Source organism: Pelodiscus sinensis, chromosome 1 (assembly GCF_049634645.1).
Source record: "Pelodiscus sinensis isolate JC-2024 chromosome 1, ASM4963464v1, whole genome shotgun sequence".
NCBI classification, from domain to species: domain Eukaryota; kingdom Metazoa; phylum Chordata; order Testudines; family Trionychidae; genus Pelodiscus; species Pelodiscus sinensis.
The window spans coordinates 198,338,560-198,482,738 of record NC_134711.1 but is presented as its reverse complement, the minus strand read 5'-3'; the positions used below and the strand labels follow the sequence as shown (position 1 = coordinate 198,482,738).

Sequence of the window (144,179 nt, the reverse complement as noted above, 5' to 3'; positions counted from 1 at the left end):
TGATATTCCTCCCACTATGATTTCCAAAAGGCCCAGCCAGAGGTCTTGGGGCTCTGCACATCAATACCAGCCTAGCTCCTCTTTTTTCTTTCACATCTGAGTCCTAAGACTGATACAGAAATAGAATTATGAAGGGTTTTGATAGTTTCAGCAATTTTCTAATGCAAACTGCTGTGGTTACTTCAGGCGTATTTGCTCTCTGTGGGCAACTTGAGTCCATGTAGCGTTTTCCAGCAAAGTATGGATTTGGTGTTTATCCACTTCCCCCCTCACTGCACCAGAAGTTTTGGTCTTACACACACACACACAAACACACACAATAGTGAATGTTAGGGAATCTCCAGAGCTGTGTGTCTTTGCACTGGCTCACCGCTAGGCTGACTGGGTGTCCCATTGAACCTGAAGTTCAACCCCAAAAGAGGCAGAATTAAGTGACTACTGTGAGGGAGAAGGATGTTCAACATCATGGAGAAAAAAGATAGGTAATTTAACATTATTCCTGACAGAGAACCTAATAGGAAACTGTTCAAGTATTAAGGAGATTTGGTGGTTGAATGGTGCCACAGGCAGAGCCCAACACCCCAAAAGTGGTTACTATACAGTTAGAGGAAGAGAGAGGTATAAAATCTTCTCCAGGTGGGAGCTCTCATAGTTTTGCTCAACCTCCACTGGCAGCAGTAGATACTGCTCATGTTTCTATTCCCCTTGTGTGGGTAATTAGCCCTTATAACTAGGGGTACCTCTACACAGCAGGTCTAACGTTGAATTAAGCTACGTAACTTCAGATATGTCAATTGCGTAGCTGAAGTCAAAATAGCTTATTTCGGCTTTTGGTGCTGTTTACGCAGCAGGAAGTCAAAGGAAGAACACTCTTCCTTTGACATCTTACTCCTTGTGAAACTAGGGTTACAGGAGTTGGAGTAAGAAGTCATCCAGCTCAACATTATTTCGAAATAACAGCTTGTAGTGTAGACGTGACTTTGAAATAATGTCAGTTTTTCTGAAATTATGTTGCTGTGTAGACCTAACCTACGTGGGCAGAGGGACAAAGAGTAAAAAGAAGAACATTCAAATAATAAACTACACTATCAACTGCATTATCAAGAAAACAGTGAACAGGCTCTGCTGCTCTCATAATACGATGGTGATGAGAGCAATATAAAAACCTATTAGATACTACAGTATTTGCAGAAATTGACAAAGTTTTTGATTTCCCAGAATATGTAAAAAAAAATTAAGGGACAGATTCTGCCTTCCTAGCTCCTATCATGTTGAATAGTATCTTACTCCACTAGAAGTCCCATTGACTTTGAAGATATAAAATGCTATATAAAGACAGCACAGATATTAGAATCTGGCCCTAACATGATTGTAAGTATTGCCAGTTTTATAACTTTTTAAAGTACTTTTGCCAAGAAATTTTCCTCTTCTTCTACAGACCTGGCCATAAAACACAAAAGTTTTTTGTAAATATTATATTTCTTAAAAGCCTAATAATCCAGAAAGCTTTAAATTAATGGGCTCTACATTCTCCCATTTCTTCTCTAAATACTCCACTGCATTTAACATTTTTCTCTGTTTTTTGTGGGAGTCACATTTTTGCACATAGTGATTGACTCCCACCCAGCATTTAGAGTGAAAACACAGTATAGACAGCAGTGAGAGTGTTATACTAAAAGAAAATGAAAGAATACAAAATTGTGAGCAGCTCTCATGTGCTGGTGGATATGCTACATGATATTATAGGAAACAAAAACAGGACTAGAGTTAACAAAGAGCTTCCTAAATGCAATTCATGAGCCTCCCATTATTGTCCTGAGAGAATAATTCATTGCTTTAATAAGTAAACAAATTAAAAATCATATCAACTGTACAGCATGCCATCCTTTACAAGGAAACAGCTTGAATGTTTGAACTCAAATAAACTGCTTTAAAATATTTTTGTATTTTATATTTACTCTAAAATAAAATGTTAATCTTTTTCTAAATTGCTTGATTGTACCTTGGAATAGAATGCAATAGTAGTAACAACATATTGTAACTCTTTTTATGCTGAATGATCCCAATTATCTTTTAGTAAGTGTCACAAATTCGGTCTCTGGACTCTTGAACAAATTAATGATGTCAATAGGAAGCCTATATATGTAATCCAGTTTAGCTTTGAATAAAATAGGGAGTGACTGAAAATAAAATATACAACAAACTAGAGGGGAAATTTTTGTAGGTGCTGTATAAATATCAAAGCTGAGAGAATATTTTGCTCCTTTCCCATTTTTCTTTGTAGGAGTGTTGTCAGCAGATTTTGGGGAGTGTACTTGTTATTTGCAAGTATTCAGTAATTCTTTTTAAAATATTTTATTCTGCAAATTGATTAAACAATTCATTATTTGGATTTGATACTCTATAAGCAAAATTCAAATGATGTCACTGAATATTGATTATTACCTCAACTGATGTGACCTAGACACTTCTTAGAGATAACTGACAAGAAAATTTTGAGAATATCCTGCTCTTAGTTGGTACATTCTGGTTCATCACTGAATGTCATATAGTGAGGTCTTAAAGACCAACATGACCCTGGTTTCCATTAAATAGTGTTGTGAAATCTATTCAAAAATACTATGCATGGAATTATGTATGTATGCTAAAACTCTATTCCTATCATCTGTATCAAAGTAGAGTTGACAAACAGATTTCTTTCAGACAAAGGACATTTTTTCACCTACCCATCTTGGTCCACATGTAAATTAAGCATTGTAAACTAACACAACAGAATCCCTATTTACATAGAGTCTTCATGGGGGATGTGAAGCCAAAAGGGAGGCTGAAAACTGAACAATAAACTGACTGAGGTACAAGAAATGAACTTTAGTCAACACAAGGATAAGAGAAGGAAGCCATCCTTTTATCCTGCACCTTGGAAGTAATAGGAAGTAATAGAAATTGTATTCATGACAATGAGATCTTAACCAGGCTTTGCTCAAATGCTGCAAAGGATGTTTGGAGCAAGATAAAAGTTCTTTATACCAAAGGTTCATGTGTTAAAGTTAATCTCTATAAATTGTGTTATGGTTTTGCTTGATATGTATCTTTTTTCTATTATCCTCGAATCTAGAACCTTTGATAATAAATTTGTAGTTGTTTTCAGTGTATACAAAGATCTGATCCTGAGTCAAGTTGATATGTTAAAAATATCATAACCCCCCCCCCATAAACTCAAAATTAAATGCTGTAAACCAGAGTGCGTGTTCTCAGATTCTCAGTATTGTTCACACAGGCTATTTCAGAATAACTGACATTATTCCGAAATAACAAAAAGCGTGTCTACGTGGCAAGCCATTATTTTGAAATAATGGTGAGATAGAGGAGTTCTTAGTCCGACTCTTGTAATCCTCATTTTACAAGGAGTAAGGGAAGTCAAAGGAAGAGTGTACAGCTCTTCAGCTTCCTGCGATGTAGACAGCACTAAAATCTGAATTAAGCTATTTCAACTTAAGCTGTGCAATTGACGTAGCTCAAGTTGTATAGTTTAGTTCAACTTTGGACCTGCTGTGTGGACATGCCCACAGTGAAGTATATGATTTTTAAGAAATGAAGTTTCAAAAGTAAGTTAGATTTTTGAAACAAACAAACAAACAAACCCCATTTTATATACTTAAATATTTGTGATAATTTCATGACAGCTTTCTAAGCTTTTAGCTAATTTAATAGCCACTGAGACTTCTTTGAAGCAGATTCTGTAATATTTGCTCACAAAGAGCAGTCCTATTTTAATCAAAGAGAATGGGAGGGAGGATTCATATAAGTAAACTTAGTCATGTGAATAACTAGTTTCAGATTAGGCCTTAACTATATTATTGATATGTTAATCATGGATAGAAATGTAAAATATTATATAGATGTCATTTTAGGAATCAGAGCAGAATTGACTTTTCAGAATGCAGTTCCTATTCTGCAAGCATTTAAAAAACTAATTTCTAGAGATATGGCTCATTAAAGGAGATAAATTATCCATTGAAAACTAAATACACTGATTTCATCTAATTGACTGAGTGTAGGCTTGGCTATACAAGTTATATTTTCAGAATTTTTAATTTTTATTGAGGCATTTTATGTTGAAATTTCAAATTTTGAACAGTGACAGAAAAACCTCAATAAACAATTAAAATATTGTCAAAATGCTTGTTTCACATTTATGGCCAGTTACATGGTTAGTTTGGCTGTTTCAAGTTTTCAAACGGTTTCAATGAAATTTTGAAGAAAAAAGGAAATTTTAAAAGAAAAGTTTTAAAATTCTAAAAAGTAGTAGTTAATTAACTGATATTTCAATTATCTGTACTTAGGAGCAGCAACTGACTTCTAATCCCTTAAAGAATTACACTTATTTCAGAATAAGCTATTCCGGAAGAAATACTCAGTAATAGCTTATTTCGAAATAGCTCATCTACACTACAGGGAAGCTCAAAATTAGTCCAAGGCAGGCTCCCCGAATGCAGATGCTCTACCTCAATTTAGAGCCCCAGGAAGCACTGGGGAGTAATTACTTTGAATGGCCTAGGGGAGGAGCTATTTTGAAATAGTAGCAGTACAGCATCCACACCACTGCTATTCCAAAATAGCTATTTTGGATGAGGCATTATTCCTCATGGAATGAGGTTTACAAACACCAAAAGAAGCCACCCATTATTTTGAAATAACGGGATGGCCCTGTAGAGTCTCACATTTTTATTTTGGAATAATGGACATATTTCTGAAATAATGCTGCTGTGTAGACATACCTTTCAACTGGGGACTTGGTCATGACTAGGTGGTATGATAATATTACTTAATGAAAGAGGCCCAAAGCTTTCAGCCAAAAAAATGTGAATTATTGATCACCATTAATGTGTTCTTAGTCTGTCTTAATTTTTATTAAAATATAAAATATTTGGAAGATCAGGTACACAATATACCCTATGAGAAGTATTTGGATAAGTATGATCATACTTGGCAACGAGTGATTGCCCATCATCATCATCGAGATAAGGGTAGTGCCATCAGTTTATTGCCACTTGTCAGTTATCTTTACATTTACTTTTGATCCAGAGAACATAATGTTCTCTTTTCCTTTCTCTTCGTTATCTTTCTGTATACCAAATGAATATATAAGGGAATGTTTGGAATGAATGTTGTGAAATTTATCTTCATTTCTAAGAACACACTATGTAATTTAGAAAATCGTGCATGAATACTTTATGCTTACCTCATGCAAAATAGTTTCCTTTTTTAATACTTTGTGCAATCCATGTTAGATGGAAGGTTATTTCTTTTCTTATTCATGAGATTTTTGATGCATGCTCTGAAAGAGCCACAAACCCTATCAAGTACTTCAGGGATACACGGCCCTGAAAATGGAAAGAGAAAAAACAAAAAGATGTGGCCTTGTGCTTCACTATAATCCTCACAGACAGCATTTTCTATTAATTCACCTTGATTCTGTGGTATAGGTGACTAAAAATAGAATCCTGAGCCAGTCCCCTTTGGGGTCGATCTGCAGGGCTTTTCATGGTGAAACTCCTGCCGTTTTCTGCCTAAATGTACAACTTACCCTTATTTTTCTCTGTTTGCAACCGAGTGGTCTCCCCTTGAGCTTTCTCAAGGTTTTTCCAGAGTAAAATTTCCTCCCCTATACATCACACCGTGAAGTTTTGTGTCTGTACGTGCGTGCCTACATGTACAACATGGAGTGCATTTTACAATGAAAATGCAAGACTTTTTAACCATTCCTGAAAGAGTATAGATTAAAACAGTACATCTGCTCAGATGTAATATGAGGCTATGCCATGTAAATATTCGTACATTTTAATTCACTTCCGATTAGGAAGAAGCAAAAAAAGCCCTGTGGTACCTCAGTGCTTGAAGAGTGAAGAATATTTGACAGACATTGCAAAGAATGTCTGTTGGGAGGCAGAGTGAGGGAGAAGTGAAGGGCTAGAGGGGAAAGATGAGGAAGCACTTTCTTTCCCAGATGAGTTTCAGAAGAACTGAATATGGCTCTTTCCCAGCAAATAGCAGGCATTAACAACAATGATGGAACATCGAGAAAAGGCACAGGTCAGATAATTTCAATTTCAATGCAGCAGACCTGGCTGTGAAAGCGCTTTGATGTCACTTTATCAGTGGAAGTATTGAAATTCAAGGAATGTGTAACAGCCATATACCTTTATAGCTCTTCTGTTGTCAAGGTTTGAACTTGCAGTTTTCCTTTTATTATACTAGCTACTTCTGCATTAATATAATAAATAGCAGCAGTCCAGCATCACTGTTTTTGCTTCCAAGAAAATTGATACTTCAAGGATTTTGAAAGAGCAGGATATTTTAGAGAGGCAATCACACAAAAACAGCAGAGACCTTGTCAGTTTAAGATAATAGTTTGACTGGTGATGTTTAGTGCTTAGAGCTGTTTTTCATAAAGATTAGGTACCAAATGGTTAAATGTTTCGTATTATACAGTGATCTAATCATTTTGTTTTTACTTTTATATTTGCACTCATGTCATGTAAGAAATCTTGGGTTTCAATGCTTTAAAAAACATGACAACTTCATTGTACTGCAGGCTGATTAGGACTGATGGAACTGTGTGTGTGTCTCACCTCAGTTCTGATCTCTGATATTAGACGTATTGAGTCTCCTCAGAAGAGACATGCCTGTGGGCATTAATAGAGCCCTGTGCTGTATGGCCATTCATCCCTAGGCATCATGATCGTACTTCACATAGGTTATTTCACTGCGATTAGAACACTGTGAGAAGTTTCACAACCAAGATGGCTGACAGACTTGCCAGGCCCCTGGGCAAGGTGTCAGAGGCAGCTCCACACTGGGGCGGGGTGGTAGACAGCCAACCCTCAGTGCCACCTGGAGTTTGCTACACTCCCCTTCTCCCTCCTCAGCCATCCTCAGAGATGCCTGGAGCACACCGCACAACGCTCAAGCAGCGATTTAAAGGGGCTGGGCTCTACCCACCATCACTTCTGCAACAGTGACGGCAGTGACCAGGAGCCCTGGACCCATTTGAATCACTGGGTCCCACTCATAACAGAGGCTAAAGCAAGCAAGAGGTATCTCTTAAATTTGCAAAAACAAAATGTTGCTACATTTAAATTTTGTATTTGGTGCTAGTCCCAATGAAAAATTAAGTTCCATTTCATAAACGTGTCTATTTTTTTAAGAGGAAAGGTATATGCCTAATTAATCAAAATTTCACAATATAAATCAATAGAAGTCAGTATGCTGCATGTGAAGTGCTAGTACATTTACCAATTTCATCGGCAATGTCTGATTTTTTTTTCCTAATTCTTATACGTAGTCAGAAAATCTTGCCGTTGTGGCGCATATATTGCACATGAAAATGATACTTATCCAAAGTTCTCTAGCATACCTTTCAGGTTATTGCAGCTGTGGTCTAATTTAGATTCAGAACTTCTTTTTAAAAAACTGCAGTGATGTTGAACAACAAACGGGAAACAAGCTGGAAAGCTTTTCTCTCTCTCCCATTGAAGTTGGACCAATAAAAGATATGACCTCACCCACCTTTGTTTCTCTAAACAGGGAAACAAGTTATTCAGCTACTGTGGAATGTAGAGTACATTCCACATCAATGCTTTTCCTTTCTCAAAGAATGCTGCAATGAATCACTTGAGTGAAGAACAGCTGCATAAGACCATTCTTGACATAATGAGCTGGAAGTTCATAAATCCTCTCCAACAATTTACATTCACAAGCAGTATTGTGAAGTGGTGAACTTGATTATCAAGAACCTCTCTGACTTGCCGGCTTCACTTCAAAAGAAAGAATAAGTAGTGCCACAACTGAACAGTATTATTGAAACAGACTGTCATTAAAAAAAATAAATAAATTATGTGACTTCCTACAGAAAGTGGGTGCTTTGTGTAATCATCTACATTAATAGAAAGGCCATACTGCAGTGCCCAGCTTGTGCTTAGTGGATAAGGTACTAAAACAATTTCCCATCTGCTTTTGTTTTCCTCAGATAACATCACTAATGTCTCACAGACTGCTGTCTCACAGACTGTTATATACAACAGGCAAACTAGTTTATCACCTAGTAGATCAGGTCTGCGTTTGACACACAATGATTCTGGGAACAAACCAAAACAATGTACATTATTTTACAGCTTCTTGGTCCAGATGCTAAATTTAGTGTGAGACAACATCGTGGAACTTTATTTCATTCATTCACGTACTTACTCAACATGACAAGTGTTCAATGTTTTGTTGTTTAATTTGAATGGAATTACTACTATCATTGACATATAAGTGGACACTGCTTCATGCTTAATAAACAATGGATTTCCTGCAGAATGATGGAATCCATTCATATGGTCATGTGAATAATTCATCCTCATTTTTATAACATGAAATACTGAAAGAAAAATAGTGATAGAAATGTAGCCGTGTTAGTCTGGTGTAGCTGAAGCAAAATACAGGACTATGTAGCACTTTAAAGACTAACAAGATGGTTTATTAGATGATGAGCTTTCGTGGGTCAGACCCACTTCCTCAGATCAAATAGTGGAAGAAAATAGTCACAACCATGTATACCAAAGGATATAATTAAAAAAAATGAACACACATGAAAAGGAGAAATCAAATTTCAGAACCGAAGGAGGATGCGGGGGGGGGGGGGGGGGTAGATGTCTGTGAGCTAATGATATTAGAGGTGATAATTGGGGAAGCTATCTTTGTAATGGGTAAGATAACTAGATTGTTTGTTGAGACCGAGGCGTAAAGTGTCGAATTTTAGCATGAATGACAGTTCAGAGGATTCCCTTTCAAGTGCAGATTTGAAAGGTCGTTGAAGCAGGATGCAGGTGGGTAAGTCGTCGAGACAATGTCCTTTGTGGTGGAAATGGCAAGAAACTGTTTTTTCTTTGTGATCCTGTCTAATATCTGTTTTATGGGCATTGATCCTTTGGCGAAGTGTCTGAGACGTTTGTCCAATGTACATACCAGATGGACACTTTCGGCACATGATAGCATAAATTATATTTCTGGGTGCGCAGGAATATGTTTTTGTGATCTTATAACTCACTTGGTTAGGTCCAATAATAGTATCAGCAGAGTGAATATGTGGACAAAGCTGGCAACGGGATTTGTTGCAAGGGAAGGTACTAGGGTTGGTATTAGTGTGGTATGTCCTGTGGTTGTTGGTAAGAATCATCTTGAGGTTAGGTGGTTGTCTATAGAAGACTATGGGTCTGTCTCCCAGAGCCTCTTGGAGTGTAATATTCTGTTGTAGTTTATTGATAATTTGTTGGACAGGTTTAAGTTGGGGGTTGTAGGTGATGACAAGTGGTGTTCTATTGTTGGTTTTCTTGGGTCTGTCTTGAAGTAGATGGTTTCTAGGTATTCGTCTGGCTCTTTCAATTTGCTTTTTTATTTCTCCGGGTGGGTAGTTGAGGTTTATAAATGGTTGGTAGAGATCCTGAAGTTTCTGGTCTCTGTCAGTGGGATTAGAGCAGATGCGGTTGTATCGAAGGGCTTGGCTATAGATGATGGATCGTATAGTGTGTTCTGGATGGAAGCTGGAAGCATGTAGGTAACTGTATGAACACATATGAACTGGTGTCACAGTACAAATCAACAATGGAAAATTAGACATCACTCTCTACAGAAAACCCACTGACTCATAGTTTTTGCGGAAAAACTTGCCAACTGTCTACACTGGCCGCTTGAATTTGCGCAAGAACACTGATGATCTAATGTAAAATTGTCAGTGTTCTTGCCCAAATACTATGATGCTCCCGCTCAGGGATAAGCCCCCTTGCGCAAATGCTTTTGCACAAGAGGGCCAGTGTAGACAGGTAAAAACTGTTTTGCGCAAAAAAGCCCTGATGGCGAAAATGGTGATCGGGGCTTTCTTGAGCAAAACCGCGTCTAGATTGGCACGGACGCTTTTCCGCAAAGAGTGCTTTTGCGCAAAAGCATCCGTGCCAATCTAGACGCTCTTTTCTGCAAATGCTTTTAACGGAAAAACTTTTCCGTTAAAAGCATTTGTGGAAAATCATGCCACTCTAGACGCAGCCATAATGAATGCCCACATAGAATATTTTGAGGATATGAGACACATTTGAGAGGAAGGGGTATAAATTTGCAGAATATCATCTGCACAGACCTTTGTTCCCCAAATAACATCTGAAGAGGTCCATGATGCTATAAGAGAGAGTTTCAGGGTAGCCAACACCCTACTATGAGGGACTTTTGGAGGGTGTAACCAAGATCCTGCTTAGGGCACATTTGGCAGAACAAACAGTAGAGAAGAAAAGGAAAAGAAGAAGAGAAGAGAAAGAGTCTTCATCTAGGAATGGTGGCTATATCTGTTTTGGTACTTGCCAATATACCTGCCAAGCATAATATTGTGTAGGGCCAATCTAGTTACTGAGAGTTTATGCTTGGGGAATTAAGTCTGGTTAGGAAGTCATATTATATAATCTTTTACAGCTTGTGTAATTTTCTCATAACAAAACTGCTGTTCATTGAACACATTGAATCTGAGTTTTCACTAGTACTGGTAAAAATGTGCCCTGCTGTGCACCATTACATACCAATTTCAATACTCCCAATTAACGCTAGTGCAGGGCCAGGCAAAATATGGCGCATGGGCCCGTGAGTGCAGCAGGAGCCTCAGCCAGACTCCCTGTCTGACCCACCCCCACATGAGTCTCAGGGGTGGCCCATGAGCCTAGGCAAACTAGGCAGTTCCTTAGGGCGCCACCGGCCCAGGCACACGATGATGATATCATGGTCATTGACGGCTGTGCAGGCAGGGCGCTGATCGCGCCTTCTACCTAGGGCACCAGCTGCCGCAGCTGGCCTTGGGCCTCTCCTGATGCCTCTTAGAAAACTTGGCTGTGGAGCCCATGAATAGCTGAAACCCCAGCGGTGGGGAGAGAGTGTGAGATCTCATGTACTGCACTCACTCCCAGCACAATCATGCAGCTCCCATTGTCTGGTTTCTGGCCAATAGGAGTTGTCTGTTTGAAGACTAGGCAGCATGTGAAGTGACCTTCTCCTCCTCCCCCCGGGCTTGCAGCTGTTCACAGACCCACCTGGCCAGCTGCTCTGATTTCCCTGCCAGGCCATGGAAGGCAGGGATCCTGACAGTGGAACCTGTTGTCTGGGAGCCATCCAGGTGTCTCCCCTCCAGAGTTTGCCTCTGGCACTCCAGCCCCTTCTTCACTCCCTTCTGTCCCCCACTTCTGCCCCTTATCCCACATAACCCAAACCCTGTTCCCTCCCACTGCACCCATATCCCTTCCAAGACTTTGCACCTCAACCTCCTACCCCAGGTCACAACTCCCTCCTGCTCAAGGTCACAGCCCAGACCCCTGCATCCTCTCCTCCACCCCAGTCATCTGCCCCAGTCATAACCCTCTCCTTTACTCAAATACCCTCTCAGATCCCACACCCCCTTCTGCACCCCTATTCCTTATCTCTAGCTCCCTTCTACATCCCAGACCCCGGACTTCCTCCATTAATATCATGGAAGAGTGTGGCCCCCACCACTTTCTAAATTCTTAGAATGTCCCCCCCCTCCCTTAAAAAATGACTGTCCAGCCCTACACTAGTGGGAAATGAAAAGCAGATAATAACTCTACCTCTCTTGGTTGTTCCACTACCTCTTCTAGCACAAGTAAAAAGAGCAAAACAACAGATGCATCCTGATAATTTGGTAGTTCTATCCCTGTAATTTCAAAACAAACTGCATACTTGCCACAGGTTCTTTTCCCTGCAACAGGCTTGCCCACGTTAGCCTGCTAGGACTGGCTGAAATGTGGTGGAGTCAAAAACACGTCCTGCCTCCCTGCATAGATGAATCCCTCAGTCTCCTCTCTCCCATACTCCTCCACCTTTCTATTCATGGCAGGGGCCTGTAACTTAAGCTCCTCAGAAGTATCCATAATGCTCTGGGAGTAGAGATGAGGTCTCTGCCAAGGATGACTTGCAGCTCTTTGTAAAAGCTGTAGGTTTGTGGCTTAGCACTGGCTTAATCATTGTCTCCTCTAGCCTTCTGGTATGTTTGCCACAGATCTTGGGCTTTCTTGTGGCACTATTGCTATTCCTGGTTGTAGCTCTTCTCCTACATCCCCCAGTCTGCTCATAGATATCCATGTTTCTATCACTGGATCAGAACTGCATCTGTGCAGCCTTCCCCTCCCCCCTCACAGACCCAGGAGATCCAACATCTCCAGTGTATTCCAGGCTTGAGCTCATCTGAAGTATGTAGACAGCATGGTCTGCTAGGCCAGGGGTTCTCAAAAACTTTGATATACCATGACCCCCCTCTAAGTTGCTTGCAACCCCCCCCCCCCTTCTCAGCTCTCCTCCCCCTCCTGCCTCTCACTCGGGGAACCGTGGAGCCCAAACGGTCATTTGCACCACTTGCTCCCACGTGATGGCCTGGCTGAGTGGCACAGAAGTCAGCCGAGGGCCACGGCGGGAGGCGAAGGGGGGAGGGGTGCTGTCATGCCGCATGTCACCGCCCCGCCCCCCTTCGCCTCCCGTTGTGGCACTTGGCTGACTTCTGCGCCGCTCAGCCAGGCCGCTGCAGGGGAGCAAGCGGCGCACGCGGCCGTTTGGGCCCCGTACTCCCAATGCAGCACGGACCGTCCAGAGGGAACAGCCAGCATTTCAGGCAACAGTGCCCCCCAAAGGGAACAGCCAGCATTTCGGCGTTACAGACTCTCAGACACTGGGCTACTATATATATGATGAGTGTTGTTAAATTTATTGGCCATATTCATTAAGCCAGGGGTTCTCAAACTTTGTGATACTGCAACCCCCTAAAATGCTAAATGAGTTTGTGTGACACCCCCCCCCACCCTCAAAGTTGTTAAGCCAAAAAAGGGGGGGGGGGAGCCAACGTTGTTAAACAAAAAAAGGGGGGGATGCGGGGGAGCCAAAGTTGTTAAGCAAAAGTTGCACCACTTTGTCCAGTTTGGGACTGCACCCACCCCTCCCTCCTGAGCCAGGCCCCACCAGTCTCCCCATCCCAATGCACTCATCCCTGTCTCAGAGCTAGGCACCCCTAGCACCCCTCCCATCCCAGTGCACTCCCTCCTCTCCCTGAGGCAGGCCCCCCTAGCATTCCCCCATCCCAGTACACTCCCCTCTCCCCCTGAGGCAGGCATCCTCAGCATAGGGAGCCTGCTCCAATCAAATCTTCCCTCTCCCCCCCTCCCCCCCTCCTGCAGAACCAGGCACAGAGGAAATTCTTACTTTTAAAGTGGCTGCTCCTGCCACCCGGCCCAGCTACCTCACAGCTTGTAGGAGAGGCATCATGTGACCAGCTGATGGTCTCTGCTGCTCACGTTGGCCAGAGCAGCGTGAACTCCAGCTCCCCCATAGCATGGTGCCCAGCAACTGCCCCTTCCTGCTCCCCGTTCCCTAGACTGCGGCGCTCCTCACTCCCCCACCCCTGCCAGATGTGGCAGGGGAAAATTGTCCCAGACGGACTTCCGTCCAGTATTTCATTTTTTTTTTTTTAACCAGACAGAGCCTGCGAGGGGAGACACATTTTTTTCCAACAACAAAAAAATGGATCCAGATGCAACCCCCTTGTAAGTTGGTTGCAACGATCGCGACCCACAGTTTGAGAAACGCTGCATTAAGCCTTTTTCTCTACTCCCATTATCTTCAGCTTTGTCTGAGAAATGACTGAATGTATGAACTGCAGATGGCAATCCTATAGCATAAGACACATGAGGCCAAATTCCACTTATAGTTACATTCATATAGCTCTATTCATTTGTGCTGCTATATAAGGAAGCCAGAATTTAAGACAGATTTAATTTTGAACAGGTGTTTGCAAAAAAAAGAAAAATGAATAACAGTGTTGCCAAATCTTACAATTATATAGGAGTTTTTGCATCAGTTGGGGGGTTTTGTAAAGTCACAGCTTTTGGAATAATAGGATTAAGTAAGAATCTCGCTTTCAATTTTAATGGGTACATTTATGGCCCATGTCATTATAGAGAAAAGCTGGAAAACATGATCATCCAAAGCCCAACAAAAAAGGCAAATACAAAGAACCATAGATAAATATATATATAAATGGTTTCTAAGTCAAAATTATTTGGGTTGTAACTCAGGATTTTTTAAACACTGGGGATGGCAATGAAGGATAGATCTCAGTACATCTTCTTATGCTTTGGATCTAGGCAAGAGTTCTCTGGTTCATATGTACCTTTTAGATGCAACCAGATTACTTAACTCAATTTGGACAAACAATTATCAATTGGATGATGACCATAAATAGTTATTTCCTGATAACTGGAAATCTACTACAGTAAATGTAGGGGCTTTTGCTATTTTTTCTGCTGAAATTAATAGGATTTTATTATTGGCTTCTATGGGCACAGGAAAAGTCTTTAATTGATTGGGGGTTCAGGAAAACTTCACTTTCAGTGTATGTAGTAAAGCAAATGTGGCTAAACTGATTTATGCTCTGGAGTCAAATTGTGCATTGGAAGTTTCTGGGACTCACTTTGGCAAAATATAGAGAAGGGAAACATCTCTTACTTATGGGGTGATCAAAATATTGTGACTTCCAAATGACAAAGCCATATGATCATTTGAACAGATGGCTGTAAATCTGTTGAATCTTATGTGGCATAAGATGACATATAGTTCTAAATAATGTCTAGATAATACTGGGGGTGGGTGTAGCAGTTGGAGAAGATTGACAAAGAACACAGTGTGGGTGGGAAAACTGCAAGACTCCAGTTCACACTGCAGAAAACACTCCCTACCTGGAAGCTAAAGCAAAGGGGAAACATGACCAGCAGCTCTTTTTACATGGCCTTATCCATTTGTTTTTGAAGAACTGCCTCCTCAGAATGTATCCAGTCTGTCTCCAGAAGAACTAGACAGCCCTTCTGAATCCTTCTAGGATGTGGACCAAAGGAAGACACGATGGGCTTATTGACAATAGTTCAATTTCTGTCATTTTATCCCATGACAGCTTACTTGAAAGTATTTGAAAGTTTTTTGAGTATAGCCTCAGTATTTGAAAGTTGTCCTGGAAAATTGTTCTCCTGGTACTAGGAGGAAGGCATGTGTTGAATGGCTCTCTCCTGCTCCAAATGAATAAAGAATAGCAAATGTGATGCCAATTTTTATAAGGGGCTCCAAGGGTGGTCCCAGCAATCATAGGCCATTAAGCCTGACTTCAGTACTAGGCAAACTGCTTCAAACTATAGTAAAGAACAGAATTGTCAGACACCTAGGTTAACAATTTGTTGGGGAAGAGTCGACATGTTTTTTTGTAAAGGATAATCATGCCTCACCAATCTATTAAAAATTTTGAGGACAAGGATGCTTCAGGGACATAGTGTACTTAGATTTTCAAAATGCCTTTCATGAGGTCCCTCTCCAAAGGCTCTTAAGCAAAGTAAACTCTCCTGGGATAAGACGGAAGGTCCTCTCGTGGATCTTGGTTAAAAGATAGGAAGAAAAGGGTAGAAATAAATGGTCAATCAGAATGGGGAGGTAAATGGTGGTATGCCCCAGGGGTCTATATTCGAATCAGTCCTGTTCAAGATATTCATAAATGATCTGGGAAAAGGGATAAACTATGAGGTGGCTAAATGTGTAGATGATACAAAACTACTCAAAATAGTTAAGTCCAAAACAGACTGCAAAGAGCTACAAAGGAATATCACAAAACTGGATAACAAAATGGCAGGTGAAATTCAAAGTTGAGAAATGCAAAATAATGCACAGTGGAAAACAATTCTCTCTCTCCCCTCCCCTCCCCCCCATATATATATCATCTATATCTATCTATCTATCTATCTAAATCTTAGAGTCATTGTGGGTACTGCTCTTAAAACATCCACTCAATCTTCAGTGGCCGTCTAAAGGTACGTCTACACAGCAGCGCTATTTCAGGGTAATGTCCGTTATCCCAAAATGGTGTTCCTCGCATCTTAACATCATGCCCATTATTTTGAAATGCATTCAAAATAATAGGCTTTTTCTTCCAGCTTCCTGTAAACCTTGTTGCACAAGGATTAAGGAAGATGGTAGAATAATTATTTATTTTAAAATTAATGCTGTGTAGACAGCACCAAGTTTAGAAATAATCTATTTCAAAATAAGCTACACAATTTGTGTAGCTCAAATTACATAGCTTATTCTGAGGTATGTGCTATTGTGTAGACACATCCTAAGAAACTAGCAGAATGTTGGGAATAAGTAAGAAAGGGATAGATAATAAGACAGAAAATATCATATTGCTGCTATCTAAATCCATAGGCTGTCCACATCTTTTATACTGAGTTACAGTCACCCCTTCTCAGAAAACATATACTGGAATTAGAAAAGGTTCAGAAGAGGGACCACAACAATGATTTGGGGCATGGAACACCTTCTGTATGAGAGGAAATTACATAAATATCAAAGTGTTCTTTACTCCTTCTGGCAACACAAGAACTAGATGTCTCCAAATGAAATAAATAGGTATCAGATTTAAAACAAATAAAATAAAATATTTCTTCACACAACACACAGTCAACTTGTGGAACTCCTTGCCCGGGAATATTGTGAAAGCAAGACTATAACAGGGTTTTTAAAAACTAAATAAATTAATGCAGGACAGATCCATCAATTGCTATTAGGCAGTTATGTGCAGGGATGATGTCCCTAGCTTCCATTTCCCAGAAGCTAGAAAAGGGCAAGAGGGAATAGATCATTTGATGATTACCTGTTCTGTTCATTCCCTCTGGGGTACTTAGCATTGGTCACTGTCAGAATACAGGTCTAGATGAACCTTTGATCTAACCCAGTGTGACTGTTCTTATATTCTCCTCTTTGAGATCCTTTGCAGCAGGATCACAGTTTTAACTAATTGGAATTCCCTCTATTATCCCACTCACCTGAACAGGTGGTGGAACTCAGCACCAAATGACCATGTTGGAAAGCAGGAGAAGGACCAGCGAGCAGTCAGAATAGGATCTCCTGCATTAACTGCGGCTATATTTTCCAAATTACAAATTGGGACATGTCTGTGGCCACATTTTTGTTCCTTTCTTCAATTTCCTCCACTGGAATTGGAAAAGCAGCACCTAAAACTCAGTTCACCAGTTGAGAATGCATTGATATTTGGCATTTAAATATCTATCTGTTGAGTGAATACAAAGTAATAGATTCATTAATTCACAATGATTTCAGATTACCATGGGAGTTTAGTAAATGCCAGTGGCATGGGGATATAAGTAAATACACTTGAGAAGGAATTTCCCAAACACTGCATAAATGTTAATACTGTGTGGCTATGTCTACACTGGCATGATTTTGCACAAGAACTCTTTTGCGGAAGAGTTCTTGTGCAAAAATTCTTCCAGAAGAGAGCGTCTACACTGGAATGTGCCTTTGCACAAGAACTGTGCTTTTGCGCAAGAGCATCCATGCCAGTGTAGATGCTCTCTTGCCCAAGAAAGCTCTGATGGCCAGTTTAACCATAGGGCTTTTTTGTGCAAGAAATTCATGTTGCCTGTCTACACTGGCCTCTTGCACAAGAACAGTTGTGCAAGAGGGCTTATTCCTGAGCGGGAGCATCATAGTTCTTGCGCAAGAAGCACTGATCTCATACATTAGAACGTCAGTGTTCTTGCACAAGAACTCGCGTCCAGTGTAGATAGGCAGCAAGTTTTTGTGCAAGATTGTGCGAATGTAGACACAGGCAGGTGTATATGCAGTTCCCAGACTTCACTTTAAGACAGTTTGTGGATAAACAACTGTAACTACTTATATAAATGGTTGTCTGTTTTAAGCATGGAGCTGGGTATTATTTAATATATATTTAACAAAATGTAGCAAGGATATCATAAAGCTACTTGTATAAACTGTAACTGTAAGGTTATTTTCTTTAGGTTAAAAATGGTGAAGAATGGCTGTAAAATTGTAACATCATAAGCTTGCTATTCACTTGAAAACCTGTATTATACTTCTCAGCATCAAGGAACTTTTGACAAAAGCTATCCAAGAGCACAGGGAATTTTTATCATTATATATCTGAATAATTATTATATAACCATCTTAAATAAGCAATGTCAAAAGAGAAAATCCTCACTGGCTCATATAGCACACTAACTTTGGCAAATTCCACAGCAATCTCACAGCCTTCTTTTACACAGGCATGTAGCCAACTGGTTACTAAGTAATATATATAGAGAGGGCTGCTGTTACAGAGTGGGGAAAGGGCAGCCCAAAAAGGGTGAAAGGCTTGCTACTTAGGGGCAGAGTGCTGCAGGGCATTTAGGAGTAGTTGGCAGGAGCTGGCCCAGGCAAACTGGAGCCAGCTGACTCCATTTCAAGCCTGCCAGAGGCCTTTAAAAGCCTCTCTGGTTAGAAGGTAGGGGAGAGAATTAGAGGGTAGAAGGAGAGGTAGGAGGAGAGAAAGAGTTTGAGACAAAGCTATAGTAGTTATAGAGCTAAAAGCAGCAGGGGAGGGAGTCCCAGAAGGAGTAGCTAGGCTACCTATCCTCGAAGCCAGTTGCAAGCCCCAACCCCTGGCAAAGGGGTAAAGGCTGCTAGCCCAAATGCTGGCCAGGGAAAGAGGGACCCTTACCACAATATATATATGAAATTCTAGGCAGCTTCAGAGCATTTCATTACAGACTTATTTTCAACTGGTGATAATTTCCCTCTGTCCTTCACATCTTCTTTGTAAACTGATGCAAAGTTCTGATCTCTAAACCGGCATATCCTAAAATTAGCAGACACCTGTATGAAGCCTTATATGAAAGTAAGAAAATTTCTACACTCTGAAGACAGAACTCTGCCAGAAAGTGTTTCTTTGAGAAAGGTTACTAATAAAAGAAAGGAAAAATATGACTGAGTTCAAAGGCAACTGAACAAAGAATAAAGAAGAGTAGCAGAATTATGATCCCCACATTCAGATTATGCATAAAGCATTGGTACCAACTTCTGAGCTACAACTCTTTCATCTGCCATTTTTGCCTACAATGGAAGATATATCAATCAGTCAATACATAATATTATAAATTCTTCTGTGGAGGAGCAAGTCTTCATATATTTTTTCATAGCACATGGAACAAGGGTGTTACAGTTCGGATTGGTACCTTTGGACCCTATTTTAAGAAGAAACAAATAGTAAACAAAAGTAAGACAAAACACTGAGGGCATGTCTACACTACAGAGAAGGTTAAGCCTCTGGGCTATGTTTACACTGGCAGGTTCTTGCGCAAGAACATCTTGTGCAAGAGTTCCTGTGCAAGAACATGTCCACACTGCCAAGTGCTTTTGTGCAAGAGTATCCATGGCAGTGTGGAAACTTTCTTCCACAAGAAAGCTCTAATAACCATTTTAGTCAGCGGGCTTTCTTGCACAAGAAACCCCTGCTGTGCATCCACACTGCCTTCTTGCGCAAGAGCTCTTGCACAAGAGAGCTTACACTTGTTAGAAAAGAGCGTAGCTCTTGCACAAGAAGCCCTCTCTTTCCATGTTTTACAGTAAATCTTCTTGAGCAAGAGCGGGAGGGCCGTGTGGATGCTCTTCAGGTTCTTGTGCAAGAACAGCTGTTCTTGCACAAGAACCCGCCAGTGTAAACATAGCCCCGGAGGTCAATCTTCTAATGTTCCACTGCATGGGTCTAATGTAGACTCCTAAATCAAACACTGAGGGCAGCCTCCACCGGTGTCCTGTACTCCAGATTCTGCAAGAAGTAAGCCAGTGGAAGCATTTGCTCCCTTCACCCTCCCTCAGTGTGGATGCCATGGCAGCTCAACTTAAGGCAAACTGAATCCAGATATTGAATTTATGTAGCTGGATGGCTTACCCTACTAGACCAGGCAGGTCATCTTAAGGTATGTCTACACTTGCTCCCTAGTTCAAACTAGGGATGCAAATGTAGGTGACCGAAATTGCTAACGAAGCGGGGATTTAAATATCCTGCGCTTCATTAGCCTGATCTCACCAGCTTGTTACTCCGCTCAACAGCTGTTTCGAAAGTGAAAGTGCATGTCGGTTAGCTCGAACCAAACCCCTTGGTTCAAATTAACATTACTCATTCGGTCGCCTACATTTGCATCTCTAGTTCGACTATAGACTAGCCCTACAGGCCCAATCCTCCTCTCATATCAATTTTACATTAACGTCCTTTGAATTCAGTGGAGTAATTTCTGTTTTACATCACTGTACGTGAACAAAATCAGATGCTGGGTGTTTTCCATTGAATTAAAAAGGGCACTAGCTATTGCAGCCACTGCCAGATTGCAGGCTAAGTCTGTGAGGGTGGGCTACATAATAGGATGGCAGGTTTTCCACCTGTTTGGACAATGAGATCCTTCTTTTTTTGTAAGGCTCAATCCTGGATTATGGAGCGAGGGCTGCCATATATAAAAGGTGTAGTTAGGTAAAAATAGGCCTCTTCCCATTCTGCCCAACCACTGCAGATATAATGGATATTAATAATGAGCCCAACTACTCTAGCTGTAGTTCCAAAGAAGCCCCATTTTCCTTACTGCACGTCTTTTCAGTTAGTGGTTACGTTAACTCTGGGGGGTGTATTGTTGAGAAGGTTCCCTATATAACAGAGCATAAGGTTTGGTACATCGCCAGTGACCTCAGGGCTACAGGGCTCGTATGGGCCTATAGGACAGGAAACTCAGTGATCCTGCCAGGTGATTGAATCAAAATGTGTGATTGGCATTTGGAAAACTGAGACTGCTCTGGATTTGAGTAGTGTGGGTAAAGCCAGACCCACAGACAGGAATTTTAGGCCTCATGACAGAGCAATCAATGGACCCCATAATGTCCCCATCCCTTGGCCGGAGTTCCCCCACCCAGAGAAACTTTGAGTGTCCTCTCCCTCAACCATCAGACCCCCTGGTAGGTTGCAGCTCATTCCCCATCTTTCTGGAGGAGTCCTCCCCCCAACTGTGCTGTGGACCCCTGGGCCAGCTGCAGCCCCATCCCCCACCTGTCCTAAGGAGCCACACACCACTTGCAGCCATGCCTCCCTTCCTTTCCCCAGACCCAACTCAGCAGTATTTGTCTCCAGAAACCTGCATGGGGGCATATCAAAAGTGTCTTTTCAATCGACACTTTGCTTCAGAGCAGGTTAAGTCTGGGGAAGGAGGAGGATGCAACGCTGTGGCTGGCTCAGGGCTCCACGTGTTGGGGGAGGTCACTAAGAGCTTCTCCATGATTCCTTGGGCAGGGGAGAAGACATTTGGGGCTTCTCCAGGCAGGAGTTGTGCAGCCAGCCCAGGACTCCTAAGATGCTCGTGGTTCTGGCCAAAAGAGGGGGCAGGAGGGGTCCCGCAGCTCCAGCCACAGTGGGAGGGCACCGATGGAAGAAGTGGAACCAGAGTCTAACCTCCCCCAAGGGGGCTCCACCCACCACCCTCACTCCCATTCCTGTGGCCTACCCAGGCAATTTCAAAGGGCCTGTCAGTGTTCTTGGCTGCAGCTACCAGGGTAGCTTTGCACAAAGATCAAGGGCAAAACAGGCCCATAGGTGCTAACTAAACTATATAAAATGTTATATTCTGCAGACTCTGAACTGCAAGCAGGCTACAGACATGCTAGAATTTGATGTCCCTTGTGTAGATAAAATGACTGAAGAGCAAATGAATCTTTGCAAATCCCCCATCCCACCCTCCTACTTGAAAGCAATGGCTGGAAAGCGACGCGAGAAACCAATTCTCATCTTTGTAAAATAAAATATGTAGTGTGTTTTATGAGCTATGAAACCTGCTAGATTTATGTTTTAAATCAAAGTCTGGGACGAATAATGAATTTTTAGTGAGACAGTGCTCAGAAATGGCTAGAATCTTAGTTTTTCTGTAAAATTACAGGATGTCACCTCATTCTCCATGAGGGTACCCAGAGCAATAAGAATTAGAACGAGGGGAACAATAATTTTAATAAAAATAGATTAATCCAGGGGTTTAAACCTAAGACAGATTTAGTTATCATATGACACTGATGTTAGAAAAAAATGGGAAAGGAGAGCAAGTTAAATATTTATTGAATAAATGTTGCACCTGAAAATAATTGACAGATACCAGAAAAAAAAACCCTAACTTCCAGAAAGTTTTGGTCTCTTCCCCATAAAATCTTTAATGCTGTATTTATCTCTGAGTAAGCATATTGTAAAGGACTGGGTCTACATTTTATCACCATCTTCTGGCTAGACCCCAGCTCCTTCTCATGGGAAAACCGGTATGAGGCTCTCTCACAGAATTCAACCCTCTCAGTCTCTTGAAACTGTTCCTTCCTGCCATTGCTCCAGTCTCTGACTACATCTAGACTACGGAGTTTTTTTGGGATACCAGAGGTATCCCAAAAAAACTCCACCATGTCCAGGGAACATGTCTGCTCTTCTGACATTTTTGTCGGAAGAGCAGATGCACTCTTTTGGAAGGAAGAAGGGATCTTCTGAAAGAGGAGGTTTTTCCAAAATTTGGCCCAGTGTAGATGGGCAAATTTTCGGAAAAGTCTCTTCCGACAAAACTATCAGGAAAAGGTACGCAAATTGTGGAGCACAATTTGCATACATTTTTCCGATAAAAGTTTGTAATCTAGATGTAGCCTCTGGCAGGTATTGACACCCCTCTCACATTTCCTGTTCCTCCTATTATGATAATCAACCGAGTTGCATGTCTTTTTCCCATGTGCAGTTGGTGGGGCTAAGTAACCAGCCAGCCAGCTGTCTGCAGACCTTTGGTCCTAGAGAAATACTATTCCTTATACCTTCACAAATATCAAATCCAATAAATAGCTAAGAACACAATCTATAAAGCACATCCCTTCCTCACATCAACACTTAGGGTATGTCTACACTGCAGAGTTTTTCTGGAAAAACAACTGTTTTTCTGGAAAAAACTACACTTACATCCACACTGCAATTGAGAACTGGTTAAAAGACAGGAAACAAAGGGTAGGAATAAATGGTAAATTTTCAGAATGGAGAGGGGTAACAAGTGGTGTCCCCCAAGCGTCAGTCCTGGGACCAATCCTTTTCAACTTATTCATAAATGATATGGAGAAAGGGGTAATCAGTGAGGTGGTAAAGTTTGCGGATGATACAAAACTGTTTAGGATAGTCAAGACAGAAGTAGACTGTGAGGGTTCCACGAGGCGTACAGATAGTTCGGAATAGGAAGCCTAGTCCGAACTACCTAGTTCGTGCCGCGTGTAGCCGCGGGCACGGAGTCCGCACTAGCTGACATTTAAAAATGGCGGAACCCGGCAACATGCAAATGAAGCCCGGGAAATTCAAATCCTGGGCTTCATTTGTAAGTTCGTATGACTACATTAACCACCCTAGTTCGAACTAGGGTGGTAGTGTAGACATACCCTGAGGTACTCCAAAAAGATCTCACCAAACTGATTGGGCAACAAAATGGCAAATGAAATTTAATATGGATAAGTGTAAAGTAATGCACATCGGGAAAAATAACCCCAACTATACGTACAGTATGATGGGAGCTAATTTGGCTATGACAAATCAGGAAAGAGATCTTGGAGTTATCGTGGACAGTTCTCTGAAAACTTCCACACAGTGTGCAGCGGTGGTTAAAAAGGCAAATAGGATGCTAGGAATTATTAGGAAAGGGATAGAAAATAAGACCCAGAATATCTTACTGCCCCTGTATAAAACTATGGTTCGAACACATCTTGAATACTGTGTACAGATGTAGTCTCCTCACCTCAAAAAAAAATATTTTGGCCTTGGAAAGGGTTCAGAAAAGGGCAACTAAAATGATTAGGGGTTTGGAACGGGTCCCATATGAGGAGAGGCTAATGGGACTTTTCAGTTTAGAAAAGAGGAGACTGAGGGGGAGATACGATAGAAGTATATAAAATCATGAGTGGTGTGGAGAGGGCGGATAAAGAAAAGTTATTTATTAGTTCCCATAATAGAAGAACTAGAGGACAATAAATGAAATTAATGGGTAGCAGTTTTAAAACTAATAAAAGAAAGTTCTTCACACAGTGTGTAGTCAACCTGTGGAACTCCTTGCCAGAGGAGGCTGTGAAGGCTAGGACTATGACAGAGTTTAAAGAGAAGCTAGATAATTTAATGGAGGTCAGGTCCATAAAAGGTTATTAGCCAGGGGTAGAATTGGTGTCCCTGGCCTCTATTTGTCAGAGGCTGGAGGGGGATGGCAGGAAACAAATAGCTTGATCATTGTCTTCGGTCCACCCTCTCTGGGGCACCTGGTGCTGGCCACTGTCGGCAGACAGGATACTGGGCTAGATGGACCTTTGGTCTGATGCGGTACGGATATTCTTATGTGTTTTTTCAACAGAAAGTTGACAGAATGGAGGTTTTTTTCCAACAGCGGTAAACCTCTTTCTATGAGGAAGAAGTCTTTTTTCAAAAGAGCTCTTGCAGAAAAAGACATGTGTGGACAGGGAAGAGGTTTTTTTTTTAAAGAAGAGGCCTCCCAGAAAAAGCACAGGTGCTCTAGTGGCCCCTCTGTCCACAGTAATCACAACTTAAATGCGAGATAGTACCCGTTCAGTGTGGACGCTATCTTTCAAAAAAGCAGATCGCTTTTTCAATGCGCTTTTGCTGTGTGGACGCTCTCTTTCGAAAGAAGTTTTTCCAGAAGATATCTTCCAGAAAAGCTTGTTCCGAAAGAAGCCTGCAGTCTAGATGTAGCCTTAGAGTCAAATTCTTCTCCATTACAAATTCTAAAAAAAAAAAAAGTGTATTACAGAAGGTGTGATAGAAATAGCTAAAGTTAAGACTGATGTGCAGCTTTCAATATAGCCCTTCCCCTTTTTCCGTTTCTGGTTTGATCAAAATAAAATTATCAGCAATTGGGTTCAGTCACAGGCATCTTAATTTTGAAAGTTTGAGCAACATCTATTCAAGTATTTTTTTTAAAGTCTATATGGGTTTGAAAATAAAAACACACACATATTCCCTACTTGTTTCAATTAGGTTTGTGGGTGTATAATTTACTAATGTTTGTAACAATTTTATTTGAATTTGTCTTATTTCGTAACTTTCCATTTCAAGTGGATTAAGCTAATCTTCAAGAAGGCACTCTTATTCCAGCATCAGTGTGTCCACACCCAGAGTTAATAAGAAATAGGTAATTTCTTTTAAAGTCACGCCCTACCTTTTTCCAGATTAACTCCAATATCTAGAGAAATACTTGCCTATGATTAGTCCTAATACCTAATCTTTTGTTGCTCAATTGATGAATCAGAATTGCCAAAAGAATCTGTGCATTCCGTTTTATTTAAAATCAGTGAAACATATATTGCATAAATCTCAGTAGCTCCAAAAGGTTTGGAGAAGGTGGCTCACATGTCAGCGAGTTTTTATTTCTTCTGCTAATGAAGAATTGTTTCCCCCCTACTTTCCCTGCCTCCATTGTGCTATTCTAAATCTTCCTAGAAGCCAGAGAGGTGCAATATTTAGAAGACAAAACTCTTCCTCAGAAGCCATACTTAGTCCAGGTTGGCAGTGCATGGCCATTAGAAAAAAAAAATCTATCTCCCCAGTCAACCGAGAATCGTAAGTGATTCTGCCAAAATGTGCTACAGCTAGTGACATCACTCAGAGGTTTGACAGTCTTACTGTGCTTGTCATTGAACCAACAGCAATGAAGTACTGTCTCCAACATCACAAGTGCCAACTTTGATTCTGGATGTTAGCTGCTGAACTGCTGGTGGCTGTTCTGTAGTTATGATTAATACAGTGTTATAAATCAGTTGGGGAAGATAGTCAACAGTTTCTTCTATTCCATATTGTAAATGATACTTCCTACTTTACCCCACAGAACAACACTTATGTTGTTAATGGAGGATGGACATGCTGAGATTCCTCTCATGGACAGATTTTCAGTGTTAATCTTTGCATTGATTCACAATAAACTAGATGTAATACAGCTACATCCTGTTTAAATTAACACATTTTTAAAGTGCTCATTGCAGGGCTAAAACTGTTAATGTGTGTTTCTTCAGGATATCTGATGGAGAAAACCATTCAATAATGTCTTAATAAAGTCACGGTATCTCTCTCTAAGCTCCTAACACATTTCAGTGAGGGGATTTAATTTAGAAAATTCAGATATGGTTTTCATTAGAACAAGATTAAATGAATGATCCCAGATTTATGCATCATCAAAATTTGTCTCTAGCCCTTTTAAAATATCAGATTTCACAATAATAGGTTTCTATTTCATGGCTTACTTTCATAGAAGAAAATGGAAGCAATCTATTTTAAAAAGGTATGTCGCGTTTTCTCTGGGTCAGAAGTATACTCAGAATGTTCTCGGTCTTTTCCGTTTCCCGCCTCTGAACAATGCTCTCAGATACTGCTGATATACTGCCATGGCATTCACAGACATGTTGCAATTATTTACAAATTTGTGGAAGGCAGATATCAGCGTCTAGAGCTTACTTCCCAGAATCTATTGCTGTTAGAAACTCCAGCTGTAAAGTCATTTCCTTTCATTTAATTAGAGGCTTGAAACATGCAGCTAGGAGTATATAAACAGAACAAAATATTAAACAACATCCTCCTTACTTCCCTCAGCAACTGAATAGCTCTACATTTCCCAAAGGGGAGAAGCCCCTCTAGATCTGCAAAAGTAAAATTAGAAGATTCCAATTCATCCTTGAGAGAATAAGTAGTAGCAGGATGTCACCACATTTCATGTCATCTTCAATTAGAAAGCACCTTGATAACATAACGGAAAGGCCTTCCAGCTTATAGAAGTGATTTTGTGATTTGCAATATTGTGGCACCCCTTTCCTGAGCTTTTCAATGAAAATATTATCTTATTCCATTCATTCAGATAGCTGATCTGTATTGCGAAAAGAAAAACAGTTTCCTTCGCCTTCCTTCTGAAACAGTTTTATCAGATGCTAAAGAAGAAATGTCTAGGGAAAGAAAAAATGAGAGATAAATGGAAAGAGTCTTATGTGAAAGCCTGAGTGTTAAAATAGTTTCTAGAGACAGCAAGAGCCCAACACTACTGCAATGTGTCCCAGATATACAGGACTGAGCTCTATTCATTGAATTCAATCTGACACTGCCAGCTCTTCAATCAAGATTGGATTTTTTTCTAAAAGATATGCTCTAATTCAAATAGGAACTGATTCAAAGAAGTCCTATGACTTGTGATATGCAAGAGATCAGATCAAATGCTCACAATGGTGCATTCTGGCTTTTAAATCTGGGAATTTATTATAGTTCCAAGGTCAAACAATGCACTCCAAGTAAGAACTGGGATGCACAGTGTTTCTGGTGTCCCATGTATCTGTTTTTGCAATGCAAGCTTTTCAGGGCCGGAATTGTCTTTATTTTTGTGAGCCAAATACAATGAACCTTATATTCTTTTATAAGATGTTTTAATTGTCAGAAGTGTCAACAAATCTGGGCTGCCAGATGGAGACAGAGAATGAAGTCCAGAGTACAGAATCCTTAATAGAAAGCACCCAGCTCCCTCCCATTTAAATAAGGGGGCTTAGCTTGAGCATCTACACCCATTGCTACTGCAGTATCATTTAAGAAAGAAATAATGTCTTCAGTAACTCAGAGGTGACATGTGAAAGTACAGTGTGGTGCGAAGCAGCCTCACAACGGCAAAAGTAAATGTGTGTCTACACTGCAAGGCTTAACTTAAAATAACTTACACAAATTAAGCTACGTCAAATGCGTATCTTATTTCGAAATAGGGAGCATCTACACAGCACTTATTTTGAAATAGAGCACTTCCTCTGACTTCCCTTATTCCTTGTACAATGAGAGTTACAGGAGTTGGAGTAAGAAGCTCTCTAGCTTGACAGTATTTTGACACTATTTCAAAATAACTGGCTGCTGTTTAGACACGGACTACGTTATTTTGGAATAGTGTTGCAGTGTAGACATACCCTTAATGAAGAGATAACCTAATCATTATGTGTGTTTGGTTCTAATAGTCAAACCTGTGGAGGATCTTTTCAGAACCCTTTTTCTTCCACATAATTCCTCCTATACAGTAGGCACAGCAATAGAAACACACCCCTGCCTCCACACTCAAGGTGCATCTAGACTACAGGGTTTTTGCGAAAAAAAGTAGCCTTTTTTCAAAAAAACTTCACCTGCATCTAGACTGCAGCCGCATTCTTTTGAAAATAAATTGAAAGAACGCGGCAGTTTTTTCGATCATGGTAAACCTCATTTTACGAGGAATAACGCCTTTTTTTGAAAGTACTCTTTTGAAAAAAGGCGATATTGAATGCAAACTGTGCTTTTTTGAAAGAGAGCATCTAGACTCTCTTTCGAAAAAGTGGTTTGCTTTTTTCAAAAATCTGCTTGTAGTCTAGATGCTCTCTTTTGAGGAGGCTTTTTCGAAAGATTCTTTCGAAAAAGCCTCTTTCAAAAGAGGCTTGTAGTCTAGACGTAGCCTCATACACCTTACCTAGTAGTGTTGCCTTGGAGGTTAGGGATCTTTTACAGCTCACCTCCATCATGATGGAAGGTAGGGGGGATGTTGATTTGGAAAGGCTACCAGGCTTGGCCACTGCCCCAAACCCAGGATGGTCTGGGTCTGGAAAGGAGAAGTTAGTGGCCAGACCCCAATCAAGATGTAACATGAAATACACAATGCCAATTCCTGCTGCTGCACCTAGCAATCAAGTTTCTTAGGTTCACCCCATAATCCTTTGCAAATGTTTCCTTCTCTATCTTTACTAGACCCGCTAAATCGAACTTCAAAAGATTGATCACAGTAGCATTGATCATCCGCAGAGTAAAGACATGGACTGAGAAAACAAGTCAAAATAGCTTTTTCTGAACAGACTGCTGCCTGAAACAGCAAGTAACACTGGGGAAAGGTCTCTGGTTTCAGTCAACTATAGACTATAAAAATAATTATTGTCTTCAACTTTCAAGTTGTTACATGTACTTAAATTATCATTTATGAGAATGCAGTTCATAGAAATGCCACTAAGTCAAGACCAGACATGTTTTGACTTAAAAAAAAATTATATCACAGCTTAGATAGAACTGAGATCACATGTTGATGATGAAACATGGAATGAAGTTACACTGGGATGAGGTAACGAGTAATTGTCCCTGCTGTTCTATGTGGTTTGGAAATCAAAATGTAACTGACAAGAAAATGTCAACCACAGACAGCCTGGTTATCTATATGATTATTTAGACATATATGAGGTCTTTTTACTGTGGCATTTTTCTTAAAATCTCCTACCATTCCACTACCACTGGTATAAAAACATATGTATATGCTGTTACAGGAGTTTACTATATCTGCATATGTGTAAACAGTTAACAGAGAAAGTGCCAGTAGATAGTGCTGAGAAATATGTAGTATAGTTCCTGGGTTTTGTTGGGCCAGTAAAACTTGTGTATGCAGTGCAAATGTCTGTCTGTGCAGCTGTTTACATCAGCTCTTAGCATTAACAACTGCCAGTATTTTGAGCACTGTTGTATGCACACCTGTTCTTAGCAAGCCTAGCCAGTAGAGTGCTTAAAACATTTGAGATTCTAGCTATTCTAGGGCTATGTAATAGAGAAGGTCCTTGCTGACAGGTCCCCTCTTCTTTGCAAACATCTCTCATCTCACACCTGTTGTTCACTGCACTACACACGTCTTACTGCATGAGTCGCTTGTAAAGTACCTACGAAAAGCTTGTAATTGGTCAAAATTCATAGTGTGAAATGTCTGTACAGGTAATATTTAAGGACTAACGTATATATATTTAAAGCATGCTGTATGGTCTTGCATGTCAAAGTTAGTCACCAGGGGATGTGTCCCTGATGGCCCATTCAAGAAGGAAGGAATTGTCACCCTGCCCAGGTTGTGAAGCCTTGCTCCACCCTAAGACTATGAATGGGAAACCATCAGAGAAAACTGCAAACAATCAAACCCACATAGGCATTAAAAGGAATAGTATAACAGACAAGGTATTGTCCTGTTTATGAATAGACAAAAGTTGGCTTCTGTATAACATGTAGGAGAGGGAAATCTGGATTTGTCACTGATTCCTGGTATTGTCTTTTAAGGGTCCCTGCTTCAGAGGTTGACTGGCCCTTCCTGGTTAGCTCTGGTCAGGTTGGTTCTTGGACACTCATCTCTAACTGAGTTTAGCAGTCTGCTTTGATTTCTTGGCTGTGTTTGTGACTTTTTTATTGGCTTTTGGGGTGTTCAAATTCTGTAATTGGTGAATTGCTTTCCTGTCTGGTTTCGAAAATAATGAAGAGGATAGCAATAATAGAGTACATTCTGTATTTGCTCTGTACATTGGGATTTTTCATTTCATTGATCATTTGTGACATGCTGCAATGATTTCATAGTTTCAGTACATTTTCCACAATGTTACTAAAAGGACTGTAATTCTGTAGTATTATACTGGCATTCACTTTCACGGATGGAGGACTATGGTGTCAACCCGGCAGACCCTTGTACCCCAGTTTTGCTTTAAGCGCATTACTAGCCCTATTGATTTTGAAAGGCTACTCCTATGCTTAAAGGTAGGAAGGTTTGTACACTTTTGAGACAACCTTTTGAGGCAACCTCTAGTGGAAATTTCTGATCAGCAGCATATTTGGACAAAGTACAACTACAATAGGATTTTTTTAAAATTACTTTGAAGGTCAAACTCATTACAACAGCCATTTGGCCTGATCCTCACCTGGGGCAAATCTGCATAGATCCCCAGCAAGCAATGGAGCTGTGCTAATTTACCCAAGCTCAGGATATGTTGCAGTATGATCATGTCCAATATAGCATAACAATACACGATGCTCATTGTCATGAGATTACATTGTCTCCAAATTGAATTTGTAAGTATGGTGGGAGATTGGCTTTTGGGGCCTGAGACTGATCCACAAAAGACAGGACAATCCTCCGATGTTCAGGGGGAGCATCTGTAGTCTGTACAGAAAGACTTAAGTGAGTTTACCCAATGATAAGAATCAGTTTTATTAGACATATGGGCTACGTCTACACTGCAGGCTTCTTCCGCAAGAACTGTTTTGCGCAAGAGTTCTTGCACAAAAGTACTTGTGCAAGAGCACGTCCACACTGCCATGTGCTTTTGTGCAAGAGATATGCTTTTGCGCAAGAGCATCCATAGCAGTGTGGATGCTCTCTTGCGCAAGAAAGCACTGCCTTCTTGCACAAGAGGGCTTATTCCTCGTGGGGAGAGAAATAACTCTTGTGCAATAAGTCCTCTGTTCTGACACTTTACTGTAAATTTACTTGCACCAAGAACATGCGTGCAGGGTAGATGCTCCACAAGTTTTTGCACAAGAACAGACATTCTTGCACAAGAAGCCTGCAGTGTAGACATAGCTATGGTATAGTTAGGTCCGAATCCTACATCTAGTCTTCCTCTCCTAGTCTCAGTCATCTTAAATCACCAAGGGTGCCATTGAAGCAAAATAGAAAGGAAAAAAAGTCCTAGCTGGACATAAGTCATTAAACAGTTTGTCAATAAAACAAATTAATTCTGACACAGAGCCCTCCTTCCCCTTTTGTGCCTCCAAGCTGGCTACTAAAATAAATCAGTATACTGTAAGCCTTCTGCAGGTGTTAGCAGCAGCAAGGGCCAAGTTCAATGTCTAAGGTTTCCTTTGTATATTACAAAACAGAACTGGCTGACAGAAATTTGGAAAAACTATATTCCCTCCAAGGGTGGCTCTAGGAGCCACAGCTTCCCCACTGTCAAGCACTGAATATATACAGGGCAAAAGAAAACTTTCATTAGAGGGGAGAAGGAATTCAACATTAAATAAGGGAAAATATGCAAACATTAAGTAAACTCTCACTCCGCCCCCCAGTGTGTTGCCTCAGTTTCCCACCTTGTGCTGTGAAAGTCCAACACATGAATGTGTCTCTAATACCCCATTCATGGTTGGCTATATAAGATCATCAAATCCCAGCATGCAAGGGTACATGCAGAAAATGGCAGGCTAAGTAAAGCCACCCTTGGTATCACAGTGCCACCTCTGCTTTTTGCTCCAGTGCTACGTTCTGAGGTTTTATCATTTATCCCAGTTTTTAACGATTTCAGCAGGAACCTCACTGCTACTGCATCCTTTATGTTGCCTTTCACCCCAACATTTTCCTCATACCAGGTCTAAGCTTCAGCCTTCTAGACCCATCCATCCCTGCTTTCAGTTAGGGTACGCCTACACAGCAGCATTATTTTGGAATAACTGACGTTATTCTGAAGTAACAAAGAGTATGTGTCTACATTGCCAGCCTTTATTTTGAAATACTATCAAGCTGGAGGACTTCTTACTCTGACTTCTGTAATTCTCATTTCACAAGGAGTAAGGGAAGTCAAAGGAAGAGTGTTCTTCCTTCGACTTCCTGCTGCGTAAACTGCGCCAAAAGCCGAAATAAGCTATTTCGAGTTAAATGGCACAATTGACATAGCTGAAGTTGCGTAGCTTATTTTGACTTTAGCACTGCTGTGTAGACATTCCCTATAGTGATCATTGAGGAAAAAACAAAACAAGGACTCTCACATGAGTATGAACAGCTCTGTATTTAACTGTTGGATGGGGAAAACTAAATACAGCCTAGGAGTTTTAACTAGCAACCATACTATCTACTTAGAAATATTTTCCCCACCCACTTTTTCTTTAATGTGGCAGCACTCTCCCATCTACCCCTCCTTACTGAGTGAGGTTTAAATTAGGGTGACCCTCTGTCAATTAGGGCATATTGAGTTACAGTTCTGAGGCCTTTTAGTCATAAAATAAGGATATCAACATTTCATTACTCCTACATCCAAGACTTAGGGGAATTTTAACTCACAACAACCAAAACAAATCACACTGGCAAAGCAGGTCTATCTGCTGATTGCTTTGGAAAGAAAGCATGTTTATGCAAATATAGTCTGTGTGTGAGATTTTGCCACTAATTCACCTGTAGATAGCAGGGGGATGACTCATTCACATAATTGGCTTACAGTATAAACCAGGAAAACAACCTATAGCATATGGATTTGATCACCATAGCCTCCCATAACCCACTAGTTTCCCTTTGCTACAATGGAGATTTCACTGGCAGATGTTTGTGGCAGAGGCAGCCTTTTCTTTATACTTTCCTGCATTAGCAATAAAACATAATCATCTTTGTTAATCAAGTTTAGAGGATTCCAGGTGTCCTTTCTCAATTTATTTGACATAAGAGAAGCTCTCCCAAGTCTTAGTTTCTCCTAGAACTCTCTGAGAAGTCAATGTGCTTTCCTTTTAAGAGGGAAACAGAGATGAAAGGCCCAGAGTCCCAAAGGGTTTTTGGCATTTAAATAGTTCAGAGGATCTGGGCCAAAGTAACATACTTTAGAGGGTATTAACTGGGTCAGTATCTGCATGGCATAGGTGAATAAAACTTCAGAACACACACACTTCAAGAAGTCTTGGGGAGGTAGCTGTGTTAGAAGGCCTTGGTTTTTGAATTGCAGATAATTTTAGGGGAAAAGAAGCCTAATATGGACACAGGTTGAATGACACACTGACTGTTAACTCTTTGACCCTGGTAGGCCAGGAAGAAACTCTCACTGTTCTGCTAATATGTGTCTTTGTCAACATTTTGTATTGTAAACTCTCAACTCAAGGGCGACAAGATTCCCAAGCACTTCCCAAACAGCAGGAAAACTAAGTTTGCAAGCAATGACAACGTTTTGAGGAAATAGAAATGAGCTGTCTCTTGACATAACATAACATGACTTGGCATGCTATGAATAATTTAGTGTCATGACATGGCTGTAATTTAAAGAGAAAAATAATTTCTGATTGGAGTGCCACTGGTGATATATTTCTCTGACCCTCTGATCTGAATAGGACACGGTGAGCAAAGCCGTGAAATGTCTGCAGCATTTAGGTTTCAAGCCTAAGTGAATTATTTATCGATGACTCAGCACATCGCTTCTCTTTGCAAGACTACTGCACAAATTAAAAAGGGTTCTTATTTTTGCATAGAAGAAACAAATCTGATTTAGATAAACAGGAAAAGTAGAGTACTTTTTTTAAAAGCTATAAATAATGTCTGTAATGAACATCTACTGGCTCTATGCCTTGAAGATATTTTTAAATGTTCCCATCTTTTCACATTTAATCTAAAATGCATTATTCTGCAGTTAACAATACAATACAGTTAACTGTATTAGCTTCCCTTAAATTTCCTGATATACTATCTATATCCCTTAGGAAAGGCCAGGACAGGAACATTCTGTTTCATTATTGGGTACATTGTAGCAATATTATGGATAATCCAGAATGGCACTTATTTTTATTTTTATTTTTAGTCTCGGTTTTAGCTCAGGGTAGTTTTAAAAAAGAAATCAGATATTCCAGCCTGAGTATATTCCTTCCCAGATTAAAAATGATTTTTTAATGCCCTTAAATGTAACCAAGATAACCTTTATCTTCTGCAACTATGAGAAATTGTTCTTCTGTATGCCACTCAGATGCGGTAATTGGCATTTTGAGATCTAATGAACCTGCAGGATGTATATGGTGTTTATAGTGACCTGGGGAAAATTCCACATTTCATTTGGCTCAACAGCAGAACAAGAAAATTCATGGTACTGCTTGCAAATTTTAAAATCCTCTTCCCCTGGTAATGAATTATCAAATGAAATCACCAACAACTTCTTATATTATACAACAACCAAGAGGAATTTTCTCAGATTCATAACTACTTGGTTGTATCGTAAGCTTTCCTCTGGGCAAAGGGGCTGGATGAGAGTATGTTGTAGAAGACAGCCAGTGCTCTTTCTCCTCTAGAGAACAGGCCTCCTTCTACTGAGATGCTGCTATTGCATTCTCTGGAGTGGTATTATTGCAATTAACAAGAGGGGAGCCCTGAGGAGAAGTGTCCCACCACTACCACCCTGACACCAGTCCAGAGTCTGCAACTAGTCCATACCTTGTAAGAATGGGTTAACACAAATAATCACAGGATATTTAATTGGGTCTGAATTGAGATTATGCTGAGGAAGGGAACAACAAGGTTCCACAAAGTACCAAATGCAGGTGACAGACGAGGTGTTATATTCACTGTAGGACCAGAGGAAGCAAAAAGTAGTAGCTTGCTAAACCAGGACCCCAGCATTAGTTAGAAGCTACAGGTGACTACTGGCAATAGTTGTAGGTGCTCTGTGTTTCATTCAGAGTGTCAAGCTGGATGTAGTTTATGCTGAAGAAGTGGAATTTTATTAAACCATGCACATTTCTCTGTCTATATGGCTGAGTTGCTTACAGACCAACTTTCTGCATTCCCTGTTCTGCTGTTCCCTCCAGGAAATATTAGCCCTCTGAAACCAGTTCCACTGATCATGAAACACTCAGAGTTTCTCATAATATAAGCCTGATTCTCCATTCTTACTCATACAAGATGCTCAGATGAAGTCAATGGAGTTCCACCAGGGTAAATGAGAGGAGAGTTAGGCCATATTTTACATATATTCACAAAGGTCAGTGTACTACATACTGTCGGGTGGATCTTGAAGTGCTGTTTGTATATATACGTTTTTTTTTTAAATGACAAGTGCATTAACAAAGAAATTGCCACATGCTTAACTGTACATGGCATTATCATTCCCCACATACCCACCCTAAGACATTATTTACCACCCACAGCAGGTACTATCAATAACAGCAAATACACAAAATAAAGGAAAAATAAATGAAAGACTAATTACCAATGAAAGGAAGAAAGCTAGAGAGAGAAAGCAATATGCTAACACAAACACAACCAGTCTAGAATTTTGAAGTATGCTCAGATTCCATAGTACTAAAGGACTTGACCAAGATCAGGGACCCATTGTGCTAGGCACTGTACACCGAGTGGCTGTGTCTAAACTACATGGCTCCATCAATGGAGCCACGTAGATGAGGTTTGTAGGCAAAGGGAAATGAAGCCACGATTTAAATAATCGTGGTTTCATTTAAATTTACATGGCTGCTGCGCTGAGCCGACAAACAGCTGCTCAGCGCGCTAGTCTGGACACTCCCGCGCCAACCTGAAAGCCCTTTATCGACCTCCCCGTTATGCCTCATAGGATGAGGTTTACCGGGGAGGTCGATAAAGGGCTTTCATGTCGGCAGGGGAGCGTCTAGACTAGCGCACTGAGCCGACAAACAGCTAATCAGCTGTTTGTCGGCTCAGCGTGGCAGCCATGTACATTTAAATGAAGCGGCGATTATTTAAATCGCGGCTTCATTTCCCTTTGCCAAACAAACAAATCTACATGGCTCCATCAACGGAGCCACGTAGTTTTAGACGTACCCAGTAAGAGACAGTCTTTGCATTGAAGGCCTTCCTGTGTGAAGATGCAAGACAGATAAATGATGAGAGAGGATGTAGAGGCACAGGGAGGGAAAGTGACTAACCCAAGACCACTCAGCTGATTAGTGGAAGAGCCAAAACAAACCCCACCTGTCCTGGCTCCCAGTCCCATGTCCTATATCCACCTTTATGAGCAACATATAAAAACCGAGGCAGGTCTCTCTTCATCTCCTGTTGAAGCTGTTTCACCACTCTGTATCAATAAATATTCATAGGAAAAAGGGGACTGTAACAGAGTCACACACCTTACAGGTAAGTTCCCTAGTCACAGGGCTAAAGGGTAATTCCAACTCTCTCTCTCTAGTCCAATGCCTGCTTCAACACAGGACATTGACAACAACTTACAGTACTTATAAACACCCTGTTGCCCAATGATTAGGCAACTCTTGAGGAGAAGGGATTTGAACTTGAATCTCCACACCTTCCATATCAGGTAGAAGTGGAAATTGACCCCAGGTCTTCCACAGCCTAGGTGAATGCTCTAACAATTGAACTATGGAGGGACACAAGCACCTCCTGCTGCTATTTTGTGTGCACTCAGATGTTCTCAGAGCATTCCTCCTGGATTGGGCCTAAACAGCAAGGTATACATTCATCTTTAGAACCCTAAGCACAGAGTTAGAAGAGAAACATCCAAAATCAATGTAAGAAACCAAAGAGTGCTGTGTTAAAAAAATAGACTTGTAACAATGAGACATTTGAACTCCCCAGACAGAAACTAGGGGACACTACAAAAAAATGCAAGGGTCAAATTAATGAATCACGGACATTGCGGCTATCCCTAATGTCATGTATCCACTCCGCCCTCTCCCCCCCCCCCGGGGAATGTGGGATTGGGGTGCTCTTGTTAGCCACACAACGGATCCGATCCTGAGTTTATTCTAGGCTACCCTCCTGGGGGCGAGAGGCTGCCACTCCTGTCCCGGTGGAGGAAGCCCCCATTTAGGTGTCAGCTTCCTGGCATCTTCGTTCCTCTCCGCGGGCTGACTGGCTCTGGCATCTCTGGCAGTTCCCGCCTCCTCGGCTGCCCTGGCGCATCCGGCCGTTCTCTCCCCGGCTGCCCCGGCACATCCAGCGACCCTCTACCTGCTCAGCTGAGTCGGCGCCGTCTTTGAATGCAGCGCACAGCTCAGGGCGCATGTGCAACAGCTCCAGGTGGGGCGGGGGGGGGGCGCACCAGTCAGATCCCAGGCCAAGAGCCTCTGGCGCTTCTGCTCCCCGGAGGAGGGACGGGCCCAGCCCGTCACACCTAAATCCAATGTATAGAACATAGGATAAGAAAGGGAGAAATTATATTATTTACTTTCAGATTATAAATGGGAACCCAATTGGAGCTGAAGAAGCAGGTATCCATAATTAGGCTAACTTCTTTATTAAGACCACAGTGAGCCTTGCTACTGTAAATATGAAACTGAGAACTTTTAACGCAGTGGGTTTTGCAAAATTTGCAGGATACAATAAAATAAAATAAATCAATACAGGCAAAAGTAGCCAGAAGGGAAATCTATATATAATGTATTTTTTATACAGGAGAATTGGGGCACCTTAGTAGAAAAAGAAACATGCCAATTAAGCAATCATCATGATTATCAATGGCTCAGAGGACTACATGGTGCTGGGACAGTGTATATCCTCTTTTGTTTCATACAGTGCTTCAAAAATAAGCTCTGCACCTTAGAAACTATATTAATTTATGATTGATTACTTTAGTGTTAGTGGCTGAGAAGAAGAATAAAGCACTCAGCAGACAAGGGGCCACACAGCAAGAAACATATCCTCTCAAATACCAATTTGCACCTGTGAACTATTTTAACAAGGCATGTAGACAACACCAGGTGTGCTGTTTAAATTGATTTTTCACAAGCTGGTGCGCCAGTTAATCATTGTTTAGGGTCACTGAAATGCATTACATTAAATATATCCCCTGATGTGCCTTTTATAAGTATCCAAATTAAGTGGATTCTATTGTATATCAGCCTTCAAGAAAGGCATCACAAATCATTCATCTCATGTATGTATTTGTTTGTAATGTCTGCTAACAAATGCAGTGGGATTTTTTAAAAAAGACAATTTGAATTTCATATTTTTATTTAGGTTTAAATAACAAAAAGATTGCCTATACAAGATTCTTAGGCACCCCATCATAATTTAATGGAACAAGGTCAAAACCCCAACAGCATTATGAAACAAACATACAACAGAAACAAATAACTCAATTCAGTGGGCCAGCTATAAATATAACAAAAAAAATCTTATTCTCATGCCTCATCGTTCTGGGAAAGTATCCTCAAACTCCCCACACACAAAAATTTAAATATATGGATTTTGCAGAATGGCTGGAAGGTCTCTAAATTCAAGCTATAGCTGATTAAAGCCTGTAAAATATTAGTAAATTTCAGAAACGGAGACTATGGAAGGCTCTCTTTTAAAGATTAAACAACAAGGAGTCCTGTGGCACCTTAGAGATGAACAGATTTACTAGGGCATTCACTTTCGTGGGTAAAACCCACTTCATCAATGAGTTGGAGTGGAAATTATAGAGGCAGGGGTATGTATAAGAACAGCGAAAGAAGTTACTTATCAAGTGTAGAACCATCCATCAGTGCAGCACTCACTGCATGCCAGTGCTAAGCTAGCAAGGACCTTCTCTCCTCGCCTTCCTTCCAGTTTCCTGCAGGCATTGGCTGAGAGCTGCTGTGGTTGGTGAGTGCAAGCAGATGCCAGATGGCAGCTGGCTTCATGTCACCTATGCTTCCCATCCACTGGCCCTCTACATGTTTACCCCATTGCTTTCATCTGCTTTGCCCCTTTCGTCTACTCTTCCCCCCCTCCCCCGCTCCTCCATATTCCCCCAAGTGGGGCATGTCCTGCTCTGTGACCTATGCAAATAACTGGCCCCTCAGCAAACTGCTGAGCTAACCACCAGCCAAGCTTACAGGCTCCTTCCTTCCCTTTCCAGCTCTGGTTGGGCCAGCACCCTGGGAAAGCCCAGAGGCCTGTGCTCTAGAGCACTGGGCAGGAAGGTGCATAAAAATAATCCAAATACATAGTATTTCTTCTGAACAGGGGCTCAGTCAACTTTATGTTAATTTGAACATTTGTATGAATAGTTACCATTGAACTCACTTGAACATGAGTAATTTTATTAGGTGACCCATATACAACACAGGGACATATGATTATCCTAGAGATATATCATTGCTTCAATGGAAGCAGGGGCAGACCAGTCCTCCAAAGGGAGCTGAGAGTACTACATGCATCCCAATAAGTGCTCAGTATATTACTCAGTCTGAAGCCCAAATATCAGCTGCAAACTGGCAAAAAGACACAAAAAATAAACACTGGTTATTATATTGGGAAAGGAGGGTACTGGAGACATATGAAAGAGTACTCAAAGGTGCCAGGTAAAGACCTTCACAGGGCCAATTTACAGCAGCTAGCAAAAAATCACACTATATCTTTACCTCATCTATATCTCTACCTCTTTAAAAAAAACTGTATGCTACAAATCTACCAATTTTAAACAAATTTACATGGAATACTTCGTCAAATTCTCTCACCATTTACATGCAATTTTGTTTTATCTTTTTTTTCAGACAGTCCAGACTACCTAAGTCCATTTATTTGAACGTATGATGTTGTCCACTGTTCCATAAGAACCTGACCCTTTTTAAAAAGCCCAAAATTCACAGTGGAAAACATTGTCAAATGGCCTTATTAAACAGGCAGAGAACCACAAAGCACTTAAATGTAAAACTTTCTTGTTAATCAGCAGTTCAAACTTTACATGATGCAGAAATGATCTACGGTATATAATTACTGACCAAATATATCTGAATTCAGTAGATTAAAGGAAATTGAGCTTTCTATGTTGGAATTTTGCCTGAAGTTCCTTCTATGAATTGTCAAGTACTGTATAACCATTGCTTTCTGGCTATTAAATCAACAGCTTCCTGTTCATGTATCTAGCTTCCATTAATCTACCTTGGACCAACACCAAGATTTTAAAAAGTAATTAGTCAAACTGGAGAAAGTTTGAAAGGGTTCATGGAAGGGTGCTCAGCAGATGCTGAGAATTACAGTGTTTCAAGCTGGATGTCCAAAATTTGAGAAATCCAGAAACATCAGTCACTTTTGAAAATCATGGTTTGAGATTTTTCAAAAATGGGTGCCAAAATTTAGGCTTTCAAATTCATATGTAGACACTTAAGTGACCCAGATTTCAAAAGTGCTGCACACAGAGTAACTCCTGTTGACTTCCAGACCAAAGAATTCAGTTTTCTCATAAGCATAGCATAGTCAGTGGAAGAGCAAATGTGGCCATCATCTTAATGATAACTTGGAAGGAAAAATTCTACAGTTGACAGAGAAGCTCATTTTTTCATGGATTTGATTTCTCTGCTGACATTGCCAGCTGGGGGCACTATTAGTACAAGTTGTGGCAGTGATTTAGTAACATTAACACCTGTCGACTAGAAAGAAGCCTGCAGACTCCTAACTCCTTCCACAAAGGACACTGAACAGCTATTTGAAGGTAATGATTTCTTATCATTTCTGACTTCAGTCAGCTATGAATGGTTGACCTAGAGATGAAAGGCTCTATATTAAATTAACAAGCCTCTGAAATATCCAGTTACCTTACACCTGCATTTCCATTCGCTATGTAATAATTCTTCACTGTGAACATTTGCATTTACAGTGGGACTTATTTATGATAACTGATGTGTCACAGAAGATTAAAGTTTTTCAGTCAGAAGATGTTCAAGGGGATGGGAACAGAGATTTTTTTTTTTCTCTTGAGAGAAATTCAAAAATTTATTAGGAAAAAAGAACCCAGAAGCTTAAAGAGAGAAAACCAAAGAGTTAAATAAATCAGTCTGAAAGCAGAGAAGAAAATGATTGCTTCTGTAACTGCCATGCTTTCCTTCTGGAGCAGCAGGAAGCTAGACCACTGCTATTCACTAGGCAACAATTATATAAATAGAAATAAAGCCCACAGAATTCTTGGCAAGTATCATTAAAATAGATTAAATATAAACATAATCCATATCATAAATCATGCAGGAGGAAAACTGGGGGGGATTTATAAGGTATTCTAAATATTATATGAAGTGCTGTATGCATTAGATTGCAGGGTCCAAGCCATTTACAGGAATAGGAGGATGGATTTTTCTTTCACAGCTTAATCCCCTTCAAGTACACTGGCTGAAAAACAAGAGACTAATTAACTTTATAACACTGACTTCAAATATACATAGTAAATTACAAATAAGATGGAAGGCCCAATTGCAGGTAACTGGATTGTTTATAAGGTGCTATTTAAAAAACAACAACAAAAAAACACTGAACGTGTTCCCAAAATCTCTTGTGCAAAAACAAATCGGACTAGATTAGATTATGCAAATGAAGCATGACAGAATGCTAATCAGCGCTTCATTTGCATTGGCTCTTTCGACAAAACACATAATGTAGACATAGCCCTAATTTATTTGGAGAAGATCTTCTTATTGCATTTTATGACCCTTGCCAGATGTAATTCATTTTGTGCCTTATCCTTTCTGATTTTGTTCATAAATACTTGGCCAATCTTTCGTACTCCTCCTTAGCAGTTTGTCCATATTTCCACTTTATGAGGATTCCTTTTTGATTTTCAGGTCATTAAAGAGCTCCTGATGGAGCCAGACTGGCTATTACTATTCTTCCTACCTTTCCTTGACATCAGATTAATTTACAGTTGTGTCTTTAATATTGTTTCCTGTTATATGCAAGACACTTTTAATAAGGCAATGCAAATAGGAATCTCTCTGAAGACACTTGCCGGAGATAACATTTTAAACTATTAGGTTCAGGGTTTTACTCCTTCCAGCAAACACATATTCTTTGTTAATTAAAAGTAAATGTTCATTCAAGGAATGTAAATCCTTATAGATGAGTTCAATAAAACAATTAGAAAAATGGCTAAGAGTAAGAAGACTTGATTGCAGTTTAGTCACACAGTTCTAAATGAAATTATGTGTAATCCTTTTATTTTGGAATGCTTCAAGAGCAGTGTGGGTACAATAAAATCTTTTAAATTCAAGGTACTAGATCCTCTGCTAGGTTAAACTGTTGTTGCTTCATTGACTTCAGCTCATACTGATTTACATCAGCTGATGAGTTTGCCTGGCAATTCTAGACACACAAGAAGATTCCAGTTTTAAGAGAGCTTGATTCCCTAAAGCCAAATGAGGACAAAGCATAACCCATGTCATTCCAATTTCCAGCTTGTTTTGGGTTTCTTCAGTTCCCTTAATGGCTGTTATAGTGACAATCTGTCTGTGTTTAGAATCTTCAATTCTAAAATCCTTCCACAGCCCCAGCCCTGGATTAGCACCATTATTAAAAACTATTTACACAGTGCTGCAAATTAAAAACAGCCCTTTATAAACATATGCAAGTCACATTCTTTGCTCTTTTATTCCTTATGGATGCTACAAAAAAAAAGGGATATTCAACTAGATGATTCTCACTGGCTAGTCAACAGTTTCCTTAATATTTTCTTTTAATGGCCTCTTACAATTTTACTGAGTTTCCCGTGGATTTCTTGTTATATAAACTGTCAAACAGACTAAGAGTTGAAGTACAAGGAACATTTTTGTGAGAAGGCCAACTTTGCTCTTTGTACAATGCTATATAGATGAGTATTTTCAGCAAGGAAAACCCTGCTTCTTGACAGTGATCTCTAAACCTAATCCACATCATGGATGGAAAAAAAAATCCCAAAATAGTCTGAGTATCTGTTTGTCTGTTGGTGGGAAGCAGTAGAGTGAAATTAAAAACTGGGGGAGATGCTCAAACCACTAGAATATGGAGCATTTTCACATGGCTTCTTATGATTTGGTCTCATTAGTTAAAAGTCTTCTGTCCTAATAAAACCCACAAAGCAGACCAAAATGAAAGTGAGGGTTCAGTGACCATCTGGGAGACATGCCCCGTGTGTGGTATCCTGTCTTCATGCACCATGCCCTCCTGTTACCTGGACTTAGTGCCCTTATATCCTTAACATGCAGTGCACATTGCTTTTTGTTGACGTCTCATAGCTATTTTAAGGATAACTGCTCCTCACCTACCTGTGCAGCTCACTACTGAGCCCATTGCTAGCAAGTGACACCCACACTGTTCCTTGCACACAGCTTCATTACACTTTGCTTTTATGATTGCAATTGGAGCAGCAAAAATATGACCATGTGTAACCCAATCTTATTTCCACTGCAGTTGATGCCAAACGCCTTAATCTACTTCAACAGTTGCAGGACTGGATCCAGGATAAACAACCTGGTCAGCATATGGACTTTACTTTCTATACCTGCCGAGTAAGCTTGGGCAATTGTTCCAAGTAAAGTAATTACTCCTTCTTCAGAGTGTGATCCACTCATTTTAAGGACTAAAATAAGCTTGTACTGGGTTAACCCTACAGAGCTACCATAGCAGATAGAGAAAATTAGTTTCTTTTCTTCCTTATGCATCTTCAATAGAATTATTTTCTCAATTCAAGTCAAATATACTGTTGGAGATCCATTCTGTCTATAGGGCCCCATTAGTACAGTATTGGATCACCTAGCAAACAATATGTGTAGCCTCACAAAGCCCACATTTTCACCATGGAGATAGAAAAGTATAGTTCTTATCATCCGTGATGTACGTATGGAGAAACTAAAATACAGAAAGGTTAAGCAACTTGCTCACAGACACATGGGAAGTTTCTGGAAGGGACATGATTTTCATGTATGTCTCTTAACTTTAGACTCATTATCTTTTGAAAGCAGCTGGTGAAATGTTCAAAATACCTAAAGGAGTTACACACCTTACAATGGCAGCTGGGAATGTAAAGCCATTAGGGTCTTTTCAAAATCCCACCTGATGGCGATTGACTGGCATGTGTAATTTATCCTTCAGAATCTTTATACTGTGTGAGAAGGAAAGAGCCTCTCTTAACTCTGACAAAGGTAAGAGATCCATCTGACGAAGTGGGTTCCGGTGTATGAAAGCTTATGCTCAAATAAATGTGTTAGTCTTCAAGGTGCCACAGGACTCCTCATTGTTTTCTCTTCATTCTTTTATCCTAGGGTGAGTTTGCCAGTCTGGATGTTAGGGAAAAAAGTACCATTTTTACTTGTAAACTAAATAAATTTCATCTGAAATCATTAAGATACAGCAAGCTTGAAACCTCAGAAGGCTATGTTTACATAGTCATCTTTCAGAGCACAGCCACACTTTAAGCATTGCTTTCAAGTCACAAGAACAATCAAGGAGTCAAGGGTCCTTGCTGATTGAATTTCCATGTTTCAAAACAACAAGGTTTCTTAAAACTGTATTTCAGTGGGATGAGTTGGCCAGCAGAGAGGCACATCTACAGACAAATGTATAAAGCTATATCCCTTCTGCTGTAAAATATGAGAAAAACACTTTACTATGTAATGAAAAAAAATCCCTAGCTGTTGACAGGTAATGATAAATGTTTTGAATGCTTTGCTTAGAATAAATTCTCTCAACCATCTGATTCCCACAATAAATTAAAAATTGGATCTATTTCAAATGTTCGCTTGTGGGAGAAGATCAAAATCAGCAAAGCGTGACTGCATCTTAAAAAAAGTATGTAGGTAGTGCTCGTCTTAAAATTGTATGGGCTTGCTCAAATTAGATAATGTGCCAAAGTGGTTAGGAGGGGATTGGGAATCCTATCTGGTATACTTCTTCAATAGACTCAATTCTCAAACATACCTGTTAATAAAAGAAGCCTGTGGACCCTGGAGAGAGTTGCTGAGGCATAGCAAGGTGTATTGGCCAAGAACAGCATTAATTGCCAATTTTGAATAACTTGTCATTAATGCCTAGCAGGAAAAGAAAAGGATATTTCTACTGTTAAGTAAATGGGGGACTGTTCATTTGTTGACAACTCCGTATGACTAAGGCCTTGTCTTCATTCCGTGCAAGTTTGATGCTGACATGATCTATCTTCTGGAATGCAATTTAGTGAGTCTAGTTAAGACTCACTAAATTGAACTCAGAGGGTGCTCCTACCAGTGTCCAGCACTCCTGCATTTGTGAGGAGTAAGGGAAGCCAACAGGAGCATTTACTCCCGTCGGCCTCCCGCTGTGGGGACCCCACCAAATATGGTTTATGGTAAGTCAACTTCAACTACATAATCTACGTAGCTAGGGTTATGTACCTCCTTAAGCCAAGCTGCTGGGTCTAGGGACATTTGCTTCTTCCCTTTTACTAATCAGCCAAAGATATAAATTGTTCTTCTCAGCAGACTGATATGAAGAAGCAGACATTTTTCTTAGTAAAGAACAAAGAGGCACACTTGAAGAAAAGTAAATGTTTCATGTAAGAAGAGGATTTCTTACTGTTAAGTAAAAAAACAAGATTAACAAGAGGGGGAAAGGGAAGTAGACCAAACTGAACAAACTTTAGGGCTGTGTTCTCATTTGTGTGATACCTGAAGCATCTGTATGCCAAATGTATGGAGAATGTATGATGCCAAATCAAATAGACTGTGTGAGGGCTTGTAATCAGTCCCCTTTGCATTTATAAAGGCATTTGACTTGTGCTGCTTGTGACTGGAGGCAAATGAAACATTATAAACCAAAGCAATTTACAACACTATATTTCAGTTGTTCACCTTCCCCAGGAAACAGAACTCCCCTGAAGAGTATGATCTCTGGGCTAACTAATACTAATAAACCTATAAGAATGTGGCCACATACAAATGTGTAAGTTTTATGAAGATTTATATTCAGCTGTTAGCATGTATGATAGTAGGGAAACTGTAGGGTAAAGATTTGAAATGGAGTGCACAAAACAGGAAAAGCTACAAAGCCCCGGTTAATATACATAAGATAATAATTAGTATGCACTGAATCCTTGAGAAGGAAGCAGATGCACAGCATTTTTACTGTAGATAAATGCAATGTTACAGCTGCTGAATGTAAACCACAAAGAGCAACCTTTTCCTTCTCACTCATGCTTGATGATTTTGCAGCAGTTTCAAATGAGAATTAAGTAGCGATATCATGGAAATTAATGTTTCACTTAGTCTTCTTAATCTCATTTTCAGGATGGGGTGGATAAGATGAAGTAAAGCATTTTTGTTGTCTGAAAGGCAATGAGAAAATGCAGACCTAATGATTTTTGGCCTTCGTATGAGAATGTTATAGAAAAAAATCACAGCACAAACCAGGAAACAAACCTGGTGATCAAAATAATAATAAATAATAGCCATTCCTCACCCTTCTCTGCTGCAGGCTAGGAATTTGTTGATCACTGTACTTCTGTGATAAACAGAAACACCACAGGGAAGAGTAGATGTAGTATTTTGAGAGAAAGCAGTCTGAAACATTGTAGTGCCACAAAAATCTACAAAAGAAACACTTGCTTATCACCATAAAATGCAAACAGAGACAATTTCCACTACCGAAAGCCATTTGGGCAGCTCAGGATCCTACAGGCAACTTTGATTCATCCCTACCCACTCCCAGCTTTAGTAACAATTTTGGCCAATCAGTGCCTGGAACATGGTTCCTTACCATTTAACTGGAGAATGTTCTAATGTGTATTGTTGCCTGGGATAGCCACAAATACAACCGTTGAGATGTGGATTGTGACTTTGAAGTGCCAACAACCCATTGTGCACTATGGTGCTCAACAATTCAAAAAGTATAAGCATTACACAGGGCCTTAGCAAAGATACAGCCTGTGAAAAGGTAAAACAGCCAAGGAAGGATTAAAGGCTACTCACCTGTCATGTGACCCAGCTGGAGATTCAACAGAAAGGTATGTCCTCCTTTAAGGGCTGCAAAAAGGCAGCAGAAAGGCCTCTGCAGCTCAGGTTCATCAGAATAATCAGTCTGGGGTTTTTAATCATGAGTTTTTGCACTTGAACAATACATTGGATTCTGGAGCAAGGCCCTGAAAGTGGATTTGGGCTTGGTACTGCTTCTTTCCTGGGCTGCTGACACCGCCGACCAGCTTACACAGTTAGGGCATGTCTATACTTACGAGAAGATTGATGCTCTGGAGGTCAATCTTCTAGCATTCAGTTAAGTGGGTCTAGGATAGACCTGTAAATCGAATGCTAAATCGTACCAGCATCCTGCCGGTGTCTGGTACGCCTCCTTCTGTGAGGAGTAAGGGAAGCCAAGGGCAGCGTTTGCTCCCAGTGGCTTCCTCCTATGTGGACACTGCCATGGCTTGGCTTAAGTAAGCCAACTCAAGCTACATATCTTATGTAGCTGGAGCTGCATACCTTAAGACGACCTTCCTGGTCTAGTATAGACCAGGTCATGGTGTTCTCTTTTTCATCTAAATCACTGGTGGCAGTGCCTGAGTAAGAAGATAACATAAGAACATAAGAACATAAGAACGGCCGTACTGGGTCAGACCAAAGGTCCATCTAGCCCAGTATCCTGTCTGCCGACAGTGGCCAGCACCAGGTGCTTCAGAGAGGGTGGACCGAAGACAATGATCAAGCGATTTGTCTCCCGCCATCCCTCTCCAGCCTCTGACAGACAGATACTAGTGATCGGAGTCATGGTGGTACAAATGCAGGGGAATTGAGTGGTAAAACTTAACCCAGTGTCAAATCTTGCCTTTATAGGACTGTATAAATATTTATTAATAAACAGCATGGCAGGAGGCATGGCCTCTGACATGTGCCAGCACTCAAAACTGTCCTTCGCCTTCCTGAGCAAAGCTAATCTGGCCACCTTTCCACATGTCCAAACAGCATGTAGATAAGTGCAGCACAGGAATCTGAATAGAGAATAATTCCCTAGTTCCTTTCTAAAAGCTGCCGACGTTCTTTCTGCACTCTTCCTCACCCCCAGTTTCTAAACCCTCTTGTTCAGCCAGTGAATGGCACCCTTACCACGAGCCCCTAAAGTTGCTAAAACCTACCCTCTTCCCAGCGATAATCAACCTCAACCCACTCAACACTTCAAGGCCATTCCCAGAAGCATAGATCTCAGGAAGTAAATGTAGAAACATCTGGCATTCAAAAGAAGTACAAGTAACCACATGCCCATTACACATCACTGAGGTGCTTCTGAGCGTGCCCGTACTCTAAAAATAACACATTTATTAAACTACATCAATGAAGTGATGCAGCAGAATGGGGCTGACCAACACTAAAACCAAAGCCAACCTTCCAGCAGGGACACCGCATGTCTCAGCTAAAAGTAAATTGCTCAGTGCTGCAGTGAAGATTTATACTTCTGATATTTGCTTGTGTTATTTTTTTTAAGATATACCCTGGTACATTAACTAGGACATTATAATGCTTGATTATGAATAATTAATCCCAAACTACGGCTCTCAGAATGAGAACAAAGTACATATCATAATGTATTAGGTTTTGTTTTCACTTACAGGGAGATCAGCACTGCTGAGATGGATCTGCTGGGGGTCGATTTAGCATATCTAGTAAGCACCCACTAAATTGACTGCTGCTCACACTTTCATCAACTCCAATATTCAACAGGGTTATGAGTTTCACCCCACAACTCCCCACAGTGGGGATGCCACAGAAATACAAACTAAGGTACCTTGACTCCATATATGCTATTCATGTAGCTGGAGTTGCATATCTTGGTTTGACACTGTCCCCTAGTGCAGACCTGGCCTTAGTCTTGCAATCTAGGGGCAGTCTGCATTGGCAAGACACTAGCCTTTGTGAAGTCTGTTGCAGTTTTCTGGGGCAGAGTATAAAAAGGTACATACTATTCTCCTCCATTAGCCCATCCAGGTAGGCTTATGGATAAAAAGATGGAGGCTAAGGTAGGACTCTGGTCGTAGACCCTCTACTCTTCCCCACTGTCTATAGGATGCCCTTTTGGTGCTTGGGCAAAGCAGTCCCTGTACAGCCCCAAGAGCAGGGCTTGGGACTGTGTTTGACAGTTCTGAACAGTGTGACATAAGGTTGCGGAAGACAGACTTGGCCTCTTGTCCCTTTCCCCACAGCAGGACAAAGCACAGTCTAGCCTTTTATGTATGTGTGCTGATACTGGGCTGAATTCTGGCCTCATGTTATTCTCATACAATCCATTGAAATCATGGAGCGGTGTAGATGTATCTGGGAGAGGAATTTGCCCTGTAATGACTATTCAGCAGGTCTCCCAAACATTAATGATGTTGTATTGCATATATTTTCCCTTTAAAAGTTCTATGTTGTGTTGCAACAGGGAGAAAGAAAGTATAGAGTTTTGATACTAAGTAAAGAACATTGTTCTCCACTAAGGCTCCATCCTCCCTTAAGTAGGAACAACTTCTGCAGTGAAAGGGAAGCACTATGACTTAAGTCCTAGAATTCCCTTTGGATTCTTCCAAGGTAGGGAGGGGAAAGAGGTGGGAAGAGGGAGATATATTTTTATCCTTGAAACAAACCAAAGCTTTCTGTTCCAATGAATGTTAGATCCCTTGAGCAATGCATATATCTTTGAACTATTCTAGAAGCCCAGGGGTCTAAACTGCTATGTCAATGGGAGGGCCTCTCCCATTTCTGTAGCTGCGATTTCATGGGGAGGTGGATTAACTACACAAATGGAAGAAATTATCTTCACTGAAGTCCTGCAGTGGTGCAGCTGCAGCATTTTAAATGTACACCCATCTTCTCTCTAATCTTTTCCATCCATGTGTGAATGTTCTCCATTCATGTACCAAGGCATGTGTGAATGGGCACCACCAGTAGAAATAAAAATCTAGCTGTGAGTGCTCTTCTAATCAACTAGGTGGCATTTGAATCTCTTCTGAGTGGCTAGACAAGCACACAGTTTACAGGGAACATTGGTGTACACCTGCCCTTAGTTAATGTGTTTTCTTTCAGGGATGGTACAATAAGTTGAAGGCTGTGGTTATAACTATAGTACCTGTGGAGAAGTCCTTTTTTTGCTATAGATTGTGTAAATGTATTGCACTGATCATTTCTAGTTTGCACAGTACAATATGTTGGCTACATGGTCATCCAAGCTTCATTATTATTACAGGTTGAACCTTTCTAAATTGGGACTCTCTGGTTTGCCAACATCCATAGTCTGGGAGGTCAATGAATGTTCATGGACCAGACAGCCCTGGTGGAGATCTAGTGACAAAGAACACTGCTGGAGACAGAAGCCCAACCAGACCAGTGGCAGAGGGTTGGCAGCAGCAGGGCTGATGACTGGCAGCCCTGCCAGGGATAGGAACCTGACCTGGCCGGCAGTAGGGGATCTGGTAGCCAGGAGCACAAGCTGGATGACAGCAGGGAGAGGGAGGTGGCTGGAGGGACAGCAGCTGGGTCAGAACAAAGACAGGCTGGGGGAGCGGGAGGCGGACAGAATTGATCTCCTCTGTTGTGACAAACTCCCTCAATTTAGGACTGGTCAGATCCGGAGAGTGCCGCACCAGGGAGGTCCAACCTATGTCTGTTACAGATTTTGTTTGATCCAAAGTCCATTCAAATCAGTGGAAGTGGCATTGCCATTTGTGGGGTTTGTCAGGCCCTTACTTTACAGTGAAAAGTATATTTTACTTGCAAGTCAATACATTGTAAAACAAAATATTCATTATACAAACCCTTACTGCTCCCTAGGTCTACTATGAAAATGGGATTCCCGTTACTGAAGTCTTGCATTGAACAAATGAGGCTTTCTGTAATTTTTATACGTTCATCAATGGTCATTACTGATTAGATGATTTTCTACAGTCTGAAACATCCTACCACCTGCCTTTAACATATGCCCCTATTTTAGTTTCTCAGACTACAACCAAATATCTCCCAGCTCAAAAGCTAGACAGAAAACATCTTGCTTTCTGATGATTGCCATATGAAATAGTACTAATTGCAACTTGTATTAAAGAAGGGTGGGTAAAATAAAAGAAGGAGTGCTGTTTTATAAGCCAGAGACAGATAAAATGAATAGGTGTTAGTCCCAGGATATGAAAGAGACAAGGTAAGTGAAGTAATATATTTTATTGGACCTGCTGCTGTTTGTGGAAGATACAAGCTTCTGGAATATATTGGTTCAATAAAAGATATTGCTTCACCTATCTTGTCTCTGTCCAAATCTATAGGAATGGAACTAACTTCAGTTACACTGGGTAATCTAGGGTAACCAGTCAGTGGAGTTATTCTGTTTTGTCCCTGTGTCACCAAGATCAGAATCTGGCCTGTGATAGATACACACTGCCACATACTACTCCTAGAAGAAGAAGTTTGGAATTAGACCATTAGGAAAGAAAATAAACCTTATGTTTGAATTCATGTCTTTTTCCTGGAAGAAATATAATTGAAAATGACACTTTTCTATGAAAAACATTTTGATGAAACCTTATTTTTTCAGTAGGTAAGAGTTTCATCCACAAAAATGTTATTAGCTGTAATCATCAGCCACATTTGAAAATCCTGGCCATTTCCTTCCTTTCTTCAAATATTTGTAGTATTTTACTATGTTCTGTCCATTAATAATGTTTTAATCAATTTCTTTATAGAATTCTTTCTCCAGCTCATTCCCTACAATCCTCTAAACATTCTTTTGCTGTTTTCTGGACTCCCTCTAGCTGTCAATACATTTCCATATATGTCACTACGTATGTGGTGTTTAGAAATGAATAAAGTATTCCAGTTGCAGTTGCACCAGAACTGTATGATGAAGAACTTACTACTTTCTTTCTCCCTCTTGCGATGACTGTACATCTACAACACAAAATTGCACTGATCTTTTTAATGTCATATTGCATGGCAAACACCTGACTAATCTGCTATCCTTATCACTCCAGTGGGTCTCTTAATATTACTGTTTTCCTAAGATATACTGGATTGCATGTTTCCAAGGTGAATCTCATTTTTTACCCTTATTTCTATTCTCTCTATAGGCCCCATGCTGGACACTGAAACTCTTCTCAATTCAGTATCATCTAAATTAATACAGCATATTTTACTTCTTTTTTCTACTGTAATTTATTGAGGAAGCCCACAATCCTGAAAACACTTTCTACTGAGCCCAGTGCTCCACACAGTTAGTAGCCCAATTAGGTTATAATATAGCATTGGATGGATTGTCTCATGAAATCTTATTTTCATAATTAATCACACTTTCTTTTTGGATAGGAACACAGCCTATAGACTGAAAGGAGGTTTACTGGCTGTAAACAAGAAGTAATGCAAAATAGTAGATGAAATGAGTCTGAGGAGAAATGTGCAGTGGTATACCATAGGGGTCTGGGTTGGGTCCAGTTGAAAGTCCTGACTATGAGCAGTCCAGAAAAAGCGAGATCTGCTTTTAATCACATCTGTTTAGTGCTCAGATTATCTTCTAAAAGTTTATTTTTTCTTTTAGAGGATAATTGTTCTCAAATTATTTATTATTAATATGAATTAGACACAAGGGCCAGTGGATGAGTTTTCTAATATAAGTATCTTAAGCAATTGTGCATTTCAATATTCGGGTTATGCTCATCTAATAAAGGAACCAAAACATTAATGCCATGTGACTATGTCTCTAATCAAAAATAAACCAGCACCACTTGAATTCTGAATAGCCAATATTCATAGTGAATTGTCTACACACAGTCTATAAGCCAAAAATTATTTGTAGAAATTATTTTGTGAATCATTTTGAAAGATGGGGCAGTATCCATGTTCCTGTCCTCTAGAAGAGTCACAGGCTATACGAGGAACAGATGCATGGCACAGCAGTAACTGAACCAACATTTTCCATATAAACTGTGTGATTTTATGAGGAGAGCATGATGTGTCCTAGATACTGTTTTGGAGCAGTGCACTTTCAAAGTGTGCTTCATCCAACCACTTCTTCTACAATGGCGAAGTGTCATGCTCACCTCATAATCTCCAGGTGGTCTTTGTTGCTGATAGCTATCCCCCTGCCAATGACTCTGCTGGGTTTTCCAGAGTCTGTCTTTTAAATCAGTCATTCTCAAAACATCCAGACTCTTATCAGAACTGCAAATGCCTGTTTCATGACATTCTTTGGTGTAGTTATAACCAATTTCTAATTTGTAGACAACAGCAAAAGAAAACATGGTAGAAAACCTGTTAAAAAGACTGAAGAACGGTGCAATGGAAACTGGAGAGATTGCTGTTGCTGTTGAGGGTATATCTACACTACAGAGTTTTTTCAGAAAAATAACATCCACACTTGTAATCGCATTCTTTCAAAAGGAAATCGAAAGAACAGAGGAGTTTTTCCGGCATTGGTAATCCTCTCTCTACGAGGAAGAAGCCATTTTCCGAAAGAGCTCTTTTAGAAAAAAGCATGTGTGGACAGGGAAGAGGGAGTTCTTTCAGAAGAAGAGAAAAAAGCACATGTGCCCTGGTGGCCACTCTGTCCATAGTAATCACAGTTTAAATGTGAGATAGTGTCCATTCAGTGTGGACGCTACCTTTCAAAAAAGCAGATCGCTTTTTTGATGAGCTTTTGCTCTGGGGATGCTCTCTTTCAAAAAAAGTTTTTCCAGAAGATCTCTTCAGGAAAAGCTTCTTCCAAAAGAAGCCTGCAATCTAAACAATGCCCCAGACATGATACAGACATTTTGGGGTGTGGTTCTTTGGCCTGTGATAGACAGAACATCACACTACATTATCCTAATGGTTCCTTCTGTCATTAAAATCTATTAATCTTGTCATTTTAACATTTTCCTAACACTCCTTCTTCATGTAACCAAACATTGAAGTTACAGAGAAGGTATAATTTTGAACAGAGAGATGTATCAAAAGAATCTCTCTTATTTTAAGTAAGAGGTCACAATAGGAAGACTGAGAAACTGTATCTGTCAACTAAAATGAAGAGTTTCTACTGAATATTACATATTCTTTTTAGCCTGCCAACAATCTATCACTTGAAATGCGTACTAATTAAATATCAAATTTCCAATAAGAATAGTTAAATTCTCTTTGACATCAGGGATGAGGGAGGTGGAGGAGGAGAAAATGCATACACAACTTTCTCTTCTTTTTCACTGATGCTTAATATTTATCTCTTTTAAAGGAAAAATGTACCTCAGCCTTGACTATAGAACTGCAGCTGGGAAACTATATATATAAATTGTGAACTGTGCAGGGTAGAGATTGTCTCTTACCCTGGCTGTGTCTAGACTGGCCACTTTTTCCGGAAAATCATCCGCTTTTCCAGAAAAACTTGCCAGGTCTACACTGGCCGCTTGAATTTCCGCAAAAGCACTGACTTCCTACTGTAAGAAATCAGTGCTTCTTGCGGAAATACTATTCTGCTCCCATTCAGGCAAAAGTCCCTTTTGCACAAAACTTTTGCACAAAAGGGCCAGTGTAGACAGCTGAGATTTGTTTTCCGCAAAAAAGCTCCGATCGTGAAAATGGCGATCGGGGCTTTTTTTGCGGAAAAGTGCATCTAGATTGGCACGGATGCTTTTCCGCAAAAAGTGCTTTTGCGGAAAAGCATCCGTGCCAATCTAGACGTTCTGTTCTGAAAATGCTTTTAACGGAAAACTTTTCCGTTAAAAGCATTTCCGGAAAATGATGCCAATCTAGACGCAGCCCCTGTGTTTATACAGTGCCTGGCACAATGGGATCACAGTTGGGGTAATAATTAATTTTCTAAGTATACCTGGGATTATTTTTCCATAGTGCCTTTGCATTTATCAGCATATCAAATTCAGCAGCCAATGGGCCATATTTTGCCTTGCCCTGCAGTAAAGGCACTTGCTTTCCCCAAAAGTTCCCCAGTTTCTAATAATACTAAATCCCTCCTCCCTACAGCACTGTCTCATCTATGCATGGAGACTCTACAATTCTGCCTGTCTTTAATTGCCTACCTAACAACCTAAAATTGGCTTCCAGGATGTCTTTCTTACTTTTCCTTACGTCATTGGTACCTACATATACCATCACCACTGGCTCCTCCCTAGCACTGCACATAAGTCTGCCTCGACAGCTCATGAGAGCTACATATGTGGCAGGCAATTTATCATGCAGTTCTCCCAATCATCACAAACCCAATTGTCCATATTTCTAATAGTCACATTCCTTATTACTATGATCTTGCTGTTCCTAGTAACTGGGGTTCTCTCCTGAGGAGGAGTATCTTAAATGCAAGAGAATATCATGACATCCTCTAGAAGGAGGATCCCATTCCCAACTATGAGATTGTTTTCCCTCCACTGCAGTCTGATGCTTCCTTTCTTGAGATATTCATAGACATTAACTCCTCAACAGCACGGACTGAAAGACCATCTGGATCTAAGACCATTAAGATTCTAGCCTGTTGATCCTTCTATATCTCCACTGGAAGCATAGGCTGGACTCCTACAGAGGACCCTATTAACCTGAGCTCAGCAGGAAGTACCACTCAGCAGAACCTCAGTGGCAGCTTCTCTTAGCTCACTGATTGGCTGGCACTGATACTTAATCCAGGAAGCCATGACAAAGCATTGGCTGACCAAAATACAGACTGTTCGATTGTCTTGCTTCAGACCCATTGAGTGAGAGATACCAGATTCCAGCTTCTGACCCTGTTTTGCCATCTGGCCTGTCTCAGACTCTAACCCTCCGGTACATGATTCAGCCTGACTCCTGCTCTGATGCCCCCCTCCCCTGCAACTTAGTTGAGACACAGATGCTGTCATATTGGGTCTAGGACCACTCCACTGTGTCCTTGAAAGTCTCTTTCAGGTACCTTCCATCTTCCTTAGCTACTCCTGTTCAGACACTTTAGCCTCAAGAGCCTGTAATGTGTCTCTCAGAACCATTAATTATTTGCATCATATTCATACATGTGTCACATGCCAATAAGGCAAATAATCTTACATGCAATGGTCAGAACAGTAAACTAGATAGCCCCACTCAACTTCTGGACATATGCCAGCTTTATTTTTATTGTTGCAGGTTTTGGGTATTTTTTAACTCTTGCGGGCCTTTATTGAACTAAGTTTATGGCAGGGCTACTCAACTTTGGAAGCCCAGGGAGCCACAATGATACTCACAGCACATGCTGAGGGATGCAACTTAAGTGTGATTGCATATATATGCAAATATATATGCAAATATATGCAAATAGCTTCTTTCACATTGATGGGTATGAATACAAATTTAAAGACAAGACTACACAACACACAGGCCCCATTTAAATCAGTTCTGCTGATATTAATAAAAGGCAATATTTACCCAATTTCCACCCATATGACAATACTTATAATAAGCAAAGGCAGTCCAGGAATGTAACTACTAAAACACATATCAACAGGAGGCTGTGTGTTGAGCCCTGCATAAACTCAAACCACACTGTGGGACGCATGCGGCCCATGGGCGGCGTGTTGAGTAGCCCAGGTTTAGGGGATGTTGGTTAGAGGTATTTGCCTCTCACACTTCCTCCCTTGTAAATCTCACCAGTCTGCCACATACCAGCTCCCAAATAGACACAGCTATAATCTTCAGGCAAGTACGCAACAAATAAACTAACAAATCCACCTTGCCCTCAAGGATTGCATAGTCTTTCTTTCTTCGCTTGCAGAACTCCTCTTTGCTACTCCTGTTCACTTTGATGGTTTTAGCTATTCTATTGCATCCTAAAACTGAAACCAATTAAAGTTCCCCAGTCTCATTGTGAAGATTTTCAACACTCCTTTGTGTGTGTGGGGGTGGGGGCAGAAGCCTTGATCTGTCTTCATTTTAACTGGCAAATAGCTGTGAACTCACTTCTGTATTTGCCAAAGTTAAGGTCACTACTGCCTTAGTTTTACAAAGAACACCATTTTTTCTGCTTGTTCTGTTAATCTTGGTCAGAAAAGACCACACAGTACCCTTCCCAGTTGAACAGTTTAGCCTTTGTACCTTCTACTATTAATCTGCTAGGCTTGATAGCAAAAATGTGTGAACCTCTACTATGCCAGATGATTGACAGATAATTAGCAGCTCCTAGAGAATCAAGGCTTTGAATTCTATAGATGTGTTTGGGACTGGACACAATGGCTGCTACTCTGACTTTTTTTTTTCTATACTTTTGTTCAGTTACTAAGAGCAGTGTCTCTACAAGAAGCAACGCGATTGTCCTCAATGATTTCAGCTTCTGTTGTGCCTCTGATGTGAGTCCATGTAACGCAGAGCTTTGTTTAGGTGGGCTTTTTCCCTAAACAAATAATTAACTAATCAATAGCCTTTCAGATCTCATGGAAATGAGGTCTGAAATGTGTCTTGTACAGTTCTATGTGGGCTGTCTGTATATGGCTTTTGCATCCAATTTTGCTCATTTTATAAAAAAGGTTATTCCTGTTGGTATTTAACTTCTGTCCCTGCAAACACAATCTGCTGGCCAAACTGAGTTTTAACTTCTCCCTGGCAGATTCTGCCCTCAAACCTGTGCAACCTATATTGGCTTCAGTGGGATAATTGTTTCTGAGCCTCTCCAAAACTGACATGGCCACCTTACTTTTTCCAACTCAAAATGTGGCTTTGACTAATAGGCACTCCTTCTCCATGCCCCAAGTTGTAGGATGGGATGGATGACATAACTGTTATACTCCCAACAGCATGTAGAGAGAATGAAAGAAAGGAAAGCTCTCAGTGGGAGACCAGAAACCAGTGTCTATTTCCCTAGGTCCAACCCTGAGTTTGAACAAAGTCAATTAGAAATACCCCTGTAAAGTTTATGGAAAGCACAGTGGGTCAAAGATCACCGAGGCTGTGTCTACACTACAAAGAAAAGTCAGAAAAAGATACACAAATCACAAAAAGCAATTTCATAGAATCATAGAACCATAGAGCTGGAAGAGACCTCAGAAGGTCATCAAGTCCAGCCCCCTGCTCTAGGCAGGACCAATCCCAACTAAATCAATCTGGCCAGAGCTTTGCCAAGCCTAGACTTAAACACCTCTAGGGATGGAGACTCCACTACTTCCTTAGGTAACCCATTCCTGTGCTTCACTACCCTCCTAGTGAAATAGTTTTTCCTAATATCCAAACTGGACCTCTCCCACCACAACTTGAGACCATTGCTCCTTGTTCTGCCATCTGTCACTACCGAGAACGGCCTCTCTCCATCCTCTTTGGAACCTCCCTTCAGGAAGTTGAAGGCTGCTATCAAATCTCCCCTCACTCTTCGCTTCTGCAGACTAAACAGACCCAACTCCCTCAGCCTCTCCTCATAAGTCATATGCGCCAGCCCCCTAATCATTTTGGTTGCCCTCCACTGGACCTTCTCTAATGCGTCCACATCCTTTTTGTAGCGGGGGGCCCAGAACTGGACACAATACTCCAGATGTGGTCTCACCAGAGCTGAATAAAGGGGAATAATGACATCTCTGGATCTGCTGGCAATGCTCCTCTTAATGCAACCTAATATGCCATTAGTCTTTTTGGCTACAAGGGCACACTGTTGACTCATATCCAGCTTCTCATCCATTGTAACCCCCAGGTCCTTTTCTGCAGAACTACTACATAGCTGGTTGGTCCCCTGCCTGTAACAATGCATAATTTGCGTATCTTTTTCTGCTTTTCTTCTGAAAGAGGCTTTTGTGACATTTGGCCCTTCTACACAGGGCCCAATGTTGGGGAAAAAACCCTCTTTCGGATCATCCCTTTTATTCCTCATAGAACAAGGTGTACAGGGATGCCAAAAAACCATGTCTGCTTTTCTGAAATTTTTTTCAGAAAACCAGATACGTTCCTTGGACGTGGCAGAGATTTTCTGGGTTACCGCCGGTATCCTGGAAAAGCTCTGCAGTGTAGACATAGCCTAGCATGGAGGGAAGAAGAGCATAGGATTGACTTTTGGGTGGAGAGAATGGGAAGAAAAAGGATGTACAGTAAAACTCTGATAGTCCGGCATCCAACTGTTCGGTACTCCCAATACTCCAGCATCAAAATGCCAAGCGCTCCTGACCAGCTGATTAAAAAGCCTGCCACTGTCAGCCGACGGTTAGGGCAGTGTGTGTGTGTATGCTTCTGAGAAAAGGTTTAACGTCCGTGTTTTTACTGCTAGGACCGGGATCCCATCGCAGAGGGTAGCCAGCAGGCCAACAGACGCCTTGTTATATAGGAAGAGCTTATTACACTTTAGATTTTAGCTGCTAGAACACAAAGTTTCTTCGCAGCGGGCAGCCTGGGGAAGGCTGAAAAGTGCCCCAATGGATCTGTCACCTGGGAGTGACACAGATCCAAACGCCCAAGCTCTCCCTATGTTTGTCCCTTTATGACCGGCTGAAGTTCTTTTAAATTGTGCTTGGTTTTATTACAGCAACTGAAGGAGTTAGGTTAAAGCTTAAACAGTTACAGGTTTATTAAAAGACTTATAAAAGCATATGGTTACAATGGCTATTGCTTTATTTTTTAAATACTAGCAAATATATATATATATATAGGTTTTAAAAATGATTACAGGAAAAAGGTAAAGATAGAAAATAGAAATAATGGTACCAAGTGACAGCTTAATTTTTAAAGAGCTCTAACACTATGTATATATATACTTAAGCAAAGGACCACATTTAGGTACAATTTTTACCCCTTTCTGTGCCTCTCGACTCCAGCGTGTCAGGCCAGGGCTGGTCTCTCAATTCCTAGGAAAGACGAATACGAGGTGGGCGTCCCCTCTGGAACCTCGGGAGATCAAACACCTAACCCGACCAGCAGATAGATGGTAGATTGACACTCAGAGAAAATGCGCTGCTGGACCCATCTATATACCCCTGGGGGCCCGTATCCTCTTTCTTATTTAAGATGCCGAATTGTACTGGTCCGTTTTGTGGCGCCAGTTCTTACAAGCAAGTTTCAAGTTAATTTACACTTGCAAGAGAGATAACTAAATTGTGAATACTAGACATTTTTTTACTGGGCGAGAGATTCCTCCCCCCGCGGATGGATGTGTGTTCGTATCAATATGGGTTTGAGTCAAGGGCACTCCTTGGCAGCCTCTTGGTCAGCAATTGGCGTATCTCTGTTTACAGCCATTCATGGTCACAGCAGCCTGGGCCTTCTGCTCTGTGTGCCCTGTATGCTCCAGGCAAGCAAAAATGGATGTTACAAGGGGGGTTCCTGTCTGGCTACAGCCACTCAGCACACGTGCTGGCTGTAACCAGAGGGAGCATAAAGTTGGGGGGGGGAGGGAGTGGGATCGTGTTACAGTATGGAGAAGAGTGAAAGTGGAAGTGAGGAGGAGGGGGATCAGGTTACAGCACAGAGGAGATGCGAAGAGGAAAGGGGAGAGGAGAGGGAGGAAGATTGTGTCCTGGCCAGCTGTTAAGCCATGCAGCTGTACTGGACCTCCTGATTCTCCAGCAAATCTGATAATCCAGCACCACCTAGGTCCAAAAGGTGCTGGATTATCGGAAGTCTACTGTATTTAGGGGCCAGAAATGGTGCAAAAGAAAATGGAATCCTCCAGTATCACTGTATCACTAACCAAGGCATAACAGTCTTGAGAAACTCCTTAATAAACCATTGGCAGCACATCTCTAATTAGAAATGCTCTTGGAACTTACGAAGTAATAGTATCATCAGTTGCAGTTTGCATATCTTGATGTAAACAGGAAGCAAGAGAGATGAGTTCCTACCTTTGTTAGTACCATCTTTTTAGGTACATAGCGCAGACTGTTTCTTTCAATGTTAACTGAATAGCAAACATCTGTTTACATTGTGATGCCTGTTTCAAACACATCTTTTCCACAGGAAAAAAATGAAACTTTTAAAAATGAATAGCTTAACATGCATAGAATATTACAGACCATAAAACTTTGGGGGTTTGGTGTAGGGGTTTTTGTGCAGAATTTTTGCCTGTCCCAGAGCCAGCCCAAGCAACAGGCTGACCGGGCGACAGCCCGGGATGCCCGATTGTAAGGGGAGCCACACGGTGCTGCCAGACTGGGCGGGGGTAGGGCCGCACGTCCGGGGCCCGGGTCACAAGAATGGCTCAGGCCAGCTCTGGCCGATCCTGAATATTAGCTTGTCCTTAGGACTGTATTTTGTGTGCATTTTGATGAACCCTTTACAATCATCTTCATTCAAGTTGTCCTAAGAAGTACTCAATAAACAGCAGCCCTGTATATCTGTCAGGCTAGGCACACAGAAATTGCAGAGATCCCATGAACTTTGAGAGTTTTCATTAAACTGCAAACATCTTAGAAACCTCCTGAGCCTGCGCCAAAGCTTTTTTGCAGTCATTCATAAAGTATTTTTAGCTCTCCCCATGAGCACAAAGTCACCTGCCAAGTTCCAAACTTTAGGCCTTTTAGTAACTATTCAAGAAAAAAAGAGAGTGATTCAGAACTTTTTTTACCATACAATGTGGAAAGTTTTTTTAAGTCCCACTGTTCCATAAATCAAAAGCAACTGAATGTTTTTTATATTCAGATTTTGAGCCTCACTCCCCCCCCCCCCCCCCCACACACACACACAAAATCACACAGTTGGGCAGAGATCAGTATGGAAAATCTTTTAACCAAAGGTGAATGCCTCAGTAATAATTCTAGCAGTTTTGAGAATTATTACTGAGGTATTCACCTTCACGAATAAGATTTTCCATTTTGATTTCTGTCCAACAGTGTGATTTTGTGTGTATAGGCAAAGTCTGAATATAAAACACATTTTACTATATATTTGATATATTTTAATAAATCTTATATTATATTTTAATGTGCATCTGTCTGTCCATCTGTGAGTCTGTTTGTTCAAGAACAGCTTCTAAATGGTCAGAGCAGGACCATCACATTTGGTGCTCTTATCATAATTTAAGGCAAAGTAAGGCTTTGGTTGTACCAGAAAAATGGAGTGTGACTGGAATCCGATTGTGTCCCATTAAATGTAAAGGGAGAGGTCTGGAAAGAGGGAGTTATACTGTTAAAACAGTGTTTTCCAAAGTGTGATCTGTGGCGCCCTGAAGCTCCATGCAATGGGCCAGGGACTCCATGAAAAAATATTGATGACAGTTGTATGACCCTGTTATTTTGTTATTAATTTTCTGATAGTTTTCTTGGGGGAAAAAAGAATCATATATATAGTAGCCCAATGTCTGTGTAATGCTGAAATGCTGGCTGTTGCCTCTGGCAGCGCTGTTGCCTAAGTCATGTCCTTCGCCTCCCACGGTGGCACTTGGCTGACTTCTGCGCCACTCAGCCAGGCCGCTGTGAGGGAGCAAGCAGCGCAAGCGGCCGTTTGTATGCTGTGCTCCCCCGTGCTGCATGGGGAGCGCAGCACCCAAACGGCCGCTTGCGCCGCTTGCTCCCCCACAGCAGCCCAGGCAGGATGGGGTGGTGAAGGGGGGCGGGGCGGTGACGTGCAGCGGCTCCAGACCCCACCCCCTGGTCTTGTATGTCACTGCCCCGCCTCCCTTCGCCTCCCTCAGTGGCACTTGGCTCACTTCTGCACTGCTCATTTGGGCTGCCACATGGGAGCAAGTGGCGCAAGTGACCATTTGGGCTCTGCACTCTCCATGCAGCACAGGGAGCGCGGAGCCCAAACAGCTGTTTGAGCTCTGTGGTCCCCCGAGTGAGAGGCAGGAGGAGGAGGAGAAGAGAAAGAGAGAGATGGAGACAGAGGCGGGAGGTGGAAGGGAGCTGAGAGAGGTGGGGGGAGAGGCAGGAGGAGGAGGAGGAGGAGGAGAGAGAGAGAGAGTGATGGACGTGGAGGAGAGACCTGAAAATCCTGTCTTATGACGGGCTATTGGCTAGTTTATAAGAAATATAAAAGAAATAAAAAGAGAATTTCTGAACTTTGTCTATTTGGGTGCCTATCAAATTATAAATCATGATATTTTAAGGGCTCTGCAAAATTTTCAAGACCCCTTAGAGTCTCCATAGCTGAAAAAGTTTGGGAAATCACACTGTAGAATGATCATAGGGGGCAGAAAGACACCAAAGATGAGGACTAGAATAGCAATACATCTAGGCTGTGTCTACACTGGCAAGTTATTCCGGAAAATCAGCCGCTTTTCTGGAAAAACTTGCCAGCTGTCTACACTGGCCGCTTGAATTTCCAGAAAAGCACTGACGATCTAATGTAAAATCATCAGTGCTTTTCCGGAAAAACTATGCTGCTCCCGTTCGGGCAAAAGTCTTTTTCCGGAAAACTGTTCCGGAAAAGGGCCAGTGTAGACAGCACAGTAGCGTTTTCTGCAAAAAAGCCCCGATCGCGAAAATGACGATCAGGGCTTTTTTGCGGAAAAGAGCGTCTAGATTGGCCACGGACGCTTTTCCGGGAAAAGTGCTTTTCCGGAAAAGCGTCCTGCCAATCTAGATGCGCTTTTCCGAAAATGCTTTTAACGGAAAACTTTTCCGTTAAAAGCATTTCCGGAAAATCATGCCAGTGTAGACGTAGCCCTATTGGGCCAGCAGAAGACAGAGATGGAGAAAGGGCAGATATTTCTGAGAGAGTTTGTCTGTTTGTGTGTTTGTTTGTCTATCTGTCCCCCAGGTGGGGGACATGAACCCCTCCCCAAATTGTGTATTCTGCAGTGGGCATGGACTGGTGCATCTCATCTGGTTCCAAGCTGCAGCAGTGAGAGAGAATTGGGATAGTCTTCTCCCCCTGGGGCAGCCTGAATATTGAACCACTCATCCATAGCCCTACCCCAGAACAATGATTTAAATGAAGAAAAACAAAACTTATTTCAGTTAAGGACCTGAGCAATGCCTGGTAAATCTACTAATATATAACACAAAACGGTGCCCATTGTATGGTAGAAAAAGTCTGCAGTAACCACACACACTACAACATAAAATAGTGGGGGGGAGGGGAGGAGAGAGAGATAGTTCATAACACAACTGGGAGGAAAAACTACACTTTTTCCCCAAAGGTGCCATACAATCTTTATGCCCATACTGAACAGACAAGACCTCAAATCTTAAACGACCCTCTATGGCAATGTCCATACAGCAGTGTTATTTTTAGAAAAACTGACGTTATTCCAAAATAACAAAGAGTGCATCTACACAACAAGCCATTTTTTTGATGTAACGGTGAGCTGGAGGACTTCTCACTCCAACTCCAGTAAGAGTAAGGGATATCGAAGGAAAAGTGTTCTTCCTTCAACTTCCTGCTGCGTAGACAGTGAAATAAGCTATTTCAACTTTGGCAGTTGATGCAGCTGAAGTTGTGTAGCTTAATTCAACTTTTGCCCTGCAGTGTAGATGTGCCCTAAGAGATTAACACACAGTAAACTGGGACTCACTCTTCCTTGCAAGGATGAAAGAATGAGCTGACTGTGTTGCAATTTGGCACATGCTATAAAAACTTACATGAAATATAACAGAAACTGTGGTTTCAAAGAGCCTTGGGTATTTAAAAACTTGAGTCTTAAATCACTATGCTGTCCCCCTTGGCTTGCTTTTAAAACTTCCAGACAACTAAAAAGGCATAAGTGTGTGCTAGAATTAGTGCTGTCAAGTGATTTAAAAAAATAATCAGTTAATTGCATGATAAATTGCACTGTTAAACAATAATAGCCTACTGTTCATTTAAATATTTTTAGACTTTTCTACATTTTCAAATATACTCATTTCTATTACAATACAAAATACAGCGTATATGGTGTTGACTGTATATTTATTTTGATTATAAATATTTGCACTGTAGAAAAAGAAATAGGTTTTTTTGGTTCTCCTAATACAAGAGATTTAGTGCAATCTCTTTATCATAAAAGTTCCGCTTATAAATGTAGAACTATGTACAAAAATAACTGCATTCAAAAATAAAATAATGTGAAATGTTAGAGACTAAAGTCCACTCAATCCTGCTTTTTGTTCAGCCAGTTGCTCAGACAAACAAGTTTAGTTACAATTTGCAGGAGATAATGCTGCCTTGTTCTTGTTGACAATGTCATCTGAAAGTGAGTACAGGCATTGCTGTAGCCTGTATTGTAATATACTTATGTACCAGATGCTCTGAAGATTCATGTGTTTGTTCATGCTTCAGCCACCATTCTAGATGACAGACGTCCATGTTGATGTTGGAGTCTGCTTAATAATAGCCCAAAGCAGAATGGACCCAGTGAATGTTTATTTTCATCATCTGAGTCAGATGCCACCAGTAGAAGGTTGATTTTATTTTCTTTTTGTTTTGGTGATCTGGGTACTATGTTTTCAGTGTCTGAGTGTTGCTCTTTTAAGACTTCTGAAAGCGTGCTCCACACCTTGTCCATGTCAGATTTTAGAAGGCATTCAGATACTTAAACCTAAGGTTGAGTGTCGCAGCTATTTTTAGAAATCTCTCACTTTGGTATCCTCTTTGCATTTTGTCAAATCTGCAATGAAACTGGTCTTAAAACAAGCATGGGCTGGACCATCATCCGAGACTGCTATAACATAAAATGTATGACCGAAAGTGCATAAAACAGAATATGAGAGAAAATTCTCCCCCAAGGAGTTCAGTCACAAATTTGATTAATGCTTTTTTTTTTTTTTTAAACAAGCATCATCAGCATGGAATCACATCCTCTATAATGGTAGCCAAAGCATGAAGGAGACATAGGAATGTTTAGCATATATGGGACAAATACCTTGCAAAGCCAGCTACAAAAGTTTCATACGAATGTCTGTTCTCACTTTCTGAAAAAGAAGCAGGCAACATTATCTGCTGCAAATTGTAACCAAGCTTGATTGTCTTAGCAATTGGCTGAACAAAATGTAGGACTCAGAGGACTTGCGGGCTCTAAAGTTTGACATTGTTTTGTTTTTGAGTTCCGCTATGTAGCAAAGAAAAATCTATAGCTGTAAGTTATGCTTTTGTGATAAAAAGATTGCACTACAATACTTGTATGAGGTGAATTTAAAAATACTATAGGTTGAACCTCCCAAATCCAGGACTCACTGGTCCAGCAATATCCGTGGTTTGGAACCATCCCTTCTGTACCACGGCTGTTGCTGGACCAGAGAGCCCCAGAGGCAAGGAACACTAGCCATCCAGGAGTCCTGCAGCTGCTGGAGACTGCCAGCTGGGCTGGCAGGGGTTGGGCATGTGATGGGTGGGGAGTCCATGCCCAGGGAACCCCAGCAACAGCTGGGCCAGCAGTGGCAGGGGGGAATCCCCAACCCTGGCTGTGAACCCCAGAGAGTCCCAGCCCGAGGAGGCTAATCCCAGGAGCCCTGTCATGGGGCCATCAGCAGGCAAGTACTGGGAACCCAGGCTCTGGGGACCCACACAGAGAGGAACCTTGACCTCCTCTGGTCAGTCAAACTCTCTGGTTTGGGACTACTCAGGTCCCAAAGGTCCCAGACCAGGGAGGTCCAACCTGTATTTCTTTTGTTTATCATGTTTGCAGTGAAAATAATTGTAATCAAACACAACAAAATGATGTGCTGTAATAGAAAAAAATACATTTTAAAATGTAGGCAAACATCCAACGTATTTAATAAATGCCTATTGGTAGTCTATTGTTTAACAACGTGTTTAATCAGGTGATTTTTTTTTCAGTTAATTGTGTGAGTTAACTGCAGTTAATCAATAGCCCTAGTTAGAATTATAAGACATTTGTTGCAGAATATATTTCAGTTGCACTTAAATTGGGTAAAGGCTGTCTGCAAGCAACTGGAGTGCAATCTGTTCCTACATATACATATTGAAAGGTCTTTCCCTTTTTTGCAAGTTGTTATAATCCACTGTGCATGACCCAATTGTTAGAAAACACTGTATGCTTCTACTTTACACATTGAAAATGACTATTCAATGTGCGATTTAAAAAGAATACTGAATTCAACAGCCACAAACTATTCAAATGTTACATACTTGAAACAAGTTTCTCTGTGCAGGACTTCATGCTCTGTATATGCAGCTAGATTTACAGCCTTTGGGAAGCCCTACTCGCTTTTCCTCAAGCAATCTTTATTGAAACAATAATTTAAGCTGCTTCCAAGTAGGCTTCAGAAATTACACATGACAAAGGTTTCCTTTAAAAATACTCCAACTCAGTTTTACACATGCCTTGTTATATCTTTTTATAGGCCCCTGCTTATACTTTAAACAGAAATCCCACAACAAATATTCCTTGTCTTATGGATAGCCACATATAAATAGAAAAAAAAAAGGGTGAGGGTCAGTGCTCCCTCTAATTTTTTCCATCAATGTGTGGAATAAATTGTGTGATGTGCACCAAGGCAAGCATAGATGTGTACCACCAATAGAAACACATGCTATTGACAGTAGGCCTCTGTGGGTGGCATCTGAATCTTACCTAGGTGGCTGCCCAAGCCCTCATTTTATAGGGAACACTACTGAAGTGTATTTTTTTGTAATTAGGTAAGCCCTCAGCTATCTAGTGAACAGAGCTGAAATTTCTCATCATACCCTTTTATAAGGAGATGAAGTCATCATTTCCTTTTCTCATTTCAGTTTTCTCTTTCTGTTGATTCCCAAGCTGCTCATGCTGTTTTTCTCTTTTCTGTTGCTGAGGCAGACAAAAAATAAACATATCAAAAACAAGCAGTGTAACAGTATTAATTTTTAAAAGGTTATTTAAATGAGAACCTCTGAAAAGAATCATGTAGGTAAGCATTTACTATAATAGAAGCATAGAAATGCAGGGCTGGAAGAGGTAATCAAGTCCAGCCCCCTGTGCTGACCAGTGGGGCCAACAAACTTGCCAGGCCCTGTAGAAGGTAGTGGGGAGCTTGCTCTGTCTAGGAAGAACCCTCAGGCAGAAAGGGCAGGGTGTAGGCTAGCTTTCCCCGGGCACACTCAATGCTACCCAGAGCGTGCTGCACCTCCCAGAGGCAGCCCTCAGTGTACCTCATGGGGTTCCGACAGCCACTGCTACAGCAGGAGTAGTGGCGGCCAGGAGCCCTGAGCCCTTTTGAATCTCCAGGCCCCAGGGTATTGCCCCCAGGTCTCCTGATGGCAGTGCTGGTTTTGAGGCAGGACCAAGTAAACCTAGATCATCCCTGACAGGTGCCCAGTGTTAATCCTGAATCTCTCTTGAAAACTTAATCCAGTACTTAACCAAAACTCATGGATCAGTGGTCTTGTTGCACTCAGTGTCAGTACCAAGCTCAGGCTGGGGAAGCTAAGGATCCAACCAGCAGACCCATTCAGTAATGAATCCTGGTCATGTGCCATCTGAGGCATTTTGTGCACACAAGCTTTTTGGATAGCTTTTCCTAACACCTAACCTAAATTTCCCTTGCTGTAGATGAAGCCCATCTTGTCCTACTTTCACTGGAGAACAATAGACCACCATCCTCTTTTGTAACAGCCCTGCCTATATTTGAAGTCAGTTATCAAGTCTACCAACAGTTGTCTAAAGACCAAACATGCCCAGATATTTACTTTCCTCCTAAATCAGGTTTTCTAAATCTGTTGTCATTGTTTGTTTCTCTTCTCTGCACTCTCTCCAATTTGTCCACAAATTTCTTAGGCTATGTCTAGACTGCAAGCATCTTTCCAAATAGCGTCGAGACTACAACCAGTACATTCAAAAAAGCAAGCCACTTTTTTGAAAGAGAGCACCCAGGCAGTCTGGATGCTCTCTTTCAAAAAAGCACAGTTTGCATTATATAGCGCCTTTTTTCGAAAGGGCACTTTTGGAAAAAAAGCATTATTCCTCGTAAAATGAGGTTTTCCGTGGTTGAAAAAACTGACGTGTTCTTTCGATTTACTTTCAGAAGAATGCAGCAGCAGTCTAGACGCAGGGGAAGTTTTTTTTAAAAAATGGCCACTTTTAAAAAAAAAAACACCTGCAGTCTAGACACACCCTTAGTGTGGTGCCCAGATCTGGACACAGCACGCCAGCTGAGGCCTCACCTTTGCCAAGTACAGCAGGATAATTTCCTCTCTGGCTATGTCTACACTGCCCCCTCTTGTGCAAAAAATATGCAAATGAGGCAACGTGTGGAATATCACTCCTCATTTGCATAATTAACGAGGTTCGGTTTTTGCTCAAGAGGCTTTTGTGCAAGAGCCGTTTTTCCTCTTTTTTCAGGAAGAACAGCTCTTGCACAAAAGCCTCTTTCACAAAAACGGAGCCTCATTAATTATGCAAATGAAGCACTGCAATATTCCACACTTCAACTCGTTTGCATATTTTTTTGTGCAAGAGGGGGCAGCGTAGACATAGCCAGTCTGTGTCTTACCTACGATACTCCTTTTAATACACTTCTGAACACTAGTCTTTTTTAGCAACCACATCACAGTATTGACCCAGACTTGATTTGTGAGCCATTATAACCCAAAATCATTTTCAGCTGCACTACCATCTAGCCATTCCCCATTTTGCATTTGATTTTTCTTTCATAAGTGAAGTACTTTGCACTTGTTTTTATTGAATTTCATCTTCTTGAATTCAGACTAAGTCTCCAATTTTTCAACGTAATTTTGAATCCTAATCTTGTCCCCTGACAAATTCAGTCATCCATATACAAATGTTATAAGTGCCCTTTCTACTCCCTTAGATAACTCGTTAATCTAAATATTTAGTACCAGACCCAGAAAAGACCCTTACAGGACCTCACTCAGTAGGTTCCCCCAGTTTGACAATGAACCATTCATATTTACTATTTGAGTGTAGTCTGTCAACCAGTTGTGTCACCCATCTTAAAGAAATTTTAATCTAGACAGCATTTCCCTAGTTTGCCTATGAGAATATCATGTGGGATTTTGTCAAAAGCCTTACTAAAACCAAAATCTGTCATGTCCAGAGCTTCTCCCTATGCAGTAGGCCAGTAACTCTATTAAAGAAGGAAATTAGTTTGTTTTGACATGATTTTTCCTGTTACAGACTAACTCGGCTACCCCTCTGAAAATTCGTGTTGGTTATTACCACTAGGCACTTACAAATTGTTTCTTTAATAATTTGCTCCACTACCTTTCCAGGTATTGAAATTAGGCTGACTGGTCTGTAGTCCCCCAAGTCCTTGTTATTCCCCCTTATTAAAGAGATATGCACTACATTTGTCCTGCTCCAGTTATGTGGGATTTCACCCCCTCATTCCTGAGTTCTCAAGATTATTACTAATGGTTCCAAGATTGTTTCATCTAGCTCCTTAAGAGTGAATTCCATCTGCTCTGCCTACTTAACTTATTGAATGTTCTTTAACCTGATATTTTCCTATTTAACAAAATACTATGAGATAAAACAGAAATTGGACTCAACTAACAGAGATGAAGGCAATGTCTGGGATTCTCCCTCTTGCCATAGTGGTACTCAGGATTGGAGTTCAGGGTATTGGAGGACGGTGGCTTTTTCATCCCAGGGTAAATTAGAGAAGTCTCGGCGCTACTTTCATTTCTTTACAATCAAGTTATGTATTTACATGGGACATACACTGTGACAGACTGGCCAACTTGTGGGTGACATAACAAGAGGCACTGAAATGTAATCAAGACAATGAGCTTATGTGAATTTCAAAGGGATGCCCTTGATCAGCATCATTAATCCATTTGTTTGTATTAATATAAGTCAAGAATGGATGCTAAGTGTATTTGTCTGTGTTAACCTGTATCTTGTTAAATGTTTAACAACATGATCTAAATTAGCTTGTAGATGCTAAAATCCTGTTCCTGTCTTATAATTCTACATTACTGTATTCTATTGACTCAAATATGTAAGAGACTACAGTAACTAATAATATTATTTACATTGTCTTCAGCTTAATTATCTGTGCATTAAAGAACTGACTTGGCAGTTTGAATGGCTAAGTGCCATGTGTTAATGAATACAACTAGTTTACCTGTATAGGAAACAGAAGATTAGCTTCAATGCCGTATTCTGCACATTCTGTTCTTTATCAGGGAAAGGTCCTATTATGACAACTGCTGTCAAGATGTTTATCAGCTTGTTAGAAGACTAAATAAAAAAAGCCCTGAGCCTGATCCTTTTGATATAAGGTGTGCTTAAACTTTGACAGGGAAGGTCTCTGAAATAAGACTAAGATCTCCAGGTTTACTTAGATTTATCATGGAATTCTCATGGAAGAATTTGAACAAACTCTAATCTTGGATAGCCTATAGTACTAGAACCTTTTATATTGATTAAAAAAAGGCTTTTACAAATGAGCAGCCTCACCCTCCCAACTATGAAACTGACCAGGGACTTTTCATACAATTGTGTGTATATTGGTATCTTCACCACTGTGATCCTGTGGATCAGGAAGCCATCTGTCTGGGAATGTGGTGTGTTACCTGTTCTGGATGGGGTCATACTTCCCCTGAAAGAACAGGTACACAGCTTGGAAATCCTCCTGGACCCTTTTTTAATATTTGAGAACCAGATTTACTCAGTGGCCAGGAGTGCTTTCAGGCAGCTTTGGCTGATCCACCAGCTGCAACCCTTCCTGAATAAGAATGACCTGGCTACGGTGATTCATGCTCTTGTCGCATCCCGATTGGATTATTGTAATGCACTGTACGTGGGGCTGCCTTTGAAGAATCTTCACAAGCTTCAACTGGTCCAGAATGTAGCTGCTCGAGTTTTAACCAGCACTTGTTATACGGAGCACATCATGTAGGTGCTCCGGCAGCTGCCCTGGCTTTCAGTATGTTTCCAGACTCAATTCAAGGTCTTGGTTATGACCTATAAAGCCTTAAATGGGTTAGGACGGGGGTATTTGAAGGACCGTCTCCTCCCATATGAACCTGCCTGGGAATTGTAGCAGATGCGCCACAGCTGACCTCATGTCCCATCACTTATGGAGATATGGTTTACATCTACACAGAGCAGGGCCTTGTCAGCTTTTGCCCCCAAGCTATGAAATTCTCTTCCCTGGGACATTTGCCTGGAGCCAACATTGGCACTGTTCAGAGCCAGGCTAAAGCCACCCTTTTTACCCATGCTTTTACTGGGGTCTCGTATTTTAGTGTGTGTATATATATATATATAGAGAGAGAGAGAGAGAGTGTTTTAAAAATTTAGTAAGACACTTCCAATATTTTAAATAGAGAGGTGGGATAAAAATATTTCAAATAAAAAATAAATACTGCAACTCTGTTCCTTCTTTTTCCTTTTATTGATAAAATCTTCAGTAGTAGTTACTAAAGGGCTGGCATCCGACTCATTGGTGGGTAACATTTTTGACTCATACTGACCTGGGATTAGTGTCCAGTCCTTTGGGACAGCTGGGCCTAACATATGATGAATCTGTTTTCAATATCCACTCACTATATTAGACCTGGTGGTCAAGATGGGTATCAAAGGACGGAATATTTAAAGGAAACTGGTGGTATTACATAAGATGTTTTGTTACTGGCTTGGTGAAGCTTATTAGCAAATAAGCCACCAGTTTGGGAATTGCCTGCTCTCATGCAGTCTGTCCAAAGTGTAGCATCTTCAGTGTGGCCTGTACAGTCACCCAGTGTTACACACACAAGTCATCATGATATCTGAGGCCTTATCCATTGCATGGATTTTTGTAGCCAATGTAGCTACACCAGTGCAAGCAAAATGTAGATGCACTGCACTAATGTAAAATTAATTTTCATTTTATGGCTTGTCCCAGTTTCAAATAGTTTAACACTGATGATGCAGAGATGGAAAATTTTTGGGCATCAGCCCAAAACTGTAGCATGAATGTCAACAGAAACTAAGGTGTATAAAAAAAATCACCACTTGCCACTCTAAGTGCAAGGTGCTTTTTAAAAAAACTTTGTTTTCTCTACCATAAATATACAGCAACATGGAAATAAAAACTCCTATAACAAGGCACTCCACTGCACACTATTCTCCCTCTGGGAGAGGAAGAGAACAAACATATAACAGCTGTTAGTCTCATTGTTTGCTGCACTATTGAAAGATGCTCAGATAATACAGTGTCAGTCATGGCATTAGAACCAAAAGAGAATAGATTTGAATCTCACGGAGGGGGTAGTACAGGTGTAAATGTATTGATTTAGACAAGACTTAAGTGTTTCAAACAGATTAATGTATTCATCCTCACAACACACTCAGGGTGTTGGAAAATGCCATTATTCTTTCACTCTGCAGCTGGGGAACCTAAGGCATGGAGCGATTAAGTGATTCTCCCAAGATCAACCCAGCAGTCTGTTGTAGAGCCAAAAGGTGAACCTAGATATCCTGAGTGCCAGTCCCAATACACTTCTTTCAACACACAATCCCTGCACCTGCCCTGGAATACATTACAGTAGCCAAGATCAGGAGCATGCTATACCCCTCGTCCTGAGCACATGCCATTTGTTGGAGGCTGGAAGGATAATGGATGGTGTAGAGTCAGTTGTGCTACCTCTCTGCCTTTGAGGGATGGGGATTTTTCCCTGATGGTGACACTGTGGCCCTTCTGGCCCTTTTCACTACCAAAGCAGTATACACTCTGCATTGGCCCTACTGGGGGAGAGGAAAATGAGTGATAAAAGAAGGCACAATATAAAATAGGAGAGAAGGGTGGGGGGCATAATTATAATAGTTTGTAGGAAGGGAAAGTTCTTTTGGATGCTTACACTGACATTTGAGAACTTATTCACTCATTATAGATTTTGTTCAATAAATATTCAAATGTTTGTCCTAACAAATCCCTGAACCTATCCCATGTCGCCTCCCTTCCCCACCCCAATGAATTACCTCATCCTCCTGACACTATACAATTTGTCAAACATACTGGCACATCTGTATCAGAATGCCCCCCTTACCAGGTCCAAACATTGGTTACAGCTACTAGATGAATATGTAGTACTCCCATGGGAGATAACGCAGGATCCTGTTAAACCTCAGCCCCCTTTTAATTTCCAGCAGCCACTTTGAAGCTGATTTGTGTTTGAAAAAAGTCTCTGTTGTCTTTCAGCAAATATGGAGGACAATGGGAGAAATGAAATAAGAGCCACAAAACAACACTTTCATATATACTACTTGGTCAGAATGTAATCATTTCCACATCATGGAAACATATGGTGGGGAAGTACTCACGAAACATACGGAAATAAGTTTTTGGAAGTGACAAATAATTTTATTTAAAATAACTCTGAAGGGCATTTTTCATCACTCCTCTGGAGTAGCAAGGCCGCACTATGGCCAGTGTTTTGCACCTTACAGGATGAAACCTGTGCACACCTTCTGTTTCCTTGTTGACATTGTGCACTCTAGTGGCACATGTTATTTTTGTACTACTATTACCTTCCTAATACCCCTCAGTACCTCTCTCCTAAAATTCAAGGTCTCCAAAGTCTCCTTCTTTATTGGCCATTTTCTTTTCTGAATTATTTTCTGACCACTTCATTGACACACTTTCATGTGCTCACAAGCTCATCTATCCAGTCATACTCCATAAAAGCAAATTATTGAAGGCCAGTTTCTCCACCACTTTCTTGCCTGGGAGAACAGTTACTCAGGCTATGCCACTACTGCATAGTGTACCTTGCTCCAAGTATCTATGCCTTTGACCTGCAATTGCCAAGCTAAGTTCATGCTGCAGCAGTATGAATGTCTTATAGCTGTGATTGAAACAAAAAACAGGACTATGTAGCACTTTATAGACTAACAAGATGGTTTATTAGGTGATGAGCTTTCGTGGGCCAGACCCACTTCCTCAAATCAAATAGTGGAAGAAAATTGGCACAACCATATATACCAAAGGATACAATAAAAAAAATGAACACATATGAAAAGGACAAATCAAATTTGATTTGATTTTGTTAGTCTTTAAAGTGCTACATAGTCCTGTTTTTTGTTTCAGCTACACCAGACTAACACAGCTACATCTCTATCACTATTATATCCGTGATGTAACTTTCTCATGGGCATTGTGTTAACACAGCTATCACTGAGATTTCTAAGGTTCTTAACCCCTTGCTAGTCGGAGCTACTATGGGATATGGGTCATAGTATTGTGTTGTTTTGTGGGATGATTTGTCTGCTTGCCCTGGGATCCTGTACAGAAGTGTTCCTACTCCACAAACAAACCCAGCTGAGGCATTTCCAGTTCTGTCCCTGCTTTGTCTGGTCCTGCTAGAGGACAGCTATTGATCTAGCAAAGGTACAATAGCTTTGTTGCTCACAGCATCATTGTTATGGCAGGGCAGAAAGAGCATCAGAGAGACATTGGTCAACATTTCAGCAGCAGTTTCTGTCCTTTGAAGCAGCGGGCCTCGGTGCAGAGGTGCAACCCTGGAACAATTGGTGCCCCTAATATGTGCTGACATATCTGTGGATTCTCCTTCTAGACTGGAGCTTCTGAAGCAGGGCCACAAGTACAGACCAGTGGGATGTGGTTGTCACGAGGGTCTGAATTTATCTGAAGTGGACCCAGAACTTTGGCATTAGGAAAAACACATCTTTGTGTAGCTATATAAAGAGCTTGCATAAACCCACCGCCACCGCCATCCATGCCAGGACACACTTCAGGGAGACCATGCCACTCCAGAAATAGGCTGTTGTGGACATGCAGAAGCTGGCTACCCCAGACTTTTACAGAACCCAAGGGAACCATTGCTGCAGTGAAGCCTGCTGAATGTCATTAGGACTGTTCTTTGCCCATAGGATGTGGAGCATAACCAAGGTATCCAAAATAACTGCTTGCTTTGTGAGAATAGGCTTCCCAAACGGCACATGTACTCACAGTGTGTCCTCCACAAGGAGCAAGCAAATATATCAACACTTTGGTCAGCCAAGGCCTGCATAGCAATGGAGTAAGGATACAAAGAATACTATTCCATTGCTATGCAGACTGTGGCCAAATAAAGAGGCAAGTTTGTGGACACCAATGCAAACTGTAGTGGCAAGATGTGTGATAACACAGTGCTAACACCCGGTGTTTACCTATTTGGACAAGAACCTTATTTCTTCCAAATAACATGTTTATTAATGGGGTCTCGGTACTCACTCTTCCTGGAGTCAGCCGCTGATCAGTATTAGCAGTGGCTGACTTGGGGACACCTGGGGCAGAGAAGCTGGGGTGCTGCCGGGTTGGTCCAGTAGCACCGAGGAGCAGCGCTGCGGGACCAACCCAGCAGCACCCCAGCTGCTCTGCCCTGGGCGTCCCCAAGAGCACCTGGGGTGCTGCTGGGTTGGTATCGCTGCGCCACGGGTCGGCGCTACTGGACCAACCAGGCAGCACTCCAGCTGCTCTGCTGCAGGCGTCCCCGATTCAGCCGCTGCTGAAACTGACCAGCAGGGGCTGAATCAGGGATGCCTGGGGCAGAGCCAGACTATCGGAAGGGGAGGCTATGAGGGGTCTGGGGTGGCATCCCCCCAACCCCACCCCAGATCCCTCATAGCCCCCCCTTCCGATAGTCCGGCATATCTGATAATCCAGCACCCCCTGGGTCCTAAAGGTGCCGGATTATCGGAAGTTTACTGTAGCATGCTACATTGTATTTGCAACTTGAAATAAGAACATTTCCACGTGGAGTAGATTCAAGTAGATCTCAGCTCACAAATATGAGGAAGGGATTGATAAGCAGTAACCCATACTTCAAGCTCAAACGAAAGAACACTGTATAATCGTAAATACGTAAAAAATATTGACTATATCAGATTAGTTTACCATTGAAGTAGTTGGGAGTGGTACATCCTGAATGCCAAAACACTATTTCATAATTTTACAAGTTAAAGGGCTCTGTCATTCAAATACTACAATATATTACATAAAGACATTATAATGCTGGAAGATATACCACAGCCAATCCCACAGTACACTATCTAGGGCAGAACGTGATTATATTTTTAATAACATGTCCTTATTGTGGTATCCAAGTGCCAGATAAAGTCATTGAAGTAAACACAAAGTTGTTTCTTATGCTCCCTTAAAAAAAACCACAGCAGCAGAACTTTTCAATGTTTAAAAATTGTACACAGGGCAAAACAAATGCATTTTGTTAGTGTAATCTTTTTTATTTTAGTTACTTTTTCACATATAACTTCATGTAAGCTACAAAAGATGTGAGATGCAGAAATTATAATAAAACTGCAAACTTAAAACAGTTTAGATAAAAAATGTGTCTTTTCCCCCTAACCATGACCATTAAAAATGAACCACATTTTGATGGATTCATTTAATAAACATACCATACACTTTTCAAAAATAAATAGAGAACAACATTAGAGAAACTAATACCATCAACAGCATGAAGTGTTTAGTTGATTGATTCATAAAGACAAATGATATCTCTAGGCACAGTTTTAGGCATTATAGAGGACACAGAGGCAATAGGTTAGTGTGCACTGTTCTGTACAAAAATACAGTCTGAATAAATTACATTGCTAGCCATAGGATTAGACTTCACTTACCAGTTAGATCATTGCATGTTTAATATACAATTACATGCTAATCCATATATCATTTATATTTCACACACATAGGTCTCTATATTTATGTCTTTAAAATTTACATGTTGAACTTACAAAAGCTAAACGTGGTTGTGTTACGAAATTGAAAAACTGGGTTGGTATTTGTCAGATAGTATACTTTAAGCTTAAAAAATAAAAATAATCAGTCCTGCTTGCAAATTCTCTATATATATATTTGGAAGAGAAACTATGGGTTTGTGGTGTGAAAAATTATCTTGCTAGTGAGAGAGAGCCAAATACAATTGACGTGATAAAGGCATGATACAAGAATAATATATAAAAATGATAAGTTTGTTGTATATACACTCCAACACAGGAGTGTTTTATTCTATGGGTAGAAAAAATATTTCAGCTTTACATTGTATTTACTTTTAGTTTAGTGCCAAAACATACAATATTTGGCAATCTTGGCCATGTTAGAAAAAAATAAAACAGCAGCATAAGTTAAAATTAGGTGCCTAGTTCCACATTCAGGCACTTAAATATAAAGGGCCTGATTCTGAGATGTTTCCCACATACAAATCCTTCTAGTTTTACAGAATTTAAGGTCAGAAGGAACCATTAGATCATCTGACTGACCAATATAACATAGGCTAAGAAATTCCACTCAGATGCTCCCGAGCTAGATCAAAATATTTCAGTCCTCAGGAAACTTAAAACTTTTGTGTGTCACCAGTGCCCAATACCTCTGCAATGGCAGTGAACTGACTAGGTGATTATGTGGTGATCACCTATATATTCCATTATCTTCAATGGAAGTCACAGGTATTCCGAACCTCTGAAAATCAGGCCCTGACTTTTGATGCCTAAATATGGATATAGGATCCTAACTTTAGGCAATCAAGTTCGACAATTTTTGCCTGGAGGTCTTTTATGTTATGATTTCTGTGTTTTCCAGCGTATATACAACTTATGTGTATATACTTTAGTCCACTGAATAGTTCTCTCACAGAAAGAGAAAGAGGGAATTTATTAAGATTAGTAGATATGACATAGGTCTATCATTTTATGACTTTTTCTCCTTGTACTAATCAAAGTGTTGTGTAACAGTCAGCTCCAAAGCACTAGAAAGGAATAGAGATCCACTCACAGTAGACTTCTTAAAAATTGGCCTAATTCTTATTCTATCACACAATGTTTCTCATTCTGCTAAATAAGAGCAGTGTCATGCTGTAGTCCAGAAAGATTTAACCACATTCCAGACCTCAGCATTAAGTCACTCTGAGGAAAAAATGCAGCGTTCCAAATATTCTCAAATGCCTGAGAGATAAAGTGAAACTCCTCCTTCCTTCCCCTCATGCCCTTTTATTCTCGTCCTCCAGCAGGCTGCACAAAAACACTTAAGTGAAGCTATCATTTTGCTTTGTCATCCTAGTCTAGCTAAACATCACTGATCCACGGAAGAGTGCTGATGCTGACTGTTCTCTTGTGATATTGAACACTGTATCCCAGAGAGGCCAAGGTTTGTTAAGAACTGGGTCTTTTCTGACAGAGAAAATGTAAAAGGAACAAACTACAAGCAGGTTTATACTTCTTCTATACCCATTGCTGAAAAGCTTCTTTCTGCAAATGTGGCGAGTACATTTAATACTATAGGATGAGGTCCTAATGTAAAATAATTCTGCAGTCCTTTTATGGACCCAGCAATACATCAAAACTATGAAAGCATTTTTACAGCTTCAAAATCCCTGTTCTTACAGAGGCCCAACTAGGATATATTTTAAATTTCTCCATTAACAAAAATAACTTCTAAAGTTGTGTATTAGAACGGTATAAAAATAGGTTCACAATTAATTCAAAGTACCCAAATAAGCAAATATTAAACAAAAATAAAAGTTATGCTGCTATGTAAGTCAATTTAAAAATTCCAAACTTGGGTCTCATTTCATTTGTATAGCGTCTGGAAACAACTTAAGTAGGAAACATTCAGCAAGTAGTAATTAGACACATGTCAACCAACCCTTTACACTCAGAGATAAACAAATAATTGAGTTTACAGACTATGCTGATAACATTTTTATACTGTACATAACTAGATCTCAGCTACATTCTTTCAATTAGAGACAAACTAACTGGATTTTTAGAAAGTGGCAGTCTCTCACCATTAAACAGCTTTTTAAAAAATAAATACTTTTAATAAGTACCACATAACTACTTATTTAAGATTTAATCCAATTCCACTTCAACTTTATATGAACTTTTAGACATTTCCCATTAAAATAGAGCATGTATAAGGGCATATAGAGAGAGCAACCAATTTCATGTTTATTTTGTATTATTGACCCAAATGGAGATAGCAGTCCAAGACTCTTAAGGAGGCATATAAAGTTAGTGCTTTAACCGCTGCACCACAGCAAATATTATTATTCTGAGATATAATAATGTGTTTCTTCCTCTGTGCAGATGTTTATATTTTATATATATTCATTTATACTAACCAATGCCTTCTATAAAAATAGCTGGACTTGTTATTTATGTATTTTTACCATACAGTTTAGAAATTAAAAGGGCATGGTGACAAATGCAGCTCATGCATGCATTTTATTTGGCTCAGGGCAATTCAAGGCCCCCTCTTAATCTTCACCCAACCCCACAATACTCAGAGCTGAGAAAACTTCCAGCTATATAATTAAAAGCATGTGTCTCCAGATTTTGACTTCCCTTGCAGGATCTTTCACAGTTGACAGGAAGATGTGGATTGCCAATACATAAACTCCCATATTTTTTCAGCAGACTGTCCAATGCAGACATCAGGAAAGTCATTGATCATTTACATTCACTGCTCCCAACTCATGGTCATTTGCAACTAATTCCACGAGCTTTTTCTAGCAAGTAAACAGGATCCTACACCACTTATTGATATAAGATGGCACCGCCTGCTCCTCATGACATCTGTATCCTCCATGATACAAGGAAACTTGTAAATAGAGCTTATGTCAGCTGCTCCCCTGCAGGCGACGGTAGATGCAGGCATTACATTTTCATTCCAACAACTTTCCTCACAATGATCGCTGTCATGTAGATCCTTTGCTTGTTGTCAAGCAAAATGACATTATGTATCAGTAGCTTGCAACATTTGCCTGTGTAAGATCAGCAATCTTAATTTTCGCAGTTATCTTAAATGGATGTAAAAGCTAGTGTGTTTGCAGCCAAAAGGCAAAGGCTATTAAATCAAGAGCAGATTGCTTAGTGCTCCACAAGAATTCTAAAAAACAGTGAGTTAGAAAAGATGGAGTAATCCTGTTGTTATTTTTTATTCTTTTTCTCCAATGAAAGTAGTTCTAGTAGTAGTCTTCATAGTTCTTAGGGTTCAGGCAATAAAGGAGGGCACCCCCAAATGAAAATATAGTTGCACCCCAAGCCAAGCCATAGCCCCAGTTGAACTCATGGTATATTTTCAAGCTGACTGTCTCGATGAACTTGATTGGATAAAGGACTAGGCTGCACACCTGGAGAACAACTGAAAAATAAATTAGCCAAATGTCAAAAGAGGGCTTTTACATATTTTACATAAAAACACAACAAATATTACATTACCAAAACTCACATTAAAAATGCCTTTGGTTACATGAAACTGCCCCAGTTAGCATCTAAAGAAATAGCAGCTTGCAGATGTAGAGAGCAATTACATGAGCTGTAACAAATTTGGATCCCACTTTTTGATACATTTGTGTAAAGGATGTTAAGATAGCTCAAGGAATGTCAGACTTTCATTCCACCTGTCCTCTCTACTTTCCCATCCCTCTTTCTGCCCTCTCTCCTTTTTTAAAAAACAATGTTATTCCTCCCTTCCCCACGTATACACACAGCCCAACATCTTATTTCTGTGTAATATTGCCTGGTCTTGAAGCTTTAACAAGTTGTGAAGTTGAATAATCGCATATTTTAATTGGCTATCCTGTGAAATGTGAGATATTTGGTAATATATACAAGCAATAAGTCATTTACCTTTTTATATTTAAAAAAACATATAAAATGCCTTTGGTTTAGTTTTCATTTGTCTGTATTGCTCTATTTGTATATAAAAACAAACTAATACAAATTTTATTTAATCACTAGAGGACATAGCAATTCCTATATATTCCCCAGGAGATGAACAAATGTTATTGCTACTGTATAATAATATGACACTTTAAATCTTTGAGGAACAAACAGTAACAGCAATCTCTTCACCATTTCTTTTTCTCAACTTGTTTTTAGTTTGGATTCTCTCTTTAATAACACTAAAATGACTTACTTAATAGCTATCATAACTAGACTGCCATGAAGATAAGGATTAATAAAGTAGGGATGTTAGAATTTATTTTAATAATCATGTAACCCCCAACAACTCTTAGCTGTTACACAGTAAGAAAAGCTGGACATGCACAAATCCATGGGACCGGTTCCAAAGCATCGGAGGATGCTGAGGGAGTTGGCTGATGTGACTACAGAGCCATTGGCCATTATATTTAAAACTCATGGCAATTGGGGGAGGTCTCAAATGACTGGAAAAAGGCAAACATAGTATTCATCCTTAAAAATGGGAAAAAGAAGACTCCAGAGAACTATACACTGGGAAGGCTCACCTCATGCCACAGAAAATCAGGGGTAGTGGGGGAGATCCATTTTGAAGCACTTGGAAGAGAGGAAAATGATCAGGAATAAGCAACATAGATTCACCAAGGGCAAGTCATGCCTGAATCAACTTGATTCCCTTTTAATATGAAGTAACAGGCTCTGTGGATATGGAGAAGTCAGTGGATGTGCTATACCTTGACTTTAGCAAAGCTTTTGATACAGTCTCCCACAGTATTCTTACCAGCAAGTTAAAGAAGTATGGATTGGATAAATGCACCGTAAGATGTATAGAAAGCTGACTAGACTGTCAGGCTCAATGGGTAGTGATCAACGGCTCAATGTCAGGCTGGCAGTCAGTATCAAACGGAGTGCCCCAAGGGTCAGTTCTTGGAGCTGTTTTCTTCAACATCTTTATTAATGTCCTGGATGAGGGGATGGATTGCACCCTCAGCAAGTTCATGAATAACATTAAGCTAGGGTAGGAGGTAGATACATGGAGGGTAGAGACACGGTCCAGAGTGACCTAGAAAAATTAGAAGATTAGGGCCAAAGGAATCTGATGAGGTTCATCAAAGACTAGTGTGGAGACCTGAACTTGGGATGGAAGAATCCCAAGCACTGCTACAGGCTGGGGAGTGACTGGCTAAACAGCAGTTCTGCAGAAAAGGACTCGGAGATTACAGTGGATGAGAAGCTGGATATGCATCAACAGTTAGCCCTTGTAGCCAAGAAGGCCAATGGCATATTGGGATGCATTAGTAAGAGCATTGCCAGAAGATGTAGGGAAAAGATTAATCTCCTTTTTTCAGCACTGGTGAGGCAACATCTAGCATATTGCATCCAATTCTGGGCATCCTATTACAGAGAGGATCTGGATGCACTGGAGAAAGTCCAGTGAAGGGCAACAAAAACGATGAAGGAGCTGGAGCACATGACTTATGAAAGGTAAGGATGTTAAAGAGCAGTTATTTGGCTAATTATGTAGTTGATAAAGGCAGCTCTTAGTACATTTAAAATGCAGAGCTGCAGTGGTCCCAGACTGGCAAGAGCTGAGACTGCTTGTTCCTGGCTCACGTCAGGTCCAGCAGCCCCTATTTGCAGTGGCCTGAGTTGGCCATGGGCAGAGGCTGCTCCAGTAGCAGCCCCTGTCTGCAACCACCCTTAACTGCCACAAACAGAGGTTGCTCTGGTAGCAGCCCCTGTACACAGTGGCCGGGACTACTGCCTGAGCAGCTCCTGCCCGTAGCCAGCCCAGGCCACTGTGAACAGAGGGAGCGAGGGGGAGGAGGGTTGAAGTGAGTAGCTGAGTACTCCACTCAACTACCCAATAAGCTTATGCATATCAGGTAGTCAAGTAGTCAAATACTCGCTTAAGGTACGTCTACACTCCAGCACTAATTCAAACTAACTTAATTCGAATTAGTTAATTCAAAATAAGCTAATTCGAACTACTGCATCTAGACCTAAAAACTAAATCGAATTAGCATTTTGCTAATTCGAACTAGCATGTCCACATTGAATGGACCCTGAACCAAAATTAAGGCTGGCCGGAACCAGTGCCAGCAGGGCATCAGGTTAGGACTTAGAGTGTGGAGTTGCTGCCTCAGGCTAGCCGAGGACTGCGCTTAAAGGGACCCAACCCCCATCCCGGACAGACAGTTCTCAGGGTTCCCCGCTTGCTTGTCTACCTCGATGAGGGACAGCAAAGCAGTCCTGTCTTGGAGTTCCCTGAGTGCCTGCACTCGGCACATCGCAGCGCTCGGCCATCAGCCCGGCTGCACTTGCCGCAGGCTGCCATCCGGGGGGGGTCAATCGGGAAGCTGTCAGGATCCAGGAGGCCCTGCAGGAGAGTTTCCGCCCCAAGGAGCCCGCAGAGCCACCCCAGTCCTCCCCATTGGGGGCTCGTGCCCCATTCCTCCCTCACCTCCTTTCACTTACACCTCCATAGCCCCCCTTCCTGATGTAAAAAATAAAGGACACGTGTGTTCAAAAACAGAAACTCTCTTTATTTAACAAAACTGGGGGCGGGGGGGGATTAACCTATGGGGAGACTGGGAAAAGGAGGTGGGAGAGGGGAAGAGAGGAGGTGGAAGAGGGGAGGGGGAAACCTGGGAGGAGGGAGCTAGAAAGGGGAAGCCACGGGAAGAAGGAGGAGGGGAAGTATAAAACTATGGTATGCCATATCTTCAGTACTGTGTACAGATGTGGTCTCCTCACCTCAAAAAAGGTATTTTGGCCTTGGAAAGGGTTCAGAAAAAGGCAACTAAAATGATTAGGGGTTTGGAACAGGTCCCATATGAAGAGAGGCTAAAGCTTAGAAAAGAGGAGATTGAGGAGGGATATGATAGAGGTCTATAAAATCATGAGTGGTGTGGAGGGGGTGAATAAAGAACTGTTCTTCATTAGTTCCCATAATAGAAGGACTAGAGGACACCAAATTAAATGAATGGGTAGCAGGCTTAAAACTAATACAAGAAAGTTCTTCACACAGCGCATAGTCAACCAGTGGAACTCCTTGCCACAGGAGGCTGTGAAGGCTAGAACTATAACAGAGTTTAAAGAGAAGTTATATAAATTAAAGGAGGTTGGGTCCATGGAGTGCTATTAGCCAGGGGGTAGGAGTGGTGTCCCTGGCCTCTGTTTGTGGAAGGCTGGAGAGGGATGGCATGAGACAAATTGCTTGGTCACTGTCTTTGGTCCATCCCTTCCGGGGTACGTGGTGTTGGCCGCTGTCAGCAGACAAGCTACTGGGCTAGATGGACCTTTGGTCTGACCCAGTACGGCCATTCTAAGCTCAGGGCTCAGGGTCGGGGGTTTCACTGGACCAACTTGATTTTCACGCAAACCTGCTCCTGGGTTTGCATGTGGCCTTTGGTGGCCAGGCTGGCAGCTATCCTGCCCTAGACGGCCGCATTCCTGTGCCTAGTGCGGAGGTCGTGGACGTTGGAGGTCTCCCCCCAAACCTGGATGAGGTCCACGATCTCCGCACTAGACCAGGCGGGTGCCCACCTCTTGCGGCCCCGGGCAGGCTCCTGGGAGCTGCCAGCCTGGTCCTGGGAAGAGGCAGAGGGCTGGGTGACAGCGGGTGGCTGGCTCAGGCCGTGCCAGGTGCAGGGTCTGCTGGCTGGGTGCTGGCAGGCTTGCAACTGGCACAAGCACTGTAGCCAGACCGTGCCCCTTTAAGGGCTCCGGGGCCAGGAGCGGGGCAGAAGAGTTTCCCTGGTTTGGCCCAGAGTGGCCACCAAGGCAATCTGAGAAGGGCTAGACTCCCACTAGTTCGAATTAAGTGGCTACACAGCCCTTAATTCAAACTACTTAATTTGAACTAGGCATTACTCCTCGTAGAAAGAGGTTTACCTAGTTTAAATTAAGCGCTCCACTAGTTCGATTTAAATTCAAACTAGCAGTTTGTATGTGTAGCCCCTATTAAAGTTAATTCGAACTAATGGCTGTTAGGTTGAATTAACTTTGTAGTGTAGACATACCCCTACTTCTCTAAGGAGAGGCTGAGTGATTTGGGCTTATTTTGTCTATAGAAAAGAAGGGGGGGAGGATGTGATAAAAAATAAGAACATATTGGGTCAGACCAAGGGTCCATCTAGCCCAGTATCCCATCCGCCAACAGTGGCCAATACGAGATGCTCCAGAGGGAGGGAACACAACAGGTAATCCTCACGTGATCCCTCTGCTGTCACCCACCTCCAGAGAAACAGGCTAGGGACACTATTCCTATCCATCCTGGCTAATAGCCATTGATGGACCTAACTTCCATTAATCTATCGATCTTTTTTGAACCCTGTTAAAGTCCTAGCCTTTACCATATCCTCTGGCAAGGAGTTCCACAGGTTAACTGTGCACTGAGTGAAGAAAAACTTCCCTTTGCTTGTTTTTAACCTGCTCGCTATTAATTTCATTTAGTGACCTCTAGTTCTTATATTGTGGGAATAAGTAAAAAAACTTTTCCTTATTCACTTTTTCTACACCAGTCATGATTTTATAGACCTCTATCATATCCCCCCTTAGTTGCTTCTTTTCTAAGCTGAAAAGTCCAAGTCTTTTTAATCTCTTTTCATATGGGACCAGTTCCAAACCCCTAATCATTTTTGTCGCCCTTTTCTTAACCTTTTCCAATGCCAATATATATATTTTTTGAGATGAGGTGACTACATCTGTAGATAGCAGCCTTCAACTACCTGAAAGGGGGTTCCAAAGACAATGCAGAGAGGCTGTTCTCAGTAGTGACAGATGACAGAACAAGGACCAGTGGTCTCAAGTTATAGTGGGGGAGGTCTAGGTTGGATATTATGAACAACTATTTGACTAGAAGAGCGGTGAAGCACTGGAATGGGTTACCTAGGGAGGTGGTGGAACCTCCATCCCAAGATGTTTTTATGTTCTGGCTTGACAAAGCCCTGGCTGAGATAATTTAGTTGGGATTGGTCCCATGATTCTACATGGAAAAATATTTTCTGCATACAGTAAATGCAGAGAGGGATAGTAAGTCTGACTCTGGCTGAATACTGATGAAACATAGCAAATTCAGGCAGCATGTTACTTAAAAATCATTACTTTCTGCAATACCATCCCTGAGAAAGTCAGGTTTCAAGTAGCAAGTGGTACATGCTCCAAACACTTTTGCAATAAAATTCCATAAACCTGTGTTCTATCCTGACCAGATGTAACACGCTGACAGAAAGTGCATTTATGTGTGCATGCATGGATGGAGAACCTAATTTTCTATTTAGAGAGCTCAGTTTTATAAGGGTCCATTCTTCCCTAATGAAGGTACAAACTACCATTAACTTAATTGGGATAAACAGTTGTTGGGTTCAATACAAGAATAAATGGGTGGGATTTAATGGCCTGTATTTTGCAGGAGGTGATGCCAGATGATCTAATGGTCCCTTGTGGCCTTAAACTCAATGAACTGCATGTGCGCAAAAGAAAAGTCATGCAATCACATGACTACAATGTGATTTCCAGCCTTTTCTCATTCCAAATATGCAGTGTGTCCCTGATCTTGTGAACATTTAAACAGATGATTAACTATGCACACAGGAGCAACCTCCTGATTTCAGTGGGACTGCTCACATCTACAATGATAAGCACATGTTTAAGTAATTGCAGAATTGGAGCATATACTATTGAAAGCACAGTGCAATCTGATATGATATTTGTTATAACATTTTTAAAAAAACAAAGAGTAGGTCACTACTTTAAAAATGTTATTAAATGTAGTAAAAATAAAAGCTATTTAGAGATAATTCTCTATGAGCCCAGTGCCATATTAAAATTACACTAAAATTCAACTATTCTGAATTACAGACTTCTCTCTGAAATTAAATTAAGATAGTATAGTAAAATGAAATAAATCTTAATTGTATTACCCTGGTGGATAAACATTTGTAGCACAAATATAAGTTTTAATTTTGCTCTTTATATCATCCCCGTTTGATTACAGTAGAGACTAGAAAAAAATTGTGTGTCTGAAAACTGTAGTTACTGGGGGTACTTATATTTTGTTTTAAAAAAAGGGGTACTTTATAAAAAAGGTTGAGAATCACTGATCCAGATCATCTTGTTCGATATTCTGGTCCTCCCCTGTATTGACAATACTTCCCAACTTTGTGTCATCTGCAAATTTTATTAGCACTCTCCCACTTTTTGTCCAAAGTCAGATATGAAAATTTTAAGACTGATGTTAAGACCCATCCCTGAGGCACTAAGCTGTAACTTCCCTTCAGCATGACAGTTCACCTTTCAGTGTGACACATTATAGTCTCTCCTTTAACCAATTCCTTGTCCACCTCTTGATTTTCAGAATGATCCCTTCTCTAATTTAACTAATAACTTCCCATGTAAAATCATACCAAATTTCTTACTGAAATCAGGTAGATTCGATCAGCCGCATCTTGGCCTAAAAAAATTAGCTGTTTTCTCAAAGAACGATCTGGGATGATCTACCTTTTGTAAAATCATGTTGTATTTTATCCCAGTTACCCTTCACCTCTACGTCTTAAATAATGTGTCTTTCAAAATTTCTTTTGAGCTCTTGCATACAACTGAGGTCTAGCTAACAGGCCTATAGTTTCCTGGATCACTTTTCTCTTTCTTAAAAACAGGAACTATATTAGCAATTATCCATCTGTAATGGGGGGGGGGAGAGCAATAATTTTTGGCAGGGAGGCAATCCAAGATTTTGGAAGGTGGTCGAGAGCAGCGCTCTTCCATTATATTAATGAAGGAGGTGACGGGTCTGCGATGGAGGTTGGCTGCAGAAGGGAGCTTGGGATTGGGGTGCAGGAGGGAGAGTGAGGTCTGGGAGGGAGTTTGGGTGAAGGAGGCAGTTGTGACCTCAGGTAGGGGACTGAGACACAGGGATTTGGTTTGTGCCCTACAAAATGGAGTGCAGGATTTTGTAATATGACCTAGGACAGGAGGACGATTGTCTTGCCTGGAGTCATATATTCCTTTCGGGTCACCCATGGCAAAACAGTCAAGGGTGAGGTTCCAGACAAAGTGTGATCCAAGAAGTCCTGAACTGCAGATTAGACAGAGGATAACTTGCCCAATGGAGGTAAAACTGTTGTGTAATGTTACTGCAACTGTGAAGGTGGATGAAGGCTGCAGCAGTTAGAGGATCTCCAATCATCATGGTGTCCATGCCATTGGTTTCAAGCCCTCTATCTGACAAGGACTGGTGGCACCAGTACCCCCATTTTAAAGAAGTTCTGCACAGGGCATCTGTTATTCAAAAAATTCCCACTTGAGACCACCCAGGGTTACCCAGACCACCCAATGGGTTTATTGATTGAGGAATTAACACTCCACTAGATGCACTATATGGTTAAACTAAAGAGGGTAGAGCTGCCACTAAAGGTTTAAACAAAAGGGGAACCAGCTATCTCTCTCTCACACAAAAACAAACACACACACATTCATTCACTCATCCACACACATTCATTCCTGCCCTCAGGCACTTACACAGGCATATATAAAGGTTGCAGAAGGAGCCAAGGCATGTAGATTCTGGAGGGTCTGTCTGCTGATTGTGGCTGGGGAGTTGGTTAGGAAAGAAACTGGCTGCAGAAAGAGGATCTTCTCAGAGAGAGGGTTTCTGCCAACTGGCTCTTTTATTGCCTTTGTACAATCCCTGTGACTCATCCACATTGGTCACCAGGGAGCATGCTCAGATCATTCCCTTGATCCAGCAGAGCAACAGTCTCCCTAATTGGTCTGATGACTCATCACCTGGATCCATGTGCTCAGCCTTGCAATTTCTAATCCCAAACACACAATAGTCTCCACTCACACATGCACATTCATATCTCAGGGGAGACTGCAGTTTAGAGCAAATCACAAGCAAAGTGGCTGAGAGTTACAAAGATTACAAAGTTGCAAGGCTCAACAATTTCCAAGCTTACAGTAAATTTCTGAACTTATAAAGCAAAGTTGCTGAGACCTACAAAGTTCTAAGGTTTTACAAAGATTACAATGAGTTGCATTTAAAAGGCAAAGCAGCTGAAACAATTACAAAGCTTCAGAGAATCATTTACAAATCATCAGTAACAAAGTGACTTAGAAGACAACTGCTCCTCCCCCACACACAAACACAAAGCAATGCAGTCAGCAGGAGGTTTTTATCAGTCTGAAAGTCATGTGTTGGCAGGACCTTACTGTTTAGTGTATTTCCAGAAAATCCATGTGTTAAAAAAAAAAAAGAGTAATAGCTTGGGAGAGGCTTTTATGCAACAGCATCTTCCAGTTTTTGAGAAAACAACACCAAACAAGTCAAAAGTCCAGTGACGATTGCCGAATGGCGATAGGAACAGGACAGTGAAATCCAGAAGTTCCTCGTCACAGACTGACACACAGGCAGTGGGTGTGTGATTCAGTCATCTTGCTTGAGGACTGAGGCAGGTCGACCATCTTGGCTGCTGCACCCATGACTGAACAATCCTCTTTGGGACCCACTCTGCTCACCCCACATGGGGAGGGGGCTAGAAAAAGTACCCTAAAATACCTCTTTTCCTCCTTGCTGGATAGCCGCATCCAGCAGGATCACCACCCCAGCAGTAGGGCTGGCAGGTGTCCGGCTTTGAACCGGACAGTCCAGTATTTGAGCTTTCTGCTCGGGAAACAAATTGAGAAAATATAAATGTCCGTATTTTCTGAATAAGATGGAATGTAGATTGTGATGTAATGTCAGTCGTGTCCGGTATTTTTGTTGAAACCGTCTGGCAACCAAGCAGTCGAAAATGTGAGAAACTTTTCAACTTTGGACCTGGAATGTACATACCCTGATGGACAACTCAGACAGTGACCAACCAGAGCAACATACAGCTATCATTGCTCATGAATTGAATCTGTTTAACAATAATATTGCTGCCTTCTCCAAAACTAGAACAGCTGATGAAGGATGGGGGGGATGGGAGGGGAGGATAAAGGAGGATACACATACTTCTGGAAGAGAAAATCTTTAGATGAAACTCAATTGTATGGAGTAGGCTTTGCTATTAAGAACAAGCTCATAAAGTGCCTCTCTGAGCTGCCAGTAGGCATCAATGAGCAGCTTATGACACTCCGATTGAGGCTCACTAAAAACCAACAGGTAACTATTGTGATCACCTATGCACCAACAATGGGCACCAATGAGGATATAAAGGAAGATTTCTACTCTGAGCTGAAACCATTTTATCAGAGACCCCTAAAAAAGATAAGAGAATTCTTCTGGGGGATTTCAATGCATGTACTGGACAAGACTCAGACCTGTGGAAAGGAACAATCAGGAAAGAAGGAGTTGGCAAAAGCAACTCCAATGGAATTATGCTCCTGACTAAGTGTGCTGAATATGAACTTATCATCATGAACACCATTTTTCAACAAAAGGACAAGTTCAAAACATCTTGGAGACACCCAAGTTCAAAGCACTGGCATCTCCTTGACTATGTCATAGTTCGTGCTCAAAATCATAGTGAAGTATTTCTCACAAGAGCAATGACAAATGCTGATGACTGCTGGCTTGATCATCACCTCACTCGATCAACAATGAAAATTAAGATCACCCCCAAATGGAGGCTGCAAAAGAAACAGACCTGGCACAAGCTGAAGGTTCAGGATCTGAAGCACCTCATTAAGTGTGACCACTTCCTAGCAGTTTTAGAAGAAAAGTTTCCATCAGAGTTTCCGGAAGAAATTGAGGAACACTGGAGCCAGCTGGAAGCAGTAATCATTAATGCCATTGAGGAAACCATTGGCTGTGACACCAGACAGCATCAGGACTGGTTTGATAAGAATGATGTTGAAATCAAGCAGCTCATCAATAAGAATGCCATTTCATGTTTGGCAGAACGATATAAACTGCAAGACAATGAGAGAAGCCCAAGCTAAGGCAAAGACAGAAGTCCAACATAAAACCAGAGAACTCAAGAACAAATGGTGGACTGAGAAAGGACAAGAACGCCAACATTTTGTGGATACCCATAATACACGTGGTTTCTTTAGTGCTATTAAGGCTGTTTGTGGGCAGCTTGTCATGTCATGTCATGTCATGATCCCCCTTTGCTCAAAGGATGTAACCACACTTTTGAAGGACAAGGAAGCCATTAATTTTCACTGGAAAGAACATTTTGAAGACCTTCTTAATTGTAATTTCATGATTGCAGATGAAGTTCTTGAGCAAATCCCCCAACAACTATATAGGGATGAGATTGGAGACCCTCCCAATTTGCATGAGGTATCCAATGCCATTAAGCTGAGGAAGAAGAATAAGGCAGCAGGTCCAGATGGAATCCCCGCTGAAATCTTTAAAGATGGTGGACCAGAATTAATTCAGCAGCGTAGCCTGCTTATTCTTAAAATCCGGATGAAGGAGGAGATTGCCAGTGAAATGAGGGAAGCCTTGATTATTATCCTCTTTATAAAGGGGATAAAGTAGACTGTGGAAACTATCATGGTATCTCCCTCCTTGCTGTTGCAGGCATTCTGGCATGGGTCCTTGCAACCAGTTTCCTCCCTGTCAGAAGAAATTTTACCAGAGTCACAGAGTAACTTCCGACCCATTTCTCAGAACTGTGGATATTATCTTCATTGCACAGCAGCTGCAAAGGAAGTGTAGGGAGCAAAACCGACCACTATAAATGGCTTTTATTGATTTAACTAAAGCCTCTGACTCAGTGAATTGCTGTGCCCTTTGGATTGAACTTTGAAAGATTGGATGTCCTGATAAATACATCAGTGACCTAAAGCTGCTTCATGACAACATGAAAGCGACTGTTCTGAGCAGCACTGGCTCCAAGTCTGAACCTTTCAAAGTACAAACAGGAGTCAAAAAAGCTGTATCATTGCCCCACCACGTTTGCCGTCTTTATTGCATCATTGAAAAGGAGTCATATAAAAATGGAAAGTAGAACAAATTACAAAGGATGAATATAGGCAAACAACACAGGAATGCAGGGGCAAGATTAGAAAGGCAAAGGCAGAAAATGAGCTCAGATTAACTACGGGAATAAAGGGAAACAAGAAGACTTTTTATAAATATATTAGAAGCAAGAGGAAGACCAAGGACAAGGTAGGCCCACTGGTCAGTGAGGAGGGAGAAACAGTAACAGGAAACTTGGAAATGGCAGAGATGCTTAATGACTTCTTTGTTTTGGTCTTCACCGAGAAGTCTGAAGGAATGCCTAACATAGTGAATGCTAGTGGGAAGGGGGTAGGTTTAGAAGATAAAATAAAAAAAGAACAAGCTAAAAATCACCTAGAAAAGTTAGATGCCTGCAAGTCACCAGGGCCTGATGAAATGCATCCTAGAATATTCAAAGAGCTGATAGAGGAGGTATCTGAGCCTCTAGCTATCATCTTTGGAAAATCATGGGAGACAGGAGAGATTCCAGAAGACTGGAAAAGGGCAAATATAGCGCCAATTTATAAAAAGAGAAATAAGAACAATCTAGGAAACTACAGACCAGTTAGTTTAACTTCTGTGCCAGGGAAGATAATGGAGCAAGTAATTAAGGAAATCATCTATAAATACTTGGAAGGTGGCAAGGTGATAGGGAACAGCCAGCATGGATTTGTAAAGAATAAATCATGTCAGACAAATCGGATAGCTTTCTTTGATAGGATAACGAGTCTTGTGGATAAGGGAGAAGCGGTGGATGTGGTATACCTAGATTTTAGTAAGGCATTTGATATGGTCTCGCATGATATTATCAATAAACTAGGCAAATACCACTTAGATGGGGCTACTATAAAGTGGGTGCATAACTGGCTGGATAACCATATTCAGAGAATAGTTATTAACAGTTCACAATCCTGCTGGAAAGGTATAACAAGTGGGATTCCACAGGGGTCTGTTTTGGGACTGGTTCTGTTCAATAACTTAATCAACGATTTAGATATTGGCATAGAAAAACCAAAGTGCTCCATCAGCCCTCTCCAAATGAGGCACCATGTGTCCCATCTATTAAAACCAGTGGAGAGGCACTGGAGAATGTCTATCATTTTCTCTACTTTGGAAGTTACATTTCATCCAAGGCAGATATTGATGTAGAAATCCAACACTCTGAGCTATGCCAGTGCAGCATTTGCTCATTTATGGCACAGGGTTTTTGAAGATTATGACATTTGAACAGACACCAAACTTCTTGTCTATCAAGCCGTCATTCTCCCAACACCATTGTATGGGTCTTAAAACTGGGCAACCTACATACATCACTTGAAAGTACTTGAGAGGTATCACCAGTGCTGCTGCCGCAAGATACTGAAGATCAAACGGGAAGTCAGGCACAATAACATCAGTGCTCTGGAAGAGGCAAAGACCACCAGCATTGAGAAAGTGATCATCCATCAGCAACTTCGATGGATTGGTTACGTTGTTCAGATGCCAAACCATTGCCTCCCAAAACAGGTTCTGTTTTCTCAGATGAAAGAAGGATACCGTAACGTGGGAGGGCAATGGACGATTTATAAGGATGTGCTACAGGATAACTTAAAGAAGTGCCACATTGATGTTGACACTTGAGAGACACTCAGGCTATGTCTTGACTACATTCCTCTTTTGAAAGAGGGATGTAAATTAGACAGATCAAAATTGCAAATGAAGCCGGGATTTGAATTTCCTGTGCTTCATTTGCATAATGGCGGACACACGTTCTTTCAAAAATAGGTATTTCGAAAGTGAAACCACCAACTAGGTCAGCCATAAAGATGTTGGCATATTGTGGTGCCATGTGGGTGCGCATGGCTGTGCGCTGACTTGGAGATAGAAATTGTCTCTTAATTGGAAGTAGTTGTGGGTGAGGACATGTTTCTTGTTATTTACATGGCTACAGAATCCTTCACAATGGTTTTAATTTCCTTAGCAAAGTCCAAATCTGCTTAGCTTTTGGCAGTTCTCATTTTTTTTCCTTCATCTTCTGACCCCTATGAGATAGCTTTCCTTGCTGATCCTTCCCATCTTCCATTCCAAGGTAGTCTTTCTGCTTTCTTTCAATTACCTGTTTTAGATGCTTCTCATCTAGCTTGGTCTGCCATCCTTCCCTATGAACTTTCCCTCTTTGCTCTGGATGCAGTTTTCAGATAGTTTCAGCAACTTTGACTTAAAGCCCACTCCACATTCAGATACTTGACTTCTTGGATCCACTCCACTTCCTAACTAATTCCATTATTTTTTTAAAAAGATGGTTCTTTTGAATCAAGAGTCCTTGTTGTAGATCTATTTTTGTTTATCCTTCCATTTAATTTAAACTGAATTATCTCCTGATCACTCAAACCAAGGCTGTCCTCTACATCCATTCCTCTGAAGTCTTTGCTACTTAACCATGTTAAATCTAAAATAGCATCACTTCTTCTTGGTTCAATGATTATTTGGTGAAGAAATCTGTCAGTTATCACATTCCAGGAATATTTGTCCCTACCATTATTAGCAGCACTTGTCCTCCAATCTATAGCTGGAAAATTAAAACTTCCTATAATCTTGCAATTCCCAACTGTATTTATTTAATTAAAAATATTATCCAAAACAGATACTGGATTGGTAGAAAACCCCAAGTGCTTTCAGTGGAACCTCTGTAACCTTCTTTTCTCAAAGTGATTTTGACTAGGGATGTAATATCCCAGTTAAAATGCTAACTGGTTAAACAGAATGTTAAGCATCCTATTTAAATGTTTAATTAGGATTCCGCTAAGGATGATGCTTACTGGGTAATCGGTTAAACCGTTACACATTAACATCCCTAATTTTGACTGAAATATATTCTATTTTATCTGTTCTATTAATTTCTTAACAGTCTACCTTGTCATTAATATTCAATGCTATGCCACTACTTTATACCTTTATTTTTTGTCTTTTCTGAACAGTGCATATCCTTCAATACCTGTATTCCAGTCATAATTAGTGTTTTACCAAGTTTCTGTTATCCCTACAGTATCTGGTTTGTCTTCTGCATCACTTTTGTTACAGAGGATCTTTGCATTGGCTTACAGATGTCTTAGGTATATCTACTTGGCTTCATCCAGATTCCTCACCTGTTAAGATACAGTTAAATCTAATCCCAGAATCTCCTACCTGTTCGTGTCATTGGTACTGGCACTTTCTTTTTTCTTGTCATCTTTCTCCTACCCTGTATTGTTCCTTTTTCCACTGCTATTTCCACTTATTTGATTTTCTCCCACTCAATATTAGAATCAGGCAGGGAGACTGCAAGAACATCTCCCAGCCATCTCCCCTGAATTCCTCATTTAGAGCTGTACCCACTTCCATCTCAGGAATCTATTTCCCTCCTTATTCAGGTGGAGTCCAACCCTTGAGAACTGTCCTTTGTCCATGAATGCCCCTCAGTGGCTGAACATCCCAAAGTCCTCCTTATAGCACCACTGTGTGAGTAATATGTTGATTAGCATGATTTTTCTTGACTTCATTCTCATCCTATAAGAATCTCACTGACTATCCTCTGAATCTCCATTTTTTCAAGCATCTTCCTCAGCTTCACCTTGTTTCCCTAGATGCATTCTAGTGAGAATTCAGTTGTGTCATATGTTCCTACAAAGGACAATCAGTGGATTCTTTCCTGTTCCCGTATCTTAGCTGTTTTCAACTCTGCTGGCTTTTTCCCTAGCAAGAAGGACCACAGGCTCACCTCTACTCCCTCTCTTCCCCTCTACTAGAAAGAGGCTAGTATTGCCCCTGAGCACAGAGCAACACCACAAGGAATCTAGGACAAATGCTGTTGCATTCAGCGTGGGACTGGGAGTGGGACTTGAATTCTGCATTTCAGGAGAGTCACACCCAATTCAGGACAGGTAGTCCCCCCCTACTTCTGTTCCCAAACCACTGGAATGCTGTATAGACAGAATAGTCCATGCATGTAGATAGAGTTGCTGGATCTGGTTCTTAATTGAAAACACTGAAAGAAATGAAAGATCTACACTATTTCTTGAAACAACTGGTCTCTCAACATTTAGGACTTGATTGTGATGCTGCTACTCACACTGAGTTATTATGACCTAGATTACAATGAACTCAATAAGAGCATGAGTGAAGTAGGGTACTACACAGCATGAGCAGGATTATCATAATCATGGTCTTAGCTTTAATTTTTGTGTTCTCACTCTTCTCCGGTTTGCTATTCTTGGGTCTAATTCTAATCTCTCTCTTGTTTTAAATTGGTGTAACTTCACCCACTTATTAAGTTGCCTTGATGAGTTCTTCTGGGAGTTAAACATCAGGCCCCATGGCTACAACTCTAAAAATAGCAGTTTAAAGGTAGGTTTATTAAACCATCTTCAGACCATGACAAAAGTGGACTAATTTGGAGAAGTGCTGAGTGTCCAGCAGCTCCCTCTGACTTTGGCTCCTGTGTTTCCAGAGGGGTGTTGCGGCTCTCTTGATTTAAAGATTGTCTTGGTGTATGAATTTGGGTTGTTTCCCTAAGCTTACAACTAGGACACTTAGTAAAGTTTCAGTCATGGCTCACAAGTCTCAAACCCAGGTCCACAGGAAGACCAAGAGCAGTCACACTTTTGCCCTCCACCTAGTTGCCTTCAGACAACTTCTGACCCAGGACCCACAAAGCCCAGCCCCAATTTGAGACACAAAGTCCCAGAATGGCTGACTGGTCACTCCCCTTCCCACAGCCTTATGTAAGCCAGGTACAATCAGCCTTCCAAACACCTGAGATCTACCCTGCTCCTGCTCTTGTTCCCCAGGTCTGATCTCCTGACATTGTGACCTAGTTGGACTCCAGCCCTCTGACTTGCAGTTCTGCTCTCTGGCTTGTCTCTTACTTCTAATCTCCTTGGTAATCACTTTGGGTATATCTAGACAGTGGGGCTATTTTGGGATACCAGAGGTCTCCCTTAATAGCTACCTTGCATCTTTGAAACGTTCCCATTATTTCAAAATATTTTTTGAGATAACAAGCACACTATTCCAGCATCCCTGTAACCCTCTTTCCACAAGAGTTAAGGGATGTCTTGAAATAGCGCGTTATTTCAAAATCTGACTGTACAGATGCGCTGAATTTCGAAATAAGCTATTTCAAAATACAATCAAAGTAAGATATGCAATCTGCATAGCACAAGTTGCATAACTCATTTTGAGTTTAGGGTGCTGTGTACACACACCCTTTGTGATTACCACCTTGTGGTAGTGATCCCCAGTATGTCCCCTGCTTCTGACATCCAGTTCAACTTATTCCCAATTGAGGACTTTGGTTCTGACCACTAGGTATAGCTGCCTACAACCTGACCCTGATAGTTTCTACCAAATGGAAAGATTTTACCAGTAATGAAAGACAGTTCCTATACAACAAATTGGAAATATTGCTAAAAAAAAAAAAGCCTTTCAAGTGGTACAACACAAGGTTTGTGAGTATGCTCTGCAACTGATGACTTTAGAATATACCAACTACATACATGAGCTGATAATCACTCTCACTAAAAGAACAGTAACACAACATTTAATGATATTTCTATCCAATGTTAAATCCTTACATTCAACACGATTACAATAAATGTCTTAGATAAGAACTAAAATAACATTTGAATGTTATTATTTTTTCAATTTCACAACCAATATGCAGTTTTATAAAGTTATCAGATTATGGTTTACTAAAAAGGAATCTGGAAGCCCATGTTCAGACATGTATCATAGGGGTAGCCATGTTAGACTGTTTCAGCAAAAAACGAGGACTCCTGTGGCACCTTAAAGGCTACTAAATTTATTTGGGCATAGGCTTTCCTATGCCGGAATCCATTTCATCACATGTATGTGTTATATTACAATGCGGCGAACCAGTGCTAATGAGGTCAATTCACTCAGGGTGGATGTGGCCCATTCGCAACAGTTGATGAGAAGATGTAAATACCAAAAGAGGGAAAATTACTTTTCCACCTGGAGTCAATATCTCCATCTAAAGTGGGAGGGAAGGAATAAATTCTTAAGCACAGTCACATAGGTTCCTGGAACTGGGATTCTGTAACTTCTAAAATATTCTGAAATCTACAAAGATAATCTGAATCTAAAGACATCTGCATAGAGGGCAAACTCCTCTGTGCTGCAGCCTAGATGCCTCTAATAGCATCACAGATCTCTCAGGTGATGGCTGGCCCCCATCCAACTCCAAAGATAGTTGAAAGCAGAGCTGTGATCCTTAGGAACAAATGACAACAATGTCACCATTAAATCCCAAAGCCATTCCCCACAGATTTGCCATGTAAAGCTGCTGCACAGGGCAGTTCTTCTCAGCCTTACCATAACCCACCCTTTAACACATTTTGGGCCAGGATTCTTAAATACAAACAACCTACGTTAAAGAAAATAGGTAAATGATTTTTCACAAGATCATTTAGACCATTAATATAGTCATACTGGTGTAGGTAAGTGTGAAGAACAAAATCGTTCTAATAAAAAAGCAATCTTATTTTAATAACATTGGAACACTATCTTCCTCTCTCTCCCTCTCTCTTTCTCTCTCTCTGAAAAGAGAAAGCAGTGTCTTTTAAAGAAAAAGCTACACATTTAATATATTAATTAAGCTATAACTTATGATAGGCAGTATATTTCTGGGCAATTACCACACAGTGTTATGAAACAGGGGGTCAAAGGCCAAATGAGAAACCACCAGAGACGTACAATAATCCCATTTCTCTAGAAATTAACTACCTGGAGTATATTGTTATGTTACAGTTGAAGGTGAGTTAAAAAAAAAGGAAGAGAGAAGTGCACTCATTTAGTAGGCATACATCAGTTAATTCACACAGAGATCAAAAAAGATCTATTTCGACTCCAGAATTCTGAATCTATTTTGCATTTTCTTAGTAAAAACAAATGAGACAGAAAACAGTAATATGACATGCATGCATAAAAATTTATCATTATATCCCTGTTGAACTGAAGCGGGTCATTTGTATTAATACATACAGCAGGGGGCAGCAGGATCCTTCCCCAGAGCTTTGTTTCAGCTCTAACTACCCTCCAAATTCTGAAGGCCTATCTTTTCATATGGCTTTTTAAAAAATCCATCTAGCAGATGAGATGTTTCTGTCAGTCTCTTCATTATGGGCTATCAGAGAGGCTTAATCTGTTGGCTCCAGCACAGATATGACTTACAGGATGAAGGGAATCCATGCTTGGTGGATCTCAGGAGGGGAAAATATAGTGTTTACTGGCTAAGTCGAAAAACACCAGAATGTATAATAGGACACAATTTGGTAGGGCAATTGTATACTGTATTACAGAATTCTTGTGGTCTACTTGTTTTCAAAGGTCTTTCTGTATTTGTGCATAAGATGTTCCACTATGACACTCTGAAAATCAAAGAAGAGATTTACAGTATATGACAACTGTTAAAATTAATAACTGATGCTACCTCTAGACTGCAGGTTTCTTTCAGAAGAGATCTTCCGAAAAAACTTCTTCTGAGAGAGAACGTCCACACTGCCAAAGCACATCGAAAAAGTGATCTGCTTTTTCGAAAGTTAGTGTCCACACTGAATGGATGGTAACTCAAATTTAAGTTGTGATTACTAAGGATGGAGTGGCCGCCAGGGTACCTGTGCTTTTTCCTCTTTCCTCTTCTATCAAAAGAACTCCCTCTTCCCTGTCCACACACGTCTTTTTCTGAAAGAGATCTTTTGGAAAAACGCTTCTTCCTCATAGAAAGAGTTTTATCAATGTCAGGAAACCCCCTCTGTTCTTTAGATTTTTTTTTTAAGAACACGATTGCAGTGTGGATGTAAGTGAAGTTTTTCAGAAAAATGGATGTTTTTCTGAAAAAAGCTCTGTAGTGTAGACATAGCCTAAGAGTTACCTCCTCTGGTGGTGCAGCAGCAGCAGAAATAAACACTTTTATAATTTGTTCCTATTTATTTTCATACTTAGGCTTCAAGGGTTTACCCTTGTGAATTTTTTCAATCTCAAATTGTAAAAAAGAACATTAAAACTTATCAGAAATGGCTTCAAGAAGAATAAAGGGGAACATGAAGCAACACAAAATAACCTACTCAAAAAGCTGGCACTTGGAGAGTTATCCCCTGCAGTCCCTGATGCAGCACGTACTTCAGACAATAATTATTTCTTTGCCTTGGATTTAGAAGCTGCAACAGTGCAAGTGTACAAATGATTAACATATTACAAAATTGATATTCCAACAATGCTTAATACTACTTAGCATAAGACAAACCAAATGTCTCTGAACTATTATGACTACAATGATAACTTCTGCATGAAAGTAAAGCTGTACTCATAAAATTTTAAACAGAGTTCTGGAAGTGTTTAATTTATTTACCTGCTGCAAAGAGCATGACTGCAACTGGTCTGTAGAATCGTCTCCGAGATCCCACACAGATAGAGATCAAACCAACCAGGAAAGCTATCAGAATGATGGCAGCACCACCCAAAAGCAAAGCAAGAGTCGCTATCTGCCAGTCTAGAATGAAAAAGAAATAAAAACAATTGCGGCAAAACAATAACCACTTGCTCTACAGAAGAAAAGGAGAACTATGAAGAAGACAAAGCATATCAAAACCGGAAGAAATAAACAACCTTTTTTTTTTCATGAGTGCAAATCCTTCAGGGATTTTTAAATGATTCACATGATAGATTCAATTTAAAAGCCAAATCGTGCAATCATCCCTCGAAGTTCAATTGATCTCACTATGAGTTTTGTCTGAGTAACAACTGTAGGAGCTGAGTCTTGTTTTTGCCCAGTTTAGGAAGAAAGGACAAGTTTATGTCCGGGTTTGTTAACATGTGTTAGCTTAACCCAATCTAAATCACAACTTTCTCCTACTATAGAATAAAGGTTAATACCTTAACTTGCTTGAGCAGGCCAAGGCTGACCCTCATGAGCAGGCCTGGGCAAAACAGGGCCAGCGGACCACATCCGGCCCGCCAAGCCACCAGATCCAGCCTGCAAACACAGCGGAAAGCCCCGCCCCGGCACCCCCCCCCACACACACTGCTGAGAAAAATGGCTGCCCAGTCATTTGAATTTCTCACCTGTGGGGGAGGACGGAGGAAAGGCTTCATGCACTGTCCCCGCCCAAGCACAATCCCATTGGCTGGTTTCTTGCCAATGGGAGCGTCCTGTTTCAAGAACAAGCAGTGCACAAAGCACCTCTCTCCTCAGGCTCTTATTCACAGATGCAAATGGCCCCTGCAGCCTGTGCATGGGCAGGGCAGGCAGGGACTCTGCCTGAAAAACCTGATGAGCTGCTGGCTGGGAGTTACCCCAGTAAGTCTCCTGGTCAGAGCCTGCCTCTGGCATCCCATTCCCTTCTGCCCTTTCCACAACGAACTGCCACCACACATAAACCAAACCCTTTGCCCCACTCCTGAACCCACACCCTCTCCCAGGTCCTATATCCCAATCCTCTTCCCTAGGTCACAACCCAAACCCCTGCACTAGATTACAACCCCTTCCTGTCCTAGGTCACAACCCAAACCCCTGCACCCCAATCCCTTGCTCCAGGTCACAACCCCCTCCTGCCCTAGGTCACAACCCAAACTTCTGCACTTCCTCATGCACCCCAGTTCTGTGCCCCATGTCATAACTGCCTCCTTCACCCAAACTCCCAGATCCCACACACCCTCTTTCACCCCAACCCCTTACCCCAAGTTTCCTTCTGCACTCAGCCTCCATCTCAGACCCCCCCCCCCTCCATTAATATCATGGAAGAGTGCAGCCCATGACCATGTTCCAAAATCTTGGTGTGCCTCCTCTTCAAAAATTATTGCCCACCCCTGGGATATGATCACCTAGTTTCTGACTATGAAATGGGAAGTCCCATAGCCCCAACTTTTTCTCTTGGAGAAAAAATACACATTCAATAACCTGAATCAGAAAACTCAGAGTAAGGGAGGGATACAATATTCCCTTTAATCTTTTCTATTCATCTCTGGATTTTTTCTGTTCACATGCAAAATAAATGTTTATGCGCATCAATGTGTATGTGAATGTGCACCACCAACAGAACACAAAACCTATCTGTGGCAGCATTTGGATTTCTGCAAATCTGCTGGACAGCATTTGAATTTCTCCTGAATGGCTGCAAAAGCACACATCTTACAAGGAAAAGTGGCAGGACACATTACAAGCAAGAATTAATTTTGAACTAAAAACAAATAAAAATCCAGAAACTTCCATGGGCCACAGTAATTAGCATAATAAACTGGATGGACCAAATCCTGAAGTCCTTACTCAAGTCCTTACTTTGGCAAAACTCCTAATGAAGTTAATGGCAGTTTTGCTTAGATACAAGTTCAGGAATTGGCCCAGTGACAATTCACAAACATCTTGGCTTTCTGGAATCAAGCACTTCTGTAACTGTAAAATCAACCCTTCGGCAGAGGGCCAGCCAATCTTAATTTGATGGTTTAATCTGGATTTGAGGAGCCTTGTGCTGATCGTCTGCAAAGAAGCAGATTTCAACCCTAGTTCCATTTCAACACTGGATCAAGCAAGAAGATCATAGAAACAACTTCAGTCATTCAGAACTGAAGGAGAAATATTCACTAACAGAAATCCCCACCTTCGATTATTGGGGACAGAAAGAGCTATGAATTCTTTGGATCTCTCACTGCTTGGCATGTCTAATACTGATAATTCACTTGGGATGGAACAGCAAAGTGTATGACTCGTTCAGTGTTAATAGAGAACTGCTGTAGGATCCCATTCTCAACATGGATTTAGAGATCAAACTTTACCAGAATAAGCGCAAGTCAACAGGAATAAATTTCTCAGAATTCTTAACTTGTTTTAAAAAGGCAAGCAAAGTATGTTAGAAATTAAGCACACTTGGGTTCCAACAATTAGTTAATTAGATGGATGCTTGCAGTATGGATGATGGATGAAAGAGAGGAAGAAGAAACTATGGAGAAAGAAGTCTGTGAATTCATTTCTAAATGAAAGTGATATTGTCTTCTGAAAGGCATATTTGTGTGTGTATGTGTTTTATTTTTATGCTACTTAAATGTTTATGAATATATGTTGTCATTTTAATTACTGAAAAATATCCAAAAATGTTTTAATCTTTATTTATTCTTTGTTTTCTTAGAAAAGCAATCATTAGGAAGACATATGCTCAGGTGATACTGTGAATTTGATTTCCCTGCACATAAAATCAGCAAAAAGGATCTGCACCTTAGATCCCAGCTACATACACTACTGCCGTGGTCTCCAACCCGGTGCCCGCAGGCGCCATGGCACCCGCCGGGCTCTTTACATGCGCCCGCGAAGCAATCTGGGCTGGCAGGTGCCAGCCCCGGGCGCATGGCTGGTCCCGGCCCCGGGTGCGCCGCGCGTGCCGGTGCCGACCCTGACACACGCCCCCGGGTGCGCCGCGCATGCCCTGGCCCCGACGCCGGCCCCGGCCTTGGCCCCGCCCCCGGGGGCGCCGTGCGTGCCCTGGCCCCGGCCCCGGCCCCGGCCTTAGCCCCGCGGCGCTTACGGGGGGGGCGCCGGCCCCGGGCGCGTGGCTATGGGGGGGGCCCCGGGCATGCCGCTGGGAGGGGCCGCCCCCGGGCGGGCAAGTGTCCCCGCCCCCTGGCGCCCGGCGGGCGAACGGCCACGCCCCCTGGCGCCCGACAACCTGAAAAGGTTGGGGACCACTGCACTACTGTAACTACACTGATGCACTATGCCCATGTAAATACATATCCTCTAAATGCAATATATACATAGTATACAGCTAGTTCAAACTCCATAAAGTAAACATTCTGCAATATCCTAAAGATGAGCTACCACCGCATGATTCAACCCAGTAAATTACCAGTAATCTGTGTATGCGTTGACCATCTTTATACTAATGGGTTTGTGCCAGTGTAATTATATAAATAGGAATCTAGCAAATTCAAGTGTATGAAAAATGCATTGAAGACAGTGAAATCTGATCTTTTATGTGCTTTACCTGATAGTATATAGATTTCATGAAGGAGATCAGCATTTCTCAAACTGGGGGTCTTGACTCAAAAGGGAGTTGAAGGGGGCGTTGCAGTATTGCCACCCTTATTTTTCCACTGCCTTCAGAGATGGACAACTGGAGAACAGCGCTGCCGGCCAGGTAGGCACTTAGCTCTGAAGGCAGCATCTGCCAGAGGAAGTGCAAAAGTAAGGGTGACAACGACATACCCATGCTATTTTTGCTTCTGAGCTGCTGCCAGTGGCAACTCTGCCTTCCAAGCTGGGATCCCAGCCAGCAGCCACTGCTCTCCAGCTGCCCAGCTCTAAAGACAGCAGCTGTGCAGAAGTAAGGATGGCAGTACTACAATTCCCTCCTATACACACACAAATGCGCACACGCACACAACTCCTTTTAGGGACAGGACCTCTACAATTACATTGAAATTTTTATTGAAATAGCTAAAATATATTTTTTTTAATCCTATGACCATGAAATTGACTAAAATGGACCATGAATTTGGTAGGATGGAGTTACATTACAGAAATGTGCAACAATATAGACAGGTCCTCAGTGACTGAGGTTCAAGATATTGGACTGTCTATTGGCCTGGGAACCAGGAACTCTTCAAGTCTCCTGCCCTGACTCAATATACAGTTAAAGAAGTCACTTATTCTAACTCTCTCTGTGTTACTGTTAATGAAATGGAAATACTCTCTTATCTACCCACAGGAGTGTTACAAGGACTAACTGGCTAATGCTGATATGACGATGAAAATTTTAAATTAGGGATATAAAATACCATGTAAAATGTTAACTGGTTAAACTATATTTTTAATTAACTGGTCCACCATGTTATGCCGAGGATGGGGGCTGCTCCGGCTAGACCCAGCCAGGTACCAGTTAACCAGTTACCCAGTAAGCATGCCAGTAAGGCAATGCTTATTGGGTAACTGGTTAACTGGTTACCCCTTTATGTCCCTATTTCAAATAAGTATAATTTCGGTTAGATTATTATATTGCAGATTCATAAGACACTTTCCCACTAATAGAGTACCATGGAAAATGAATATATAAATATTGCAACACCCACAAATATCCAATGGAGGGGCAACACACCAGCATAGATTCATATCAGAGAAAACACTACGCTTAGAAATTGCACAGGTACACAGACAAAAACAATTCATCTAATCCAGAAGGGAAAGCCTTCCCAAGAGTGCAAGTATAAACTGAATTAGAAATGCATGGAGAAGCTAAGGAATGTAAATTTTACATGCTTACAAATAATAAGAGATTCCATGTGATTTTCAGGTTGAAGAGAAGCCACTATGTTTCCTTATATAAATTAGTATGACACTGGAGCTACAAGGTGATGAGAAAGTTAAGAATGCTACTGCAAAGGAATTGTAAATAGTTACAGGAAGGATGATCAAGTTGTAACAACAGTCCAAGCAAAAGACGTGAATTTGGGCTAACTTTATGGATCTAAGCCACTTTATGGATTTTTGAAAGGTTAAAAACAGTGATACTACCAAGTTTAATTTCTGTTGGGATGGTAAACAGACAATTCAATATTGATACACACTCATTTTCCTACTTAAATATCTGGATTAGTCAAGTAAATTGACTTCCAGGACATGGGGACTCAGAACATGTTGTTAACAATCAGCTCAGAACAACAAAACTTGAGTTTTGTTTATTTGTTCCCAAATATTAGTTGATGGACAGTTATTTTATCTACAAGCAGTATACCAGACTTAAATGTACTGGGCTAAACTGGGAATTTCCAAAGGGGCTACCTTTTTTTGGTTCATATGCTCATAGTTTTGAAACAAAACTCCTCATTGGACTCAATAGGGCGTTTAATAAACCAAAAACCTTGATGACACAATATGAAACATGGTCACACTATATGCAGTGCACAAAATAATCTTAGATTGAGATTTGCATAGATGACTAAACACGAGAGACGGCATCAGAGTCTCCTTAGAAAAATCTCAGTCCTCAAGTTTTGAAGGCTTATTGAAATTAGAGACAAAGGAGAATTTAAATGCAGACCCGTATGCATGGGGTTGCGAAGGGTGTGAAGGCACCCCCACCTTCCCCTTCCCCCCTGCACCACCACCACGGTCCTCTATGGTCCTGATTCTGGCCAGGCTGAGGAAGGTTGGGGTGGCGCGTTGCTCCAGTCTCTCTTGCCTGTGCTGTGGCCAATGGGGAGAAGGCAGTTGCAGCCCATTGCCCCAGCCTCCCTCCCCTGGCCAGCTGGGGGAAGGCTGGGGCTGATTTCCCCCTCTCTCCTCTAGGAGCGAGATAAGGGGAGTGAGCGCTGCGGCGAGGGAGCAAGTTGTGCCTGGTGGGCAGTTGGGCATAGATGGGCCATGCATGGGGACTGCAGCTGGGTGTGGAGCGTGGCACCCAGGGGTGGATGGGGAGAGCTGAGAGTGCAGAAAGGGCATGCAGCATTGTTGCTCAATGCTAGAGCATGCGGACTGGCTCCTGCCACCACACAGACAGTTCAATATGGCCGCTTCTCACTCCCTCCCGCCCGGTCATCCCAGAGCTTGTTCTGCACGGGAGTGCTGCGTTATTCTGCAGGCACCCCCTGGACAACCAATCCTGCAGCCCTGGGTGACTTCCACAGGAGTTTGCCCCAAAGTGAGAACGGCGTGAGAGCTCCCAGGCTCAGGCCCATCGTGGCCAGCCAATTTGAGTAAAGTGTGCTGCCAATCTGCAGCTGTGCCTGGAAACCCTGAGTGCAGCGTGGGGCTGCTGCAATGTGTGAGGACAGCAGTGCCACTGCTGCGGCAGGGATGTCTTTCCATCCTCTCAGCGCTCTCCACTGAAATCTTTGCATCAGTTGCATGAGTTTGTAAGAACAGTGGGTGAGGAGCAGCAGTGAAAGTAGCTTAAAATTTCTTACGGGTATTGTCCAATTGCAATGAGTCCCTGACAGCTCTTTAAATAGCTCCCTGCTGGCTTCTGGTGCAGCTTAGCCAGCTCTTGAGGAAGCTGTGCACCAGGGTGAACCCACTTACTTTCACCTCTAGCGAGGAGCAAAGTTTACAGCAGAGGTTGCTGTCCCAGGTAGAAATAGGGCTCTATGTTTAGAGAGACTAGGTGGGTGTGAGGCATTATCTTTCCTTGGGTCAAGTTGTGTGTGTGAAAGACAAGCTTTGGAGCCACACAGAGCTGTTCTTCAGATCAGCTGCTAGGTGTAAGGCAGTAAATTCCCCGCTTTGTCTGAAGCAGGGGGTAGGGAAACTTTTTGGAGCTGGGGGCCACAGACCCACAGAAAAATCAGTTGGGGGCCATATACAAGTGAGAAGCAAAGTGAGAAGCCCTTAACTGAGAAGGAGAAAGACACTTCTCGCATTACCTTCATACACTAGAGCCTAGGGTGGACGGATTTTATGTGCTCCAGCCCTGCAGGAGGGTTGGGAGGACCGGAGAGTCAGCACAGGCTACTCAATGCTGGGGGTGAGTCCTGAGCTTCAGGGGGCAGATTCAGGCAAGCCATGGGCTGCATCTGGCCCCCAGGACTGAGGTTCCTCATCCCTGGTCTGAAGTATCAGACCTAGTGTGTAAGGTCATTGGTATACAACATCTGAAATCCAAGGTGCAAAACTCAGTGAGGCAGAAAGAGGGAATACAATTTTTTTAGTGGTACAACAATGTACCTGAGCTCCTCTGAATATATTTCAAAGGGGTGGCCCTGTTAGTCTGTATCTGTATCTGCAAGAATGAGGAGTCCTATTGTACCATAAAGACAAATACATTTATTAGGGCATAAGCTTTCATGGGCAGGAGACCACTGCATCATGCATCTGATGAAGTGGGCTCTACAGGCCAGTATGCAAGGGGAGGTGCGAAGGGTGTGAACCCATCCCCCAATGGTCCTCCAAGTAAGTGTGAGGGGGCTCTGTTAGGGGATGGGAAAGTGCTGTTTTGGGGGAAGATGGGAGGGCGGGGCTGGTGGCAGTGCAGCAGGGCCAGTGCAATAGTGCCCCCCACCGACGAGGAATGGCCCAATCCCAACCCCATTGGCAGGAAGCCCCACATGCACTCACGCGGCACTGGCCTCACCGAGCAGGTAGAGCAGCAGCAGACAGAGGCTGCCAAGTGAGTGGGGGACCATGGTGGTTGTGCTACCCACCATGATCCCAGAAGGTAATTTCTATAAAATCTTTATTACTGTATAAATTGTTAGAATGTTATAACATAATCAATTTACTAATCATTGCTTCCACTCAAATTTTCCATTAATCTCTCCTGTGCACACCCACTGCATGACAATTTTGAGCTCCTTTATATTTAAAAAAAATTGTGGTCCACATTTACAAAAAAAGCATCCCACCGCAGAAATTCCCGAGTATGGGCCTGAAATGGGACTTCAGTGAGCATGGGCATTCAGGGCATGTATACACTAGCGAGAATACCAACCCTCTGGAGATTGATCTTCTAGCATTCGATTCTGTGGGTCTAATGTAGACCCCCTAAATCGAATGCTGAGGGCAGTCCCCATCAGCATCTGGTACTCCTCATTCTGCGAGGAGTAAATGAAGCCAACAGGAACTTGTGCTCCCGTTGGCCTCCTGCTGCGTGAGTATGGCGTTTTAAGATAAGTCGACTCCAGCTATGCAATTAACATAGCTGGTGTTGCATATCTTAGGTTGACCTTCTGCTCCAGTGTAGACCAGACCTCAGAGTTCTCTGTACAGAAAGAAATTTCATCCTAAATTCATAACAATAATGACTTTTAAAAGGAACATGCAGACTGTTGAACCTCTTTTATGCAGAAAAACAATGGTGGCATGGATGCCGTGGAAAAGGAGAGTTTAAACTTTTTTACATTAATTGTAGCTATGGAATTGCAGTGAAATGTATAATAAATGGCAGCAAAGCAAGAATGGTAGTTAAAAGTAAGATTTATTCTCTGTTTCCTCTATCTATATCTGGTACATAAAGAGTTGATGTCATATGAATGCATTGTCACTAGAAAATAAAACGGAATAAAATTGCTTCTTTTAAGACTTCATTATATATTTGAAATGATATATATTTGAAATGATAAAGAGTGGTGACCCTATATTGTATTACAAAATCTATTTTAGAGATGTGAAAAATATGCTTCCTCAAAGACTTAAGATCCAATCATGCAAACATTCACAGGAGTTACTTTATATATATGAGTTGATTCTTAAATTCAGTATTATTACTCACATGTATAAAGTGAAGTATGTCACTGAAATTTTGAAAATTGGGGCCTTATTGACCAATATTAATTTTATTGGTTCTGAAACATGATCCACTTATATTGTTATAGTATAGCACAACATAGAAAGTTATGCTATACTACATAGCTATAGAGCAAGACTTTGGTGACTACAAAAAATTGTTCAACTCTTTTGGTGACTACAAAAAATTGTTCAACTCTTTTCAATATGACTAAAGGGTAGACATATTACATAATTTGGGATTTAAAAGTATGGTCACCTTAAATTTGAACATAAACTTAGATACTAAGATTTTGAAAGAATTTTGCACAATAATGTAGATTAGCCCCTAGGCTGTGTGCCTCAGATATCTGCAAGCTTTTCCTTTCCTGCACATCCTAGTACTTATTGGAATCTGCCACGGCCAGCACCTAGAAGGCTATCTACTGAAGCACCAACTTATTAGCTTCTATGATGAGGTAACTGACACTGTGGATATGGGAAAGTCAGTGGATGTGATATACCTTGACTTTAGCAAAGCTTTTGATACAGTCTCCCACAATATTCTTTCCAGCAAGGTAAGGGAATATGGATTGGATAAATGGACTGTAAGATGGATAGAAAGCTGGTAAGACTGTTTGGCCCAACAGGTAGTGATCAACGCCTTGATGTCAGGTTTATGGTCGGTTACTAGAGGAGTGCCCCAAGGATCTGTTCTAGGACTGGTTTTGTTCAACATCTTTATTAATGATCTGGATGAGGGGATGGATTGCACCCTCAGCAAGTTTGCAGATGACACTAATCTAGGGGGAGAGGTAGATACGCTGGAGGGCAGGGATAGGGTCCAGAGTGACCTAGATAGATTAGAGGATTGGGCCAAAAGAAATCTGATGAGATTCAACAAGGACAAGTGTAGAGTCTTGCACTTGGGATGGAAGAATCCCAAGCATTGTTACAGGCTGGGGACCGATTGGCTAAGTGGCAGTACTGCAGAAAAGGACCCGGGGATTACAATGGATGAGAAGCTGGACATGAGTCAACAGTGTGCCTTTGTAGCCAAGAAGGCCAATGGCATATTAGGTCGCATTAGGAGGAGCATTGCCAGCACATCTAGAGAAGTGATAATTCCCTTTTATTAGGCTCTGGTGAGGCCACATCTGTAGTATTGTGTCCAGTTCAGGGGCCCCCACTATAGGAAGGATGTGGACACATTGGAGAGGGTCCAGCAGAGGGTGACCAAAATGTTTAGGGGGCTGGAGTGCATGACCTATGAGGAAAGACTGAGGGATTTAGGTTTGTTCAGTCTGCAGAAGAGAAGAGTGAAGGGGGATTTGATAGCAGCCTTCAACTTCCTGAAGGGAGGTTCCAAAGAGGATGGAGAGAGGCTGTTCACAGTAGTGATAGATGTCAGAACGAGGAACAATGGTCTCAAGTTACAGTGGGAGAGGTCTAGGTTGGATATTAAGAAAAACTATTTCACTAGGAGGGTGGTGAAGCACTAGAATGGGCTATCTAGGGAGGTGGTGGAATTTCCATCCCTAGAGGTTTTTAAGTCTCTGCTTGACAAAGCCCTGGCTGGGTTGATTTAGTTGGGATTGGTCCTGCCTTGGGCAGGGGGCTGGACTTGATGACCTCCTGAGGTTTCTTCCAGTTCTATGATTCTATGAACTGCTTACCTCCATGTGGTGGTGCAGTCATTTACTTTGGTATACTGAGCAGTCCCAATAATTACATCTTTTCAGTGCACAGTTACTAAAGTATATGAAAATCTAAAGGTTGATTCATGCCCTTAAAGGGGACATACTATATATGCCATTAAAAAAAATCAGCACTATGCCGATCCCGATGTTTTGTTTTGTTTTTTAAACCAAATATAATAAATAATTTTATTATTTTAGGGTTATCATAAAATTTGCAAAGTCTATGTGTTTTTTAATCAGAAGAATTTCATAAATATTTTCAGCATCCAGAATGTGCCATATAAAACACAAAATGAGTTTTTAGTGTACAAATGTTCTTCTTAGTTAAATAAAATAAAAATAAAGAGTCCTGGCCCCTTTTAAGTTAGTCACTTATTTGCAACTCATAAATCTTTGCCTTTTGCTATCTGAGTATAGCTTCGGTTTCATATCTCTTTAGAAATTCTGTCAGTTTCTTAGCTATTTATAAACATAGTGTTAATTCAACCTTGAAAAGTATCACTCTCCTCCCTGTTAGTCCATAAAGAAGAATGAATAAGCACTCAGCTATATCTTCATTCGTAATTAAAAATAGCTTTATCTTCTCTATTTCTTTGCCAAAATAATACTTCATTATTAGAGTAATATCAGTACAAATCATAAAAGAATAATAAAATGTCTCAAAGTTCCAAAAATAAAAAAGCATTTCCTTTTAATTAAATAGGCCATTAATTTTCCATATGTGAAAAAGCCATGAAAATGCTTTATGTTATCAGTGCTTTAATGTTTTGATGCATTCCTGAAAAAGAAAAAATATTTTCCTCGCCACAGGATTAGGAAGTAAAAGTGGTTGTGAAAATACATAATATATTGAATATCAATATATGATAGCTCTTTCATATACTGTAAGTAAACTTAGTTAATTCTTTTGGAAAACAAGATAAAGACAAGAATGGTTCCTTTGATTTGTACAAAAGTTCTCCATTGAGCCTTCTCCTTTTAAAGAATGAAATAAGAGAAATTATGTGTGTGACAGTGGTAAGGAAACATAGGAAGAATTCCTTTCTTCTAATGCTGAACAAGAAATTTTATTAGAATAAGGAAAACAGTATTTTCCCTAACGCTGTTTTGAAAAAGCTTCTTTGTAGAGCTTCTACGTAGGACACATACCAGCCTCTTTCTGTTTAGCACCCTACTATAGGTTTAAAACAACAGGATGTACTCTCAGTGTTTCTAATACAGAACTTAGAATACAAAATTTAGGTCAAAGAATGATGAACCTGAAGAATATGTCATGTGAAATATAGAAAAATTATTGACATACCTACTGAAGATTCAAAAGAAATTAAGTATAGGCCACTACGTATTATAGTAATTAACTAATAAAGCAAATAAGATGAAACATTTCTAATTACTTTAAAATTTCAAAAAGTGATTTGTGCAGTTATAAATAGCTTTACACTTCTTCTTTTGATACATTCATAAATCTTCAAAAACTAATTAACCATAAAAAACATAAATCATCATTAAAGCGTAAGGTAGAGTATACATTGTAAAAAGTTACCTGACCAGAAAACTCATCACCTCTTTTGCATATTCAAAGACTTGGGGGTACATCTAGACTGTTTTGCTCTTTTGAGATACCGGAAGTATCCCGAAATAGCAACGTTGCGTCTTTAAAAGCACCGCTATTTCCTGAAATATATTTCAGGAAATAGCGGGAGCACTATCCCGGCATCCCGGTAACCCTCATTCCAAGAGGGTTAAGGGATTTTTTCAGAATAGTACTTTAGTTTGAAATTTGGTGCTGTGTAGACAGAGCCAAATTTCATATTAAGCTCTTTTGATTTAGACTCAGAATAAGCTATGCAATTTGCATAGTGCAAATTGCATAGCTTATTCTGACATTATGGTATTGTCTAGACACACCCAAAGATGCTAGGTCTGATTCTCTTCTCATGCCCAAGTGAGTATCCCTTTGGGGGGAGGGATAGCTCAGTGGTTTGCGCATTGGCCTGCTAAACCCAGGGTTGTGAATTCAATCCTTGAGGAGGCCATTTAGGGATCTGGGGCAAAATCTGTCAGGGATGGTACTTGGTCCTGCTGTGAAGGCAGGGGACTGGACTCAATGACCTCTCAAGGTCCCTTCCAGCTCTATGAAATAGGCATCTCCATTCATTTTATACTCATGTAAATTAGGAGTAACTCCACTGAGGTCAGTGGAGTTAAGTGGTATAAAACAAATATCATGATCACCACAAAGCTCTTGTGGTGAAATTATTCCGCCCCTATATAGATCAAGTATTTGAGCTCTATATGGGTGGAGCACAGCACGTACAAAGAACTTTTAGGAAAAGTTATTTGGACTCTTTGCAGGCAGAGTGCAGAGCTGTTAAGGATGTGAAATTCTCTTGCCATCATCCCACCAAGCCAGAGCCAGGCCATTGTGTGCTATACAGTCACTTGCCCCAGATATGAGTGCAAAGTACTGGGGCCACCAAGATCAAAATAATGATGGATCTGCAGCCTCTCGCCTTATGGCTATTGTCCCAGAGATTCTTTGCAAACAATGCAGAGGTGTGCAGATACCTCTGTGAAATCAGTATCAACAGACCTCCATAGTAGCCCCTTGCACTCCATATTGTTCTGTGCTATTTAGGTGCTCGTACTGTTCCCATCATCATGAATAACTGGTGCTGCCCCCCGTGATCTTTGCATGTTGTAGCGGGTTCTTACTCACTTGGGAATATTTTACCTAAAGCCACTATCTGCGAACCAGCACTATTGTGGCTGTAAAAACAGTTATCTTAGAGTTCAATACAAATATTTTGTCAAATCAACATTCTGTTTGTGACATGAAACTGAATTTTGGCACTCAGTACAGTTATCTAAGTCAACAAATGCACTGAAAGCAGCCATTCATGGGAATATAAAGAAATATTTTTATAAAACAAAACAATTCTGCTGCTGTTTTACAACAAGAAAACTTGGAGGCAATAACTATTTGATCAAATATCAAATACCAAATAAGGTATATGAAAAGAAAAAATGTAATTATTAATTAATTGAACACTATATCCCAGAATATGTTTTTATACCTAGGACTCACAACTAAGGGGTGGAGAGTTACCATCTTATACACAAAGGTCCAAATATTACTTGTTTTACTCACATAAAATGCCAGGTGAGGCCCTTGTTTTAAACTGCTGTTGTGATAGTTGGACCTACAACTTTATGTTCATTGTGAGCTCAACTGTAAAAGTTTATAAAATGCAACACTAACCTATAATAAATTTTGATGGGAACAGCTGTGGAAGGGAGACAAAAAAACTGAATTAATCCAAACAAAAAGATCTATTGATATAATTCAAGACTCTGTTAAAATCATGGTAAATGAGAAAGCAAGAACTAAAATCTTAATGAGAAAAAAGTGAAAACTCAAAAATCAGTGAACCAAAATGGTTATATCAGAGACTAAATTTAATTGATGGACAAAATAATGAGCAGATAGGCTAGTCCATCCATCATTCCTTTGATAGTTTCTTAAACAAATTGACTTTACGGGAGAAATATGGAATAACAGATGGAGGCTCCTGGAGTGATCTTACTGTCATCTCATCATTTCCTGTGATTCCCGATGTTCTTCATCCTAATTCTGAGAGATGTCCCAAACAGGCTGGGCCAGAAAGTGGAACCCAGATGATATTGCACCTCTACTGGCTCCAGCTTAATCCTAAACACCACCTGGAATGACATGGGATTGGACTGTAGGAATTACATCAGCTTCAGCCCATTTTAACTGATTTCTTCTTTCATAGTGGTTCTTAACCTATTTACCATTGTGGACTGTGTATGCATCTCTTTATGTGTTATCTGGGCTGCACTCACACAATAGATATATTACAGGTATGGCCCTGAGGACCTCATATGGACTACAGCTACATCTGCTAACCCTCCCAGTCCTTCAAGGGTCTCCCAGAATTGAACCCCATCTCCTTGAAATTCCTAAAACCAAACTGGGAGATCAGCTACTAAAAGTCTCACAGTGGAAGGGGGTTAAGGCAAGATCACTGCCTGCCAGGCCCCCACACTGCTCCCAGAAACAGCCAGAACATACCTATGGGGGGGGGGGGAGGAAATGGGATTTTCACGTACTGCTCCTGCCCTGAGCAAGGACTCTGCAGCTCCCATTGGCCAGGAGCTACAGTCAGTTGAAGCTGAGGGGACAGTGACTGCAGGCTGGGGCAGTATACTAAGCCACCTGCTCTCCCCTCTGCCCCCCGCATCTAGGGTCTATATAGACATGGTGATGGCACTTCTGGGAGCAGCATGGGGTCTGCTTCAGCCCTGTTGTACTACCAACCAGAACTCAAAGCCCAAGGTAAGTACTACCAGGTCAAGGACCACACATAACCCCCTCCCAGAATCAGTATGCCATACCCCTCCCATACCCTGAACTTCTCCTGCATCACCCTACATCACCCCTAAGCTCCCCTCTCCCCCCCGACCCAAACTCCGTCCCAGAGCCTGCACGCCTCACCCTTCTTGCAGTACAACCTCCTGCCCCAGCCCTGAACTCCCTGCTAGGATTGCCAAATTTCTAATCACACGAAATAGGACACAATGAAGCCTTGTCCCCCGTTCACTAAATTTCACCTCCCTTGGTAGCTTGCTTTCCTCTAAATTCTCTCACTTTTACTGGACTGGGATAACGGGTTGGGGTAAAGGAAGGGATGAATGAGGGTTTTAACTGAAAATATAGGTTCTGGGGTGGGGCCAGAAATCAGGGGTAGAGGGTCAAGGAGGTGGCTCTGGATGGGACTGAGGGATTTGTAATGCAAGAGGAGTCTGTGAGCTGAGGCACAGGGATGGGAGGGGGTGAGAGCTCTGGCCTGGGGCTACAGGCTCTGGCATGGAGCCAGGGATGAAGGGTTTGGGGTGCAGGAGTGAGTTAGGGGGTAGGGCTGAAGGTTATGGAATGCAGGAGAGGGCTGTGAATTAAGACAGGAGATTGGGGTTGTGACGGACCGGGCCGGTCTGGGCACAGCTGAGGGTGTCCGCTCAGGGCGAATTGCTCAAATTCGGGGCTCCTCACAGCCCCCAGACTGGAGACCTTTCCAAACAGGCCACAAATCAGTCCCACAAAGCACTTCAGCTGCCTGCCTGAAGCCTCACGAGCAAAACCCCTCCGATACCCCAGCCATCTCCGTGCCCCAGATGGCCCTGGGCCTCATACACAGGTGAGGGGTTTTAGAACCCAATCTCACCTTCCCCGAACAAGTTCTGTCCAGTTCCAAGAAACCAGCCACAGTTCCCAGGTCAATGTACACTCTGGACCTTACCCACAAATCATGCTGAGCCAATCCTTTAGAATCTACAATCTAAAGGTTTATTACTACAAGAAAGAAAAGCATGGGAGTAAGGTTGTTAAATTATCATACATTACATGCATCAAATCTCTCAGTTCTCGATGCAGGCTCTAGCAGAGATGTTATAGCTGCTGGCTTAAAAGTCCTTGTTGCACATCCTATAGCAGGATGGGTCCACAGTTCTTCCCGGCTCATGATTCCCTGCGAGGCCGCATCTGGGGTTAGAAGCAGATCTGAAGACCACATGGAGTCAGCCACATGGCTACTTATGCCCCCTCTTGGCTTCTTCCAAGCTGGATGGAGTCACATGGCCAGTGGCCAGGTGTATCTTTGGCCTTCAGAGGCCCATTGTTCCCTGGAGCTTCGCTCATTAGCATGTCCATAGGCAAACATTCCTAGCCCATTACTCAAGCACATTCAGAGACTTCCAGTCTCCATACAGAGTGCAGATTCCTAACTCCACACACAGACATTATACAGATATATGAAGAGCAGATACAGAATCAGAAGAAAGTAAGCTTTTGTTTGACCCCTCACATGGCCCCCTTTGTCCCACTTTTGGGGCGAACACCCCCCATGGGTGCAGCAGTGACCCGGCTGCTCCCCTCACAATCCAATAACGTGACAGGGGTGCATGAGACAATGAGACCTCTGGTGTGGGGCCAGGGTTTAAGTTGCAGCAGGGAGTTCCAGAGGGGCTAGAGCTGCGGCGCAGGCTTACCTTGGGCAGCTCCTAGTTAGTGGTGCAATGAGACAAAGGCAGGCTTCCTGCCTGTTGTGGCTCCATGCTGCTCCCTGGAAGGGAGCCAGCAGGTCCAGCACATAGGCAGAGAGGAGGAAGGGTCTAGAGGCTCTGCATGCTGCTCTCACGGACAGGCTCTGCCCTCCCCTTCAGCTCCCATTGTCCAGGAACCAGTGAAAGTGAGAGATCATGGGGGAGAGCAAATGATGGAGGGAGAGGGGAATAAAGTGAGTGTGGGTGGGACCTTGAAGAACAAGCAGGGCAGGGGCTGGGCAAGGCTGTTTTGTTTATGTGATTAGACCAACCAGATGCTGTTTACCACAGTTAGCCCCTGACAGACTGCCCGACACTTTCTTTACCTGTGTGTCCACAGGTACAGCCACTCACAGCTTCTAGTGGCTGCAGTTCACTGTTCCCAGCTAATGGGAGCTGCAGGAATTGGTGTCCTGGTCCATGTTGCTTCCCACAACTCCCTTTGGCTGGGAAGAGCAATCCACGGCCAACGAGAGGTGAGAGCACCTGTACCTGTGGTAAATACAGCAGTGGAGGCCTGCCGGAGGCTAACCGTGGTGAACTGCATCCGGCCTGCAGGCTAATTACTGCCCGGCGCTGGTCTACAATGAAATCATGGAGTGTGATTCCTGCCTGTGTGGATATATCCAAACTAGCTCTGATCATTTAACCTATCTATCCAAGAGATATTAACATTTAGTACTCTGTAAATAATACAGATTTGCATGAAAAAACAATGGCGACAGGATGCATATGTTTACAGATGCATGAACAACTTGAGCTGTATCATGCCCTTGATCATTTGGCCATCAAGGTATTGCTCCCAAGGAAAGTAAAACTTTTCTCTCTATATATTAAAAAAATGCTTTCCTGCGGGATGACAGAGTGATGTCATGATGTCACTGCGACAGCGCGCTGGGGTTCCCCCTGATCCTGTACCCCCGTAGCAGCAAGAACAAACTCTGCCAGCCAGTGGAATAGAGAGGGTTTATTGCTTCTCCAGGATACAGAACAGCATAGACGTGATGTGGCTACAGGAGTCAGGGCCAGGATGTCTCAGACCCCTTGGGATGGGGTGCGTAGGCCCCTAAACTCCCAACCCTCTGCTTAGTCTCTTCCCTTCATGGTTTCCTCACCTGAAAAAACTGAACCTTCCCCCAAACACTTCCTTCCTTCCTTCCTTCAGTCCCTTCCCTCAACAGGTAGAATCCGGTTGGGTCACTGTCTACATGCCCTCAGGCTCCTCAGGTGGCCCCGCATGCTGGGCTGTGCTTACAGATACAGGCCAGTAGGGTTCACCCACAGCCCAAACACAGCAACCAGTGAATGCCCAAACAGAGTGTACTGCCTGCCCACTACATCGCAGTCACTCTGCGTCCTGCCTGCCTCTTCCCTCTCTTCTTGCTCTCCCCTCTTCCAGCATGAGACCGACCTTGCTGCTTCCCTTCGTCACTTGGATTGCTATTTTAATCCAAGCCCCTGCTTCCCTTCCTTCACACCCACCCCACAGGGCTTTCAACGCCAAGAAACATGGCATAGTAGCCAACAGCCCCCACATCACAACCAGGACAGCCCGGGGGAGGGGAGTAAAGGGTGTGGTGCTCGGGACAGCAGTCATGGGACAGGCGTTAGGAGTGGGGCTCCCAACCAGGGTTGTGTGCCAGTAGCAGGCTCTTGGGGGCTCCCACACCGCCAAGCTCTTGAGGAGCTGGAGTGCAAAGCCCAACCACCCAGAGACCAGCTGCCCCTGTGGAGATTCACCCCCTCCCCAGCGGCTGCACTTACCGCAGTTGCCAGACCACCCCCAAGCCGCCCGGGGAAGCCGCCACACTGACCTGTCTGGGAGGGAGGGAGGGAGGGAGAAGGAACCTGGGCTGGTGTAGGGGGAGGGGAACTGAAGAGTGAGACGGTATGGATGTAGACAGGCCACTGCATTCCACATCCTAATGACATAAAAAGCTAAGCACCAGGTACATAGAATACTTAGAGCGCACTTTATTAGCCTCATTTAGAATGGATGCGCTAATTGACAATTTTTTCCCCATTTTTCACCCTTCTCTTTTCCCTCCCCAGCTCCTCTCTTTTTCTGCTATTTATTTGTATCCTGGACCCCTTAACTCCATTAATCTGAAGAAGTGGGTTGTGCCCACTAAAGCTCATGATACCGTCTACATTTTTTTGTTAGTCTCTGAGGTGCTACAGGACCAGTCACCATTTTTTAGCTTTTTTTAAAAGATGCTACAAATTAGACATCACTTCAGCTCGCTACTCTTAAATCTACCACAAGACAAGCATGGTAGTACAGGAAATTGTGTAATCTATAATTTATTCACCCTGTAATGTATGCCTAAGAATTTTCTGCACTGGATACATGACCTTGTTCTGAGACTCATATAGAATGTTTACTGTGTTAAAACTAATTGCTGGGCATTCATTTCAATAATTACAGAAACCTAAAAACCTTAGAAAGTTAGAATTATATGTAGCTAGTGGCAAGAAATGGAAGGAGACAAAGACGCAAGGCATACTTTTCAAGGTTAAAAGAATCTAATCTATCCTTTTCTGAGCTCCTACATATACACCACTGAATTTGGCTTGTAATATTTCAACAACTAGAAATGGGGTAGGGGAGAGAGAATAGAATTCACACTGCAATATGAATGTCATTATTTGACAGAATTATCATTATTTACCAGAATTACCAGAGTGCTTAAAGCTAAGGAACATTTTTTTTCCTAACAGTTGCAAAACTCATTCCAATGTACCTTGCAAAAATCTATTAGCAGTTCAAAATTGCTCAAAGAGAATTTTCCATCAAAATGATGGCCTTTATATTACTAATCTGGAGCAAGAAAAAATATATATGAAGCAATACAGTCTACACCTACCCCCCTTCTGTTTGTTAGATTGAATCCTGTTTGATCATCTTTGGCCAAGGTTATAGTCCACTTGGTTCTAAATATAAGTCTCATCAAATATTTAACTCATCTATTATCACTGACATTAAGAGCATCTTAAATTTTAAAAGTGATAATACACAAAAGCAACTACAGTAATTTGAAGATGGTTAGGAAATATTGAAAATATCTTTCTTCTCTTAAAAAACTGTTGGGTGTCTTAATTATTTGCATATATGTACACACACACCTTGTGTGTATTGCTGGGTTCCATGTACATTTAGCACTTAAATTACTTCTGAACTTGTTTGCCTTAGTCACTTTGAAAGGCCAGAAGCAGCATGTTTCATAGTATGCTGGGAGCATGCCTGGCAGAATGAGCATAGAATTTGGCATGAAAAGATCCTGGACTTGAACTCTAATATTGGTTCTATTAGTATGGTCTTGGACAGGTCACTTTGTCTCAGTTTTCCTACCAATAAAACGAGGAACACATTTACACCTTGAGGCTATTGGAATGATTAATTAGTTAGTGACTCTCTGAATATGTTTCATATGTTATATAAATGATAATTATCAGGGCTCGCCAGTGTCCAGCGATCTGCGCATGCACAGATCGCCGGAACCCGACTCTTCCAGGTTACAATCTACTCGCCAAAGGCGAGTAGACTGTATAATTTGTTGAGCCCTGATAATTATTATTAATAGAATTTCATAGGTGGCATGTTTGATGTAAGCTTTTTACTTTTCTACTGAGTTCACATAAACTGTCAATTTAAAATAGGTGAGTTTGTTGAAGCAGGGGAGGGGGACGATTAAATAACACAACGGGCCCTTAGTTCCTACCTGGTATCTCAAATTACTGTAGGAAGATCAATGGTTCTCTACTACTGACAGATAAGAATTCTGAAAATGTTTGTATCCATATGAGTCAGCATTACTCTAGAATTATGGGAATCTGCAAAGAAAAATAACTAAAAATACATTTTCTGTCAAGGCAGAAGAGAAATATGCTGCACTTACACTTTTTTTAGTTTGACATATAACTTTGTTTTGGATACATCAGTAAAGTACAAGCTTTTTCATGTTATCTATAGGACTGAGTATTAATTTTCTACTCCTGTGTAACTACCTTTTTCTCAGACTTAATAACATTACATTAGTTCTTCTTATGGTACTTTACAGCAAGTCAGAAAAGGGTACAGGCAGTCCCCGAGTTACGCGGATTCGACTTATGTCGGATCCGCAGTTACGAACGGGGTTTGCTGCCCGTCTCCCTGGTCTGCTGGAGACCAGCAGACCAGGGAGACAGGAAGCAAAGCCTCTGAGGACGCCGGCAGTGGGACAGCCGCGGCACGTCTGGGCTGTCCGCTGCCCGCGTGCTCCGCGGCTTTGCTCCACGTCTCCCCAGACCAGGGAGATGGGGAGCAAAGCCGGGGAGCACGCGGGCAGCGAACAGCCCAGATGTGCCACGGCTGTCCCGCTGCCAGCGTCCTCAGAGGCTTTGCTTCCAGCAAACCAGGGAGACGCAGAGCAAAGCCGTGGAGGACCCGGGCGGTGGGACCACGGTGCGTCTCGGTCCCCCGCCCACGTCTCCCTGGTCTGCTGGGGGGGAGGGGCGCAGCTAGTACGCCCCCCCCCCCCCCAGCAGTCCAGGCTTTTCTCCGGACGCCTGTGGTACAGCAGCTGTGGCGCTGTCGGTTGGTCCCGCAGCGCCGCTCTGGGCGCTACTGGACCAACCCGGCAGCACCCCAGCTGCTCTGCCCCAGGCGTCCTAATTCAGCCGCTGCTGGTCAGTTTCAGCAGCGGCTGAATCAGGACGGCTGGGGCAGAGCAGCTGGGGTGCTGGTCCGAGGAGTGGCGCTACTGGAGCAACGCAGCAGCACCCCAGCTGCTCTGCCCCAGGCGTCCCCAAGTCAGCCGCTGCTGAAACTGACCAGCGCTGACTTCAGGAAGCCCGAGGCAGAGTTGCTCTGCCCCGGGCTTCCTGGAATCAGCCGCTGATCAGTTTCAGCAGCAGCTGACTTGGGGACGCCTGGGGTTCTTAAGTTGAATCTGTATGTAAGTCGGAACTGGCGGCCAGATTCAGCCTGTTGAAACTGATCAGAGGCTGATTCCAGGAAGCCCGGGGCAGAGCAACTCTGCCTCCGGCTTCCTGTAGTCAGCCGCTGGTTAGTTTCAGCAGCGGCTGAATCTGGACGCCAGTTCCGACTTACATACAGATTCAACTTAAGAACAAACCTACAGTCCCTATCTTGTACGTAACCCGGGGACTGCCTGTAGTGCAATGCCTACATATTTTGCTGAGCTTTCCATAAATATGAAATACTCATTTAGAGTAAAGATCCAGATCTTCCCAGAACAAAGTCACTTTTGAGCTAGCAACTTTGCTTTGGAACAACTGCTCAGATTCAAAATAAGCAAGTACGTCATCCAAGACTATTGACCACGATAATTGAGAATTTTTCATTTAGACTATGTGTACACTGCAGGCTTCTTGCACAAAAACTGTTTTGCGCAAGAGTTCTTGCACAAAAATTCTTGTGCAAGAGTGTGACCACACTGCCATGTGCTTTTGTGCATGACATGTGCTTTTGCGCAAGAACGTCCATGGCAGTGTGGATGCTCTCTTGCGCAAGAAAGCTCTGATAGCCATTTTAGTGTGTCCACACTGCCTTCTTGTGCAAGAGCTCTTGCGCAAGAGGGCTTATTCCTTGTGGGGAGAGGAATAACTCTTGCACAAGAAGCCCTCTTTTCAGACACTTTACTATAAATTTACTTGTGCCAGAACGTGCATGCAGGGTAGATGCTCCACAAGTTTTTGCACAAGAATGGCCGTTCTTGCACAAAAAGCCTGCAGTGTAGACATAGTCCTAGTTTATAATTTAGGTTAAACTCATAAAGTAACATGACACCAAACAAGGACAGTCAGTGCTACTTTATTGTTTATGAACAGTTTATTACACTAGGATAGGATTTGAAGCATAAAACTACAGTTATTTTTTTTTAAATATGTGCTATGTTCCAATTAAGGATAGATTATCGTCTCACCTTCAATGTCTTTTGACTACAGGCTGAACCTCTCTAGTCCAGCACCCTCAGGATCTTGCCAGTATCAAACCAGAGAATTTGCTGGACCACGGGAGGTCAATATTGTCTAGCAGGATTACCAACACTTCCACTGCTTACTAGGCTCTTAGAAGACATTTGGGATGTGTCTAGACTGGCAAGATTTTGTGCAAAAACTTGCCAGCTGTCTACACCGGCCGCTTGAATTTGCGCAAGAGCACTGACTTTGTAATGTACAAAATCAGTGCTTCTTGAGCAAATACTTTCACACTCCCGCTCGGGAAAAAGCCCTCTTGCACAAGAATACTTGCTCAAGAGGGCCAGTATAGACCGGGAAGAATTGTTTTGCGCAAAAAAGCCCCGATAGCTAAAATGGCGATTGGGGCTTTCTTGCGCAAAATCACGTCTAGACTGGCCACGGATGCTTTTGCGCAAAAGCATCCTTGCCAATCTAGACACGCTTTTGCGGAAATACTTTTAACGGAAAAAATCATGCCAGTCTAGACACAGCCTTGGGGTAAATTAGAGCTATACAACAGCATGGAACACTGAAAGAGCCAGGACTGGTAGCTGTAAACCCCACATTATGGGACCACAGGAAACTTGGCCACTCCCATGATAAGTGCACATTCAGCAATTAAAATCATACCAGATGTTGCCAGACGAGAGAGAGCTGACCTTGAGAGGTTCAACATGTTCTTAAAGATCTATAAAGACCTTCTTGTATTTATTCCCTTGGTGGGTTTGTTTTTTCTTTTAAACCTTCATGGAAGGGTGTAAAGAGTATAATTCTCTTAGGGTACGGCTAAACTGTGGGGGGAGGGGGATTGGGGATAAAACTCTGCCGCGTCCAGGGAATGCGTTTGGTCTTCCACGTTTTTTTGCGGAAGAGCACACGCGCTCTTTCGGAAACCCCAGTATTCCTTGTTCTACGAGGAAGAAAGGGGGCTTTCGAAAGAGGGTTTTTTCCAACATTTGGCCCAATTTAGATGGGCCAAATGTCGGAAAAGCCTCTTCTGACAAAAGATTCAAAAAAAATTTTGCGTACCTTTTTCCGACAAAAATTTGTTGTCTAGCCATTCCATTTCAGGGAATTAAAAATTGCAAATGCATGTATTAAGAGGTTTACTAAAAAGAATATATATTTTTCTTATAAACCAGAAAGGCTTCATGCTTGTTAACTACATTCATTCATATAATAAAAAAATGTATCGGCATTATTGATACAATAAGCTGTCATGCTCCCCGAGGAGCCATTTTGGTCTATGAAATACATAGTATTATATTTAATACACACAACACAAAATGTTTACCTGACATAAATGGTTCCTTCAGAACTGATGTTTGCCAGTTCATATTTATGTATTTTTTAATTTGATAGACTATATTGTCTATGGTATATTGTAAAAAAATAAACAAACAAACAAGTATATGGTCCTGGAGCATGGGCCCTCAGAACAAGCTATAGACATGCCATACCTTGGTATATTAAATTCATTTAATTATATAGAAATTTCATGAGAAATTAAGTGTGTATGTTCAGTAATCCCTATTTTAAACATGAATTTGTTTTGTTTGAATATATTAACATTTAGGAAGGACCTAACACACATCATAATAATAATCTGCAGGATTTTGTTTAAAAACCAAGTCAAAGCAATCACCCAAATCCTGTAAATCCTCAGTTTCAGTCCCACTGATATAAAAATCAGCAGCTTGACTTTTTTTTAAAATTTGCGTCAGATCTGCACACAGGCATGTTAAGTTTTTGCCCCAGACAAAATGTGTATTGCAGCACAGCTCCCTAAATACTAAATTGGTATAATCAACTCTTGCAATTTTATTGCAAGTCTTGTGATCTTTGTAACTTTTCCTTAAAGACCAAGCTTTTGTAAATGTGTGATTATGTAAGAATCTCAGCTTTCATTTGAAAACTAAATTAAAGGTTCTAGCCCTCAGACTTGCAGAGCAAAGTTTGAAAATGTGATCCAAGTGAACCCTAAAAACTCAAAAGCTAGGAGCAAATAAGACAAAAAAACACAAAAAACCCCAAAATGTACTTACATTTTAAAAATCTCATGCTTTTTAAGCTAATCTCATGATTTTTGAGATGACAATACTCACAAGTGCTCACACTATACTGTACTTCTAAGTATAATAATGCTAAGAAAGACACAAGGTGCTTGGTTAAAATTTAAAAAAGAATCTTTGAGAAAAAAGGTATACTAAATGCCAAGCACTGGAAGTACTGGCAGAAATTAAAACAGCCAAAAGGGATTATTTTTGGCTATAGCCCATGCAATCACCCTCAGTAAATTCCTTGCTACAAACACAACCAAGTTTCTCTTTTGATAGCAACTGGGAACCATAAGACTAGTTATGAGAAAGGCTTCCAAAATATACTGCTTACTATATTCTTCATGGAGTAAGAAATTGCACTTCAAATATTAAGCAAGAACACATGACTGAATTCAGCAGGAGCCTTTCCATGGACTTTAATGAGTTATTTCTGGCTCTAAAGAGAAGAGTGGCAGAAAGAACAGCACAGTTTCTCATATTTCAGGTTCCCTTTGAGAGCTGGATCATGTGCCAAACATGAGGAAAGTAAAGGTCTTGTTCTAGTCACCTCAAGTAAAACAATCATGCACTTCTTCCCCAGTAGCTTGTGAAACCTGGCTCTCCTTAAAGGAAAATAAGAAAATCTGTTTCAAAGAACTGGAACAGAATTGAATAATCAAGAATTTCTGTAAGGGGTGGAGAAAGGCTCAGAGGAGGATAGCAGATCTGCTCTGATTTTTAACACACACCATCCAGCAAGACTGCATTTGAAATCCTACCTAGCCCATTCCCCTTTCTCCACCCACCTGCCTCCCATCAAAATAGAAAAGGTAGATGACTGACAACGCAATTAGGGACAGATTAACAATCCTCAAATCTGCACTGTCCAGCTTCTTTTAATTCTCCACATTCTTTTGGGGGGAAGGGGCAAATACACAGTGAAAGAAAAGGGGGAGGTGAAACCATCTGAAAAGTCTTTATGCAATCAAGGGGATATTATTTCAGGAGACAGAAAAGGGGCAAAGGATTCACGTTGCTAAGGAGACACTTTGAAGCTGACATTCCTACATAAATTTACATTTATACTGAAGAAGGAAAAGAAAGCTGTTCTCCAAAGTTTGTTTAAATTCCCTGGAAACTGAACCAAGATGACAATTTTAAGAGTAATTTATGCATTATTAAGCCTAAAATAAATCACACTAAAGCCCATCAAATGTTACCCCTACACACTGACAATTAATACGATAATTTAAAACAATCAACATGGGGAATCCTATAATAGTGTTTTCAAGCAGAGCTTAGATGGAGTCTGAGAAGTATAAAATGATTTCACAGAAGCCAGGCAAATAATAAAACAATGTACTAAAAACATACAATATAAAACCAGGCAAATAGCTAATGATATTTTCCCTGCAGGGTTACCAACATTCTGAGGGCAAAGACTGACTGAAATGGGTGCATTAGCACGTTTTTTTCTGTGTGGGTTTTTATTTTAATTTGTTAATGTTTCCATTGGGACACCAGAAGTTTTTGCAATGAAGCCTAGAAAAAACCCCTACAAAATTAGATTTTTTCAAACAGCTTATTTGTTTCATTCATTGACAGTTGCTGAGTATCCCAAGCCATTTTTAAATAGGAAAGGTGTCCCCTCTTCCCCAGTTCACGAACAAAAGAGACAAAAAAGCTTTAGAAACACAATAAACCAAAACGAGGGAAGGGACAGTAGGGCAAAATGAGCTTGAAAGGAGAAGAAAGGACATGCACTTGAAAGAAAGGAAATACATAAGCAGGGGGAGGCAGAAAGGAGCAAAAGGATGGCAGAATTCAGAGTGTATCTGCTCAGGACAAAGAAAAAAAAGAAATACTATTTATTGAGTAGGACGACCTGCAGATCACTGGGCCTGAGAACCCACAACTTTACAGGTTGATCATTTTGGAGAGGAGAAGTGATATAACCCTTATTCACCAAGAAATGCTCATTCTTGGTGAACCACCACTCAGAAAACATAGCCAACCAAAACTCAGGGCCTTTTGGCATAATAAAAGACTAACACAGCCACCTAGCTGACTTTCAGAAACATTCTTAAATCTCTCCTGCCTTCCTGACCACAAAACAGAGAAAGGGCATTTTGGTACATAGAATTGTGGAACGCTCTGCACAGATGAATGTTATCCATATCACTTATCTATCCATTTGGAGTTAGCGAGATGGAGAAATAGAAGCAGAGGTGCAGGACTGGGATGCGGTATAGCAGAGTGGAACCTGGAATGCAGTACTAAAGGAGGAGGCAAAGGAGACTGGACTGCTTTACTAGATAGAGGAGAGGACGGGGATTGGGATGCAGACCTGAGGAGGAGAGGCAGCAGATAAGGAGACTGGGATACAGTCTGGGGATGGAGGGGGATGGGATCTGGAGGCAATGCTGGCAGATCAGGCTAGAAAGTGCAGGATAGAAGGTTAGAGGACAGGGCTGTGTGATGGGTGGAAGGACTAGGAGTGGAATGTAGGGCTAGTCAGGAGTAAGGGAGTGGAATGGCTGGAAGCTAATGGGTAGGAGAGCTGGCAATGGGTGGATGTTATGGTCAGCTGAAGTGCAGGGTGCTAGATAGGGGAGGGGTGGATATGGGTAGCCGAATAATAGGGCGATTAGGTCGGAGTGTGGTGGGGGAGAACCGCTGGGTCAGGGTGGACATGGGCGGATTAGGGGTGGTCTGGCTGGGGGAGCTGCTGAGGAGGGATGGCTGTGGGCAGCGGCAGGACACGGGTGGGGGGGTGATAGGGGTAGAGGGCAGGAGAGGTGATGGGAGCAGGGGAGACAATAGGGTCTGGGGGCAGGAGAGGTGCTGGGGGGAGGAGAGCCAATAGGGACGGGGACTGGAGAGGTGGTAGGGCAGGCGAAGCGACAGGCCGGGGGGCGGGGATGTAGCTCACCGCTGTGCAGGGTGGACTCGCAGAGCCAGCTGTCCAAGTTGCCGGGCTTGCGGCAGGACTCCCAGAGGGACAGGTAATACTGGTGGTCGGCCGTGACCCAGGCCGGGCTCAGCACGGCTCCCAGGTCCAGGCACAGCGCCAGGAAGATGCACACCAGCCCCACCAGCTTGAGCGGGGTCAGCACCGACACGCGCACCTCCTCCATCCCGCTGCCGGCTGAAGCCATGGGGGCCGGGGAAGAGCCGCCGCCGCCGCCGACCCCGGCAAGCGCAGGAAGGGGGGCGCCGGGGAACTGCAGCTGCCCCTCAGCCCCGCGGCGGAGCGCGGCGCCGGGCTGGAGGCTGAGGCAGCGGCTCCGAGCCCTCCCTCGTGGCAGGCAGCGCACCAGGTGCAGCCGCCGCTCCCGCCTGTCCCCGGGCTCTGAGGCAGCGCGCACAGCCCAGCTCCGGCTCTGCCCAGCTCACTCCTCCCCTCTCCCCTCCCCCTGACTGGGGGCGGGGGGGGAGCTTGCATCGGGGGCCCCCCTCCGAGCCACGCACGTCACGCCCAGGGCTTCCTCCGGGGAGCGGGGGAAGGAAAGGCAGGGAACAGCTGCTCGGCCGCTGCCGCGCCCTGGTCCGTGGTGGGGAGCGCGGCCCCAGCCTCTTGCCTGGCTCCTGAGACAGCCGCGCTGGGGAAGGGGGCGGCTGAGCAAGGCTGTGATCGCAGCCTACGCCCCCCCTGCCTGCCCTGGGCTCGCAGCGGTCGTCTCCTTCCCTCCCCCCGGGACAAAGTTTTTAGGAACTTTTAGCTCTTCTCCAACCCGGGCGGCCTCCCCGCTCAGCCCTCGCTCCTGCTCTGCGTCCCCTTTGAGTCCCTCCCCCCCCCCCCCCCCCCGCCTTTCTTCCCCCTTGCGCCTGGCAGCCCCTGCAGATCTCTGCTCCCGGGGACTGTTTGAACCTCTTGAGCAGTTTGGAAATCAGTTCGCGCAGTTTCCAAATCAATCCTGTTTTCCAATTTACGCCACCTAGGGGTTTTCTTTCTCTCGTTTTAATTTGGCCGGATTCATTTCTCTAGCAATCTGTTCAGACACAAAACAAAAGCCTTAAGGGATCATTATACAGTAGGTTTCTCAGGGGAAGGATTGCAGCCACGCTGAGCATGTAAGGAAGTACAGCACCATTCAGACAAGATCTAGCTTCGCATACCATCCAGGAGGCGGCATCCTTTACAGGGAACTGTCAGGACTATAGTTTGGATGGGAGGGAAGATGACCTTGCTTTACCACAGGGGTGAGGAACCTTTTTTGGGTCACGGGACACAGACCTACAGAAAAAATCCATAGGGGCTGCAGGCAAAAATCCTCCCTGACTTGGCACCTAAGAACGAGAAAAACGCTCCCACATTAGGGATGTTCAATTTTGAGTAACTGACTACAGCCGGTCCCTGAGTTGCGAACCGTTGACTTACGACCGTTCACAGTTACGACCAAAATGCCGTAAATAGCGGACCCTGAGTTACGAACGCAATCCGCGCTTACGAACAGTGCGGTCGTGTGTAACTCAATGGGGTCCAACTTATGAACAAACCGAGTTACGACCAATTGCTTGGTCCGTAACCAGTTCGTAAGTCGGAGACAGGCTGTAATCGAATAGTCGATGCAATTTACTGTTGCTACACTTCAAATCTGAAAGTGCTGCTGGGAGCATGGGGTCAGCGGGGCAATCCCCTGCTGGCCTCATGTTTTTCACGGCATTTCAAAGCAGCAGCGCTGCGCATAGCCCAGGATCAGTGGGGGGCTCGCCTGCTGACCCCAGGCTCCATGTGGCGCGGCCACTTTGAAACACCGTGGGGAACCCACGTCAGACTCCTCACGGCATTTCAAAGTGGCAATGCCATACAGAGCCCAGAGTTAGCTGGGGAGTCCTCAGCTGATCCCGGGCTCCACATGGTGCTACCACTTTGAAACGCTGCATGCAGCCTGGGGACATTCCAGCTGGCCCCAGGCTGCACACAGTGTTTCAAAGCTGCAGTGCTGCTGCTTTGAAGTACCCTCTCCTTTCCTCCCCCTGCTACTGCCTCTTTCTGATAGAGGCACCAAGGACAGGGGAGTGACTAGTTGTCTCGACTATCTGATACGCATTTGCTTATCGGATAGTAGACTAGTCGTTCACATCCATACCCCAATTTCCTTCTCACACCAGAGTCCAGCAGGGCCCAGCATAGTAGATTTTGTGTGCTCCAGCCCTGTGGGGCAGCAGGGGGCTGGAATGCCAGCACAGGCTCCCCAATGCAGGGGGTTGGGCTGACACTCGGAGGCTGGATCCAGGCAAGCTGGGGGCTGGATCCAGGCAAGCCAGGAGCCACATTCGGCCCCGGAGGACTGAGGTTCCCTACTCCAATTTTACACCTATGACCTCAAGCATCTGGGATGCGTGAAAGTGGATTATGCTGTTGGTTGTCTTCTACATTGGTTTAATCACAAATTAGTTACCGTGAGAACTAATCCACCAAAACCACACTTGAAAAGATACCATGTAGGTGGTTTTGTTGTTGTTTTTGTAAAAGAATGCTGGGGTTTGTCACAGGCCGGTTCAGATTTTATGACTCTTGGATCCTAGTTTGAATCACTTTTGGATGGGTAGGAAAAGGATTCGGAATCCAGCAGAAAGGAAAACAAAATGCAAAGAAGGAATGCCTTTGAATCTATGTTTGCAAGAAAGGCTAACAGTCCCAACTGGTAGGCCTACTTCAAACAATTATTTTGCAAACTACATTAACAAAGAAATGAAAGAACACTTCTGGTTCAGGATTAGCAGCGAAGTGTGTCAACTATAATTCATTCTTTTAAGGATGAAACCCTCTGCCACTTCTAAACCCCAAAGGATGAGTGTGTGTGGCTTTCAAAAAACAGAAACTAAATCTTTCCTTGCAAATGTAGGCTTGGGTTTTCTATTTCCCTTTCCTTAACTGAATCTAATTTAGTTTTAAATGATAGGTGCTGTGCCGGGCTTTTGTTTCCCTTTTTGTTTAATCAGCACTGCATTGCTCTGAATGCCGAGGACATATGTTTTAGGGTCATTGCTAAACATCGATACTGGTCCTATTCACTTCACTTTCCAAAGCAACTCACACAGAAGAAAGATGGAAACAGACTGGAAACATTTCTGCTGTCCAGCAAAGCATATTTTCTAATAAACCAACCAAAGTCCCAGATATTTTAAAACATTCTATTGTGATTAGTGGGCAGGAATGGGGTCCTTAGCCTCTGTTAGTCAGAATCTGGGAATGAATGATAAGGGCATGGGCGGCCTGTGGCTATAGGCGGACTTGGCCGCCACCTTGGACGCTGCCGCCCGGGGTGCCCGATGATGACGTCAGACTATTGACGGCCCTGCAGGCAGGGGTGCCGATCATACGTTCTGCATGGGGCGCCAGCTGCTGCAGCCGGCCTCGAGCCACTCCTGATAAAGGGATGGATCACTGTTTATTCCCTTTGGGGCATCTGGCATTGGCAACTGTCAGCAGACAGGATACTGGGCTAGATGGACTTTTGGTCAGACCCAGTATGGTTGTTCTTATGTCTAATGATTATCTGTATTCTTATATTTGAGCTGAGACTATGAAATGAGTAAGTGGGAGAAAGCATCTCAGGGAATCATGCTCTCTAAATACAAGTAACTGTTCCCTAAGCCATAATAATTTTTTTCCATGTATGTTATCCATCTTTCTTCATAGTTTTTTTTTCCCTAAAGACTCCTGCTTCTTTTGTACTCTGTAGGAATTTTGCTATTGGCTTAATAAAAGATCAGATCCTAAATGACAACCTAAAAATTCTCCATATTCCTATTTTTTTCAGTAAAGAGCCTCTTCAGATGTCTCAGAAACAGACGAGATCAAAGTCCATTACTAAACTTTTAGTCTACACTACAAGTTTTTGCGTCAGAGAGTATGCTAATGACAGACTCATTAGCATGAGTCATGATGTCATTAGCATATTTTGTGCCAATGCTTTTTGCACAAGGGGTTTTTGCGTAAAAAGAAGTAGTGTAGCCATTTCCATTTTGTTCAAAAAAAACCCTTATTCCTCCGGGAGAGGCATAAGGATCTTGTGCAAAAGGGGGGTTTTGTGCAAAACGGAAGTGCAAAAAGCATCGGCACAAATTATACTAGTGACACTGCAACTCATGCTAATGAGTCAGTCATTAGCATAATCTCTGCTGCAAAACCTTGTAGTGTGGACATAGCAGTAGGGTCCACATTGCACGTAGTTCATGGCAGACTAGTATGAATGGGTATGTCTACACTACCCCGCTAGTTCGAACTAGTGGGGTAATGTAGGCATACCGCACTTGCAAATGAAGCCCGGGATTTGAATTTCCCGGGCTTCATTTGCATAAGCGGGGAGCCGCCATTTTTAAAACCCAGCTGGTTCGAACCCCGTGCAGCGCGGCTACACGGGGCTCGAACTAGGTAGTTCGGAATGAGGTGTACCGGAACGAGGTGTACCGGTAGTTCGGAATAGGAATCCTAGTCCGAACTACCTAGTTCGAGCCCCGTGTAGCCGCGCTGCACGGGGTTCGAACCAGCGGGGTTTTAAAAATGGCGGCTCCCCGCTTATGCAAATGAAGCCCGGGAAATTCAAATCCCGGGCTTCATTTGCAAGTGCGGTATGCCTTCATTACATTACATGGGTAGTGTAGACATACCCAATTAGATTTACGCCCCGATGTGCTATGAATTAGGTGTTCCTATAGGTGTTCTGAGAGCGAGGGAATGAGAGAGGGAGAAACATATTACTTAGATTGTAAACTTTGGGGGGCATAAACAGTCTTTCCATTTTAGGTGTGGTTGTAAACAAGGCTTAGCACATTGGAGTCTTGCCCTCGACTGAGGATCTGTAGCTGCCATTGCAATACATATACTTGTTATATTTTGCAAACATTTCTAATTTTCAAGGACATCCATGGACTGCATCTCTAGAATTTCTTTTATGTCACAGGGGAAAATTTCAAAATGCTAAAGATGAAAACTAAATCATGACAGTAGAATTAAAAAGGGGTTTTAGCAGATTGTGAAAATTTTTATTTCTAAATGTTTGATGTAGTATAAAATTTGTGTCCTTGTAAAGTACATCTGAAATCCATTATTCTCAGCTAGTCATTAATCGAAAGGAAATACCCTGTTGTGAATCATTTTGCTATTTTAAGATGGAGTTGAAAGGGAGTGTGAAATAGGTGTATGGATTTTTCTAATGACTGGGACAGTTTCAATTAGTAGGTAAAAGTCATTTATACATTAGCCAATTAGATTCCTTGAACCTCAGCATTACATTCATCTTATAATAATTATTAATTAGGAGAATATGAGAAATATAATTAGAAAATGAGAACAGGATTAAAAATTGATAGAGAGTGTACTTGAGGCCAAGCTAGACAAATTGTTCCAAACCAAGATGAGATGAAGAATCACAGCACAGTGTCCCTCTCTCCTCCCTCCCCCCCCCCCCCAATTTCATGAGAATAAGGGTACATGTCATCAGACTTTTATACACAATTACTCTGTGCTGCTATTACGGGTGGAGATGGGAGCACTTTCTTTAGTTAAGGTTGCCTGGTGCTTATCATTTTGAGTAGCTTATAACTTTACCAAACTTTAGTTTTACTTAGTTTTCCATGTTAGATGTCTGTCTCAGACTTATTTTTTTAAAGGAAAAGTTTATGTTAAATTGATTCAGCCTTTTCAATGACTGAGTTTGGAGGGGGGGGGGGATTTGTTTTATCCATGTTAAAAAACAATTCTTATACCTGTTCTTTGAAAAGCACTTCCACCTCCATGTGTGTGCAGGACTTGAAATTTTGAAGAGGGGGTCTCCCAAGAATGTGCTTTTTTCATCCCCATGAAAATATGGCTAAGCAGGAAGATTTTGAAAAGTCTGTTTGTACATGTTACATAGAAATTTGATGGTGTTGGATAGCTAAATTCTCTGAAGATTCCATATGCAGTGACTGCTCCATATCCTCACAACTCCTCTCTGTGACTGAATTGTATTGTTGTGCATGAACAACTGAACATGCTCCATCCCAGGGCTGCAGGAGTTCTCCTTTTCCTGCAGTTGCTCTTCTTGTGCACTGAAATGGAGAGTTGGAAAACTGTCTTTCCTGTACCCCTTGTGTGATTCACCTGAAGTGCCCAAGAGAAGTGCTCCTGGCCCTGGGAGCAAACTCTGCTGCGGCTCTGCCTTTTAAATGTAGTAAGAGCTTTTGCTTATCAGATAGTAGACTAGTTGCTTACATACCTAGTAAGTAGAGTTGGGAAGGGGAGTGGAAGAAAGGAAGGAAGACTGTATCAAACTCCCACCAGAACCTGTAATTGAGCCCAGGAATCCTGAGTCTATATTCCTCCACTGTCAGCAAAGAGCTGATGTGATTTAACTGTACGTACATTGCAGAGAGAAACTAATGAAACAGATGTATTCTTTTCCCACCAAAGTCATAAGCAAAACTTATCTTTACTTCAGGAGAGCAGCACTTGCCACCATAGGGTGCACTCCAGTAAGGTGCTAAGTGCCCTCCACTCCCTCTGATCAACAGTGTGTAAGATAATGACTGTGAGTAAGGAGAAGTCCTGCTAAGGGTCCAGACTTGCAACTTTTCCACAAGTATTGCTCATGCAAATAGATCTGTTAACTCCAGAAAAGCTATTAGCATAAGAACGGCACAAATTCACAAGGATTGCAGGATTGGATCCTAAGATGACAGCAATAGTGAAAGTAATAGTTATGTTCAGTTTTCCTCTGCACCTGGTGCCATGTGTGAAGAGCCTTTTTGTTTCAATTACACACTATTTGTGATAGATGTTGCTTGTTAGTCCTTTTTATACCACATTAGATTTTTAAGCCAAGTAGGGTTGCCAGGTGTCCGGTTTTGAACCAGACAGTCCGGTATTTGAACTTTCTGTCCAGGAAACAAATTGAGAAATTACCGGACATATAAATGTCCAGTATTTTCTAATTAAGTTTTATTATTATCATGAGTATCAGTACGTAGTTGCGTACTGCCTGGCTGGTAGACATGCTCACACTGCATAGAGAAGAAGGGGGTGGGGGCGGGGCTGGGACAAGATGGAATCTTCGGGGCCGGACTTGCCCGTGCGCCCCGCCCAGACCATGCGCAAGATGGGCAGAACCCAGGGATCTGCATGCACCCAGGCTAGCCCTGTTCCCCATCGGCCGGTCCCCCCCTCCATTCCCTCCCGGACAGCCCCGCTCCCCGCCAGCTGGTTTCCCCCCCATACCCGCTCTCCCTCTGCTGCCCCCCCGGCCAGCCCCACTCCCCCCAATCCTCTCCCGGCCAGCCCTGCTTGTTGCCGGCCAGTTCCTTCCCCTGATCTTCCCCAGCCAGCCCCACTTCCCTTGACCCCCTCCTGGCCAGCCCTGCTTCCTGCTGGCCAGTTCCACCCTGGCCAGCCCTGTTCCCTCCAATACCCTCCCAGACAGCCCTGCTTCCTGCCGGCCGTTCCTCCCTCTCCCCCACCGCCCATCTCCCCTGGCCAGCTCCGCTCCCCCAACCTCCTCACAGCCAGCCCCGTTCCCCTCCTGACTGGTCCCCACCCCCATCTGTGATCAAGTGTGTCCGATATTTTTTTTAAATCATCTGGTAACCCAAAAGCCAAGACGCATCCAAACAGGAAGTGTGCTATGAAATAGAGGAGTGGCACTTTTTTTTTTACCCACGGTAAATCTATCACTGCATTAGATGAACTGTAACTTGAAGACTACAATGAGGCCAAAGTATGGCTATCTTGTGAAAAGAAGAGATGGAGTTTGAACTATCCTATGAATGCAGTAGGTAGAAGTTGTAGCAAGGAAAGGAAATGGTTAAATTGGTGTCTGTGATAGAATGCACCCTTCTATGCACACTGTACATACTATTGTTAAATCTTTGCACAAAATATGCCTTGTAAGGTTTCATTTGAAAGCTAATAATTCACTGGTTAATGATATGTTGAAATGTAAGTAGCAACACTGTTTGTAAAGTTATGGTATCTCCCCTGTATGATGTTAAAAGGCATGAGTTCAAACTCACATAGCCCAGATTAGTCCAGTCCCATGCCCAAAGCAGGACCAACCCCAAATAAATCATCCTAGCCAGGGCTTTGTCAAGCCTGGACTTAAAAAACTCTAGGAATGGAGATTCCACCACCTCCCTAGTGTAAGCGGGGGAATTGTCCCGCTCTTGTGGGGAACTTTCCTGGTTTCTATACACCCCGGTGAAATGAACCAGCGAAAGGATCTGAGTCCCCGCTCCCACTTCCTTTACCCCACGGCTCCCTGATCCTGAGGGCTCCCCCTCCACTCTCCTGAGTAGCAGAGCCCTTGAAACCCCAACAAGGCTGGGCCCAGGTTTCCTGGGGCTTAATCCCTGACCTTGTAGTCACTAGGGGCAGGAGTTAGGGTGTCCCCACTCCGAGGTGCTCTCTTTACTGCAGGCCTTCTTGGCCCAGTGATCACTTCATAAGGTTCAAAGCAAATACAATTTATTAAACATCAACTGATTAAAGAGAATAGAATAAGAAACAATGAGAATGGTTAAATGAGAACACACAGCCGTGCTCTGTAGCACAGGGACATCAACACAGCAGTCTGCAGAGTGTAAGGACAGTTCACAGTCTCTTCCTTAGAAGCCCTGGATGTGCTGCAAGGGGCTGCAGGCTGGACACGCTTGCACTGGCAGTGACCACACAGCCTCAGTCTCTAAGTGGCCAGACCCCTCTCCCAGTCCAGAGCCTTTCCCCACACTTTGCAGGTCCCAGTAGCTCACCACATCCAGCTGCAGGCTGTGCTGCTTGGCCAGTTCCAGCTTCTTGTGTTGTTTCTCTGTTCCTTTTGGCTTTCTGAGCACTGCCAGTCTGCTGCTCAACACCAGGGTCTGCACTGCTTGGCCTGTCTGTGTCTGGTTCTGTCGCTGCAGGACTTCTTCTTGTACTCCTCTTTCAGCTCTCTGTCTTTGCAGGACCTCTTCTGCACACAGCTTGTTTGTTCAGAGCCAGAGCCAGAACAATCCCCACTTACAACCTGTCAGTCAGGCTGAGCTGGAGTGTTGACTGCTTTCCATTGTCTCTGGGGTCTGTCAGTCTCATGAACCCTTCCCCTTCTGAAGCTGGTAAACCAAAAAACTCCCACAGAGTTTTAGTAAGGGGTAACAGTCCCCTTACACTAGGTAACCCCTTCCAGTGATTCATCACCCTCCTAGTGAAATAGTTTTTCCTAATATCCAACCTAGGCCTCCCCCACTGCAACTTGGTATCAAGTTGGGTTAAGTGGCTCTTGAACAAAGGAATGTGTGTTTACCTCAGTTTGCATTTAAGTGGTAAAGAGAGTCCTCAGACAATAGGGGGAAGAGGGATGAAGACAAAGAAAATCTGCATCTCAGCAGCTAGAGGGAAGAAAAGGAATAGCTTGAAACCTCTCCCTTACAGGATTCTCCATGTTTCTTTGCTCTTAGCTGGAAAGAACTTTATCTATAGTCTCTCTCAGGGAAATGCATTTCAGAGAATAACTGAACTATAAAAAGGAGGTACAAAAACATCCCAAGTTCATTCTCTTTCTCTCTGCACCCATCTCTTTCTCTTTTCTTGCCTAAGAGTTTATTCAGCAATGTACTAAAACCAGATTATAAGGGGATTTAAATTAGACTTAGTTTAAAGTTAAGTTCGAGTTTTAGCTGTATATTTTCTTGTAACCACTTCTCATTTCAAAGCCTCCTTGCCTATACCCAAAATCAAATTTTTTGTCATCAAATACATTTTTTGTTGTTCTTCAATCAAAATTAATCCAGTGTTGTGAGCTATGGGGATTACTCCATATAAGGTGGAAAAACTTAAAAACCAACAATCTAGCAGCACTTTAAAGACTAGCAAAACATGTAGATGGTATCATGGTATCATCAGCCCACTTCTTCAGATGAATGGATTTATTAAAGGTCCAGTTCCAAAATAAATGGGGGGAGGAGGGAGAAGGGGAAAAAAAGTCAATTAGAGTGTTCATGCTACATGAGGCTGATAGAAAAGATGCAGCAAGTTGTATATTGTTCCCTTACAAGAACAATGAACCATCGTTATCAGTCCAAGGAAGTAATATACAGAGTAGCACAGAATACTCATTTGGAGGGGACCAGGAATCCAGGACTGTGTGTGTGTTGGTGTCACCCTACCTGTGGTAACTAAGGCTGATTGAAGCCAGAATGTGACTAAAGAGTGGCTGGGAGGTTCCAGATACTTAGGCTACGTCTACACTGGCATGATTTTCTGGAAATGCTTTTAACGGAAAAGTTTTCCGTTAAAAGCATTTTCGGAAAAGAGCATCTAGATTGGCAGGACGCTTTTCCGCAAAAGTACTTTTTGAGGAAAAGCGTCCGTGGCCAATCTAGATGCGCTTTTCCGCAAAAAAGCCCCGATCGCCATTTTCGCGATCGGGGCTTTCTTGCGGAAAACAAATCTCTGCTGTCTACACTGGCCCTTTTGCGCAAAAGTTTTTTGGAAAAAGACTTTTGCCCGAACAGGAGCAGCATAGTATTTCCGCAAAAGCACTGGCAATCTTACATGAGATCGTCAGTGTTTTTGAAGAAATTCAAGCGGCCAGTGTAGACAGCTGGCAAGCTTTTCCGCAAAAGCAGATGATTTTGCGGAAAAACTTGCCAGTCTAGACACAGCCTCAGAGTGACTTGCATGCTGGAAGACTGTGAGTGGCCCAGCAGAGAGCTACAGCAACAAAGAGTTATGATATGAGGTACACAAAATTGCAGAGTAGGGGTTATCCAGCCCTTCACTGGTATGGATTGAACCCTAGAATGTCATAGGACACATACTGCAAAGCAAATATCCATTGTTAATCCATAATGGGGATGATAGGCAGTACTGCTATACATTACGATGTCTTTGTTCTGCAGAGGCTGTGCTTATGAAGAGTCAGTTTTCTCCAGACACCCCTTATCTTCAAGTACATTACCATGTATCCTTCTAGTCAGCACATTTTAAAAAGAGCATTTGTTCTGCTTTTTGATCCCTGTTAGAATTTCTTTTCACAATGTCTTAAATCTCCCCTAAATTGTTGTCATTTGTATTTCTGACTGAGCACATTTCTTCACTCATATATCAGCACTTCTCATGTGCCCGTAAGCAGAAACAAAAATTATTTTTCATTGGCTGAATTGATGTTGCTCTTTTTTTTGCCTATAATACAGTTATTTTCTGGTATTCGCCTGCTACTAGAGATGGCACAATCTTTAAAAACAGCATGGTTGTTTATTGTTTTGTTTATATAAAATCATGCCTTCAAGTCTGCAAGCTTAGGACTGGTCTAATAAAAGTAAATGAGAAAAAAATAACAACTTAAAGAAAGTACTATATGAGGACTCAGAAGTAGAGATGGTCATGATTTTTTAAGGTAACATTGAATTGTTGGTCAACACCAGAAAGGGAGAGAACAACCAATATGGCTTAGTCTACACTGCAGGGTTTTTGCGCAGAAGCCTTGCACGAAAACATGTCCAGACCTCAAAACGCATCGCAAAAGCTCAAGAGAGCGTCCACACTGCATGGACACTCTTGCGCAAGAAAACTCTCATGGCCATTCTGTGATCCCTTTCTGTGAATGGCCATCATAGCACCTGTGCTTTTTCCCATAGGGTTTCCTTGCACAAAACCCCCTTTGGAGCGTCCACACCTGCCTTTTTGCACAAGAGCTGTAGTGCAAAAAGGAGTTATTTCTTGTGGGGAGAGGAATAACATTACCAGCAAAAGCCCTCTGTTCTGTGGATTTTTTGGTGCAAAAACGCGGTTGAGGTGTGGACGCTCTGCCTGTTTTTGCTCAAAAAGGGCCGTTTTTGCGCAAAAGCCTTTTAGTGTAGACGGAGAGTGTTTTTACTGGCTCTGCCAGCTAACTCGTTGTATAGCTTTGGGCAAGTCCCTCACACATCTGTATCTTAGCCTTCTCATCTGTAAAATGGGATTAAATGACATGCACCCAATCTTAGGGTATGTCTACACTGCAAAGTTAATTTGAAATAACAGCCATTATTTTGAATTAACTTTAATAGCGTCTATACATGCAAGCCGCTATTTTGAAATTAATTCAAAATAGCGAAACGCTTAATTTGAATTTGGTAAACTTCATTCTACGAGGAGTAACGCCAAATTCGAAATAGCTATTTTGAATTAAGTGCTGTGTAGACACTTAATTCGAAATAGGGGGCCTCCAGCCCTTCCCAGGGAGCCCTGGTGGCCACTCTGGGCACAACCAGGAAAACTTACTCTCGTCTCCCCCAGCCCCAGAGCCATTAAAGGGTTAGACCCTGGCCACAGTGCTTGTGCCAGCTCTAAGCCTGCCAGCCCAGAGCCAGCAGTGGCCACCGGGGCCCCTGACCTAGTGGCCCCAAAACATGAGCCCGCAAGCCACTGGCAGCCAGCCCTCTATCTCTCCCCAGGAGCAGTCTGCCAGTTCCCAGGAGCCTGATAGGGGCTGGAGAAGGCGGGCGCCTTCCTGGTCCAGGGCGGAGATCAAGCAACTCTCCATCTGAGACCAAGCAAAATCACTACACAAAACATATCTTTCACTGTAGTTACCGTAAAAGGTAACAAGGGAGGTATCTACAGAAAGCTTGTAATTTGTCAAGACTCAGTCATTGCAAGATATTTAAGGAACACCATGGCTATGTTTTATGGCCTTGGATGCAAAAGTTAGTCACAGGGCCTATGTCTCAGTGACAGCCCTTTCATGCAGGAGGGATTTGTTATTTTGCTCTGGTTCACCAGTGATATACTGCAAGGCTCAGTTGCCTAGCTTTGTTCAATCCCAGACTATCAGTGGAAAACCATCAGAGATAACTGCAAAACATCAAATCATTTGGATGTGAAAAATACCCCCAGAAATTACAAGAGATAGGGGATTGCCCTGTCTATGAATACAGATAAAAGACTGTTTCAGTGTAATATAGAATGGCAATAGGCACTCTTAGCTGTTCACTGAGGAAACATCTTCTAGAGTGTGGGTGTTTTTCATGAAAGATTGTTGCTGGTTCTCGGGAAGCCAGCCAGATCTGAAAAAGACTGAGTTTTGCGGGTAGGCTGCAGGAACCCACTTAATTTGTTTGGGAGGGGGGGCTAGTTAGTGCCATCCCAAATCTGCATGGAATGCAGTCCAAGTAATGGCAAACAGGAGGTACTGAAAAGCAGTAGTAACTGATAGTGCCCATGCCTCAACTCACATCTTACCAATCTCTGGGATAGCAACAGGGTTGCCAGATGGTTTCAACAAAAATACCGGACACACTTGACATTACATCACAATCTATATTATATCTTATTTAGAAAATACCGGACATTTATAGTTTCTCATTTATAGTTTCTCAATTTGTTTCCTGAACAGAAAACTCAAATACTGGACCGTTCGGTTCAAAACCAGACATCTTGCAACTCTAGCTAGCTACCCTCACCCTTGCACTCCCAATGGTGGCAGGAGCTGTGGGAGAAGCAGAGTACACTGGGTGGACACACTTGATCTGCTGTGGGAAATGAAAGGGAGGGATAACTGCTGCTGCATGGCACCACGTCTTCCCAGTGATCCCCAAAGCCTCGTGCTTGACAATGGGACACCGTGCTGGGCAAAGAGCGGGGCAATGGTGGGAAGGGGCAGGGCTTGTGGGCCAGTAACAGATAGGCCCTCCCCTCTGGCCTGCTGAGAGTCCCAGGCTGGGAGTTTGAAACCCCTGTTTTACATCATTGTACATTTGTTGAAGTGAACAATTAGCTGATTTTTACAGAACTAGTCCACACAATTAGCAATGAATCTGAAATGAAATGACTAATTTTAGTACAAACCAACTTAAAAAGGGAAATTGCTATGCTCCAGTGCACATATGTATCACAAGACAAAGGCAGTGTAACTAATCTACTTTCAAAGGTGACACTAGGTAAAGATGGTTTATGGCAGTCATTGGCTGAAAGAAAAGTTATGAGTCACATAGAATATATGATAGATTGAAGAGAAATCACTATGAGTAGCATGGAAATTAAAGTTCACAGAGAGGGTGTGCCCACACAGTCACATTATTTCGAAATAACTAACGTTATTTAGAAATAACTTAGTCTGTGTCTACACAGCAGGCAGTTATTTCGAAATAATGTCAAAATACTGTCAAGCTGGAGGACTTCTTACTCTGACTCCTGTAACCCTCATTGTAACGAGGAATAAGGGAAGTTGGGGGAAGAGTGCTCTATTTTGAAATAAGTGCTGTGTAGAAGCTCCTAAATTAAAAATAAGCGATTTCAAAATAAGCTACGCAATTGACATAGTTCAATTTGCATAGCTTATTTTGAGTTAAGCTTTGCTGTCTAGACGCGCCCTCTACAGAGACCAATTCTGTATTCCTTTCTTACCGATTTAAACAGCTCTGAGAATGCATGGAATACAGGATCAGGCCTATAGCATAGACTGAAGAGACTGTGAAAAGATTTCTGCAGTATTATTGCATTTTTTTACTTTTGACTCCAAATGTAGTTTTTTAATATAATCGGATATTCTCTTTTAATTTCCGTCTGCCGTGGAAGTATTGAGTTTGCTCCCTTTCCTTTATCACTTACAGAAATAATGTATTTTTAATCCTTAAAATTGTATATTCTTATGGGATTGCACTGGGACCATGGCCAGCTGTTGGCATCAGCATTGCTGGTTTTGCACTACCTCTCACGTCTTGGCCAGAGGCAGTGAATGCAGAGGCATGCTAAGAACAGATGCCTAAGGTAATACGTTCATTTTGAAATTAACCTTGGTTATTGATCTCTTGTTCTTTGCTTCAGTACAACCACACTACTTGGTTTAAAAGCTGTCTGCTGTACAAGCGTGTGGTGGGGAAAGTAGAAGCCATTTTATATGGGGCCCTTCAGAATTAAAAAAGTAATAGATCGTTAAGTTTTATTTCTGCACAGATATAAAAAACTCTTAAAGAACATAGGGTTGCATTCTTATTTACACCCAGGTGACTTTACAGCACTGTGACAGCATACAGTGGCATTAAGGTGTCTACACTTACAGAAGCATTTAGAGTCCAGGCACTACACCCCACCCTTCAGCATGGGCATAAATATCAGTGTAGATGATGAGGCACTGCTTAGGTGAGCAGAGATCAGCCATGCCAGAACTTTAGGTATGTACCCTACATGGTAATCTGCATTCCCTAGTACTTCCCCCATCTATAGCAGTATAGCATCCTACTGTCTCCATGTAACCGGATCCTTTCCCCACTGCCTTCTCCCACCTGAGCTTTCTGCTGCCTTAGGTAGCAACACACTGCAGTGTGGACACAGCCTGCTTTAACTGTGGCTTGAAACTATATATACCCTACCTGCTATCAATAAAGCCTTAATAGAAATGGGAATCAAGTCCAGTGTCTCCTGTGAATGGCAACCCCACCCTTTGGGGTTTGGGGATAACATTTGTATAGTTACCACAGCTAGTAGAAAACGGTTGAACATGTATGCCTCAGTTCAGCAAGTGGTAGAAAGGACATTGTCTCAACGACTTGATTACCTGCATCCTGCTTCAAAGACCTTTTAAGACAGCACTTCAATGAGAATCCTCTGAACTGTCATTCATGCTTAAATTCCACACTTTATACGCAAATTTGAAT

The 144,179-nt window shown here is 42.1% G+C and overlaps 1 protein-coding gene across 1 annotated transcript; it reads right to left on the bottom strand.

The window, feature by feature from the left end:
- Positions 1–77,095: 77,095 nt before the first annotated feature.
- On the bottom strand, positions 77,096–129,306 carry TMEM47 (transmembrane protein 47). Its single transcript, XM_006139198.3, has 3 exons — positions 128,515–129,306; positions 100,925–101,065; positions 77,096–81,036 (listed from the first exon to the last, which is right to left on the bottom strand). The coding sequence occupies exons 1-3, from the start codon at positions 128,738–128,740 to the stop codon at positions 80,858–80,860; spliced, it is 546 nt and encodes a 181-aa protein (XP_006139260.1). The 5' UTR covers positions 128,741–129,306; the 3' UTR covers positions 77,096–80,857.
- Positions 129,307–144,179: the final 14,873 nt, after the last annotated feature.

Excerpts from the sequence above, each read along its gene's own strand:
- TMEM47 (XM_006139198.3), bottom strand. The coding sequence starts at position 128,740 with ATGGCTTCAGCCGGCAGCGGGATGGAGGAGGTGCGCGTGTCGGTGCTG. Across the intron at positions 101,066-128,514 it reads CGAGTCCACCCTGCACAGCG|ACTGGCAGATAGCGACTCTT; the intron begins GTGAGCTACATC and ends TTTTCATTCTAG. Across the intron at positions 81,037-100,924 it reads AGTCATGCTCTTTGCAGCAG|TTGTTCTCCAGGTGTGCAGC; the intron begins GTAAATAAATTA and ends TTTATTTTTCAG.